At 40.3% G+C, this 144,179-nt stretch overlaps 1 protein-coding gene across 1 annotated transcript; it reads left to right on the top strand.

Annotated features, from left to right (window-relative positions):
- The first annotated feature begins 38,803 nt into the window (after positions 1 to 38,803).
- SPTLC3 (serine palmitoyltransferase long chain base subunit 3) lies at positions 38,804 to 138,954 on the top strand. The gene is made up of 12 exons (XM_081943684.1): positions 38,804 to 39,300; positions 82,490 to 82,681; positions 86,083 to 86,237; positions 88,992 to 89,140; positions 93,932 to 94,056; positions 103,662 to 103,755; positions 107,130 to 107,235; positions 107,537 to 107,756; positions 110,028 to 110,154; positions 132,029 to 132,164; positions 133,215 to 133,344; positions 137,006 to 138,954. Exons 1-12 carry the CDS (start codon positions 39,190 to 39,192, stop codon positions 137,117 to 137,119), a joined length of 1,659 nt encoding a protein of 552 aa, XP_081799810.1. The 5' UTR covers positions 38,804 to 39,189; the 3' UTR covers positions 137,120 to 138,954.
- Positions 138,955 to 144,179: the final 5,225 nt, after the last annotated feature.

Genomic DNA, 144,179 nt, shown 5'->3' with positions numbered 1-144,179 from the left:
CCATCCGCGTCATCTACCTGTTTCAAGGCACCCATTGCACACAGGCGGATGATCGCGAAGGCTCGGCGCGGGCAATTTTGTTGTTGAGCCAGAGTGGTAAAAAGACCTGTGCCCTTAATGTGATCAGCCACAACACCTTGAGGCAAGCCTCGCATAATTTCAGCGTCTGCCAATTTATTATATTCAGAAACCCAGATGACAAACTGAGCAGGGGTTAGCAACATTGAAAACAAGGACTTCCAATCATAAAACAACATAACAATGTTAGTATCCATAAGAGAATCGAGTAACCCTATCACGTAAGGAGAATGGATGCCATAAGAAGTAACAGCTTCTTTTAAGTTCTTTAACACACGCACGTTGATGTTTTCATGCATCGGCTGTCCCCCGGCTGGGTTAAGAGTCATAGGATAAGCCGAAGCCGAGGGTTCCGTTTTTAAAGAAAGAGAGGAGGAGGCAACTAGAGCAGAAAAGGTTCCCGCAGCCGCATCCATATCCATGGAGGAGCAAACGGGAGCAGTAGAAAAAGAAACAGTAGCCTCCACAGGGGGAGCGGAGGAAGCCACCGAGACTTCAGGAGCCTCGTAGGGAGGAGGTGAAACCGTCTTTGGAGGTTCACCCGAAGTTAAAGGAGCGGAAGTATCTTCCGAAGGAGAGTTAGGATAGAGAGTTTGAAGTGTTGCCATAATAGCCCTCCAGGTCACTAAAATGTCTGATGGCGCTCGGGGAGCTTTGTGAAGAAATTTCCCCAAACGCGTCCAGGTAGCCTTCTTAAGGGTGCCTTCCTCTGGATAAGCAGGGCATTTATCATGAATATAAGACAGAAAGGAAGCAATAGATTTTTTAGAAAGGGGGTAAACAGTAGTGCCATTAACTTTTTGCAAACAATTAGCCGTCCTCACTAGAGTGAAAAGCTCGTCCTTATGCCCTGACGAAGCTTTGGAACTCGAAGAACCCATTACTTACTTGTGCACGTAGCCTCTTCCAGGCGAGAAGTAACAGGCGTGAGGGAGGTACACTTCTAGACAAAAGTCATACCTTTGTAAACGCAGAAAGCCGAATCCCGGGACGAGCCCCCAGATGTTGCAGCAAGCCTGCAACACACTTGTTGCCCGAGGTTCAGACTTTCCTTGTTGATAACTCCCGCAGGAGCGAATTTAGAGAGCCCCTCGCGAGGGTGGATTAGCCAATAAAAGACACCACACAAAAGATTCTCGGAGTGAGAAAGCAAGAAATGCCCGGGGTGATGGTAAAATCCCCCGAACAGATCATGGCAGACTCTTTTATTAAGCAGTTTCATTAGGGCGGGGGGAGATACACGCATAAAAGGAGTAGCATATAGGAATCACAGAAAAGCATGACTCATTGCATACGTAACAGAAGCTTAATGCTTAGAGGAAAAGGAAACTTATCCTAGAAATGAAACTAAACACTAGTAAAGAAACGAAACCTAAATGTGGCTAATAGATAGCTCTGTTACACACCAGATATTAAAACTAAGCAGCATATATACATAGATAGGCAATACATGGCAATTCTAAGGAAGCCTTAAAAGGTTATATTCTCTTGGCCTATTATATTAATAACAAATGCTGAAGCCTGAACCAGACTTGTATCCATACCCTCCTGCTTATCTATGCTTTCTTCCTTCCTTGCACCTCCCTCCCTTCTGCCTGCCTGCCTTCTTTCCTCTTTCCCTATCCTCCTATACTTCCTTTCTCCCTCCCTCCTTCCCTGCCTCCCTTCCAGTTCCATTCTTCCCTCCTTCCTTCTGCCTCCTTCCTGCCTGCTTGCCTTCTTTCCTCTTTCCCTCCGGCGTGTCTGCTTTTCTTTCCTTACTTCCACCTCCCTTCTGCCCTTCTTCCCTCCCTCCCTGCCAGCAGCTCCTCCAGCATCCCAGCTGGAAGCAGCAGCACAACAGTCGCCGTTAACAGGGGCGAAGGGGTGGCGGTGGCAAGATCGGGCGACCGCCGCCCCTTTGTCCCTTCCCCAACAGCGGCTGTTGCGCTTCCGCTTCCAGACGGAATGCTGGCGGTGGAGCTGCTGGCGGGGAGGCGAGCTACGCGGTGGCAAAGATGGGCGGTCCCATGCTTCCCTCCCTCCCACCACCACCCGAGCAGGCTTCTTGCACAGCTCCAGCCCGCGGCTCCAATGAAAATCCACAGTCCGAAGTGCTGCCACTTCCAGGCGGGATATATTATGCCTCGCCCACGCCTTCGCCACCGTTGCACCCAGATGGAAAGGGAGCCTTCGCGCCCCCCTTTACGGAGCCTCGCGCCCCCCCAGGGGGGCACGCCCCACTATTTGAGAACCGCTGATTTAAACTATGCGTTGATATGTGACTTTACTAAAGAGTAATAGGGGAACATGCAGATCATATAATCTTTGGAAATCCTTACATAGTTATAGAATAAAATAAATAGGGTATGTTTGGAGAAGATCTGAAATTCTGAAAATAAAATAATGTGATTTTGTGCTGAGGAGTGTTTTTATTTTGCTTATTCTGTTACAGACTACAACATCTACAAAATTAAGTAGCAAATACATTATTTTTATAGATATATTTTTAAGTAAGAGGTTTTTTTCAGAATGTTCACTATCATGGCACTTTGATAAGGTGACCAACCGTCCTCCTTTAGGGAGGACAGTCCTTCTTTTGTAAGTTCTGTCCTCCCTCGAAAAGTGTCCTCCTACATGTCCTCCTTTTTGATATTTGAAGGCTAATCTGTTGCGCGTTATGTGACGTATTTTATTAAACAGTTTTTAATGGTGTTTTTTTTACTTCATCGCAAGTATATTGAACAGATATTGAATCTTGTGTTGAATTTTTATCTAAAGAAATGCTAGACATTAAAATAGACGACAATTGTCTCTGAAGAAATTAGAAGACTGAATGTATATTTAAATTCTGAAAAATTAATACAATGGGAAAATCAACATGTTGAAATTGATAAAAGATGGGTGGATATTGTCAGCCATTTAAAAAATGAACATATTCCATGTGAACATTTATTTATACTTGTTCAATTTACGTTGTGCTTCCCTGGAACTAATGCAGCAGTTGAAAGAGTTTTTTTTCAATTGCCAATGATTTTTGGACAAGTGAGAAATCGAGATTGAATGTTGATACTCTAGCTGCAGCACTTGCCGTAAAATTCAATATGAAGGATATTTCTTGTTCAGATATTTCCAATATATTGTTAGAAGATGATACATTGACAAAAAATATTAATTTAATGGAAAAGTACTCATTTAAATAATAATTAACAGGCATGTAAGCATAATTACAATATAAAATGTTGCAAATGTTTTTATTATGCATATATCATATTTTAGTGTATTATTATTGCAATGAATAAAATATTTCTTTTATTTACGATATATTTTTTCCAATTTATTTGTCCTCCTTTTCATTGTAAAAAAGTTGGTCACCTTAGCATTTTGGACAATAGAACGTGTTTTGTCCTCCTTTTCATTGTAAAAAAGTTGGTCACCTTAACTTTGAGAATGAGTAAACTATAACAAATAATATTTTAAAGTAAACTGAAAACTTGGAATATAGAACATCTACAGGTAGCTCACTAGAACACGAGAAACAAATGTTCATATAGGATAAATTCATGTTGTACACTAAAAGAATACGGAGCAAAATCTCTAGGGGAAAATGGTTATGTGAAAGTTCTGGTTATCCCTTAAAAATGGAAATCACAGCCGTGCAAAAGGCAAGCGGGGCACTGGTTTAAATTACTCTGGAAACTCATTGGAAACACTACTAATGGCAGCCTCATAGTCCTCTAACTATGGCATGAAACATTTTTTCAAAGAGTTTTTTATTTTATTTTTTATTCTCTTACATACCATTTTAAGTATACATTCACATAATTGTTATTCTTCTTTACATTTATCATTCTTATACATTCATTATTTCATTTAATGTTATGCTGTACATTTTGGGTTGCTTTATTTACCATCCCTTCCTTCTTTTGTAACACCTCCTTGTTTTCCCTTTCTTTTCTCCCTCGCTCCCTTCTCTATTTTCTTCCCTCCTTCTCTCCTTCCCCTTTCTTTCCTTACCTTTCTCCTACTCTTCCTCTTCCCCTTCCTACCCTCTCTCCTTCTCTTTCTCTCCCTTCCATCCTCCTCTCCTTACCTCTTTCTTCTTTCCCTTGTCTTCCTTTCATTCTCTCCTCCTCTCTCCCTTTCTTTTTCTATTATTGTTGGTGTATATTTCAAAACTCAGTTTATGCTTCCTTGGGATGGTATTTCTGCCAAGCCAAATATAATTTAGTATCATTTCTTATTCTCTTACCTTCGCTGGTCTACCCTAGTTATGTTTTCCCCCTTTATATCTCGCTCTTGAATATATACTTATGTATTTAATATTTTATTTTCTGTCTTCCCCTTCTTCCCCACCTTTTCCATTTAAAAGTGCATCATCTGGGTACTTTATCTTCTCCCTACTTTCTTTTCTAGCTTGCTTTCTCTAGCCAATCATAGATAATAAAAAAGATATTAGATTGTGCAGAGATGAATAGGTTGAGAATGAAAATAAAGGATAAAGAAGAATCGGAGTATTTCAAGACATGGGAAAGATTTTATGATTGGAATGAAACATTTTTTGTATAACATCCTTTTGATATTTCTTTGTCTTACCCCCAGCCCACATTTAAATCAGTTTAAAGCTGTCTTCAGCTGTTCCAGTTTCAAAATAGTGTTTCTATCTTCCTCTGACACTTTCTGCTCTTTCTGCTATGGAAACTATTTAGCATGCTCCCTCAACTATATGGTTGAAGACATCATCATCCTATTAACCAGTTTAGGGTCTGCAGTCCTGTCTCTTCTGACCCAGGCTTCTTTAGAAAGCAAGAATTAATTTTGTTGGTCTGAACAAAACCTTTTTATTTACATGACTGTAAACTCCTTTCATTCACAGTCAGCAAGGCTTTAGCAAACTGTCTTTCAGAGGAATGTTTATCCACACACACCTTATCCTGTTTGGAGTGCAGCCAGAAAACTAGTTTCCAAACACAGGCCAAAGCAAAACTTGACACAGAGTCTCTTATAATCATAAGCAGAACTTTCTTGACACCACTGAATGAACAAATTGTTTCCTGCAAAAGCCCATTCCCTGTTTGTTCCTCTTTTGTTTCCTATGGGAAGGGCCAATCACCTCCAAGGTGTGGCTTTACTTTTAAGCCGACCCTGCTTTCTTAGCTGTTCTTGTCTTCTGGCAGCTCTTCACATTCGCACACTGTGAACAGGCTCCAGCTGTTCTTCTGCCTCACTGCTGTCTAACTCCATCTCTGCCTCCGGTGCAGAGCCCTCATCTGAGCCTTCCTCAGTCCTCAGGACTGGCCATGTTCCTCCCCAACCTCCTCACTGTCTAACTCTGCTGCCAGCTGTGCGGGCCACAACACTGTCTCCTCCTCTGCAGTCACTGAGCACAGCCATCTATGACCATGTGGCTTGGCCTAAAGGAGAAGCATATGTCCAAGTAACACCTGCTTGTCAAAGTTCTATTCAGTCTTAAGCAAGTTCCTAATATGTACAAGTTGTGCACTTTTTTTGAAAGAGTGCTATGTCTTTTTTTTTACAGGTTTAGCTCTCTTCTATAACACTACTACTTTGAAAACTATACCACTGTTCAAAAAAACAACACTTTTGAGGGCTTTACTCAAGGTTAGTTGAAATGGGGAAAGAGCAGGGGTGGCTGCTATGGGTTCAGCCTTGTTTGGGAGAACCTGTAGCTAACATTATGGCTGGTTCAAAGAACTTTCAAATCCCACCCCTGGCTGGCCCTGCCCTGCCCAACAATAATAATAATAATATAATAATAATATATTTATTTCTTAGCCGCACCCTCTCCCGAAGGACTCGGGGCGGCGTACAACGAAACATACGAAATAAATATGTAAACAAAACAAACATATAACAAAGACATACACTGAAACATACAGAAGGAGGAGGTCGATTGATAAAACAATTAAAATACAGTATTTAAAACCCCTAGAAATTAAATATAATTAAAACACCCAGTTAAAAACCCGTCAGGAGCGATATGGTTAGATCAGAGTTGAGCCAGGCCAGCTGCTTGAAATAGGTGGGTCTTCAGCTTAATACGGAAGGAGCGGAGGTCAGAGGTATTCCTAATATCCGGAGGGAGGTCATTCCACAGGGCTGGGCCCGCCACAGAGAAGGCTCTACTCCTAGGCGCCGCCCCACGACATTGTCTAGCGGACAGCACCTGGAGGAGCCCCTCTCTGTGCGAGCGAATTGGTCGCAGGGATGTATGGGGCAGAATACGATCCCGCAAGTAACTAGGTCCTAAGCCATGGAGCGCTTTAAAGATAGTTATCAAAACCTTGAAACGCACCCGATAGACCACAGGAAGCCAGTGCAGCTCGCGCAGGAGCGGTGTCACATGGGAGTACCTAGTACTCCCCATAATCACCCGCGCAGCTGCGTTCTGGACCAACTGCAGCCTCCGGGTGCAACCCCTCCCACCCCACCCCGCCTCTCCCAGGAGTCTCCACACAGCCGGTTTTGGATGCAAGGTAAGTGCAGGGCCTGTGCGGAGGCTCACGAAGGGGGGAAAACGGGTCTCCTGGAAGTTCTGGCCTCCAGAGGGCCTCCAGAGCCCAGGAGAGGCAGTTTTCGCCCTCCCAGAGGCTTGAGGAAAGCCTCCAAAACCTGGGAATGGCGAAAACAGGGGGGGCGGGCCATGGTGCAGAAGGCCAACTAGGCCACACCTACCACTGCCACGCCCACCCAGCAACCAGGCAGAGAACCCGTTGCTGAAATTTTTGAAGACCACCCCTGAGAAAGAGACCCAGTTCCTGTCAGGCATAATGTCACCATTACAGTTTTTTCACTGCTTCTCTAATAAGGGGTTTGGTTTGGCTTGTTTGCTTTTCATTTATTAAATGTATATGCCACGGGTCTCACTGCCCCACATTATTACTATTTTTTATTGTTTTGGTTGAAGGGTTGATGCCATTTTGTCTAATCTATAAAACTACAATCTCACTCTATTGACCATAACCATTCAAGGCCAGCATCATTGTCCCCTTGTAGAACAAATCAAGGATGTGGCTGGCTTGTAATCAATCGTTCTCTCCTGTTTTATGTCAGGTATCTCCTCCACATCTGATTAGTTTAATGGAGGACAGGTCATCGCTAAAGAGGAGGAGAAGTGAGATGAAGTAGAGAAAAGGACTCTGATCAAAAGCACCTTGTCGTCTGTGTCTCCGATCTGTCAATTGGACTACTTTTGAACATGGCTCTAGCCCCAAAGAATGCTAGTCCTGTTGTTACAAATTGAGACTAGAGCAATAGGCTCCACCAAATTCCTCCATTCCGGCGGGAAAATACTCAAAGCCGATTGGCTGAGCTGTCTGACAGCTTCCTATAACGGGGCTAGCTGTCATATAGGCCAGTGCTGGATTTGTAATAGTTGTCACTGAAGCATGAGTCTGTCTCATCCATTCACCCAATATAACACCTGTGTTCAGAAACAACCCTATTGGCAGGTCACAGGCCCAGCACACTTCCTCACTTGATGCTTGCCAGACAAGTATTTTTAAGAGATGGATAAACCTGCCATTCCAAGCAGCTGTCTACATGTGCCCAAGTCAACCCGCAACATTAAGAGGAGCTATTGGTGGGAGGAGCTGACGTCACGACGATACGGACATGTGATCTCGGAGTTCCGAGATCGCAGCCAATACTTTTACCGCTGGGTGGTCCATCTGGACCTAAACCGTCCCGAAGAGATGGTGACAGGGAAGAGTACGTGTTGCTGATCTCAGGGACATTGCAAAGTCCCTGATTGATCCAAGAAAAGCTCTTCTAGCCGGCGATAGATGCATAGCCCCAAGCTGCTGAAGTCGGGACAGCTCCCCAACCTGAAGAAAGCAGAAAGAGAAAGTGTGTCCATCTGGTGAGGAAATTTTATTTTTACAAAAGAGACTGCCCAAAAAAGATTAAAACCAGATTAAACTTGTAAAGAAAAGAAAAGAAAAGAAGCGGCGAATTTAAGCTATTTTGGACAGTGTGTTATACTTTTTTTAAAATTGTCTTCTATGGATGGAAGTTTTGCAAACACTTTCTACTTTTTAAAGTGAAAGTATTGGCTTTTCTTCTACTACTTTTTTTTACCATGGATTACATCTTTTTTTTCCCACAATACTGTCTTGGATGGGTTTTTTCTTTTTCTTTTGTTCCATTTAAGACCCTTGTTTCTTTTAAGCTTGGAATATAAAGAGGATATAAAAGGAATATAAAGAGAGCAGTAACATCAGAGGGAAAAGAAGTTACACTGCCACTTGGAGGTTGGAGGCTGAGTTCTGGAAATATTTTTCTCTCTCTTTTCTCTGATCATTTTGACATTGCACTTCAAAGGTTTTAGCTTGCAAAGAGATAAGATGGGTTGTTTATGCAAGTGCCCTTTGGATGTCTCTTTGGCAGCGAGAGAGAAGTGAAAAACAAAGCTTTGTTTTCCAACTAGAGTGGCAGTGTTTATAAATTGGACAATGACACAATACTAAGAAGAAACCATAACATTACAACAGATTATGTTTGAAATTCAAAAATTATTAGAAACATCAGAGAGAATTGAGAAGAAATTGGAAAATATAGATGGTAATATAGCAAAATGTGATGAAATTGAAGATAGCCAGCAAATGGAAAAAGTGGAGGTTAGAGTCTCAAAAACCCAAGGGAAAAATGAACAAAGTGGCAAGATAACTGTGGATATTGACAATGATCTGAGCATGGTTGGAAATGGAAAGAATGGAACATGGAAAGGGAAGAGAGATGGAAAGGAGCTCTACCCCAGATTTCAAGGTATAGAAGAAGAAGAAAGAGAAGAATTGATGGATTTAAGGAGAGGAACTTTGACAAAAGCACTACTGATAACCAAAGATAAGCTGATTAAAGAAGCTGATGGAGGCTCTCGAGAATTTATAAGACATGCAACAAGCAACAAAGTGCGAAGAAAAGTCCACACAAAGTTGATTAAGGAAATAACCAGAAGATTAATCCCACATAATGCAAAAGAAATAAGACTGTACTACTACTGGAAAGACACAGGTTGAGATATGAAAACTATTAACAAAATACTAGCTAAATAGTTAAAATTAGAGCATTATGTTAAAAATGAAGTGATAATGGATATAGCTAGATAGATAATTGATAATGATATAATGTATACATATGTATTGGTTTGACAAGAGAAAATTTGGTATAAATTTTTAAATGGTGACCATGAAAGGAAGTTTAGAAATTTTGTTATGTATGAAAGCCTGTAATATTGAAATTGGATTGATCATGGATATAGTTAGATAAATAATTGATAATGATATAATGTGTACATATATATTGGTTCGACAAGAGGAAATTTGGTATAAATTTTAAATGGTGACCATGAAAGGAAGTTTTGAAACTTAATTATGTATGAAAGCCTATAATATTGATATTGGATATAAATTCTAAACAGTGATTAAGAAAGGAGGTTTAGAAACTTTGTTATCAAACATAACTAATTTTTATTTAGAACGTTTCACAAAGATAGAATGTCGTTGGATGAAATTGAAAATAGACAATGGAATGCCATTATGTGGTTTTGCTTTGAATTTTGGAATATTTGTTATAAAGGGATGTTAAAACAACTATAGTCATATAAAGGATGAGGTATGATGATAGAAATATATATAAATATATTTGATGTAAAATATATAATTTGATATGGATTTTAGGTGATGACCATGGAAGGGATGCACGAAAGTTCTTTGTAACCAATTGACACACTTTTTATAATTTGTAATGGAATATGTTTTTATGGTGTTTGTTGTATCTTGTTTGCTTGTGTTTATTCATGTGTGTGTGTGTGTACATACATACACACACACACACACACACACACATATATAAAGAGGAGCTATTGGTGGTTGCTTTTCCAATCAGCAGATGACACTCAAGGGGAAGGAAAGCAAAGGAGAGAAAATCCGCTGCTCACTTTCCTTAACTTGTCACATACTAAAATTCTCACCAGTCTAGTTACTGAGTCAGAATATAATCTGGCCAGTCAGGCTGTAGAGTTATATTTTTCTGCCAGACTGATGGATTACACCTTTGTATGGCTTTCAGGCTGTGTTCAGAGAATTCCAAGGCAGACCAGCTAACTAAAGTAGCACCGTGAAAGTTGATAACATAAAATAAACATTCAAGCCAAAGCATGCTCTGCATTGTTGCCCAACAGATTTCCCTCAAGCCATAGAACAATAACAACAACAATGTTGGTAATTGAATAGTCTGGCTAGGATAGTTTCCAGTTTATCTAAGGCTACAGCCTTTCTGGGGGGAAATTAGCTTTCCTATGCTGGGCTAAGGAAAATGTGAAACCCATTTTTCTTTATGGCAGTTTTCATTCCCTCCCTGCTCTTCCCACTGTATTGCTGTATTGTGCCACTCCTTGCAAAGAACAGGATCTGAGAGTTCCACCTCTACTATCAAGATACCTATCTCTTCCCTCCTTGTGGGAAAAGCAGAAAAGTTCACTAACTCAGCTGGAATGTCAAGTAAATTATTTTCTTTTCTCCAGTCACCGTACCATCCCTCTCTAAATGAATGTTTTTTTTTTTTTTCAAGAAGTTTTATTGGTTTTTTTAAAAACATTTATGCGGAAAAGGGTAAGTGGAATAGTTACAAATTTTGGCAGTTGCAAGTATGGCAGACGCCCCCTCCCTCCAGACTCCTAGGTTACATCAAAATATCAAACCTTATTACATAGTCATAAAAAAAATCAGCATATTAATTCTAGAAAAAATACTTTTCAATCAGTTTATATAATTATAATATATAGTCTAGTTGTAAATTCATTAATACTTTCGGTCTGTTTATAACATTGTGGTTTTCTTATTTATTTTTGTGATCTGAGCTTTCTTGGTGTTGCCCCTTCACCCCCCGCTGGCAGAGCTCCGGCCCCTCCCGTGTCCTGCATAACCGTTGTAGTGTCATCTGTTTTTTCTAGGTTCGCTTTGTTTTTTTCCATAAAGGCCTGTGCCTCTATGGGTGTGTTGATTCTGATTCTTGTCTCCTCCCAGAATATCAGCATACCTTCAGGCATCAACCATCTAAACCACACCCCCTTCTGGTATAATTTATTCGCCAATTGCGAATAGCTTTTCCTTTTTTCCCTAATTTTTTTGGGAATCTGCTTTAGAATGGTTATCTCCCTATCGTGGTATGTCAGTGTTTGCCCCCTTTGTACACCCAGAATTTCATCTCTTGTGGTTTTCCTAAGAAATTTAATATGAACCTCCCTGGGTACATTATGTGTTCTGGCATATGCTGAATTCACTCTATAAGCTAGATCTATCTCCCATTCCATCTGCTGTTTATCTTTGTGTATGTATTCAGCTAAAATGTTAGTCATAATGTCCCTTATATTTTCCCCATCTGCTTCTATTACATTTTGAAATCTAAGATAAAAGGACATTCTTTCAAACTCTGCTTTCATTTGTTGGATGTCAAGTTCTTTGTTCCCCTTCTGTAAGGCCTCTACCCCCCCCCTCGCCTCCGCCACCCCACCCTCCACAAGGTCCAGTCTCTGTGAGTTCTTAAAGATTTGGGCTTGATTCTGTTTAATTTCATCTTTCATTTCCCTTAACTGTTTCTTAATTTCCTCCTGGCCTTGTAAAATTTGTTGAAGCATTTGTTGGAAGTCTATCTCTGTAGTCTTGGGTTGCATCAGTTCTGATATCTTTGACTGTGTAGCTGGACTAGACGTTGCAGACGTTGGAGCAGAAGTAGCAAAGCCAGGCTTTCCAGGAGGTGGTCTTTTTGGAGACATGGTTTATGAAGCAAGGAGATCAGTCAAAGTAGAGACTGGGCAGCTGGAGAGGTAGAGCAGGCAGGCGAATTCAGAAGGCAGAGGATCCAAACAGATGGGGATTTCTTTAGTCACTCTAGCAGTAGATGAAAGTTTTTTTCTCCAAAGAGTTCAGAAAGTAGCAATCCACAAGAAATTCCTCTGGGTGACTCGGAGACAAAGACCGGAAGCCTGAATTTTAAAGGTGGAGTCAGGTTTCACAATTCATGAAGACAACGGAAGTGTGCCATCTTGCCCTGCCAGCTTTGGGCTCAGAGGCATAGTAAAATTTTTAAAAGTTCAAAAAGTTCTCAGTTCATCCATTAGTTCTGGAGCTAGGTCGAATGAAAATCACTTTTATAGGGGTGAGGCATCATTAGTTGGCTCTCCCCCCTCCTCCTCTCTGGGGATGGAAGGAAAGTCTTTTCAAGCCGCTTGTCCAAGGGAGGGGGGGAAATCCCCCTCCCTCTAGCCGCACCTCTAGCAGGGATCCGAAAGTTTAACTTTTTAAAAGTGCTGAAAAGTTCATCAATTCAAAAGCGAAGGAATGCAGAAAGGAAGCCTCTCACCATACTGCCGCTGCTTCGTTCGGAAGTGTGTTCTCCGATCGGCATGGGGCGAGACGCGTGCGCACGCACGTCCTCCAAAACTGCTCCCCGATGCCTAGAACGAAGCGGAGGAGCCCCCGCCAGCCGCCGCCGACGCCAGGACCCTCCGCGAGCCGTTCCTTCGGCAAGGCGCCCCTCCAAGGCGTCTTGTGCCCCCCCAGAAGCGGGGGAAGCCCACCGGGAGAGCTGGAGCAGGCAGCGATCTGCCTGTCGCCGTAGCCGCCGGAACCGGAAGTCCCCTCTCTAAATGAATGTTGACCCCAGTTCAAAACATAATGTTCTTTCTTTTCCTTTTCCCTTTCTTTTATTTCCTGTTTCCCTTTCCTTTTTCCTTCCTTTCCCCTTTCCTTTCCTTTTTCCTTCTCTTTTCCCCTTCCTTTCCTTCCCATTTTTCTTTTTCCTTTTCCATTTTCTTTTTCCTTTCCTTTTCCTCTTTTCTTTCCCTTTTCCTTTTCCCTTTTCCCTTTTTCTTCCCATTTTCCTTTTTCCTTTCCCCCTTTCTTTTTCCCCTTTCTTTTTCCCTTTTCTTTTTCCCATTTCCCTTTTTTCCTTTTTCCCTTTTCTTTCTTTTCCTTTTCCCTTCCTTTTCCCTTTCCTTTCCTTCAGTCCACTCTTTTTTTGTATTTATCATGACTACACTGCAAATGTAGTCTTTGTTAATAGTGTTGAATGCAACTATGCTTTTACTTTTCCTAAAAATTATACTGTGAAAGCTTTGATTGACCAGTGCTAATGGTCAGTGAAGATCAATATTTATGAGCTCATCTGGTGGCAATCATAGGATAAGGAAACTTGAAATGTAAGAGGAGGAAAGAGTAAAGGGCATGAATTAATTTGTTATATAATTACATTTTAATCCCACCTTTATTGCTCAAGGTAGCGAATGTATACAAATGTTTCTCCCTTGTCCCAACAACAACACTGTGAGGGGAACTGAGCTGAGAGAGATAGAGTGACTGACCCAATGCCACCCAGCTGGCTTTCATACGTAAAGCAGAATTTGAACTCACGTCTCCTTATTTCTAGGCTAGCACCTTCATATTTACACTAAGCTGGATTAATGAAGGGAAAAAAGGAGAAAAACATATGTATGTTGTGAAATAATAGTGGGAACCATAACTATAGAAATATGAAATGTGGATGAAGTTTGCTTATGGAATAGTTCTGCTACTTCTATAACATATATAATGATTGCAAGTATGCCATTATTATTGCCCGATAAAAGATAAGGATAGTAAGAGTGAATGAAAAACTTAGCAGAGAACTAGCTTATTGGGTATTCCCAAGGATGTCCTTGACAAAATTCTGATTGGAAAGGTGTAAAAAGTGACAATAAACAATAGTTAGTAGAGGGGTTAGTGTGAGTGTGTGCATCTCCATTTGTGTGAGCATCAGGCATGCGTGCTCGCTGCTCACACAAAGGGAACTTTGCATGCTCATGCAAGATGGCCATCACTCATGCAAGGGGAGTTTCGTTCGCAAAGGCAAGCAACCACCACTCACGTGAGGGGAGCTTTGAGTGCATGCATGTGCTTACCCAGTTAATAATAATAATAATAAATTTGGATTTATTAGCCGCTCCCTTTCCAGGCAGGACTCGGGGCGGCGTACACTAGGACATATATAAACATACATATATACAAAGACATACATGCATACATGCATGGAGGAGGTAATAGATTACAACATTTAGACAATTAAAACCAGTAACATACCCCAATAATAAAAACCCAATATACAATAAAAATTTAAAATTTAAAAAGACAGTCAGGAGGAATATGAAAAATTACGGTTGAACCAGGCCAGATAATTGAAAGAGGTGGGTCTTCAGCTGAACACGGAAGGAGCGGAGATCGGAAATAATCCTGATGTCACGGGGGAGGTCATTCCACAGGGCTGGGCCCATCACAGAGAAGGCTCTGCTCCTGGGTGTCGCCCCCCGACACTGTTTGGCGGACGGCACCCGGAGAAGTCCCTCTCTGTGTGAGCGAATTGGTCGTAGGGATGTGTGGGGCAGGATGCGATCCTGCATGTAACTAGGTCCTGTGCCATGAAGCGCTTTAAAGATCATAATCAGAACCTTGAAACGCACTCGGTAGAACACAGGAAGCCAGTGCAGCTCGCGCAGGAGAGGTGTTATAGGGGAGTATCTAGTCCTCCCCATAATCACCCGCGCGGCCGCGTTCTGGACCAACTGTAGTCTCCGAGTGCATCTCAGGGGAAGCCCCATGTAGAGAGCATTTCAGTAGTCCAGGCGAGACGTCACTAGCGCATGGGTGACTGTGCGTAGGGCATCCCGGTCCAATAAGGGGCGCAATTGGCGCATGAGGCGGACCTGATGGAACGCCCCCCTCGCCACAGCTGTTACATGGTCATCCATGGACAGCCGGGCATCTAGGAGGACGCCCAAATTGCGCACCTGTTCCATGGGGGCTAGTTGCACGCCCCCAATGGCCAGGGATGGAAGCACCTGGTTGAACCGAGGGGTCGGAAGCCACAGCCACTCCGTCTTGGAAGGGTTGAGTTTTAGTCGGTTGCCATCCATCCAGACCCGTACGGCCTCCAAACACCGGGACATCATTTCGACGGCCTCATTGGGGTGGTTCGGGGTGGAAATGTATAGCTGAGTATCATCAGCATACAGATGATATCCCACCCCAAAACCACGGATGATCTCGCCCAGCGGTTTCATGTATGTGTTGAACAGGAGAGGCGAGAGCACCGACCCCTGTGGCACCCCACATGTGAGGGGGCTCAGGGTCGATCTCTGCTCCCCTGCCAACACACGTTGCATCCGGTCAGAGAGGTAGGAGCCAAACCACCGTAAAACGGTGCCCCTGACTCCCAGCCCCTCTAGCCGGTGCAACAGGATACCATGGTCGATGGTATCGAACGCCGCCGAGAGGTCTAATAGGACCAGGATAGAGGAACAACCCCTATCTCTGGCCCTCCAGAGATCATCGACCAATGCGACCAAGGCCGTCTCCGTGCTGTGCCCGGGTCGGAAGCCGGACTGGCGCGGGTCTAGATAATCATTTTCCTCCAGGTGACGTGGGAACTGCTGTGCCACCACACTCTCTACAACCTTCGCTAAAAAAGGAAGGTTGGAGACAGGACGATAATTGACTAGGTCCGTTGGGTCCAGGGAAGGCTTCTTGAGCAGGGGCCTCACCACCGCCTCTTTCAAGTTCTGAACAGGCCATGGCCTGATAGTGGTCCATGGTTCAGATGTTGGGGACCCCTGGCTTATATGGTTCAATGAATATTGATCTGCAAATTCATTTACCAAAGAACAAGGTAGATCTACTTGACCTGAAAAATAGTATGAACTACTGCAAGTTGTCATAAATGGGAAAAAAAACTATGCAATTATAGTACCCCGTTCTGAACCCCCTCTTCCCCCGCAATCACAGACACACTCCAAGCCAAAGATACTTCACAAGGTTTATTGCACAGACAGACAGATCCTTGGCAGCAATCCAACACATCTCAACCTTCAGAACCCTCTGGCACTGATACGCAATAGCAGCTATCCAGCCTGCCACGCTCACAAGACTGTACTCCCACAATAGTTCCTGCGTTGACTTCTGCAAAGGGCGTGTGCACAAGCAGTCCTTTTATAGTCTGGAGAGGAGTCTAATTATCATCAGCTGAGCACAATTACCTCCGGTAACTGCGCAATTGCTCCTGACGCCGCTTAGAGCGCCGGTAACGAGCATTAAATAACTCACTGCTGATGTCTGACTCACTGTCCCGTGACTCTTCCCCACTACTCCAAGGCATGACATCAGGAGGACCCTCCCTTTCGCTTTATTTTTAATTATGTATGTATTTTTAAAAGCCATTTTTTGCCCTCCCCAGGCTCCAGAGGCTTTATAGGAGCCTGGGGAGGGTGAAAAGAGCCTCCCCTCCCCCCCCCCGTAGGCTCTCCGGAGGCTTCAGGGACCGTCCGGAGGCTTCCCTGAAGCCTTCGGAGCGCTTAAAACGACCCTCCTAGCAAACCAGAAATGACTTCCAGTTTGCTCGTTTTAAGCGCTCCGAAGGCATCAGGGAAGCCTCCGGATGGTCCCTGAAGCCTTCGGAGCACTAAAAACGACTCTCCGAGCAAACTGGAAGTGACTTCCGGTTTGCACGGAGGGTCGTTTTAAGCATTCCGAAGGCTTCAGGGAAGCCTCCAGACGATCCCTGAAGCCTCCGGAGGGCCTCCGGGGGAGCAGGGGAGGCTCTTTTCGCCCTCCACGGGCTCCTATAAAGCCTCTGGAGCCTGGGGAGGGCGAAAAAAAGCATGTAAAAATGGGGAGGAGCGCCTTTTGTGTGCACATGCGCACTGTGGGGGGGTCGCGCATTGCATTATAGGTGCGGCACGCCTGCACACGACCCCCCTGTGCTCCCCCCCATTGTGGCCCGCGAGCCAAAAAAGGTTCGCCATCGCTGTTATAGGAAATTAACAGGCTGAGCCCGAAGGAGGGGTTAAACACATCATAAGTCACAAGTCCCTGCACACCTGCAATAGATCTAAATCCAGTCCATCTTGAATGCCTTTCTATCTCCCATGCACTTTCCTTGTGCATCAGTTGGTCAGATTGTTGTGGAGATCTTAAGCTTGTAATAAATCTTTATTTATTGATTTTATTGATTGAATTTATTGATTGAACTGCCTGAATCTCCTGATTTCGCTGGGGCTTGACAAATCTGTTGTTGCAGGGCTACCCAAGTTTTGTTTAGGTTTCCTGCCATACTGAGGTGAAAAATATACAAAAACCATAATATAAGCCTAAAATAGGTGATTTAATTAATTAAGCAAAGAAAAATCCCAATACGCAAAATACCCCAGGGGAGAAAAAATAATCCAAGTTGACTCATTTTCACTTATTCCACTTCAGAAAAAAACAATTTCACTGGGCATCCAAATTGCTCTTTTAATAATGCATAAGTTTCTTTAGGGGAAGATGTTACACTCCTGCTTAGGGAAGAATCTAAGTAGATGTTGAGCTACTTTATAATAAAGTAGCATGATGTTTTTTTTTAGGTTTGCATTGTTTCTTTTCATTGGCAATCCCTTACCAAAGTGATAGCATTCTGAATAAACAATACAGGGCAGAAAAGAGAGATTTCTATGTGACACCACCTAAATACAGGCAGCGGTCTTGAAGAATTAGACACAACTTAACAACTAAACAACATCAACAACAACAAATTAGGGATTTAGTTGTTTCATTTCATTTTTTTTATTGTGTTTTCCCATTTTTTTTGATGTTCCATGTTCTGTCCTTGTAGGGTTAGGATTTTCTTTTCCTCTATGGCAACAGCAGCAAATACAAATCTCGAAGGCTTTAATCTAGCCACATTATAAACTATTAGTGATCTGAAAGATCCTTGGTTGTTCCTCAGGAGCATGTTCAGTGCAGTGGTGGGTTCTTACCAGTTATGACCAGTTCAACTGAACTGGTAGTGGTTTGGCGGCCTGGGTTGCTGGAACCAGCAGCCACCCAGGCCTCCCACGCCCTCAAACCATTTTTCCGGGCGGCACCGTAGCCGCTGTCATCTTGTTTTTTACTTCTGCACATGCGCAGAACAATTTTTATTGCACTATGCACACATCAAGCGTGCGTGGCACGCACATGAACGAACTGGCAGTAGTGCCTGCCAGAACCCACCCCTGGTTCAGTGCCATCTAAGCTTCATCCAGCACTATATCACAAATCATTTTATATTTTCTACCCATTTATTTTTCTTGGTTAAAAATACAGGAATGGTTTATCATTGCTTTCTCCCAAACAGTGTGAATTGATAGCTTTGCCACTGTCACTAAAGGGATCACCTGCCTCCAGCATCTTCCTATATCACTGCAGCCTAAAATGGCTCCCTGATTGCTTAACCTAGGCTCTTGGCATTTTTATAACTCCTAGAATTTATTGTGGCCTGTTTATTAATTCCTTGGTGGGAAGAACAGTAATCCTCAAAAGACTATTTTTGTGATTTTATTTATTGATTTGACACATTTGTGTGGCAGCCCATCTCACTAAACTGGTGGCACACAACCAATACTTAAACCAATATCACAATGATTAAAACTCTATAAAAATAAATTTTAAAAAAGATAAAATAAAAAGATAATTGTGGGAGAACACCCATCTGCACACAATACAACCATTGTCCAGGCTCCGCCACGTGGTCCCCAGGATTGCTGGAAGAACTACATTTTCAGATTCTTCTGAAAAACTAACAGGGATGGGGCTAAGCTTACTAGGAGGAGGCAGGGATGATATTCTATAAATATAAATGATATTGCTGTTACTTATTTTTCTTGAACTTTAATTTCATAACAGATGAAAGCAATCAGCCTTCCAGATGTTTTGACTTCAGCTTCAAGTGGCATTCAGCCACCCTGGCTAAAAAAAAAGGAATTTTGGGAGTTGTAATTCAAAACACTGGATGATATCAAGTTGCTCATATTTGGCTTGAGAAAGTTCATTTGTAGGTAACCAGAAGGTGCAGCAGATCTGACTCTATAGGCCAAAAGCACATACCAAAATGTATTTCAGAATCATTTACAACATGGGGTTCTAAAAAAACATGAACATCAAAGGAACTTTACATTATGTTTCACTTAGTTAAACAATATTTTAAATCCCACATCCTCGTAATTGCTTCATGTGGAATTTGCTCATCTGCACATCTCCACTGAGAAAAATAATTCAAATGCACATACATTACTACTACTTTAAAGAACACTTTATGGCTGGTGGCATTCTTTTCAGTACATAAGAAATACCGAATGGGTTCTTTAAGGGAGAAAGAGACAGGTCACTAGTGTCCAATTGAAATTTAAGAAAAATGTACAGACCATAACAATTTAAAAGAACCTGTGACTATAGCTCCCAGCATTCTTTATCACCAGCCATGTTGACTGAGTTGGTTGGTTGTTTTTCAAAAAAAATTAGATCACGTAGTCCCAATTAAAATTTAGAGGCAGATTTTACACTAAGCTTGTCAATCAGAAGGTCGGCAGTTCAGCGGTTCCATAGCACCATGTAACAGAGTGAGCTCCCGTTACTTGTCCCAGCTTCTGCCAACCTAGCAGTTCAAAAGCATGTAAAAATGCAAGTAGAAAAATAGAAACCACCTTTGGTGGGAAGGTAACAACATTCCGTGTGCCTTCGGTGTTTAGTCATGCCAGCCACATGACCACAAAGATATCTTTGGACAGCGCTGGCTCTTCAGCTTTCAAATGGAGATGAGCACTGCCCCCTAGAGTCAGGAATGACTAGCACATATGTGGGAGGGGAACCTTTACCTTTATATATTGATAAATACAGCCAAAATGGGTAAAAGGACCACGATGCATTTCTCTTGCCCACTTTGAACTTACTAATACATCTTTGTTTCCATGATCCTGAGCAGATTGTAAATAAATGCTCACATTTCATTGTATCCATGCAACAATGCTATTGTGAGGATTAAGCCAATAAAATTACAGTATAGACTAAACAAATAGAACACACACTTCTGGCTAAAATTTATATTTACCCAGATATTTTAATTTGGTCATGTGTGAATAGTAGGAGCAATTCTTCCCAAGTGTCCTATACGGAAAGATAACAAGGCAGAGAGTCAAGCTGAATGTAACCAAAGCGCAACATCCAAAACAGCCATAAGAAAAAGTCTGAAGCAATTCTATCAGCAATGGACAAAGTTGATCCGATTATCCCCTTTCAACGCCCTGCTGATGGGGAAGACTTAGGCAACATTTAGCTATGTGAAGTGGAGATCTCCTTAAATCCTATCAAGAGGAGTTCACAGACAATGAATTGGAAGAGATGATCCAGGCAGCTGTGGATTGGGGTGAAGGAGACAAGAAAAAGGAAGCACTGCTCTCCAAATCATTCACCAAGGGCTTTCTGAAAACTCCTTGGCAGACAAAATATTTGAATTTTACCTTCTGACAGAGTACAGCAGCAAATTAGAAAGGCAACCAAAGGTTACTTTTCACGTCTATAAAAACACTATCAAGGTCTGGAAAGCCAGACTAAGTACTATCATAGCAACTTTATAAACAGAGAGAATGAATGTTCTATGGCTTCCATATTTTTTTTCTGCAAACCAGACTGGACAGAGAATGCTATGTTGTTCCAAAATAGGGGTGACAAAAGTTTGCTCCAGCTTTATTTATTTTAAATTATTTATTTTGAATAAGACACAGTATTCAAATTATTCAAAATTATTCATTATTTATCTCCTTTGTTACCTTATTTTTATTTGAAATAAAATAGAGTTGGACAGCAAAAAATATGCAGTAATCAAGGTACAATACCCTTATTTCTGGATTTTCCTGATAATTTTGGGAAATTTTCAATAATTTTTGGAGCCTAATCCTCTATTCCCATTGGTTCAAAGTCTTGTTATTCATAGTCTTGTTATGTGCACCTGTAGTCTTCATTGAATGACTTTTTCAGCAAAAACCTGAAGATAAGTTGGATGCTTGTTGTAGTATTTACAACAAGTCTTCATAGTTTTGGCCATTGCAGTGATCCCATAGTCACCTGATCTTCAATCAGAGCTTTGGTGACTCTTCCTGACTTCCATGTCTTCCATCTCTGGTTCTGGATGAGGTTGCACTACCTCAGACAGACTCGGTACACAATCTGGGGTTCCTTCTGGACTCATGGGCCTTGCTTGACGAGCAGGTGGCACCAATGGCTAGGAGGGCCTTCACACACATTTGAGTGGTGCATCAGTTGTGCCCATGCCTGGAGCAGAGTAACTCAGGCCTTGATAACCTTGAGGTTAGATTACTGTGACATGGTCTATATGGGGCTGCCCCTGAAGACCATTCAGAAACTCCAACTAGTGTAGAATGTGGCTGTATGGGTAGTAAATTTTGCCAGATATATGGCACTTGTAACACGACACCTGTGTGAGCTACACTAGTTATTGGTGTGTTTCTGGGTGCAATTCAAGGTACTGGTTGTTACCTATTATGTGGCTTGGGACTGGAAAACCTGAGGGAATCACCTTTTTCCAGATTTTCTACCTATTTAACCAGATCAAATAGGATGAGCATGCTGCAGATCCCGTCAGCCAAAGAATGTCAATTGACAGTAACCAGCAGACAAGTTTTGTCCTCTGTGCCCCCTGTTCTGTGGAGCATCCTCCCTTCAGAGATTAGAATGGTCCCAATCATGCTGGCCTTTCATAAGGCCTTAAAAACTTGGCTATCGTTCCTGGCCCCATTTCCTAGTTATATTGCTAACTGGCCAAATATCATGTTCCTATGTACCAGTCTACTTTAATCTGGAAGTTTTTAGTGTTTTTATTGGTTTTACTGCTTTTATTGTTTTAAAATGTTTTTAACATTTTTAACTATACTTTTTGAATTGTATTCTGCCCAGAGTCATTAACTGAGATGGGTGGCCATAAAATTGAATAAATAAATCAAAGATCTTACATGACAGGAAACTAATTTTCATGTCCGATGCTTATTTTGGCAAAACAATGCCTCCACAAACAGTTTATCAATAGTGGATGGGTAAATTTGTATCTAAAACCATTCTCACAATTTTCATTAGACCAGGAACTATTGAACATCATAAATACACTAATCTTTTTTAAAAAGATTTTAGCAAGATAAAGAGCACGTATGCAACCTTAAGTTTGCCAAGTGGTACCAATCTTTTAGAGATGAAAAGGGAATGTCATAATATTTATAGTTTCTCAATGTATTATTTTATAATATCTGGTTCCTGAGAAAGCATTCACAAAACGTTCAGACAATGCCAACTGTTTATTTAGATGGAAGATATAAAGGATTACCAAGTACATGTTCTTATGCAATAATTAACGGATGCAAGATCTGATCGGTTTACTTATTACATTGCAAATTGCATCAGGAACTTAGATCATGCCTTTGTTAGTCTTGTATAGAAGAAAAAAACCCATTTCCCACTGACCGATGTAGATGAACATGTAACAAATAGCTGCAGGGAAGCTATGAAAGCAGATGTTGATAGATAGTACTGTTAACATTAGAGGGAAGGAATTGAACTGAATAAATTTTTGTGACTTTATATGAATTTTGCCAAACCCTGTGATTGAAAATACATGTATTACTGCTAAATAATTCTATTTTTTCAATTTTCTACCCCTTGTTTCAATAAAAAATCATTTACCATACCCGTTGTAAAGGCTAAGAAAAAAGGTATGCAATCACAAGATTCGATTTATAGGACTTTACAAACCGTGATGGCGCAGTGGTTAGAATGCAGCATTGCAGGCTAATTCTGCCGACTGCAAGCAGTTCGATTCTCACCAGCTCAAAGTTGACTCAGTCTTCCAAATGAGGACCCAGATTGTTGAGGGCAATATGCTGACTTTGTAAACCACTTAGAGAGGGCTGTAAAGCACTATAAAGCAGTATATAAGTCTAAGTGCTATTGCTATTTAAGATAATATCTAAGCAGAATTTGTCTTAATTATTAGTTGGTTAGGGAGCTATAGGTCTATAAGCTATAAGCAGTATATACATCTAAGTGCTATTGCTAACTGCTATTCTTCCAAAAGAAATTACAGTGGAGCCCATGCTCTCTGTTTTTGTAAATAGAACTGAAGGCATACATGCCACTCAGGCAGTTGTAAGATAACAACACTTCTGTCTGTTCTTTTGCCCCCTTTTAGCTTTTTTTAAAAACCCAGAAAACTTTTATTTTTTGCATATATGAGACACAGTGTATACCCTCCCTAGTTGTTGACCAACAAAAACAAAGCAAGTCATGTAACAGTCAGGGAAGTCCTAATTGACTCCAGGGCAATATCTAAAGAACTAAAGGCCTCCCTTGCATTAGCAAATGTCAGTATTTATGGGCCCACCATCAGGAGACTACTGAATGACATTGGCATTCGTGGCAGGGTTGCAAAGAGAAAGCTATCTTTCTCTAAAAAGAGCATTGCAGTTTATGTGAATAAACCAGAAGACTATTGGAAGGAGGACAGATGAAACCAAAATGTTTGGCTGGAATGAAAAATGTTCAGTTTGGCAAAAAGCAAACACTGCATTCCAGCATAAGAACCTTATCCCATGTATGAAACATGATGGTAGCAGTATTATGACTTGGATAAGGATGCACAACCATCGTTGATGGAGCTATGACTTCCGAATTGTACCAGCAAATTCTACAAGAAAATGTCACGTTATAGGTCCATGAACTGAAGCCAAATTGGGTCACACAGCAACACAACCATTCAAAGCACACAAGCCTTACAACCAAAGAATAGTTAAAGCAGAAGAAAGTTAATGTTTTGGAAGGATCAAGTCAGAGTCCTGACCTTAATCCCTATGGAAATGTTATGGAAGGACCTGAATGGGCAATTCATATGAGAAAGCCCAGCAATATCCCTGAGTTGAAGCTGTTCTGTAAGGAGGAGTGGGCTAAAACTCCCCCAAGCTGATGTGCAGGACTGATCAATAGTTATCAGAAACATTTGGTTGCAATTATTGCTACCTAAGGGGAGCACATCCAGGAGTGGGATTGAAAAATTGTAGCAACCGGCTCTCTGCCTGGTTGCTGGGTGCGCGTGCCCATAATGGGCATGGCCTACTTGGCTTCCTGCACCACGGTGGGGGGAGGGTGCATTTCCCCCCACTCCAGGCTCTGGAGACTTTCCTTGAGCCATTTCTGGACTTTGAGAACTTCCAGGAGGTCCATTTTTCACCCTCCCAGAGCTTCCATGTGGGCTCTGCACTTACCTGGCATCTAAAACAGGCCGCATAGAGACTCCTGGAAGGGGAGGAGCAGGGTGGGTGAAGCCAGCCAGTCCTTGGAACTACTGGTTCAGCGAACCAGATGTAAATTAAGATGTAAAAACACTAAGCTTGTTAATCAGAAGGTCGGCAGTTCAGCGGTTCGAATCCATAGCACCATGTAACAGAGTGAGCTCCCGTTACTTGTCCCAGCTTCTGCCAACCTAGTAGTTCAAAAGCATGTAAAAATGCAAGTAGAAAAATAGAAACCACCTTTGGTGGGAAGGTAACAGCATTCCGTGTGCCTTCGGTGTTTAGTCATACCAGCCATATGACCAAAACGTTCAAACAATGCCAACTGTTTATTTAGATGGAAGATATAAAGGATTACCAAGTACATGTTCTTATGCAATAATTCACGGATGCAAGATCTGTTCGGTTTACTTATTACATTGCAAATTACATCAGGAACTTAGATCATGCCTTTGTTAGTCTTGTATAGAAGAAAAAAACCCATTTCCCACTGACTGATGTAGATGAACATGTAACAAATAGCTGCCCTGCTCCGCTCCGCGCATAACTTCCAAACTTCAAAACTCGGGGCCGAGTCTTCCAGCATCGGCCGCTCTAGGAGTGCTCTCTATGGTGGGCCGGCTGCTGGACAGAGAGTCTTCCGGACAGAGTCTTCCAGCAGCCGGCCCACCAAAGAGAGCACTCCTAGAGCGGCCGATGCTGGAAGACTCGGCCCCGAGTTTTGAAGTTTTGAAGTTATGCGCGGAGCAGGGTGGCGGCGGGCAGCAGCAGCCAGCGGCGGTGGCCTGGGAGACCCTGGCAAGGGCTTGGTGAAGCTGCGAGCGGAACAGGCGCTCGCGCAACCCACTTTTCCAGCCGGGCAGAGCTCCATGCACTGACCTAGGGGGTATCCCGAATGTGCAAAGCCGCGGGATCTGGGGGGCGGGCAGAGCGCCACATGGCTTGGCACCTTAGGGATTACCCCCTAGGTCAGTGAATGGTGCTCTTCCCGGCTGGAGAGAGGATTTGCCGGGCGGCTGCTCATGAACATGGTTACCTCATGGCTGCTTCGCCCCTGAGGCTGTGCCCGGCTCTTCGGGAGCCAGTTCACAAGGGAGCAGCCGCCCGGCAGCCCCAAAACAATAAGCCCTCCCTGATAATAAGCCCAAGGGCATATTTCATGGGGCAAAAGAAAATAAGCCCCTGTCGTATTTTCAGGGAAACACGGTAGCATCCGGTTTGCCCAAACCGGTCCGAACGGGATGAATCCCACCCCTGAGCACACCAATTACTGAAAACTAAGATTCATATACTTTTGCCACACATAAATATGCAGCTTTGGATCATTATCCTTAATGAATGAATGAACAAATATTTTACTCCTATATTTAATTGGGTTCTCTTTATATCATTTTAGAAATTGTATAGCAAACAGATCAGATTTTACTTCATAGTGTATTAGTTTGCATAGTTTGCAGAAGTACTGAAAATTCGAAAAGGTTCTCAACCTTTTAAGCACTTCAGTAGGGTAAAGTAGTAGGACAGGACAGGACAATTTCTTTAGCCAAGTGTAATCAGACACACAAGGAATTTGTCTCTTGTGCAGAAACTCTCAGTTGTGGGATATGACCGGTACGCCCCAGTACGGGTGTACCGGTGCCTGCTGGGAGCACCAGGTACCATTCCAGTATTGTGCTCCAGAGGGCCCATCCACCCACCTGCACCCCTTACCGGTATTTGAGTTTTCGCACATGCGCACGGGGCTTTCGCACATGCGCACAGAGCGTGCGGCACCTGCGCGAAGCTCTGCCGAGCAGCTGGAGTGTCGCAGAGCCGTTGCGGAGCATTGTGGGTGGTAAGTGTGCATGCGCATGCTGCACACGTGCATGTGGTGGACGCACGGCCCCGTTCCACCATAGCGGTTGCAATGAGATCCGGAACCCACCACTGCTCTCAGCATACCTACAAATCAACAGAGTAATAATACTAATAATAATAATAACACCAATAAGAGAAGATAATAGAGAAGACGAGAAGAAGAAGAATGCTACAGCCATACTACATGAGTAAATATGCTTAGACATAAGACAATATGGTGAGAATTAGGTGTTCAGCAGAATAATGGCATAAGAGAGAAAAAAACTGTCCCTATATCTAGATGTTTTGGTCTGCAAATCCTGTAGCTATGATGGCGAACCTGTCGCAGGTGTGCCAAAGGTGGCACGCATAGCCACTTCTGAGGGCCCGCAAGGCGTTACCCTGTCAGCTCTAGGATGCATGCGCGCGCTGGCCAGCTGATTTTCAGCCTTGATTTTCCGCGGTTTTTCGCCCTCCACAGACTACAGGGAAGCCTCCAGAAACCTCCGGAGAGCAAAAAACCACCCAACGCGCAAACTGGAAGTCCGGTCCCAAACTTCTGGTTTGCATGTTGGGCTGTTTTTCACTCTCTGAACGGTCCTAGAAAGCCTCTGGAGCCCGGGCAAAAAATGAACTTACTGGGCCCACTTTAAGTCAGAAAATGGGCCATTTCTGGCCTCTGGATGACCTCCGGGGCCGGGGGAGGCTGTTTTTGCCCTCCCTAGGCTCCAGGAAATCCATGCACAGGACAGCGGGGAGGTCACGCATGCATGTTCAGGGGGCATGGCGCAGGGGGGCATTAAACCATAGGGGTAGGCACATGACTGCACGCAATAGCACGCGAGCATGCACGATAGCATGCACACATATGCTTTTGGCACCTGAGGTGAAAAAGGTTTGCCATTACTGCCCTATAGTGTCATCCTGAGAGAGGAAGTTGAAACAGTTTATGTCCAGGATGTGAGATATTTTGGTCTGTAGATATTTTCTCAGCCCTCACTAATGCAGTTTGCTATCTCTTCCATTGACGTAATTAACATCTTATGTTTTGAATACAAGTATATCAAATATAGGCTAAACATTAATTGAAAAACATCGAATTCAAATGTATAAGCTGTGAGTTTATTATATAATCACAGGCAAACATTGCACTTATGCTTAAGTCCTCTACCCACGCACATTATAAGACAGATAAAACTATCTTAGCTGGCTGTTGTAAATATTACTCTGCTAATTCAACAAGAAACGCTACTGCATGAATCCTTAATGCAGAACACAGCTAAAAGTGATTTTAGCAATTTTCTTCCCAAGTTAATTTAAAATGTATATCCAAATGTTCCTTTATTTTTCCCCAAGCACTAGGGAGGATTATATTCAAAACCAGACACTTTTGGTGTGTGTGTGTGTGTGTGTGTGTGTGTGTGTGTGTGTGTGTGTGTGTGTTGCTTCTGGTTTCCAGAAAGAATTTCACCTGTTTTTCAAATTGTGGTCCCATTCCCATCTCCCTTAGGATTCAGCAGCCTTGCAAGGATCCCTGGCTTGCTTATAGCACAGAGCGGCATGGCCACCTGCAAGCATAGGTGTGGGGGTAGGAACGGCGGCGGGAGCTTACCTCGTAGGCGCTGGCCGCACCGCGCAAACTACCGTCCGTCACCCCGGGAAGAAGAGGTCTGGCCACCAGCAAAGGGCTTCTGCCGAGGCGCCCTGTGCAGGCAAAATAGCGAGTGAGCGAAAGAGGATCAGGCAGGGCACCGAGGCCCCTTCGCCTCCCTTTGCTCCCACTTTGTCTTGATGAGGTCGCTGCAGCTGCCGAGCGCCGACAGAGGTAGCCATAGCAGCCCAGGCGGGCGAGTGGGCGAGTGATGGAGGATCAGGCAGCTCACTCCGTCCATCTGCACCCGGCAGCTGCGGTGACTTCATCAAGACAAAGTGGGAGCGAAGGGAGGCGAAGGGGCCTCCCTTTGATCGCTTGCTCCTCCCGCCCATCTGCAGTATGCCTGCCCACTGCTCACTGATTGGCTGGCTCAACAATCGCCCCGCCCACCTCTAAGAGCCCTATCTATAGAAAGCCAAGCAGAAAAAAAGATAACTGGGTTTAGATAGAGCTCTTAGAGGTGGGCAGAGCAATTGGTGAGTCAGCCAATCAGTGAGCGATGGGCAGGGCTGGCATAGTGCGGACGGGCGGGGGGAGCGAGCGATCAAGCAGCTTTCGGATGGGCGGGGGTGAGTGAGCGAACTGGTTCTAAATGGCTCGCTAGAGGGAGCCACCTCCAGCACTCCTCCGCTGCCCCCTTGCCTCTTAGTGCCCCCCTAATCCATCCCACTGCTCCCCACTTTGGGAACCACTGGTCTAATACTATGTGTCTCAAAATGCAAACAGAAAGTAGATCTTATCATAAATCCCATTTAAAGAACGAGACAAACTCTGCAGTCACATCAATATCAGCACAAATTAATAGTTCTGACTGTGCTCCACAATAACATTAACACAAGGAGATGGGACTCTAAAGGCTCTGTACAATATTCTCTAAGTCAGTGTCTTCGGGGTAAACTTCAGACTGTGGACTTGGCTCAAGTCACTTTATTTCCAGGCTGTATTGGTTGAGGTTAACTATATATATATATATATATATATATATATATATATATATATATATATATATATATATATATATATATATATATATATATATATATATATATATATATATATATATATATATATATATATATATATATATATATATATATATATATATATATATATATATATATATATATATATATATATATATATATATATATATATATATATATATATATATATATATATATATATATATATATATATATATATATATATATATATATATATATATATATATATATATATATATATATATATATATATATATATATATATATATATATATATATATATATATATATATATATATATATATATATATATATATATATATATATATATATATATATATATATATATATATATATATATATATATATATATATATATATATATATATATATATATATATATATATATATATATATATATATATATATATATATATATATATATATATATATATATATATATATATATATATATATATATATATATATATATATATATATATATTTCTTTAATAGACATAGATTAAAAGAGTTGGAAGGGACCTTGTAGGTCATTTAGCTCAAGCAGGAGACCCTACACCATTTCTGACAAATGGCAGTCTCCAGTGATGAAGCTCCCACAACTTCTGAAGGCAAGCTGTTCCATTGGTTGATTGTTCTCACTGTCAAAAAAGTTCTCCTTATTTCTAGATTGAATCTCTCCTTGATCAGTTTCCATCCATTCTTCCTTGTCTGGCCTTCGGATACCTTAGAAAACAGCTTGACCACTTGCTGTCTGTGGCAGCCCCTTAAATATTGGAACACTGTATCCCCTGGTCCTTTTCTTCATTAGATTAGCCATGCCCAGTTCCTGTAACAGTTCTTCATATGTTTTAGTCTCCAGTCCCCTAATCATCCTAATTGCTCTTCTCTGCATTTTTCCTAGAGTCTCTTTTTTATAGTGTGGTGAACAAAACTGGATGCAGTATTCTAGGTGTGGTATTATTAAGGCTTTATAGAGTGGTATTAGTACCTCAATAGATCTTGATTGTATCCCTCTGTTAATGCAATTTAGGATTGCATTGGCCTTTTTGGCTGCTACCGCACACAGCTGGCTCATATTTAACTGGTTGTCCACTAAGACTCCAAGTTCCCTCTCACAGTTACTGCTATTAAGCCTGGTTTCACCCAGTGTAGTTTTGGCTTTTCTTGCCTAACTGTAAGACTTTACTTTTCTCTATATTGAATTTCATTTTGTTAGATAGGGCCCAGTGTTCAAGTCTGCCAAGATCCATCTGGATCTTGAGCCTATCGTCTAGGGTGTTAGCTGTTCCTGCCAACTTAGTCCCATCTGCAAATCTGATAAGTTCCCCTTCTATTTCCTGATCAGGCTGTGGTCTACTTTGTCAAATGCCTTGCTGAAGTCTAAATATATTATGTCCACAGTATTTTGCTGGCCTACTAATTTAGTCACTATGTTGAAGAATGAAATAAGATTGGTTCGACATGATCTGATGCCTCAGCTCTTCCATCAATGTTTTTAAAAATGTGACCCTTTCTTGCTTTGTTTGATATTTGACTGGTTTGGAACCTTAATATGAAATTAATTTCATCCCAGACTATAAGGAAGCAGCCATCCTGAAACAAGGTGCCTGGAGGCTGAAGGCCAAGTTCCTCTTGTCTTATTTCCAATACTGGCACAACAGTGAGAGCAATTGTGCATTTTATCAATTCTAATAGCTCTATTGGAATGCCAGACTCTTATGACATGAACTGATTATTTTTTTCAGTACAGTGACTACAAATAAGCCTAGGAAGGCTAGAATTGAAAGACTGGCCCAAGTATAAACTAGCTCAATACACAAGGCAGCACAATCTCTTCACACCTGGTACATCTTGAAGAAAGTTAGCATCCACCCCTCTCCTAGAAGAATGAAATATGTTGAGAAATATAAAGAAGGCAGATTATTATATTTCTCTGGATGAGAAATGGAGAAACATTCCTTAATAGCCCACAGCAGACGTCAGCACTTAAGAGATAAAGAGATAGATAGTTCTATTCATAAGCAAACTCCCTGCAGCAAGGTCTGAACAAGGTAGGATTAGCCTTTAGCCACAATAGGAATTACCCAACAAGCCCCTTCATTGCATCAGTAGACCAAACTTTAACCAAACTTAGTTCAGACAAACTCCTAGGATTTGTACATGGTCACATGGGAGTGTGACAACAACCAATACAATACATGTTCTTGTACAAGAACAGGAAGTTCAAGTGCAAAACCCAAGGGAAGGTATAAATACACCCCACTCTCAACTCCATATTGTCAGCTGCACCAGGACCACAAACATTATTAATTATGATTTGTAAAGCATAATAAAAGAAAAGTATTAAAATGATTTTTTAAAAATCAAAATCAGCTGCATACTGTCAGTACATAACATGAATTTCTGTACCTTGGCAAAAGTGTACTACAACTGTAAAAATGATGGGAAGAATTAAGAAGTACAAATACTTATAGAAAGGCAGTGAAGACAGCTCTCTGTTGCAAGAAAAGTATGTTTGTCAAAAGAAAGAAAAATGACTACATATTATACAATACGTGCTTGCTTCTGTCAACTGTTATATGGAAATGAGACTTAGCTATGTCAGAAAAAATAAGAAAATACATTGAATGCAGTAGAAATGAGGTACTTTTGAAATGGGTACAACGAAACAAGAAGAAATATTAAGTTGTGTTTCCAGGGCATTGATGAGGTTTCCAAAAAGAAAAAAATGTAAAAATAAAAGGCAACGCATGAAGCAGTACATGAACAGAATTTATAGAAAAAATGCTAGATTTAGCCATATTCCTCCCCCCCCCCACATTTTTGTGGCTTTAATTTCTTTAGTTCAGTATTTCTTATGCCCTTTTCATACTTTCCGTAACTTCGCTTATACTATATTCTAATAGAGTATTATGAAAGCTACCTATGTATTTATATCAAGATCAATCCCATTAACAATTAAATACCTGGTAAATGATCTGGTTTCATGGTTCATCATTTTCCTAAATACAGGAGGCATGGGGCCTCTTTCAGAAATATATTCAGTAGCCTGGGACCTGTTGGGAGACAACAGAGGGCAGGCGGGGACTTCAGAAAGGTTTTTCCTGCTGATCTGACTGTGCAGATTCCTAGAAGTAACTAGGTGCTTAAGATGCTAAGCCATTTATGACTTTTAAAGGCCATCACCAGGACCATATATTGTGCCCCAGTGACGTGCGGTTAGGTTTATGGCTGGTGAGGCTGGTGACGTCATCAGGAAGACGGGGAATGGGACCGCGTGTGCAGGAGGCTGAGGCAGCCTCAGCCTCCTGCACACGTCCCATTCCCCGCCTTCCTGAGTCAACATGAAGGGGACCGCGGAGCGCGAGCTGCGGGACCGCGGAGCGCACTCCTCCTGCACACATGGTCCCATTCCCTGCCTTCCTGAGTCAACCTGAAGGGGACCGCGGAGCATGCTCCGCAGTCCCGCAGCTCGCACTCCACGGTCCCCTTCATGTTGACTCAGGAAGGCAGGGAATCGGACCACGTGTGCCTTTTCCCTTTTCCCTTTTTTTTTTCTTTTCATGATGAGAGTGGTGAGGCTCTGCCTCCCCTGCCTCCCCTGACCGCACGTCCCTGTTGTGCCCAGTAAACAAAAGATTACACTGGTATTACATTCTCTTATACCCATTAGCTGTTTAATCAACCTATTTTGCACCAATTATAATTTCCAAACACTTCTCAACCACAACCCCATGTAACGCACAGTCCAATAGTAAAAAAGAGAATGAAACCAAAGTAGAATGAGTAAGCCTCTTTAAATCAGAGTTGATACGTATATTTATGCAAACATGTGCTTTACCACATCTGTCACAACATCTGGGGATCAAGGAATACTCCAAACTATTCGAAGTATTGTTATCATAGCTTCCTAAGCCTACTCTTTTCCAGGCTAGACATAAGCAATCATGTCAATAGCTTCTCATGCAAATTTTAGATTAGATTATTATCCTTTATAAGTATTGCTTCATAAGACTTTATAAATAACTCAAGGCGGTGAAGATATATAATGCTCCTTCCACTTCTTATTTCTCCGTAACAACAACCCTGTGAGATGGGTTGGACTGAGAGAGAATGACTGGCTCAAAATCATCCAGTTTATTTTAATGCCTAAAGTGGGATTAAAACTAACTTTCCTGTTTTCTAGCTTGGTGCTTTAACCAGTAGTAGGCTAAACTGGTCTCTAGATCCCTCACCATACAGCAGGGGTGTCAAATTCTATTTCATTGAGGGACACATCAGGGTTGTGTTTGACCTCAGGGAGCTGGGTTGGGTATGGGTGGGTGGGTGTGACCAAGGTGGGCATGGTCAGCTTGACATCACGCATGTTGGGGGCACCTGTGGTGGCCAAGTGCTAAGGCAGGACTTCCCTCAGACCCTCCCTCATTCTCATTATAATCTCCTTCCTTCCTTCCTTCCTTCCTTCCTTCCTTCCTTCCTTCCTTCCTTCCTTCCTTCCTTCTTTTGCTTCTCTCTTCCTTCTCCTTTCTTCCCCTCTTTCTTTATTTTTCCTTCCTTGCTCTCTTCCCTTCTGTTTTGTTTTTAGTTTGTTTTATTAGCCCTGTGCCAGCAAAAACAAAGTCCGCCCCCTCCTCCAGCACGCAGCCCTCCCGAGCTCCATTTTCGTTGGCAGAGGCACCACAGGCCGGTCCTTTGCTGTTTTCAGGGCAGCCCTGCGGGCCAAATCTAAGTACCCTTGCTCAGAACAGAGCGGTATGTATTACTCCCATGATTTATATATCATACTTTTTTTCAAGCAGTTTAAAACTGCTTTACATTTACTGGCACATATTTTGCTTACAATCCTGTGTCATCTACATGTTGTGTTTTAGATTTTTTTTTATTCTGCCTTTTTTCATAAAGAATTCAAGGCAACAAACATATCAAATTACTTCTTCCACCTCCTATTTTCCCCACAACACCCCACACAGCTGGTTTTTTATGCCCAATAGGCAACTAGAATTCACAGTCTCCTGGCTTCTTAACCAATGTATGAAATTGACTCTCAATATTGTTTTATATAAATTGGGGCCATGTGATCTCTTTCCCATCACATAAGTGTCTCTTTGATTTATTTGGTACCAGACAGTGGTGGGTTTCAAAATTTTTTAGAACCTCTTCTGTAGGTGTGGCCTGCTTTGTGGGAGTGGCTTACCAGCCATGTGACTGGGTGGGAGTGGCTTGCCGGCCATGTGACTGGGTGGGAGTGGCTTGCCAGCCATGTGACTGGGTGGGTGTTGCCAACTTGTAAAATGTGGTGAAACTCACTTAACAACGCTCTTGCTTAGCAACCAAAATGTTGGCTCAGGAACTCTGGCATTGAAGTGTGCAAGTCTTAAAGCTGTCAAGTTACAAGACCCCTGTACCCCTAACCCTTTAGGGGGAAAAAACCCCAGGGGTGTTCAAACTTGACAGCTTTAAGACTTGTGGACTTCAACTCCCAGAATTCTTCCTCTCGCTCTTCATCTTGATGATGTGTGGACGGGGTGGGTGGGAGGGAGCTGGAACCGGTTCTAAACGGCACTGTAGATTTGTGGAACCTATGCTATAGAAGAGGTTAGAACTGGCAGGAACCCACCCCTGGTACCAGAGGACAAGACTTTATTTCCAACTCTACAAAAATATTTGAGAGGGGTTTACTCTAGTGTTTTTATTTATCATAATTCTTGTGAATCTTGATTCTTGTCCCGGGTGTTATCTATTCCTCTCAGCATTCATACATTTTATAAATATCCCCTCTCTACAGATATTCAGAATCAATTATAAATTTTAAATACCTAGTCCAGTCTTGTACTTCATACCAAAAGCGTACAGCCTTAAGATTTATTGAAGGACACTGTTTGTTTAGCAAACTACCATATATCACAGAAGCGAGTACACCTTTTCATATGTGCGTTGCATTATTTTGAGGGGCAGCACATTGACAGTTATACAAGCTGTATACTCACTACTTTACATTATAGCCTAAGTGTCATTTCTTCAATGTTATCACATGAAAAGATATACTTAAATATTTACAAAATGTGAGGGGATGTACCCACTTCGGTGATATACTGGTATATGCCTAACAACAGAAGCAAAACACATCCATGTTATGTAGGCAATGCTTTTTTTGAATAAACTATCTTATATAAATGCTTTTTTCACGATCTGTTTGTAGTTGTTTGTAATAACTCTTCAAAATAAAAGAAGAAAGAGTGATTTGTATTTATTTAATATATTAATATGCATGACTCAAACTCAACCCCTCCAAGACGGAGTGGCTGTGGGTACCAGCTCCCCGGTTCAGCCAATTAATTCCATCATTGGCCATCGGGGGCATCCAACTCGCCCCCGTGGAGCGGGCGCGCAATTTGGGCGTCCTTCTGGATGCCCGGCTGTCCAAGGATGACCATGTGACAGCCGTGGCAAGGGGGGCGTTCCACCAGGTTCGCCTGGTGCGCCAATTGCGCCCCCTACTGGACCGGGACGCCTTACGCACGGTCACTCATGCGCTGGTGACGTCTCGCTTGGACTACTGTAACGCTCTCTACATGGGGCTTCCCTTGAAATGCACCCGGAGGCTACAGTTGGTCCAGAACGCAGCCGCGCGGGTAATTATGGGGAGTACTAGGTACTCCCATGTGACACCGTTCCTGCGCGAGCTGCACTGGCTTCCTGTGGTCTATCGGGTGCGTTTCAAGGTTTTGATAACGATCTTCAAAGCGCTCCATGGCTCAGGACCTAGTTACTTGCGGGATCGTATTCTGCCCCATACATCCCTGCGACCAATCCGCTCGCACAGAGAGGGTCTCCTCCAGGTGCCGTCCACCAGGCAGTGCCGGGGGGTGGCGCCTAGGAGTAGAGCCTTCTCTGTGGCGGGCCCAGCCCTGTGGAATGACCTCCCCCGGATATTAGGAATACCTCTGACCTCTGCTCCTTTCGTGTAAAGCTCAAGACCCACCTATTTCAAGAAGCTGGCCTGGCTCAACTTTGATCCAACTATATCGCTCCTGACGGGTTTTTTATTTGGGGTATTTTAATTGTATTAAATTATTTAGGGGTTTTTAAACATTGTGTTTTTAATTGTTTTTTATTCATCAGCTCACCTCCTCCTTGTATATGTATATGTCTTGGTATACGTTTTTGTTATATGTATGTTTGTTTATATATTTATTTCCTATGTTTTATTGTACGCCGCCCCGAGTCCTTCGGGAGAGGGTGCGGCTAAGAAATAAATATTTATTATTATTATTATTATTATTATTATTATTATTATTATTATTATTATTATTATTATTATTATTATGTTTGTATCAGGCTGATTAGTCTGTAACTTTCCATATGCTTCTCTTTTCTTAATCAAATCGCTAACCAAGCGTGGGTTACTATATTGGGATTTTCAGTTCAGTTCCTCACCCCATCTACTTGTATTGAATACACTCTTTGCTTGGTAGGTGTAACAACTGGCAATCTGCTCCTATGCATATTTACTCAGAAGTGAATATGAAGTTTCATGTACAGTGCTGAGTTACCATAGGTAGTGATTATATTTTCTGAACTCAGTCTATCAAATTTGCATAGATTTACCACATCTGCAGACAATCCTTTTGATGTTACTGCTTTTCTTTTTACTGTTTTGTAAATAATTTTGTGTTCTCTAAAATTCTAAATTAAAAAAGGAAAATTACAATACCGTGTGGTACTTTTGAGTGCTACAAGTTACATCTGCTCTGATTTTTAAGCACGCACCCACATATTTAATATTCAACCTTCTATTTTTATTAATTCAGTATTGTAATTTATTTAGATGGAGTTGCTTATTTTTTTAATGCAATGTCAACATACTTTGCATTTAATTGCACTTAAAATCAATCCTAAGGCAGCTAGGGGACTGAACAGGTGAGTCACACATTTCTTCATAAATCTCATTAATGCATACCATATGTGCTGCTCCTGCTTTTAAAATCCTCCACATTATTAGGTAATTTATTTTATAGGCTGCCCAACTCCATCACGACTCTAGATGGTGTACAATATGAAACTATTAAAAATAAAATAATGCAAAAATCTTACAAAAACAATCGTCTGGAAAAAGAATGTGAACACATCCCCCAAGAGGTCCACCAAGTGCTCCAGCCCAAGACTTGGAGAAGAGATAAGTAGCTTTTTAGGCCTCATTTAAATAGGGTCAGAGTCGTGGCCATACATCTCCTTGAGCGATGTCATTCCAGAAGACCTCTTTCTTGGGTACCCTCAGCAACATCCAAAGCATGCTGGCTGTGCCTAATCATCAAAGATTGGCAGAAACTATTAGGGTCCATCAGATAGCCAGGTCCTATGCCATGAAGGGCTTTATAGATGATGGCCAGCACTTTGAATTGCACCCAAAAGCCCACTGGTAAACAATACAGCTCATGGTACCAAGGTACCATGTGGGTATATCTTGGCATGCCTGTAACTTCCTATGCTGCTGCATCTGGATCATGATTTATGTGGGAAGGGGATGTCATAGCTTCCTAATGATATACTCAATTTACACTATCTCAGAAAAACAGAGTTAAGATCTACTGGATGCAAAGTCAATTTCTTCTCCCCTTGTACGGAGAGGAAAAATACTGCCAGAGATCCTTCTGCAATTGTAATGGGACTATGCGGCTATGTCAAATTCTTGTCATGAGTTTTCTATCCAAGATTTAGCTGTACTATCATAAGTGTGTGTGCATGCATAAGGGCCTTTGAGTCGGTGTTGATACCTTGCAACTACTTGGAAAAGTCCCTGCAATTTTCTTGGACAGTTTTCTTAAGTGGCTTGCCATTATCTTTTTCCTACAGCTGAGGGAAAGTGATTGGGCCAAGGTCACCCAGCCAGCTTTGTGTGTAGTTACTAGCTTGATGCCTTATTTTTTTAAATTTATCATATTTAGAAACCACCCAGCTTCCTCCCAGAGGGACCCTTAACCAATGCCTAATACTTAGACCATAGCCAATACACCAAACTGGTTCTTTCACCATTGTAATTATATTAATACAAATAGTTATATATTCCTGCATGTATAATTTCAAGATTTGACAATCCTGAGCTTTGAGCATTATTCATGAGGCATACTTTTCCCACAACACTGTATAATGAAGGAGAAACTGCATTCCATAGAAACGAAACTTTGGAATTCATTAGGTTAATGTGCTTAAGCTAACACAAATATTATAGCACCAGAACTACAACCTGCTTTATGGAAAAGCGACTAGACGAACAAGATCTGGGTCCTCAACACATCAGTACACACCAGCAGAAAGAAGCAGGCCTAACACCTGTTAAAAGTTGCTAAATTTAGATTTCCAAGCCAACAGTACCCCCCCCACACCTAACTTTTTTGCCTTTGCTTTCCTGATTTTCGCTTTGTATCAAAATCCAACTAATCCTATGATTTGCAGGTGCACCTAAACTCGGCCTAAATTTTTAATCTTTAAGAGCAGACACCGTGGAGTTTTCCCCTGAAAAATAATGGATAGATTTACTGTAGTTTAGCAATGAAATTTATTTATTATTTATTTATTTATTTATTTATTTATTTATTTATTTATTTATTTATTTATTTATTTATTTATTTATTTATTTATTTATTTATTTATTTATTTATTTATTTATTTATTTATTTATCGTTCGTTTGTTTGTTTGTTCATTTGTTTGTTTTTATTTGCTGCCTATCTCCTTGTGGAGCTACTGTGGGCGATGATCAGCCCCAACGCCTCTCTTCCAGAAAAAAATATACCTTTAGATCGGTTAAGAATTCTCCTGACAATGGGGCTGAAGGGGAAGGGAAGGAAGGAGAGGAAAGTTAATTTCAAAGTAAGCAGTCTTTTTGTACTGATTGAGAGAGAGTAAATAGGGAGGCTTCTCCCTGCAGATTCCTCGCCATACAAGTAGAGCAAGCCTTTAAGATTCAGTGTAAAAATATTTATAGGCGCACGGAGCGCCCTGAACAAAGCCAGCTTTGCGCATTTTGAGTCCTTTAGCAAGCAGCCTGCCTGCCTCGAAGCGTTCCCGCCTTCTTTTCCGCCCTCCTTTTTTAGCAGCTTCGCTAATTCCTCTCGAGTCACAGCTCGGTGCGCTCGGCAACAGCATGGGCTCTACGCTTTGCGATTTCAGTACATCCACGTTTTGCCGTTTTCGTTCCCTGGGACTACGGAGAGAGTTTGCCTTTTAAGTGGTTGAGATTGTATGAAGTGATTTAAAAAAGAAAAATAAACCTCCTCGATCAGCCCTCCGGACCAGTTGGATATCTTGGTACAGATCTTTCTGAAGGAATCGGATTGGTTAGGGTTTGTTTTTTGCTCAGCTTTTTGAAGTTTGAAGTACCGAGGCGTTCCTAAGGGACTAGAAACCTGGTGTGTGTTTAAAGCAAATGGCTCACCCGAAAGGTCTCTCCAATGGACATCTACACTGTCGTCAGAAAAAAAATAACCTCTTAAAACACGGGATCCACAAAAAAAACGGCTTGGTTAAGGAAACTAAGGTAAGCGCTACACTCCAGGATTGGCTCCCCAACTTGCCGGCCTCTTGATTTTTTTTCTTCGCCGTTATTTTAATGGAAACTTTTTAGATGTACCATCTGTCCTTCCTTTCCCGGCCTTAAAAGTTTTTCAACCCGCGGGATGTGGTTGCCTAAAGCAAGCCGGGAAGAACTCATTCTCCTTTTTCTCATTCATTGCGGATAATTTCACGGTTCTCTCTTTAATCTTTCATCGTAAAACCTGCATAACATTATTAATTGCTCCTTTAAAAACAAACAAACATCAAACCCTTTCTCAGAAATGCCAGGTCAATTATGTGTTTTGGCTCCGATTGCAAATTCACCACTAATCGGTGCAAGTATGATGATTTTGTAGGTTGTTTCACCACCAGCTCGCTTCTCTGCTCATCTCCGTTGGGAATAAACTGATAGTATCTTCATGTTGAGGTATTACCGGCGTTCCTCACTTTATCTTCCTCGATTTCAACTTTTCACTGGTAGTCACACCTCTCAGGTGCTTCCTGACGGGTTTTTCAGGTGTCATCTTGACAAACAGGTCTTTGCAATGGTTGGAGAAGCAAGGCTGTCTCTGGGGGTTATTTTCTAATACAAGATGGGATTTTTGAAAGGTTTAGTTGGGATGAGGAAAAAGGTGGAATGTGGTATCCTTGATCGCAGGTCAGTTAATTTATTAACTATTTTGATTATTGTAAACAGTTGTCATTGACCCTGTGCTGGTGGTTTGATGCTCAGGGATGGTGGATATCCTAATTCATAAATATGAAATATAAAATCATTTGCTTCCTCTCCTCTTGCTGCCCCAAATGATCTAAAGATGGGATCAGGTTTGAACAGAGTGAATGCTAGTAATATAATGGCTAGTAAGCAGCTCTCTAGAAGTCCTCAGAAAAATCTCCTTAAGATGATAGAGGTTGGACCAGTAACCCAGAGTGTGCTCCAATGCTGAGCTGCAATTCTTTCCTTTGAGGTAAAAAAAATAGCTTTTATTTACTTATCAATCAATAGCTGAAGAGGCTAGAAATGAAGTGGCCACCCAGGGACTTTCTTAGCTGAGGCAAGTGTCCTTTCTTAAGTTAGTGGCTTGCTCCACCTTTCCTGACATTGCTAAATATGTCTAGTGAAATAACAGCTGCTGTGACTAATTTGCTCAGACTTGATCTTATACATAAATATTTCCTAACTTGATGCTCTTACTACCAGAATTTTACTATGACTTATTAAACAGATCCATGCAGGGCCTGACCTAAAAGTTTCTGTGAGTGGTAATTTCTTGGGGGTAAAAAAAAGGGGGGGAGGGGAGAGAATGATGGTAAACCTTAGAGAAACAAGCATATATTCTAATATAATACATAACATACTAAATTGGTTACAGGAAGCAAAATAATATTTAATATTAATGTTTTACAATTACAAAATGAATTCCTAATAGAATGCAGTGCAAAATTCCAATTTATCGAGGTTTCGTCTTATACTATTCCTGAAGAAATGGATATTTCCCTAGTTTATCTGAAAGAATCAGAAAAATAATGGAATTTTCCATAAAATCAGTAATGCAGTTGTACTTAATAGTGTCTGGTTGTATAATAACATTTTGTTTCTTTTATTAGAGTTTACAGTTTCTGACTTATATCACCTGAAATGTTTGGTATAAAAACATCAATTTATTGTACATAATACTATGTAAATGTATCTATCTTCAGTATGCCATAAGTATATTCATGATTTAAATATGCATTAATGGAAAAATGTTTTTACATATGCTGTTGAGAAGAAAGGAATCTCTGAAATTTACTTGTTGAAATATTTATTAATATTACAGGTTTATATAAACTTATTTACCTATTAATTACCCAAAGTTTACTTCATAACCGCTGGACTTTAAAAAAATATTCAGGTCATTTTTGTTTGTTTTAAAATTAAATTTATAGTTAATTTGTTTAATTTAGTTACTGAGTTATTTTGAAAATATTATTCTCAATATATGCTTGCCAGTTGCCTAACTAGGGGGAAGAATCCAGAAAGAATGAAAATTAAGGACTTCCCATAACATAATAGTCACATATTTAGGTTGCTACTTAATCTTATCACATAAGTCAGCATTAGATCTTTAGTTAGTTTTTGTAAGTTTTAGACTGCCACTGTACAAACAAACTTATATGGTTGAAATTTTGAATGCTATCTAACTATCGTTAATGCTGATTTAAAAGAACTATAGTTTGCTGGAAATATAAACTCTTGTTCTTTGGTTACAACTGACAAAGGTGTTTTGGAGTTTCTCCAGTTACAGGTCAGCCCCTCTCAAGTGCATGTTCCCTGAAACTGGCTAGCCCAAATTTGAACTTTCTTCAGCAACAACAGTGTAGGTAACCATACAAATTATGTATTTACCAAATTTACAAAGTAAACATTGAATCTTGTCAAATTACGGTAAGATATCAAATAAAAATTTGTATAATAAAAAATAATAGAATGCTATAGAGATGAGGTGTCTGTTCTGAGTGTTCCATAACATTAGTTCCATGATGGAAAAGCACTGTTTTCTGGCTTTAGACTTCCTCACTAATGGATGTTAGGATACTATGAACCTCTTTTCCTGGGAGGATCATCTTAGCTGAATTTAAATAGGTGATCCTGAAATTACCTAAATGCAAAACTACAAAGCCTTTTTTGTGAGTCATAACTAATACTTTGAATTGCACCTGGACGCTGGTAGGCATTGCAGGACCCACAGTATAGTATAATATTGATCATGGCAAGTAGTATATGTTAACAAGTGAGCTACTGTATTTTGGACTAACTATAGATTCTAACTGGCCTTCCGAAGCAACTTTGTGAAGAGCACATTATAATACTTTAATTTCATGGGTCACAAGGATATGAATCTTCATAGCTGAATCAGCCTACAAAAGAGAGGACTGAAAATGGCTCACCCATAAGTCTCCCCAGCCACAGCATCCATCCCATCCTCAGGATGTTTTGGAAGTCTTTGAAAAAATGGCTGTTCACCCAGACTCCTAGGGTAAGGTGTTTGTGAAGCCCTGTTGTTAATGCTTTTTTGTTAGAGAAAGTATGTTTTTTATTGCTTTCCTTTTATTCTTATTTTGATGTAAAGCCATTGTAGAATCATTATGAAATCAGGCATCTTCTAAATCTCATAAATCCAGCAAATAAACCTGCCTTTTGAGCACTAGCTATAAGTGGCAGTACGGTGCATTCAATAGGGGATAGAAATCAGAATGAGCAAACAGTAATTCCATCTTGCTAGGGTTCAACATTTCCTCCTATCCAAAACTCAGCAGCTTGCAGGCATTGGGATAAGTTCAGCAACATCTCTAGTAGATCTAGGGTAGAAATATGAAGCTGAATATCAGCATATTGGTTGTATCATATTATAAACTGTGGGATGACATCTCAAAATGGTGTCACATAGATGCTAAAGAGCAGAGGGTAAGGACTAGTCTGTATGAGTCCCCAGTCTTTCTTCTCCCAGTACCGCTGATTAGAATTGCCTACTGAGATAGGAATGGATCCACTTCAGAACACTGTACTGAATCCCCAGAGGGATATCACGGTGGTCAACAAATTGGTCATGTAGGAAAAGAAGAAGGGCACACTTTCCCATATCAGGGTCCCAATAAAGACCATCCACTGGAGTAATCCATGTTGTCTCCATCCCATGTGCAGCTCAATATCCTGACTGAAAAGGGACCATGTAATCTGCTTTCTCTCAAATTTTCTACAGTTGAATCTAAACATGTTCACTCAAAAAGAAGTTTGTAAACTGGGCTATAGTTATCAAACACTGCTGAGTATGAGGAAAGTTTCTTATTGAAAGTTGATAGTATCCTCCTCTCCCAAGGGGGAAATCCCAATGGAAATCATGTTCTAGTATTAATGCAGTAAGATAAAGGAAGTTTCCAGATAAAAGTGCCCACTTTTATCAGATACTGACTTGGTTCACCAATGCCAAATCATGGCTTGTTTTAATCGTTTTACTAAACAAAAGCTCATGTAACCTCACAAATAAGATGTAAACCACATTTTATACATCACAATAGTTGGATTCTTTATCTTTTAAAATAAAAATGACATTGAGTCATAGCTTTTAAATCTGTTTAATGTGTTTTCTGAGGTGAAGGGAAACACTGAGTTTCAGATAGAAGACAATGGTATTTACATCTCTTTTCCAATAACACGTCATGGGTAAGGCAAAACAAAATATAATAAAAGCAAGGCTGGAAGCAATTTCAGATGAATATGCTATAAACCAGTAGTAATTCTATTCTTACTTAGTTATGTTTGTAGAAATGATACTGGAAATTTAAAACTTGACAGAAAAGATTCCAGTGTGCTAAATTGCAAGCAATTTGGCTTTCACTGAATATGAAGTGTGAACTTACGTATTAGTGAATATAAAGTATGATTGTGGCTTAGCATTGCGTATGCAAAATAGAATCGCTTTTTGCAGCTTCTAGAAAGTAATGCTTTTATGTTTCTTTGAGGGATATCAATTGGCAAAATAGATCCTAATCTTCATAGAAGCTTAATATTCCCATATCATAATTCTCTTTCTGAACCTATTTTAGGACACATACATTTGGATTAAGATCATCAATAGAAAAACCTAATATGATAGAAGATAGGCCCTGTACTATATTATAATCCATGACAAATTACAATTGTGTTCATATTACATTAAATCTCATTATGCTTAGTATAATGCTATAGGTTATAGATAGCATGCTAAAATAATATGTAGTTTGTTTATTTTAGCTTAGCCATTGGATTTATATGAATAAGGTGTGTCATAAATTCTCTTAACTTTCTGGGCTTCTTATGTATGATGGATTATATCTGTCATCCCTACCCATCCATTAGGGAAGGAATACTATTCGATATTTGAAAGGACAGATGCAACTAGTGGCTTTTCCTGAAAAGTGTCTTTAATCCATCACCAAGATAGGACAATATACTGGAGATTAAAAGAGTTCACCAAAACTGCCAATTCATTATTTTATGAATTTCACAAAATAAAAGGAAGGTAGTTGATCTCCCCACAATGTTTGCTACCTAGTAATCACCTAGTAATTCCATTTGCCTGACTAAAATGTAATCAGAACCCTAATTTAAAGCAAATTAAGGTGTAGGCGAATAGGTTTTAGAAATTACATGTCCTGTGGAGTACTGTTTGTTTTTAATCTATTAGTATTCAGCCATCCTTCTCCTGTTATCAAATTAAAATTCATCCAAATTCAGCCTTTCTTCAATAAGGAATGTTTAACTGCTTGGTCAATTAACATCAGGTAACAGCATCCATTCAATCTTGAGCTAAGCAAATAACTTTTGTCAGTATGAGATCACCAGAAATCCCCAAACTGTAGATTAGACTGTGAAAGTGAGGATAAAAAATGCATACAAAAGCGATGACAAATTACTTCGGTATTATTGACAAGAAAACAACATGGATATAATTGAGCTTGATTCAAATAGGTTTTTACTTTACCTCTTGATTGCTTGACTTTTTTATTCTACGTTCCTTTCAGCTTATATGTTAGTTAGTAAGTATGACAGTTACTAAGTATGTTAGTTAAATTATTGGAACTGAATGTAGTATTCCGAATATCCCAAAGGAAGCAACACTGCAATGTTGTTATATGAAGCCTGGAAACTGAATATTTTCAGTTGGATTTCCACAGGTGAATTTGCTTCTTGTCATATTTTATAGAATTATTTTATTATTTATTACTGGATTATATTATTATTTATTTAAGAAAATGTATATGGCTGTCCAATACACTTCCAGTGACTGGGCAGCTTATGAAGCTAGAAACCAAACACACAAACAATAGCAAACAATAACCCCTCACTCCCCTGGTGACAGCAATCAATCAACCAAAGTAAGCCAGTTGATGCACTCCACTCCACTTTAGGGTTTATAGTTTTTGTTACTGCAGATGTCACTCTTTCAATGTAAGTGATAATGGGCATATACCAAATTGTTAGTTTTGTTCTTATATATAAGGCAATAACAAGAGCTTGGTCCTGCATGATGTAATCCATGCAAATAAACAATTTTTTCTAGTGATTTATGTAGCTAATGGATCTCTAGTTATTCAACGAAGTCTCTTTCTGAAATTGAGGTACTACAGAATGTTCCATACCACAGCCATTAATCTTACAAATATATATAATTTATGATATATACACTATATTGCCAAAAGTATTCGCTCACCCATCCAAATAATCAGAATCAGGTGTTCCAATCACTTCCATGGCCACAGGTATATAAAATCAAGTACCTAGGCATGAAGACTGTTTTTACAAACATTTGTGAAAGAATGGGTCCTCTCAGGAGCTCAGTGAATTCCAGCGTGGAACTGTGATAGGATGCCTGCCACCTGTGCAACAAATCCAGTCGTGAAATTTCCTCGCTCCTAAATATTCCACAGTTAACTGTCAGCTGTATTATAAGAACGTGGAAGTGTTTGGGAATGACATCAACTCAGCCACGAAGTGGTAGGCCACGTAAACTCGTCCAACATCAGTGTGTGACCTCACAAATGCGCTTCTGGAAGAATGGTCAAAAATTCCCATAAACACACTCCTAAATCTGGGGACAGCCTTCCCAGAAGAGTTGAAGCTGTTATAGCTGCAAAGGGTGGACCGACGTCATATTGAACCCTATGGAAAACCCTATTTTTATCAGCAAATTAGAAACACAAGTCTATGAAAAACCAAATACTCTACCAGCAATGTAAGAACCCAACTTTCCGCAAAATGAGCTATAAGAGAACATTACACAAATTTACTGCTATAACCCAGAGCATCCAAAAAAGGAAATAGGCTGCCTATAAAATATCTTCCAACAAAGTGGATACCCATGCAACTTTATTCAAAAGTGCCTGATGCTCAACCCACTACAACACAACCAACACAAGCTATAAAGAGTATAACACTGCCATACATGGAAAACATCTCAGAAACAGCCAAGAGACTATTACAACACAATGCCATCATCACAGCACACAAACCAACTAAAGTCCTACAAAACATCTTAAGTAAATCAAAAGACCCAGTAGCCCAAGAAGAAATAAAACAGGAGTAATATACAACATATAATATAAAGACTGTTAATAGCCATTATGTTTGACAAACAGGTAAAAATCTAGCAAGAGTACATCCATGAACTAGCGATCAGATGACACAATGATGAAACTCCTTAATTTCATAACACATAGACAAGCATAGTTTAAACTGGGAAACTGTAAGCATCCTAGATCAAGCTAAATCCAAAAATGTTAGGGGAATCCTGGAGACTTGGCATGCAGACAAATCAGCCTTTAATGGAGACAGATACCCTCTTCTGAGTTTTAACAGTGTTCTGGACAAACTGTGCCTAATTAGGTAATTGTTTTAGAGTTATTTTTTTTTTACCTAAAGAGAAAAATAATGACAGCACGGGCAAAAAAGTAATGGAAGTGGGAGTGACTTCCAACTTCCTGCCAGCTTCCCCATTAAACTTCCTTGTGGGAATCTGGCAGGGATCATTGAAAATCTTTCTTGGGAGGGTGGGTTTATGCTGCTAGATGGGAGAAAGGAGTGAGGGATTGTGAAATTGGATGGCAAACTGCCATGGAATTTTGGAAATCTATGTTGTTCTATGATATTCAGCTTTATAGTACAGTATGACCAGTACTGTAGTGTTATACTTGTACTGTACTATACATTGTACAGTTGTACAATACCACAGCATTCACCATTATTCAGATCAGCGTGCGTTAGAATGAACATTAATACTTCAATGGAAGACAATTGAGTTGTTTAATAGTAAGCGGCATAGAGAAAAACAAGGTGACATGCATAGGTTCATTGATATGTGCAAAATTTATTTATGGACCTATGCAAAATTTCCACACCAAAACTTTTCAGTTCCAAAGCATTCCATTATAACCTGGAATGGGTTATTCCACCTAACCAGGGGGACATGCAAATTTAAGATGGCTGCTAAATCCTTTAAATAATGAAATAGACATTACTTTGCTGTCTCCATGACTTTGACTTGGGAAAGGACCAAAAATCTGCAGCCTCTGTTCTGACACAATAATATTCTGTCTTCTGTTCAAAGAGATTAAGTCAGGAGAATTCCAACCAACTTTGCTTTTCTGCCCAGCCTGCCAACAGTTGGTAAAGCCTTAATCCTTCTCATGAAGACTTGCAGTTTCTCACAGTTTCCTCCCACTCCTTGTCATTCACAGAGGAGAAGAGAATACAGATGGATATTACAATTTTTCTTCACATGATATTAAACTAGGTTTTGTTTTAAGAACTTGTTGAAGCAGGTAGGGCTACTTTGAGTTTGGTCACTGCTGAGGAAGAGAGGACTAAACATTGCATTGCAATTTCAAAATTGTATTGCAATGAGACTTTAAGATAAGCTTGATGAGTGTTAAAGGAAGCTGTTTTAGACCCATGCGTTTGGAGGAAAGCATTTGGGGAGAAGCCCAAATGTGTGTGATGAGGTGAGTTTCTGAGGGAAATCGTTCTCTTTCCTACTTTATGTTTGCCTTATAATTTTTTTAAATATTTGCACTTATGACAGTCTAAGTCAGTGATGGCGAACCTATGGCACGCGTGCCACAAATGGCATGTGGAGCCATTTGTCAGGGCATGCGAGGCGCTGCCCTGTCAGCTGGCCAGCGCGCATGCGCGCGCTGGCCACCTGAGTTCACCTTTTTAAAAGCTATTCTTCACCTTCCCCAGGCTCCAGAGACTTAATAGGAGCCTGGGGAGGGCAAAAAGAGCCTCCCCCGCCCCCCCGGAGGCTTCAGGGACCGTCCCTGAAGCCTTCGGAACGCTTAAAACCACCCTCCGAGCAAACCGGAACTGACTTCCGGGTTGCTCGGAGCGTCATTTTAAGCGTTCTGAAGGCTTCAGGGACCGTCCGAAGCTTCCCTGATGCCTTTGGAGCGCTTAAAACGACCCTCCGAGCAACCCGGAAGTCACTTCCGGTTTGCTCGGAGGGTGGTTTTAAGCGCTCCGAAGGCTTCAGGGAAGCCTCCGGACGGTCCCTGAAGCCTCCGGAGGGCCTTGGGGGGGTCGGGGAGGCTCTTTTCGCCCTCCTCAGGCTCCTATAAAGCCCCTGGAGCCTGGGGAGGGCGAAAAAAGCATGTAAAAAGGGGGGGTCACGCGTTGTGCGCGCATGCGCACGGGGGGGTCGCGTGTTGCATTATGGGTGCGGCACGCCCGCACTTGACCCCCCTGCTCTCCCCCCACTTGTGGCACGCGAGCCAAAAAAGGTTCGCCATCACTGGTCTAAGTGGTATAAATGAAGTCTGTAGAAAGTGTGCTGGGGTCACCCTTCAGAAGAGTTAATTGTCTTCATCTCCTTTGAGTTCTGACCACACCTTTTATTGGCATTGAGATTTCCAGTTTGGTTGCTCAGAGTCAGCTGAGAGCTTAGAGCGAAATAAATCCATTACCCTTGGCCAAGGTAATATAGACTATAATGAATTTTGCTGGAAACCACCTACAGCACAAATAATTCAATTGAATATGGTAGATGTGACCCTTTTATGTTTTCCATTGGATGACTTTGAGACTTCCATATGGAACAGTTATATAATTCCTCTAGAGGAGCTGTCTCATTCTTTCTTGAAGGATGAAAAAGTCTGCTGTTATTCTGTATAAAATCCAACTTGCATTCTTTGGTCAGTAAAGCAACAAATTACAATTGCTGATGTAATTGCACCGGCATTTTATTTCCATACCTAAGCATTATTGTTTCTTTATATTCCATACTACATAAAGCCATACTACACAAATCGTTACAAATCGCTAACTCGTTTACTGCTTTTCTTCCACTTAATCATAGGATCTTCTTGTTTTACACCACACCTAGTTCTCAAAGCAAAGCCTATCAATTTATAAATTGAGGGGGTTGGTTTTTTTTTTAATCTGCTTTTTTAGGGCTGAGTGTGACTGGCCCAAGGATTACCAAGGTAACATCTGTCTCTTAAAGAGGACTAGATCCATAGTCTTATTGGTCATTGAACTTAAGTTACTAAAATATATGGATCTGTGACATATTTTGGACACTAGTTTCTCATAAGGGTAATTCTTGTACAATAAAATATCTCATTTGTGACAAACTGCTTCCATTAGGCCAACTTTATATTTTGCTTTATTGACTATTCTCCTTGCTTTTTATAACAACATAACATTGCCTTAGTTCCTTAATATATTTTCCTCTCTATATCCTCTGTCATTTTTTGTATCATACTTGTTAAATCAGGGATCACCAAACTTTTGGAACTCAGGGACCACTAAATTCATAATTTTAAATCCTGTGACACTAATATTATCTTCCTAATGACCAGCTGGGCTGGCGTGGCTAGGTGATCATGTGACTCGGTGGGTGTGGCCAACTTGATGTCACTTACGTTGAGAGGTGCCTTGTCAGCCTCTACTTGCCCCTCTCCTCTCAGCCACTCATCATCTCCCTGCCCAGGCTCCTTAGGGCCCCAACAGGAAGCAGTTGTTGGAGTTAAGCAGCCACCATGAGAAAGAGTTGGCAAAATAGCTCAGTTGAAATTGGATCTGACCGAGAAGGAGGCTCAGCAGAAGCACCTCACAGAGAACTATGAGCATAGGCTTTCCAAGCAGAGGGAAGACCTGCAGGAGTGCAAAGCCAGATACCAGCGCCAGGAGGCTCAGCGGGCTGAGATGGTTAGCCAGTTCCAGGCCATGATGCAGTCCCATTGGGACAAGGCCCTCTGGCTCTTCGCCACCAGCGGCGCTTTCCTCCAGCCTTCACCCAAAGCTCCGCACCAGGAGGCCGAAGCAGACCCCATGTCAGAATTTCTTTCCCCCTCTGACCCACACAAAAACACCCGAAGGGGGAGATTCTTTGCAGCAACACAAATGTTCATTGCATGTATCCGTCCCAGGGGGCTTAGTTTAGGACCCCTGATTTAGTGCAATATAAAAAATGCAAATAATTTTTCTGCGCACCACCAAAATTTTCTCATGGACTACCAGTGGTCCATAGACCACCAGTTGGTGACCACTGTGTTAAATTATATATTTATGAGTTAATGTATGGCATATCATTTTAAGTACTTCTATAAATTATGCTACTATTGGATCCTTACCTGAAAACTTTAATTGCATGCTATTTAATCAGATAGACATTTGAATTGAAAGTGATTGCAAGGTTACCAAGACATTGACCATTCTTACTATGAATGTTACGTGTGATAATACCATGAGTTTGTGCCTATCGTGCAATGAAGCAGAGAAATCCAAATTTTGGATAGTAAGAAAAAGGCTGCATATAATCATAGGAGCATTGAAGAATCCATGTCAGTGTTTCCAAAGTACAAACAATAGTAGTTTCATTCATCTCTGGCAAGCTGTCTTTCAGTTAGCAAAGGTATTAAATGAACTGCTAAGTTAGAATCTGATGCTCTGTGGTAATACCCAAATGATTTCCCATCGTGAATAATTAAGGAGAGCAACTCTTCTTAAAATAATAATGTTTCCCAGCTATGTCGGTTAGCCGGTTGTTTGGACACTATTCGGAGAATCTTCCCTGGTGAACTTTCCATGGTTTTTTTAGAGGTTGGATGCCCTGCAGAATTCATTTGGAGATGGAATGGAGAAGTACAGTCAGAAAAAGAAAAGGCAGAGTTCACTGAGGCAAACCAAAGTTTGCTTTTATGATGTTGGGTGGGAGATAACATTTTTAGATACTGTCAATAGGATTCCCATGTAGCCTCTATTGGCTTCTTATGTTGAAGAGTGTAATTTGTTGTGCCCAGGTGCATATATGGGAGGTATAAATCATAATAGTTTTAGAAATATTTACCCAGAAGATCTGCCAACCACATTTCACTGCATGATATCACTGATTTGTTTGTAATAGTATGTTTACTGTCAGGTACACTACCTGTCGTTCTTTCAATTTGAAGAAGCTGAATTAGATAGATCCTTGGACTTCGTTGCAGCTCACATCTCAGTATGAATGTACTTGATTTCCTTGCTTCAGTTAATTAATATGATGCAGAAGAGCACCAGAATTCATAATTAGAACTCTTGCCGATTTAACAACTTAAGGCCCTAGGTTCTTAGTTCATTTATTATGATAGACTTCTAGGAACCATGTTCATGTAATTATATTCATAAAGCAAGATTGAAAACATTATAGACATTCCTAAACATAGTTGCAAGATTGCATTTATCATTAATGTGTGATGAGTTGCTTTATATGTGAATAAGGGTGCCTTAGGATTGTATATTCTTGTTTGTTTTTTCTTTGAAACTTTTGTTTGCTTGACTTGTGACTATTTACAGTATCAAGGCTACGTGAAATCATTGTAGTCAGGATATTTCCAAAATTGTTCCAACTTGTTTCCAAAAGAATTATTCATTGAATAATGGTGTAACTTTTCTCAAACTTCTGAAGTAATGGGAGGTCATGAATGGATGTCATGATTCCCAGAGAAAATGAGGAAAAAAATAGATGTCTTTTGCCTGTTGCTCCAATGCTTGAATTGTGTCAAAAATGTGTCTCACTTCCTAGCCTGCAGATATTGTAATTAAATGCTAGTGAATAATATATGATTTCTCATGTATGACTCAGTTGTGGATGAGAAGGCCCACTCAGTGTGTGTACAACTGAGATCTGAGGTAAAAAGCTTAATGGTGCATGTTTTCTCTTGGTTCTCAGAAGAAAACTCTGAATTGGGGAAAGAATGATTGTAATCTAGATGTAGAGTATAGAGCAGTGTTTCTCAAACTTGGCGACTTTAAGTCCTGTGGACTTCAACTCCCAGAATCCCCCAGCCAGCATAGCTGGCTGGGGAATTCTGGGAGTTGAAGTCCACAGGACTTAAAGTCGCCAAGTTTGAGAAACACTGGTATAGAGCAATGATGGCTAACCTTTTTGTCCTTGCGTGCCAAAATATGTGCGCGCAATAATACCCACGCGCATTCCCACATCCATACTGCAATGCACACAACTCCCTCCGAGCGGCCCACCCCCTGCGCTGGCATGTGTGGCAACCCCGCCACCCGCATGTGCGTGTGACCTTTCCCACACTCTATTTTGGGCCTAGCAGGCCTCCCTGAAGCCTCCTGGGACCAAAACTAGGGTGGAGGGCACGCTGCGCCCCCCCACCTGCAGCTCAGTTTTGGGCTAGCAGGCTTCCCTGAAGCCTCCTGGAACCAAAAATGGGGCATGGAGGGAGGTGCCGCTCCCCTCATTTCCCCCCCCCAATGCATGTGCATATGAGCCCCCCCCCATGCATCTCCCGTATGCACAGCAGAGACCCCAAAATCAGCTGGCCATCAGGAGGCACGCGTGCATGCACAGTGGCACTGAGCTGGGGCAACGGCTTACGTACCTGCAGAAAGGGCTCCACGTGCCCCAGGTTCGCCATCACGGGTGTAGAGGATGGCCTTGACAAACATATGGAAGATCTGTTACCAGGGCAATGATCAGATAAAAGCAGTTTAAGCCTATGCCAAGAAAGAGATTTACAAAAATGCCTCAGACAGCATCCCTCCCAATTCACAGGAAAGATGGAATAGTAATTCAGAATTGCAAATTCTGTTATTGTAGCGGTTTTTGTAAAAGTACCTCATAAGGTCTCTGTTTCTTAGTTTGGTCTACCTTGCAAGGCTAAACTTTATCAATTTCCTTTTTTTTCCAGGCTTCCTTATTCATTCAACTGTCATTGTAATGTTTCTATCTTCATGGACTTTGTTGATATACCAATTATCTGGTGATAACAAATTTTGTGTGGACACTATGTTCTTTCTGAAATATTTCCGTGTTCACACTGAGACTGCCATGGTTTGACTGATTCAAGATTTATGCCTGTTAAAACACTGGATGAGATTGCTCCTATTAGCAATCCTACATATTTGCCAGTCCTGGACCGTTTTTTGGTTTACAGAGTACTGAGTTTGACAATTGTTGATACCATTGCAATAAAACAGCAACACAGCAGTGTTTTCAATCAGAGAACTTTTTAGGGAAGAATGAACCAAGAAAAAATTGCCTGTAGGCACATTGCATGAACTTTCAGGGTTATTTATTGGTAAATAACCACTGTGGATTGGATGCCAGTTGGACAGATTCTATTATTACTAATGAGATGTTCTCTTGTCATGAATTGGGATTCATTTGAACATGTAGGATGTGTGGAAGTAGATAAGATGCTCTTGAGATTCACCCTACTACCTCTGTGTTGGATCCACATCCTTTCTTCATTTGGATGTCTAAATGGAGCATAGGTTGCTGGAGGTTGTCAATGCTTTATTGAAGGATGGATTGATACTCCTTCATTGAAAGAAGTGATGTGCACTGTCTTAAAGAAGACAGATATGCTTGACTTTTGCCCTGTTTCCAAACTTCCTGTTACAGGTTTGTGGAAATACTTATAGATGATCCTAGAGGAAGCAGTTAGTGCTAAAGGACCCCTTTAGTCCAAGAGACCCTCCCCGCAATCATGGGACAGAAGCAGTATTGGTCACTAGGTGACTGTTAAGATCCAGATGGAGGAGTATGCTCCTCTTGGTTTTGTCACACCTTTCAACAGCATTGATCCCCTAGAATTAGTGACACTCAATTATACATTGCCATTGCATGTCGAGCTAGGGATGCCATGGGGACTTTTGAATTAATATCTGGAAACTGTGAGAATCTGAATCAGGTAAAACAAGCTTATATTTAATTCTAGCAACATTCTGGATGAAATTGTATTCTCCCAGGGAATATGGTTCATAATTTGAGGCTCCTCCTTGGATTTGCAATTATTGCTTATGTGGCTAATAGAAGTTGTACCTAGGGACCCTTTGAACAGCTTTGGATGCTGTGTCAGTTGTGGTTTTATCTAGACCAGGATGCTCTTATCTCATTGATTCATGTCTTGAGCACTGTTCTGTTCAACTTAACTGCTAAGTTCTCTGCATTGCTTTGAAAGCAACCAGAATCTGCAGGCAATATGAAATGTAGTACCAAGATTACTGGTTTCACCGATACAGAATTGCAATTATACTAAAGTTATTCAGTAGTTATCAGTATGTCTAATTAAGAGTCCTAGTCATTACTTTTCAAGTCCTGATGCACCACTGGCATACATCAGGTGACATCTTGCTTAAATTAAAACTGCTTATCTGGTCTACTGAAGGAGGGAGGGGGCCTACTGAAATGTTCATAAAATTCCTAGGGCATGAGGCATTACCTGTAATAGCTCCACCTCATGAAATATTCTCCCTGCCCCCAAGAATTATGTGTAACCCTCATCTTGCTACAAAGCTTATTAACTATGAGGACCCATCTTGAGTTTTATCTCAAATTCTATCTCTGCTTTCTGTGGTTATTTTTTGTTTTCGATACGGTTATGATTTTGGTATTTATTATTATAGATTTTTAGGTGTGTGTGTGTGTTTGCTTAATGTATGCTGCCCCTTTGGAATTGGGGCAGGTTATAAATACTACAAATGCCAGGCACAAACAACCAGGCCCACAACTGCAGCAGTCAAGCTAAGTATTTTATTATGTTCTTCCTGAAATACAGGAATCTCCCCAGTCTGACAAGTCATCCTTGGGAAAATTAGATAAGATTCCAAGTAATTCAGGGAGGAGATGGTTCTGTCCTTTTTACACTTGCACACTGACTCTAAACTAGCTCCCTGCTTGATACCTCCTCTCTGCCAGTTTGGGTGCTTCTCAACATTAAAATAAATATATTATTTTGTTATGGTCAAACAACTTCCTATTGAAATGTAGACTTCTAGTAACTATCCAATTTTGCAGAAGTGAATTCAAATGGATTCCAGAAGGTCCTATGGGCTATTTTAGGTAGTATGCCAGGCAGTCTTCTCAGAAGTGGAATATGAAATTGAACCAAATAGTTAATACAATAATTCAATCAATTATTGAATTATTGATATCAATATTTGGGAAGATCTTGGAAAAGATAAGCAACAAATCTGTGAACACCCATAAGTAAACTAAGGTATATCCAGTAGCCAACATGGGTTGATCAAAAACAGATCATGCTAAACAAATTTTATGCCATTCTTCATCAAAGTGATGAAGTAGATCAGTGATGTACTAATGTAGTACTTCATAGTATATTTAGCATTTGATAAAGTAGATGACAACCTACTTCTTGGCAAATTAGAAAAATGTGGGGTATACAGCACCACCCCGAGATGAGTTTGTAACTGGCTGACAAATAGTATTCAACATGCAATCCTCAATAGAGCAACAGCCAAATGGAAGGAAGGAAATAGTGGGGACTCCAATGTTCCATTTTAGGCTCAGTACTCTTGAATATCTTCTTAAACCATCTAGATGAGGAATAGAAGGGGAACTCATCAAATTTGCAGATGGCACTAAGCTGGCAGGAATAACCAATACCCCAGAAGACAAGCTCAAGATCCAAAAAGATCTTGACAGACTTATCTATCCCTATCTAATAAAATGAAATTCAACAGATAAAAGTAAGGTTTTACATTTAGGCAAGAAAAAACAACCATATAGGTAAGACTAGAAAAACCTGGCTTAACACCAGTAACTCTGAGAAGGATATTTGAGTCGTAGTGGACAATAGTTTAAATATGAGCCAACAGAGTGCAGCCGCCGCCAAACAGCCAATGCTATCCTAGGCTGCATTAATAGAAGGATAGAATCAAGATCGCATAAAGTTCTAGTACCGCTTTACAAAGCCTTAGAACTTGGAATACTGCATTCAGTTCTGGTAAGTACAATATAAAAAAGAGGGTGAGAGACTCTAGAAAGATTGCAGAGAAGAGCAACAAGAATGATTAGAGGGCTAGAGACTAAAACATAAGAATATTTACGGGAATTGGGTATGAAAAGAAGGACTAGGGGAGACATGATAGCAGTGTTACAATGTTTGAAGGTCTCCTACAAACTATTTTCCAAAAAACAAAAAGGCAAGACAAGAAATGATGGAAATGAACCAAGGAAAGAAGCAACCTAGAACTAAAGAGAAAATTCCTAATGGTTAGAGCAGTGATGGCAAACCTATGGCACGCGTGCCACAGGTGGCACGCGGAGCCATTTGTCAGGGCACGCGAGGCGCTGCCCTGTCAGTTGGCCAGTGCGCATGCGTGTGCTGGCCAGCTGAGTTCACTCTTTTTAAAAGCCATTTTTCGCCCTCCCCAGGCTCCAGAGGCTTTATAGGAGCCTGGGGAGGGCGGAAAGAGCCTCCCTGCCACCCCGGAGGCTCTCTGGAGGTTTCAGGGACCGTCCAGAGGCTTCCCTGAAGCCTTTGGAACACTTAAAATGACCCTCCGAGCAAACCGGAAGTCACTGGGGTCGCGCATTGCATTATGGGTGCGGCACGCCTGCACACAACCCCCCTGCGCTCCCCCCACTTGTGGCACACGAGCCAAAAAAGGTTCGCCATCGCTGGGTTAGAGCAATCAACCAATGGAGTAGTTTGCCTTCAGCAGTTGTACTCCATCACTGGAGGCTTTCAAACAGAGACTGGACAGCCACTTGTCTGAAATGGTATAGGGTCTCCTGCTGGAGCAGGGGGTTGGACTAGGAGAACTCCAAAGTCCCTTCCAACTCTGTTATTCTATGTTCTAATATCTTCTCCCACTGTACAGAACTGATTCAGTGGTTTAGTTTACATCTTTCTTGATGACAATGAAACATATTAAGAGATGGCTAGTGGAAGAAAGCTCCTCTCAGATTTCATTTCATTTGTGCTGTTTATTATTTGCCTAAAATTGCCTAAAATTGTTTAGTGAGATAATTCAAAAATTTAAAATGAAGCACCATCAAATATATGATGACAACACCACAAATCCAGGTGAGTCAGTAAAAATATTAATAGAGTAGCAGCAAAGAAAGTGAAGCCTAATCCAAATCTTTCACTTGTTTTTGCCCTCCCCAGACCCCAGGAGCACTTTGCAGGCCCCATAAAGGCTATGTACATCCATTTTTGTGAAGGGGGCAGGGTTTGGGGAGGCCAAAAATGCTGTATGCAGTGTATAAGATGCACCCAGATTTTCATCCTCTTTTTTTGGGGGGGGGGGAAGGTGCATCTTATACTCCAAAAAATACAGTATTTCTTTGGCTTGTAGTACCTCCTAGAAGCCTAACTGGTGCATGAGTAGGGATCTTATTTGGACAGAGAGTTTAACCCTGGCAATACCCGCATTGGTTATGTCTTCCCTACATTACTGCAATTCATTGCATATAGGAGATAGTCTGGAAACTTCAACTAGTGCAAAATGTTTAATCTTTTAATGTAATTTATTTACTGCCTCTATCCTCAGAGACTGTAGACAATTGATATTGCACAATATTGCAGCAAGAGTTAACTGAATGAAACTGGGTATTAATATAAACATATTACACTAGATTCACATATTTTATTGGCTTTTAGTTCATTTCTTATCATAGTTTGAGATTTGACATTCAGTTATAATACATTTCATAGCTTGGGAACAAAGTTTCTAGAAGAATATCCCTCTCCATATGTGCTTATTTGTACTCTTAAATTTTTGTCTTTGGTAATCGTCCCCCAACTGGCCTTCCATGTTGAGGGGAGTAAATGTCAAGGGGATCTTTGGGGACTTTTCCCCCAGGCCTTTATAACTCATTCACTCATAATTCTAGATTTGCTTGTGACTTTCTGATCGTTATTTATATCAATTGCACATCCGGTTGTACAGCAATGTCGAAAGGGTTTTATCCCTGTGTATTTTGCAACTTATTACTACACATGGCATTACGACATTACCAGCTCTGCTACTTTTCATATAGTATTGGGGACCAGGCGTGTCTCCTCTCCTAGCTTTGCTTGGCTGTTGAATGTGACTAGCACTTTTATCCATGTAGCTTCCAGACTGAAATACTAAAAAGACATGATGGAGAAATTGTTGGAAGCCACAGTACAGGTACCTATTTACGGGACTAGGAAGCAGGAATGTACTTGCCTGGCTAGCTCATTGTAAAGCTTGTTCTCACCACACTGCTCCCAGCAAACAGAAATACAAGATATCTACTCGGTCCTGGTCGTGGGGGGTCATTTGGACTGCAATGTACTTTTCTGAAAACCTCCTTGAACTTATTTTTATATATACTGCACTTAAGGAAAAGGGAATAAAACCACTGACATTGCGCAGATAGTTTTGCAAGTCCCAGAAATGATAGGAATTATGTCAAAAAGTGTTGCAACTTCCATAATAATTATATATTTTCCTCTACTTGGCATCTCCACAACCCTGGCAGAATATTTGATGATGATGGTCTCATGTTTTGAGAGGGAGTTACAATATTTACTTAAAGGCATTTTTATTTCATTTCATAAGCCAAAAAATAGCTTCTGGAGTTGTTGTTTTTTACAGCCAATAAAAAGACATTCCTAGCTAATCTAACATGAAAGAAAAACAGAAAAAAGAGATAGGAAGGAAGAAAGGCGTAGGTTCCTGTAAGCGAAATTGAAGTTCTTAACATGAAACTCTTTAAGGGAAAAAATCTGAAAGAACTGGTCTTTTAGCAAAGTTAATGATATAAGACACTCCATTCATTGTCTATCAACTTGAGCAGTTCCTATTTACCTGATTTTAAATCCCCCCATTACTTATTCTTTTATAGGTGGTGATAATTACTGTGATTGCTATTGTTAGTCTTACAAAATATATATGGATAGCATAGTTTTAATTAAATAAATATCAATAATTGAAACATATGCTTAGTACTAATATTTTGTTTCATGTGTAGAGTAAGGCTAAGCAGAAAACTAGAAGTATGTCACTATTGCAACAATGATGGCTTCTTGGCCTTTTCTTTCTAAACAGGGGATTTAGAATTATGTTATCTATTAAATAATATAAAACATATAGTAAGAAAATAGTCGTAAAATAAATTTGGTTTTAGTATTTAATTTTTTCAGTCTCTCTGTGTCTCTTTCCTATTGCCCAAATGCAAAGTAAAATCAATTTGATAATGATGTTTTTTACCATTTATTTTTACGCAAAGTAGCTGAAAGATATGCTTCCCCCAAACCTCCATATTAGATTTTAGTTTTATTACTGTTTCTTCTTAATTGTCTAATTATGCTAAACTGCTCATAGGGGGTTCTGTCAATCTCCAAGATACTATAGGGCAGCGATGGCAAACCTTTTTTGGCTCACGTGCCATAAGTGGGGGGAGTGCAGGGGGTGTCGTGTGCGGGCGTGCCGCACACATAATGCAATGTGCGACCCCCCACTGCGCATGCGCGCACTACAGGCGCGACCCCCCCCATTTTTACATGCTTTTTTCGCCCTCCCCAGACTCCAGAAGCTTTGTAGGAGCCTGGTGAGGGTGAAAACAGCCTCCCCCGGATGCCCTCTGGAGGCTTCAGGGACCTTCAGGAGGCTTCCCTGAAGCCTTCGGAGCAGTCAAAACGACCCTCCAAGCAAACCGGAAGTGACTTCCGGTTTGCTCAGAGGGTCGTTTTAAGAGTTCCAAAGGCTACAGGGAAGCCTCCAGACGGTCCCTGAAGCCTTCGGAGCACTCAAAACGACCCTCCGAGCAAACCGGAAGTCCGTTCCCGAACTTCCGGTTTGCCCATAGGGCCGTTTTTTTACTCTCCGGAGACTTCACGGAAGCTCATGAAGCCTCCGGAGGGCCTCCGGTGGGGCGGGGGAAGCTCTTTTCACCCTCCCCAGGCTCCTATAAAGCCTCTGGAGCCTGGGGAGGGCGAAAAATGGCTTTAAAAAAGGGTGAACTCAGCTGGTCAGTGCGCGCATGCTTTAGGGCCTACCAGAAATATCAAACAAATAGTTCATGCCTTATCAAATAGTCCAACTATTTATTCCTTCTTTTTGTTTTTCACCGTTTTGAAGATTAAATACTGTATTTTTGGACTATAAGACACACCAGTGTATAAGATGCACCAAGATTTCATAGAGGTAAGTAAGAAAAAAAAGTTTTTGTCCTTCCTGGCCCCCAGGAGCACTGGCTTCAGCAGGGCTGGGGGAAGGGAAAAACGCCCTGTTTTTCACCAAAACGGGGGCATTTTCCCTTCCCCCAGCCCTGCTGAAGTCTTCTGAGTACTTCTGGGGGTGGGGAAAGGCAAAAACGCCCCCATTTTTGAGAAAAATGGCCTATTTTTCACAAAAATAGCTGTATTTGGTTTATAAGATGCACCAACATTTCCACCCTCTTTTAGGAGGAAAAAAGGTGTGTCTTACACTCCGAAAAATACGGTAGATATCTAATATCCAAAGCGTGGTTAAACTGAACATTTCTGAGTGGGATTAAAAAGTGAGCTTGGCTGGCTTAGTGTCTTTATTAAAGGCTCTGCCACTGGTTGGAACAAACTTATGGGAGTCCACTGTTTTACAGTTTTCTTATGAGGAGCTACTGTTCAGAGCACTCATGGGCAATCTTCCATTGTCTCCTTCTCTGGAAAACTTTGTAGGACTCTTCTCATTGGTCTTTCATTCTTCATAGTAGTAGTCATCTCTGCTCATTCTCAGAGACATCTCCTGTCAGCCATGACTCACAACTGAAGCCAAGACACTCTGTTGCTGAGATGTATTTGTTTATTTCAAATTCTGTGGCTGCCCATCTTATCATTGTGACTCTGAGCTACTAATACCACTTAAAAATATAGCATAGCAACAAACATAATAAATACATAATTGGCAGGTAAGATAAAACCACAAGCAATCTTCAACATAGCCAACATAATTTGTGAACTCTGCCGTACATTCCAACCTCCAAGTCTGGTGACATAATCAGGACTTCAAGGCCTTTAAAAAGGCCAGCAGATTTGAGGGATAATCTGGTATGGAGGAAAGAGGTGATGTTCCAGATAGATTTTTTGGAGAAATCTTGGAAAGATTTTTTCCCCCTGAATCTCTCCAGATGAAACTCTTTAATGAACAGAACAGACTACTTGCCGGATCTGGAATGATTTTGTTTCTTTTTTAAAAAACAATTTTTATTTGTTTTTAAACAAGGACAAACAAACATAAAAATAAAAAACCCATCTTGCCCTACAAATTGTAGAAAGTGTGTCAGTTAGTTACAGTATTTCCATGCATCTCTTCCATAGTCACCACCTGCTTTTCATATCAAATCACATATTTTAAATTCACCTATATGCATGTATATCACAAATATTATATCTCAACCTTAAATTGACTATAATTGTTTTTACTCCCTTTTATATATAATATTCAAAATCTAGAATAGGATTATATGGTAACATTCCATTAAATCATCCTAAAATCATCCAATCACAATACATCTTTATAACATATTCTAGATAAAGCTTTTAAACCTCTTCTCATAATCTCCATATGTTGTTTATATAAAATTTCATATTATCAAACTATTATATCTATATGTATTGTTATCATTATTAATCATTATTTAATTATGGCTATTGTCGCTTCATTTTATACATACTACTAGTAAACTAAATTTAGCTTAATTTTTATTATACATTTTCATTGTATCAACCTGTATCTTTCCAGTAATAGTGCGGTCTTATATCTCTTGCCATTTGTAGCATTAATGTTCTAATTACTTTCTTAATAAATCTTGTATAAACCTCCCTTGGCAACATGCTGTTCCTTTCATATCTCACAAAAGCTTGAAACCCAATATCTGCTCTTTCCATCAGCTTATCTTTGGTTATCACTAGTGCTTCTATCAAGATTTCACTCCTTATCTTCGTCAATTTTTCTTTTTTCTTCTGTGCTTTGAAGTCTGGGGTAGAGTTCCAATCCATCTATCTCCCATTTCCATATTCCACTCTTGCCATTACCAACCACGCTCGCTTTGTTGTCAGTATCCACAGTTTTCTTATCTCATTGCTCATTTTTTTCTTCCATCTTTTGAACTCTGTCCTCCACTTTGTTCATTTGGTAAACATCCTCAGTTTCTCCATCAGATTTTTCTGTTTTGTATTCCCTATTCTCCAATCTCTTTTCAATTCTCTCTGTCACAACTAATAGATTTTGAATTTCAAACATAATCATTTGCAATGTTACAGTTTCTTTTTCCTGCTAGGCCATTCTTTCAGTTATGCAGATACTGCCACTATAGGGATCAAAGAGAAAGAAGAAAAAACAATGTATCCAGCCTCCAGCATCTAAGTGGCAGTGTAACTGCTTTTCCTCCTGTTGTTACAACCCTCTTTATAATCCTTCTTATTTTCTTCTTTATATTCCAAGCTTAAGAAAGAAAAAAAGCCCTTAAATGGAGATAAAAAAAATCCAATCAATCAAATCAAGCATTATAAAAAAAGGAGAATTTTAATCTATAGGTATAAGCAAAAGTGAAAAAAGAAGAAGAAAGAATTAATCCATTCAGTTTAAAAAATACCGGTACCACCTGCCAGCACTCGCTAAAGGTACGGCGGGGAAGGGAACCAGGCAGGCTGCCTTTACCATTGGGGTGGGTGGTGTTTTTTTGCACAAGAAAGAACAGGTGGGAGGGGGTGCTGCTGTTTTTGCGTCAGGCTCTTTTTGCACGGGAGGGAAGGGCGGGAGGTGGAAGCACTTTGCTTCACCTGCCGCTGTTTTTGCGGCGGGATCTTTTTACGTGGCAGGGAAGGGCAGGAGGTGGAAGCACTTTGCTTCGCCTGCCGCTGTTTTTGCAGCAAGCCATCTTTTTGCCCCGCAAGCTGTACCAGTAGGTGGTACAGTGGTAATTGCAGGGACTGGTTATGCATGGGCTTAAATAGTTGGGGGAGGGCTTATTTTTGGGGGAGGGCTTATTATGGCGCATGCTCTGAAAAGCCCGATTGGGCTTATTAGCAGGGCATGTTTTATTTTCGGGGAAACACGATAGGGAGCCCCTGCAAAAGTTCCATCCGTGAAAAAAAAAGAAATTAGAAACTGGATAACACACTGTTCAATGCAGATCAATTTTGCCGCCTACAGTCTTTTGTCTTCAATCTTAACTTAATTTTTTTTTCTTGGGTAGTCTCTTCCTCTAATAATAAAATTTCAATTTACCAATTCGACACACTTTCTCTTTCCGCTTTCTTCCCATTCCGGAGCTGTCCCAACTTCAGCAGCTTCATTAGCTTCACCAGAAAAAAAGGCTATTCCTGGATCTTTCAGGGACTTTGCGTTGTCTCTGAGATCAGCAGGAGGTGCCCTTCTCAATCACCATCTCTGCGGAAAGGTTTAGGTCCGAATGGACCATCCAGCGGCAGAAATTTGACTGCGATCTCAGAGCACCAAGATCGCACATTGTGCCGTCACAACATCAGCTCTCCTCTGATTTTGTTTCTTGACTAGAATTGTAAGGAGAGAGTTCATCAGAAATATTGGGGTGGAGTGATGTGTTCATTAAATCTGAATTAATGTATTAATGTAATTTATGTAAATTTTAAATAATTGCATTTATGTAGACTATATGTAAATAATGGGGACATGAAAACCTCCAATTGGGCATCCCCCCACAGGCAACAGTGATGTCACTGGCTAACTCTTTCAACCCAGAAGCACTTCAGTGCGCCTGACATGACTAGTAGTATATGTAAATTATATAAATCTTCATATATTGATTTGCTAAATGGCCAATTTTTATATTATTTGGGAGTAAAGTCCAAATTCATATTTTATCCATTGAATTTGAAGCGGGGGTTGGAAGTAAATAACTTAAGGTTTTAACTAAGTGTTGTAACCGCCACTGCAACATAGGTTTAGACTGACAGAATAGCCAACAAAGTTGCAGGTGTATAAACCAAAGCCACAATTTTATGTTTCTAGGAAAGCATCCTCGTGACCGTAGGATATATTGTGGAGACATTGTAGGAGAAGCGCCATGTTAGTCATGATGGCAAAAAATCAGGAGTATGGTAAGTTTATGCCTTCTAATAAAATTTATTACTTGGAAAAGGTGATACCAGACTCCTTCTGAGAGTGGAGAGACTCCAAACTAGTACTCTAATGTATAATGGCATAAACTAGGTGTTTATTTAAAGAGTTATCTGAAGGATATTTTTTTTTACCATATCTCTTTATTATTATCTGTTTTCTTCATCTCTGCAATTAGTATAAAGCCTTCTAAACCTGAGCATGATAATGTATCAAATATAACAATCTTCTGAACCAGTTTTGTTGATATTAAAATATGTAATGTAAAAAAATCACATTTTTGCCTATTGCATAATAAGGAGTCCTTGGATTACAGCCCTAACTGGAACCAAAATTTTCATTGCTAAGAAAAGTGGTCATTAAGCAAAACATTGTAAGATCATACTGCTTAGAAGTGGTAGTCACAGTTGAGGTCATTAGGCAAAGACCGCTGAGGACAATGCATATTTACTAGAATTAGACTAATTTTATTTTTTGATTGTGAGAATGTTGTAGCTGCAACACATCTAGATCTACCTATCATATTTTGTATTTTATATTTTGTATTTTAATAGTTTTGTAGCATTCAAAACTATAGCACTGAGCCGCATGGTGCAGTGGTTAGAGTGCAGTACTGCAGGCTGACTGCTCACTGCCTGCAATTTGGCAGTTCAAATCTCACCAGGCTCAAGGTTAACTCTAGCCTTCCATCCTTCCAAGGTGGGTAAAATGAGGATCCAAATTGTTGGGGGCAATATGTTGACTCTGGAAACTGTTTAGAGAAATGTATGTATGTATGTACAGTATGTATGTATCAGTGGTGGTTCCGGATCCCAGTGCAACCGGTACGGTGCAACAGGGCCGGGCTTCCACCACATGAACACACGCAGCATGCACGCACAAGCACACAGTACACAAATACACTTTACCACCCGCGATGCCTCTGCAGCGCTCCAGCTGCTTGGCAGAGCGTTGCACATGTGCCGTACGTTCTGTGCACCTGCGCGGAAGCTCCGAACAGCTCAAATACTGGTAAGGAGGACAGGCAGGCGGGTGGGCCCTCTGGAGCCCTGTACCGGAATGGTACCTGGTGCTCCCAGCAGGCACCGGTACGCCCATAACGGAGCATGCCGGTCGTATCCCACCACTGGTATATGTATCTTATATAACGTATTTTTCGGAGTTTAAGATGCACTTTAGTTTTTGGGGAGGAAAATAAGGGGAAAAAATCTGCCTACCAGGTATTCATCTGGCTAGTGTCCTTAGTCTGGTCAGCTTTAGCACATAGGTTTGCTGATTTTGAGCACGCGCATGCACTCTTTATCTCCTGGTTCCCCTTTTTTTTGGGGGGGGGGGGTGCATCTTATACGCCGAAAAATACTGTGTGTATATGTGTGTATATGTGTTTGGTGTTTGTGTGTACATACATTCATATGTACAAATACTTACATACATATATATCATGGCAAGTTTAAGTTTGTTGACTCCTGATGTCTGCCTGGACTAATCCCTGCAGTTTTTTTAGAAGATTTTCAGAAGTGATTTGCCACTTCTTCCTAGGATTACTCCAAAGCCACCCAACTGGGTTTGTGCCAAGGCAGGATTCGAACCCATGATCTCCCAGTTTTTAGTCTGGTGCTTTAACCGATACACCAAACTCACTCTCTCCTCAGCCTACTTTTAGATCAATTTATCTCATTTTACTCCACAAGCTCATTGATGCTCATCTTTAAACATCAGGGAAAAAATGAAAATCCCTTTAGAATTTTGGACAGTACAATAGTCCAGAGTGCAGAAGGGAAAGGTGGGAAAAGGTGATGTAAGAGAAGTTTTCTTAAATTTAGACCAATTTTGATCATAGAAATATTCCGCTTCATTATTTTTACTTCTGATTTCCATTCTATATCAATGCCCTATCTCAAATCATTGCTCTTGTCTCTTTTTACCATACTAATACTACTAATGCTGCTGCTACTACTAGTAGTAGTAGTAGTAATAATAATAATAATAATAATAATAATAATAATAATAATAATAATAATATAGTAGTACACACATTATATTCTTGTGTAGGTGTTGGCAATATTGAGGATACAGTTATAAGTGTAAATCAAACATGGACAATTCTTATGGAATACAGCACTACAAAGAATGGTATCTATTTGCCAGGATAAGAACAAAAAAGTTCGAAGGAAAATAAATCATTCACACCATAATTTCTTTTTATATGAATTAATAGTTGTTAGTTTGGATGATGAAAGTTGTCTGCTGAACAGAGGAAAGAAATGGATACTAATTGTTATAAAAAATACCATCTCACCCAAATACTTTAACCATTCATCTCTCTCAAAACAGCACTACTTTCAGTACTTTCATTTAAAAAGTGTTTACATTACATTTTAAAATAGTTTTCCATTACTTCCTGCTATTAGCTCATTCAAAGATCTGGTTTTTTTTTTTCATTTTTGTCACACACAAATACTAAGCAACAGAGCCCATATTAGATCTAGAGGTAATTTTAAACATTTTGAAATTCTTATCCAAGATCATTAACCTAAGACTTGTAATCATATTATATGATCACAGAGATTGTTTTAGTTCATAGGTTTTCTATTTTAAACCCTCCCTCCAACATAATGGATTAAAATAATTCTAATAGCAGATTAGATTGGTGTACACAATGATTGTGCAAAACATTAAAGTCACATATATTTTACAGCTGTGAGGGAATGTTCTACCTCAGTGATTCTTAATACACACACAAACACGCGCACGCACACACTTAAGAAACCAACCTTCTTGAGATCTATTATTTACTTATTTTATTTTATTGATTGATGGAGCTACTCTATTCAGCACATTGCATAGAGTGGTATACATCACCGTTGAACAACAATTAGTCAATAAAAAGCACATAATAGAACAAAGCATAAAATATAATCCAGAGGAACATTATATGAAGCCATAAAACGCCAAGAGAAAAAAATAATGCAACAGGTCATACCAATTTCAGAGGAATTGTGAGAAAAGAAACTGAGAGGGCATGCTATTCTGAGACATTTGGGCCTTTAGAATCAATTGATTGATTCTAAAAGGCCCAAGTGTCTTAGAATAACACAATTGATTTTAGAATCAATTGATTGATTTTAAAAATTGATTGATTCTAAAAGGCAGGAGAGCAAGAGAGAAAGCACATCCCCTTGTCCCCTTGTCCCACTAAATGACATTACCCAAGTCAGGTGTCGGCAACCTTAAACACTCAGAGCCACAAAGGTCCTAATCAAAAGCCCCCCCCCCCCCCGTTCAATTCTGAAGCTGACTGGAAGTCTGATTCCCCCACCCTAGAGTCTTCTCCTAGTGCGGCATCCTTTTTCCTCTGCCGACCGGAAGTCCGGTTCCCCCACCATAGTCTCCTCCTAACACGGTGTCCTTTTTCCTCTACCTGTCCTAACCAAAAGCCCTAACCCTATCAATTGTGGAGCCGACCAGTAACAGGAAGCCGAAGCAGAGCGATGAAAGAGACACATGCGGCTCCAGAGCCGCGGGTTGCTGACCCCTGACCCAAGTGATGGGACATAATGCATTCTGACTTTGCATTATAAGAGGGAGGAAGATTAAAGGGTTTTTTTCCTAATTGTTGAAAAGGTCGAACTTTGCTTATTTTTTCAGTTTTGCTTTCTCTTCATCTTTGTCTTTTTTACTTATGCAAAGCCTCTTAATGAAACTACAATTAAACAAAGAAGCTGGGATTTTCCCATTCCTTGCTATTCTATAAATTATGAACAACTACTTTAGTATGCATTGTTGCTTTACCCTAACATGTAATTTCAGACACATGTAGAATTGAAATTGATTCTGTTTAGCAACTGAAATATCATTTTTCATTATAGAGAATTTATGAGACCATCAATATTGAAGATGAGAATTACAATAATGCATAAAGTTTCATTTAGCTTAATATTTTTCTTGAGCAACACATTCAAGCAAAGCTTGCTTCCTTAAAATTGGGAAATTGTGGATTTATTAAGGAGAGTGGGGAGAATACCTTTCTCTTTAAATTGGGTTCCATTTGGTTAACTATTATCAGTAGCAAATATTCCCTGGTTTAAAAGCATGTATATCTTTGTTCTTTCTTTAACTTTATATTTCTTTGTTTAAGTGGATGTTTTTCATGTAAATACCATGTTTCCTCGAAAATAAGACAGGGTCTTTTGCCCCACGAAATATGGCCTTGGGCTTATTATAGGGGAAGGCTTATTATTTTCTGGGGCAGGTGAGAAGCGAGGCGCGCCTTTTATCTTTCCAACTCTGTCCCTTTAGCGAGGGGTGGCAGGTGGGGGGGAGAAGCGACGGACCTGGAAAGATAAGAGGCGCATCTCGCTTCTCCCCCCCACCTGCCACCCCTCGCTAAAGGGACAGCGGGGAAGGGAACCAGGCAGGCTGCCTTTACCACTGGGGCGAGGTGGGCGGTATTGGGCTGCGAGGCGCGCCTCTTACCTTTCCAGGTCCGTTGCATTCCTCGCCCTTTCACCCATTAAATCCCCTTGTAAAAAAACCTCATAAGTTGAACTCATGAGGGTTTTTTTAGAAGGCGATTCAATGGGTGAAAGGGCGAGGAACGCAACGGACTTGGAAAGGTAAGAGTCATGCCTCGCTTCCCCCCCCCGCACCTGCCATCCCTCGCTTAAGGGACGGTGGGGAAGGGAACCAGGCAGGCTGCCTTTACCATTGGGGTGGGCGGTGTTTTTTTGCACGAGAAGGAACAGACTGGAGGGGGTGATCGCATTGCTGGCCTTCTGCTGTTTTTGCGTCAGGCTCTTTTTGTGCAGGAGGGAAGGGCAGGGGGGTGGAAGCACTTTGCTTCACCTGTCGCTGTTTTTGCGGTGAGCCCTCTTTTTGCCCTGCAAGCTGTACCAGTAGGTGGTACAGTGGTAATGGCGGGGACCAGTTGTGCATGCCCTTAAATAGTTGGGGACCGGCCTATTTTCGGGGGAGGGCTTATTATGGCACATGCTCTGAAAAGCCCGATTGGGCTTATTGGCAGGGCATGTTTTATTTTCGGGGAAACACGGTAATAATAATTACACTTTAGCAATAAGATAGCAGTGTAATCACAATAGTGGTATAAATAGGTTGCTAGTAATTTGTTTCAAAAAATCAGAAACAAAATCCTGGCTCATTCCAGCATCTCTTTTGGCAAAAGTACTATTGCCTTAGGCAGCATTTTAAAATAGGATTGTTTTTAGATTTTGAGTCAATTGACCTGACTCTGTTATCTTTCCCAAGCAATAGTAATTTCGAACATGTTTCTAAATAATGCTTTTGAACTATAATATAAATAGAAGTTGTTAGTGTATTATAACTATGTTTGAGAAGGAGTTGACTTTTGATTATCGTTTATAGATATAGTTTACTTATTTAAAACTTTAATAGGTTTTGTTTTAATTTTATGTCTTCTGTCAAGGAGTGTCTTCTGCAGTGTATAATCTAATAAGATGAAATATTTTGGTGTCAGAGACCTATGTTTTATCCGTAGAATAGAAACTAAAAGTCTTGTAAAATTAAAAGACTTGTAAATTATTTATTAACATAGACAAATAACCAGGATAAACAGAAGAATATTCATTTATTTTATTTATATCCTTTTTTATTTTATACAATTGTACTTCCCCATCACAACAGCTGTGTGTTTTGAGTTGGGCTGAGACCAAGTGACTGGCCCACACTTTTGGCTTCTGTACCTAACAGAAGGTTAGAAGTCACAGTCTGTCATTTCTACCCAGGTATATGAACCACTTCATCAAATTGGCTTTGTTAGTATATTTGTGTGTGAATTATAGTACGCTGGGTTTATTTTGATTTATACTGCCAAGGGTTTATGGCCTTTAGAAACTTAAAATGGTTGTGTCTACATAGTCACCAGATGTCACGCTTGGCCTAAAAAAAACATTGTTCCCGTTGTAGCTCCTGTGGTTTACAGCATCCTGTTTCTTAAACATCCTATTTCTCTATAAATTAAGCTGTTGAAATAAAGAGCTGAGGGGAAACCAGTTGATTTGACTTTATGCCAAATTTCAATATATTTTAAGTGAGGTGGAGGTGAAATCAGTTTCTTGTGCTATTTACTTTGCATCTGTTTCCCTCTAGGAACTAGCCAAAAAGTAGTGTATTCCACCATTATTTTCTATAAAACAATATTCTAGATTAGTAGGTTTGACATTAAAAGGAAGAATGGCTTGTAACATTTGAGAACTTGGTTCCATTGTGCCACCATAAGGCCAGCATGATATAGCACATTGTTTCCATTGTGTTTCCCTTCCTGCAATATGAAAGCAATTACTGTAGAGTGCTGTAAGAGTTTCTAGAAAAAGAACTTCCTATATAAAGAAATAGATTTCATGCCTTATTACTTATGCATTTTAATTTCTGTAACGGTCCAATAAGCGGACTGATAGGGAGGGATTCCTTGAGGTGATTAAAGAGCAATTAAGAAAGTGGAGGCATATATATTTTCTAAATAAAAAAATAAACATAGAAAGATAAATGTATTTGTCTTTCAGTCTGCAGTCTTCACTCCATAGTCAGGAGTAAACAGTAACTCTTTTCTAAATATGATAAGAATTAGACTGAGTAATATAAAATTGAGGAACACTGTCACAGTAAGATTGGGAAGAGACACTCAGAATAAGAAGCTAACATGCCTGAGTGGTCATAAAACTATTCCATGTATATAAGTATGTTCTGAATGTTCATTGAGAGGACTAATATAAATTCTCCAGGACATCCTGTCAAAATGATGTCATGTGCTTCTGTTATAATTGCTTATCTTCATCATGCTGGAGCAGAGAATACTACCTGCAAATTTAGCAAACATCTAGTATATTATTCATTTTTAATTTGATGATGAATTCTCTTGACTATGTATTTTAAACAATCAGTCATAAAGACTCCCTGCGGAGTCCCTAATATTATGGGGTCATTTGGGAGAATTGCTATTATCTTCCATACTGTTCCTTGGAATACCGTTTGAGATGTAAAGGGTGCAGATTCATTTCATTGTCCTTGAGAAAGAATTAGTTAGTCACAACAACCCTTGTTATTATTGCAATTGTGAACTCAGCTGAACAGCAGTAAATTTATGACTTTGGAATTAATTAAGCCATTTACCTCTCAGTATTCCATGATGTTTGTCAGCCTTTTGAGAAAGGCCAGATCAGGAAATAGACATCCCAAGGATTACAGGAATACTATTATTGTTGTAAGGTATAATAACATAATTTTAAAAGACTGCTGGTGTTCTACTTTGCCCTTCTTATACCAATAGATGGGGTTACTTGGGATTTCTCTCACACACCTTCCTTCTTCCCAAAATCAAGGTGCCTTTTATTTTCTCTTAATGGCTTTTCCATATTTTTGTCAGGATTACCTCTGCATTCTACTATGCCATTTTCATTGAAGGTTTTTTCTCTTTTCTTTTGGTTGAACATTGAGTTGATGCAAAGAAAAATAGGCACAAAACCTTTGGTAATGCTTCTGTGGGCCCCAGTATATGTTTTATGGAAAATTCAGCCCCTTCAAAATTCCAGAGGAGAGGGGCAGCAATTGAAAGGTGCTCTACAGCTTCTATTGATGGCAGTTCTGACTCAACCTACTAATCCTACCCTGTGGACAGGTGCCCTTAGGACAGCTGTCAAGTTCTTGGCCTGCTGGCCACACCCACACCCTGTTTAGCGAAGGAGGGGAAAGTCCTGATATATCACTTGACGTGCTGTGATGACATGAGTTTGACATCCCTGCCTTAGGAGAAAATGGCCACTCAGATATCCTGGCCTTAAATCATAAGGGACTTTAAAGGTAACAGCAATTAATTGAGTTGCACCTGGAAGCCAACTTGTAACTAGAGCAATTCTCCAAGGACAGGTGTTGCTTAGGTATATACTTGAGTTGCTGTATTCTGGGCCAGCTGTAGTTTCTTGTTTAGTTTAATATTTTATTAATTAATCATTTTTTAAAAAACTAAGAAAGAGAGACAACAAACAAAAAGAGGAGAAAACAGAGGGAAAAAGTGATGCTAAAATATGTAGACAAATAGTTGGCAAAGGAGTTATCAAGGTTAAACAATTAGTGCTAAATATATAGTTGACAAATTAATCATAAAAATAAACTATATGATATTGATTTATCTTAACAATATAAAAAGGATTTGAATCTCTGAACTGAATGCTCGTTGTTTTCCTGTAGATACGGTGGGAGGGGCTACAGCTGGGTTTAGTCACAGCCTAATTGGTCCAGAGACTGAGGGAATTTTCTTAAAGTATCCTTCCTTCCCTTTCAGCTCCCAGTTTCCTCTCAGTCTTTGGTCCAAGCACTAGCTTTGGCTCCAGTGAGGTACTTTATCTAATTATATATATATTCCTAATTTGATTGATTGGATATTCTAAACTTCTAAATTTTTGACTGCGGGCCATAGAGACTGATCTGTCAGCCTCATAAGGAGGTAGGAGTGCCCTGGTCTCCTACCTCTGGGCCTGGGGGGGGGGATTGCCCAGTCCCTGGGCGTGCAGGGATGGCAGGCTCCTATATTGCAGTCGAGCGTATTTAGAGGCTCCTGCGGGTGGCGAATTTGATTCAGTGTGATCGGCTGGAACAATGTAGTGCCTTGCAAGCCCGTGGCTTCAAAGCCTTGCCGCGGCTTAACAGCTCGCCGTGGCTTCAAAATCCTAGCTGCACTTTAACTGATTCAACGCGGCCACGAGAGCCTTGCTGCGCTTTCTAAAGACTCGCCGCAGCTTCAAAAAGTTCAAAAAGGTTACAAAAGCTACTTCATCTAGCATTTTCCTGCAGATGCAGCATTCAGTGTTCAACTCAACTGAATGCCATTTCATGTGATCAGACATAGCAATTGAATTCAATTAGTGATTGTCATATCCATATCAAGAGTGTCCTGCCACCTTTGCTTTAGTCTTCTGCATAGACATTTGCCATCAGTATTACAGTAGTAGGCAATGCCAGTGCATTTCTCCCCCATTTTCCCCTCCGCTGCAATATGTATTGTTGCTATGTGGTGAAAAAGTAAAAGACCTAATGAGCAATGGGACATATGCATCTCCATGGCATGTAGAGAGTGTTCAGCACTTTTGGTAGTTGGACAGCAATCAGCACCACATAGTGCTACTGGGCAAATCATTCTATACCACTGATGGCTAACCTTTTTCCATCGCGTGCCAAAAGTAGGGGGAACACGGGGGGGGTTGTGCCCGCGCGTGCCCACACCCATAATTCTATGCATCCTCCCCCCTCGCATGTGCATGATCCCCCTCTGCATGCGATCCCCCTCCCCTTGCTTTTGGCGCATGATGGCACAGTGAACCAGTTTTTTGCCTCGCTCAGGTTCCAGAGGCTTTCTAGGAGCCTGGGGAGGGCAAAAATGCCACCCGGAGGCCTTCCGGAGGCCAGAAATGGCCTGTTTTCCAATTTTCAGTATGTGCCTTGGGCTGTTTTTAGCACTCTGAAGGCTTCAGGGAAGCCTCGTGAAGCCTCTATAGCAGGGGTCATCAGTCTGCGGCTCTGGAGCTGAATGTGGCTCTTTCCTCCCTCTGCTGCAGCTCCCTGTCTCTCAAAATATGCTTCATAACCACCAATGTGTGACACCCACTGGCACGCAATTTATTGAGCTTTTCGACACCTCCCCCCCCCCCGGTAGGTCAACCATGGATAAATCCAAGAAAAGAAAAGAAAAGAAAAGAAAAGAAAAGAAAAGAAAGCAGAACGTTTAATGTTACGTGGGCAGATTCATTTGCTTTCCCTGCTGAGAAGACTGGTTTACCAGTATGCTTAATATGTGGGGAGAAATTGGCAAACAGTACAGTGTTATCTTCATTTTAGATGTCAAAAGGGATTTGTGGATCCAGGTGTTGTTGTTTTTTCTGTGGGAAATGGGTCCAAATGGCTCTTTGAGCGTTTAAGATTGCTGACCCCTGTTCTAGAGGGTGAAAAATGGCACAACACGCAATCCAGAAGTTCAGGAATGGACTTCAGAAAGTTCAGGGAAGCCTCCTGAAGCCTACGGAGGGCAAAAAACGGCCCAACGCACAAACCAGAAGTTCGGGAACAGACAGAATGCTCCAGTAATCTCAGTCCACCATGGCTATATTGCATTTACCCCCATGTGCACTTCCCCAGTAATACAGACATTACTTTGCAGACAGATCCTAAGTAATGGAAGGAGTTTGTCTTTACCTGATCTTCACCACTGATCTGAATGATGGAGGTACTTAAGCTGGTCTCCAGATACTCAGTCTTCTTGATATTGTGCTGCAACCAATTTGGCTATGACAGTCATTCCATGTCATAGAGGTACTGTAAGGATCCACTTAAAATTTTTCATTGTGTGTGATAGGACATTATGTGTGGATTGGTGAATAGTTAGAGCAGTCTGCAGGCTGCCTTTATTCTTTTTTGTATATATAAAGTTTTTTACTTTTTTCATTTTCATAACACATAATCACATATATATACTATTACATAGTCAACATCGTATTGTATTATTAAATGTTTACATCAATTCATCTTACCATCAACTCCCAAAAACAATTATTAGCACTTCTGCTCTCCAAACACCATATTTCTACTTTATCCATCATTCTTCTCCCTTTCTCCTCCCCCTCCCTACCTCCTTTCTTCCCTCTGTCATCCTTCTCTTCTCTACTTCCCCTTCCTTTCTTCTTTTCCTCTCTCCCCTTTCCACTCCTCCTTTCTCTCCTTCTACCCCACTCCCCTGCCCTCTCTCCTATCCCTCTCCTTCCCTTACCTCTCTCCTCTACACTCTTCATCTCATTTACTTGGTGTATTTCAATTTCTGAGCAATCTCCATTTTATGTTGATGGTATTTATAATTCCTTTTCAATATGCATATTTAATTTTAACATATATCTTCCTCCTTTAAAAAAAATAGAACAAAAAAGTATACATATATAGTCATTGTCCTTTTAAACCACCATCCCCAGTCTAATTTTGGCCGTGACGTCGACCTGGTTATAATTCCAAGCTCTTCTCATTATATTTATATGATTATACATCCTTACATGCCCCCAATTTGTGATTCTGTCTTTAACCTCAATAGTTTCCCATTGTAAATATATTTCCTGTTCCCTCTCCATTTTTTCATATCTTGGAATAGATTACCCTTAATTGTCTATAAACGGCAATCCTTACTGTTCAATGTTCATTACAATTCCCTTAATCTACTATATAGAATAACGAGTGGTAAACATCTCACTTTGTTCATCATCTTAAAAGTTCTATATATGTCCATGTTTCATATATTTAACCCATACTTAATTGTTCTTCTATTGTCATATTCAATAAATTAGCAACTCAGTTTAATTATCATGTATAAAAGTGAATCACAAACCTCTGCTTTGCGATCTCCCCATATCAGTTTCATGTTTGTCCATATTCCATATATTTTAACCTTTATTTAATTATCTTTCCATTATCATATTCAACCAGTTAGCAACTCCATTTTATTGTCATATTTAGGAATAAACCCCTTATCTTAGCTTTATATTTTCCCATATAACAATTTCTAGTTGTCTGATTTTTTCCTAGTAAGTTTTTTGTCCCACTTCTCTGTTCCTGCCGTCTCCCTTTCTTTGTTTTGACACGTCCACCCTTGTCAATTTTCCCCAAGCCACCATCAAAAACATCTTTTATATTTCTCTTTGTTGGGGCATCGACTCCTACTTCAATTTTCCTTATGCCACCGACAACCTCCAAAACATCTTTTGTCTGCTTTTTATTCCCTTTTGTTGGGACACATCCCCCTTTTACATCTTTCCCTATATCATTGCCAAGTCCAATGGAGTTTTTTGTCTGCTTTTTATTTCCCTGTTTCTACCCCTTCATTATCTTGCCTCCCTTCGTCTTTGCCTTCTTCTTTAAATACCTGCTTCTCTGGGTTCAGAATTCTATTTAGGCTTGATTTTAATGATTTATGCATATTTTTTATAATTTCACATAGTTCTTCAAATTCCCAGCTTTCCATGTCCAGTTCCAAAGTTACAGTTAGTTATACAGTTCTTATTTCAGAGTTCGGATCCACCTTAAATTCATCTACTTCAGCTGCTGTGGGGAAGAGCGACAGGAGCCATCTTGGTCTTTTGTTCTTCCTTAATGTCCAGTTCCAAAATTGCAGTTAGTTATACAAGTCTTATTTCATGGTTCTGGTCCACCTTAAATTTAGTTAATTCAACTACTGTGAAACCAGAAGAGAAGCTGGAGCTATCTTAATCTTTTGTAGAAAAAAAGGAAGAAAAAACCCTTCATATTTCCCAGTTCTTGATTCTGTTATTATTTCCTTTCCTTGCCACTCCTCACCTCTCGTTGGTAATAGCTGCTCAAAATATACTAATTGGAACAAGCTTGCATACAGCCAAAACTTGGGTATGTTTCTTCTTCGCCTCCTGCTTTTCCAAGTTCTGATTTACGGCGGTTGGTTAATTAGAATTTCCCACCCAGGCAAGATTAGGTCATCAATTGTCAATGAGGAGATAGTGCTTTTTTCTTGATCTTTCTCACTTGTTGCATTCCATCTCTCATTAATTGGGATTGCTTACGATATGTTAGTTAAAGGACACTTGGCCGAAATAAATCTTCACGCTCCTAGACTCTTTTAAAAATACAATCTTTTCAAGTCGGAAAAGATTGTAGAGTTAGTATTTGAGTGGGTTTGTCACTTCTCTGCTTTCTCCCTTTCTGTCCAAATTTCAACAATTTGAAATTGTTGCCTTTATTCTTGAAGAGAAAAGTCTAATATTCATGCCCCAATGAAGCAAACATACGGTTGCGGACCACAATAGCATTGAAATTTGTCAGCCAATCAACTGCTATGCTGCAAAAAATTTTCAATTTCCTGGTGTCTACTGGTGGATTGTCTTGGTCATGTACTTTCAAATTCTTCATACTCCTGACAGCTTTGATGATCTCTTCATGTGAAATGTACAGGGTTGGGCCAGCATTAGCCAAGTCATCAGGAATTGGTGGGTGTGGAAATTTGATATTAAAGATTTCATCAGAGTGCTGCTGTTAGCATTTCAGAATTTTAAGTTTCAGTTCTCATCATTAACACATATGAAGTGTTCCATGTATTTTATTGCCTTGACACACATTTTTTTGCGAGTCAATAGATGATTTTCTTGCCTTCCTTTGTATTCAGCTCATGGCATAAGTCCTAGCTTGTGGCCTCAGGGACAGTTTTCTTTGCTGCCCTTTATCCACTTACTAGCTGATGATCTGGCATTGCTCCAGTATTTATAGACTTTGAAGCGTTTTTCTGACAGGGAACCATTAAGAGGGGCCTTTCTTCCCCCGACTCCCATGCCCATCACCCCTGCCTTCCCCCTCCCATGCCCATCATCCCTGCCTTCTCCCTTCCCCCTCCCATGTGCTCCTCTTTCCCACCCTGTTTACAATCCTGGCACTTTGCCCTGAAGCGTTTTTCTGACAGAGAGCCATTGAGAGGGGCCTTTCTTCCCCCTACTCCCATGCCCATCATCCCTGCCCTCACCCTTTCCCCTCCCTTGTGCTCCTATTTCCCAGCCTCTCTATGATCCTGGTACTTTGCCCCAAAGCATTTTTCTGACAGGGAACCATTGAGAGGGGCCTCTCGTCCCCCTGCTCCCATGCCCATCATCCCTGGATGATGGGCATTGGAAATGCTCCCCAGGCACTTCCGGCACGCGTGCCATAGGTTCACCATCACGGCTCTAGGTAGTGAACAGTCATTAAAAAAAAGAATTAAATAAAAAACAATAGACAATTAAATAAAATAAATTAAAATTTTAAAAACGAAAAAAATAAATTCATCGATATTATAATCCTTAGGTGTCAACTAGTGATGGATTGGCAATTTTTTTACTACCTGTTAACCCACATAACAGTGGTGGGTTATGACCGGTATGCCCCGGTATGGGCGTGCCGGTGCCTGCTGGGAGCACCAGGTACCATTCCGGTATGGTGCTCTGGAGGGCCCACCCACCTGCGCTCCTTACCGGTATTTGAGCTGTTCGGGGCTTCCATGCATGCGTACGGAGATGGAAGTTTTCTAGAAAACTTGCTTCTAAACAGAGGTACAAAATAATTATGGAATTACAGTCCATTTGGTTATTTACTTAAGAGCTAACATCTAAAAGAGTTATAACTTTATCATTCCATGAAACTAATCAGTAAATTATTGTCTTCTCATCTTACTTGGATTATTATGTGCAAAATGCTACCAGAGGTCATGTTTTTAACGAAACCAACTCTTGTAAAACATCTCATAAAACTTGTTACATCATGTGGCTTTTTAGCTTTTTTATGGTAGTAATTAGGAATTATATTGTTATTTTTACGTTACCCAAAGTGTTCTAAAGGAGTGTTGTGGCGAATAAGTGTTTGAAGTGCGGTGCCTGATCAACCCACAAACTTAATTGGGAGGCCTGAAAGCCACCTATTCACATTCTTATTGCATGTGGAAGACTGAAAGAATATTAAAATTTCAGTATCATTTATCAGCTTCAGAAATCCTTAAATCATCACATGCAATCATTGCTGAACTAAATATGAAATAAACATATTTCATCTGCCATGAATCTATTCTACATCACAGTCATGAATATTAATTTCATTATCAGGTTCCAAGACCTTAGGAAATTGGCCTCATGATTCTACCTTCTTCCTTCCTTCCTCTCTCCCTCCCTTTCTATGAGATATGATGGCCTTTAAAAAGAATTTAAATACTTTTATGTTTTATTAGTTTAGAGTCTAATTATTCTACCATATTCTTATGCAGCTGACAATTCCAAGTTTATGACTGTTCCAAATTATTGTGGCTGTATGTTCTGAGCATGCTTTATAGTGATTTGTAATTACATGATTGCTGAAATGTTTGTTTTGTTTTGTACTATTTTTTGATAAAGTTACAGAGATGATGATGATTTGCCTTTTCTTCTTTTCAAATGAACTTTCAAGCAATCTGTTAAGCAATCCTCCTCATAAAAAGGCTTTTTGTTTCTTTGTATATTATCTTTGAGACTTACTTGACATATGATGCTCCAAGCAATTGAGCTTCCATATATCTTCCACATTTTTCCTGTGAAAAATTCTCCAGGAGCTTTGATATCTACACAGATATCAAATATCGAATCAGCTTAGTAATCCTTATAATTAAGGACATCAAATAATTTGATTTGATTTGATTTCAACATGTATCACAGTGCACTATTTTGATCATTACTACTGATTTATCCACCATTTAGATTTAAATGAGTTCACCATTTGTGCTTCAGGCTTCTAGACATTTTGGGGGATAGGAGCTTTATTTTATTTTTTTGAGTACTTTTTAAAAACAATGCTTGTGCTTCCGTGGTGGGTTCCTACCAGCATTACTACCGTTCGGTGAGTGCGTGCGTGTGCTCAATTGAACGAAAAATACTGAGGGAAAAAAGGAAAACAGCTGAGGAGCAGCAATTCAAGCTGCTGTCCCGGATTAGCTGGGCTTCAGAAGAGCTGAAATAAAGGTAAGTATAACCCAGGGGCAGGTGGGCAATCCCACTTTCAAGGGAACAGAGAACCGGTTCGCTCTCTGTTTAAAGGCAGCACTACCAGTTCGGGAGAACCGTGTCAGGGGAAAATTTCACCCTGAGCTAATGAGGTCTAGAATCGACGACTTTTCCAAACAGCATATCTTCAAGAAAAACAAAAATAAAAACCCGAGAATATGTTCTAATTAAAAACAAGCTTTAATACAAAAATAAGAAAATAGAAATAAAACAAATCTATCTAATTGTTACATTTTGGCAAGAACAAATGTTGTCCACCTTCTTGGAAGACGAACAGAAGATCAAAAGGAAAGAAGTCTCTGGAATGTGTGATGATCAGGCGCAATACATCACTTGCTGATAAAGGCCTATGACCTGGCAGTAAGTCTTCAGCTCTGCTAGCAAACAATTAACGCAGTGACAAACCGGTCCAAACCAGTAGGAACCCACCACTGTTGTGCTTATATTGTTTAAAAGCAATATCTCAGAGAGCCACTGTGGTGCAGTGGTTAGAATGCAGTACTGCAGGTTACTTCTTCTGACTGCTGGCTGCCTGCAGTTTGGCAGATCGAATCTCATCAGGCTCAAGGTTGACTTAGCCTTCCATCCTTCCGAGGTGGGTAAAATGAGGACCCAGATTGTTGGGGGCAATAGGCTGACTCTGTAAATTGCTTAGAGAGGGCTGTAAAGCACTGTGAAGCAGTATATAAGTCTAAGTGCTATTGCTATTAATGGTTTAGCTGGCTGACAACAATGCACGTGCAAAATGCCCTCTCAGCGAATAGTTAACCGGTTAAGAACCCACCACTGGTGTGGTTAATTCCAAGGGTCTCCTGTGCTAGACTTTTGTAGATGTGGACTGCCCAGTTTACAGGTTCTATGTTTTCTTAATAGATATTTGAGTTAAGATAGAATTATAAACATTTCTTAGCTATTTTTTATTTCTTATGTTGCCTTGCCTCATTTCTTTTCTGTTCTTCATTTAGTCTTTTTTGTAAGCCAATTTGGCCTCTCTAGGTTAGACCTTAGTAAGCCTTCATGGTATACCAGCTTCAATGCATCTTCTTCATTGTCCTTCTGATATTATTCCAATGATCTTTTTAATTATTCAACTGTCTGCCATACTTGCAATATTCCATACTCATCTATTCTCCTTGGTAAGTAGAGTCTGTCAACATTGCTGCTTGAATGAAAGGCATGATTCATCGATGTTATATTTCTGGTCTTCCTGTTCAGAGTTTTAGTTCTCTTCAAATCTGGATTACTATTCCAGCTATGTATCTAATGACTGGAATTGCCCAAGTGTTCATTGTCTTGATGGTATTTCCTCCACTGAGTGTGGATTTTAAGATCTTCTTCACTCTCTTGATGTATTCGTTGCTGTCCTTTTTCTTGACTTCATTATGCTTGATGTTGCAAGCTTGAAGGATACCCAGGTATTTTTAGTAATCATCTTCATCCAGATTCCTGATGTTATTTCCATACGGCATCTTCATTCCTTCAATTTTCACTATTTTCCCCTATGGGTGACATTTTTCCCCTGTGAGTGACATGTTTGTCTAGTCCAAACTCCATTGCAATATCTTGGCTGCATGTATGGATAATGTTGAGCAGCAATTCTATTTGAGATGGTGTTTTTCTATGCAGCTTCAGATCATCCATGTAAAGGAAATGGGATGTTTTTGATATTTTATAGACATGGTCTGAATTATTCATATTGTTGACAAAGGAATTGGTGCAGCGACAAACATTAATAGTGATAATGAGTTTCACTGAAAGATTTTTCTCTTTATATTAGCTTTTCTGACACTATCACCATTGACCAGCAACTGTGTTTTCCATTGTGTCATTGATCTTTGCACAAAGGTTATACTGACTCCTGTTATTTCTACAATCTCACATGTATCATTAGTTGGACTCATTAATATTGAGCTTCATAATCTGTCAGAATTTTGATCAATCAAGGCTTTCTCATAATGCTTTATAACAAGATATATAGATCTTAAAATATGTCAGTTGTCCATGAACATTATATTATATATTATGTAATACCTATAGATTTGTTCAGATATGAAAATTTCAGTAGTAGAGAAACACATTTAAATTTATTGTCATTAGGAAAAAAAACAGTGGCATATTGAAAGATTAGAGGTTCTATATATTCACACACACTTTCTTCAGTATCTTTAAAGCAGGAGCAGTTCTTGTTATGAATGAAGGCCTTTGAGTAATCAGATTTTCTTTGCTATATATCATTTGAATTTGGGGAGGGGGGTGTTACCTTTCTTATGCAAGAATAGAAATTTCCCTAACATAATTCCACGGTTTAGCAACTTGCTATAATAATTAGGGTTTAGTTAGAAAGCATACTTCAGGATTAGAATCTTAAATCCTGAGCTGCAGAAATGTGCTGTACCCAATTAAAAAAAAAATTAGTTCATTTTCTCTTCCTTACATTTATATCAAGGCTCTCCATTAATTGGTTTTCATTTACTTTTTACTCTTGGAATGAATCAATTATCAAATCTGTTGGGCTATTTTTCATATCTGTTATTAGCAAAGAAATAGAAAATAACTAGAAACTCTGTTCACGATTAATTAGGTATCTTCTTTTGTGTGAAACATTTTTTTAAAATAATTGCACAGATGGTAGCACTAAAATCACTACACTTTTAAGTGGATGAATGTTTATTACTACCGTATAACTTTGTTTTTGTTTTTTTTAGGAAAATGGCGTAGCAAATGGAACTATCTATAAACGACCATTTAATGAATCCTTTGAACAACCACCCATGTATGTTTCTGTGCTTACAGTTCTTGGTTTTGTATTTGCAACATTATTTGGCTACTTGCGAGATTTCCTAAGAGACTGTGGAATACAAACAAAGATTGGCACTACCGAACGGGAAGAGCAAATGGTACGTAAGATTTGAACCTGTATGAATAATTCCAAGTTATTTCTCAAGAAGTAGAACAGAATGAAAAAGACAAAAGACTGAATTGCTTCTCCTGTGGATGGCTTGGACAAAATGGATAGCAAAATATGTGAATATGGAGTATTTCCTGACAGTGGTTGCGGCAGTTCTAAGATTTCTTGTCCCAAGTTCTAAAAACAAAAAGCACATACCTGTTAGAAGTTTAGGGTTAACATTCACCAGCCCAAACCTGTATGTCAGTGTTTAGTAAGACAACAGTTGTAAGTACAAAACCTTCTGAAAGCGGATCTGAATAGCTCTTAAGTGCAATTAATAGGAAGGCACAAATTTGCCAGGTTTTCATGATTCTCTTAGGTAATGTAGCTACTAAGTTATAGATTAACAAAATATGATTATTTTCTCATTACAGTTTTGGAGTGTTGTGGACAAAGACAAGCTGTGCCAATTCCTTTAAAACACATACATTCCCCTGTCTTATTTATTTACTTACTTCTATGTGGCTGTGAGGGAGCAGCATGGTAGCCTAGAGGAGATGACACTCTTCTCCCACTTGGAAGGTTGAGAGTTCAATCCTAGGTAGCAGTAGAAGATAATTTCTCTCCTAGGGTGCAAAGAAAAACTCCGCATAGGTATCAGGAAGAGCATCTGGCCAGTAAATGCTCAGTCCCATTCAGTTGCCTCGACTCTACCCTGAACAAGGACCACAGAGTCATAAACAGACAGGTTTATGTGGTTAGCTGGAAAGGGAGCAAATTATTTGCTTCTACATCTCAACTGAGAATTATAATGAACAAAGAGCTTCTCTGCAATCCAACTCCACACCACTCAATCTGCCAGTAGGACATATGCCCAGTTTGAAGGTGGCAGATTTCATACTACAGGGAATCCTTTCCTGATCCTCAGAATCCACAAGTTTAAATATATCTCAAGTAAGCCTCACAAAATATAACTGATTGCCTCATTAGGTTCTGTTCAAACATCATCCACTATTGAGCAAACATGCATGGATATTCGTAGATTGTTAGTTTGCTAATGATTGAGTTACATGTCCAGATTAATTTCTATTAGAAGAGAATTAACATTTCCCATATTATGTTTACAAGAAAGACAGCTCATCATTTCATTGTGAAAATATCATTCAATCCAGTAATGAATTTGAGTAAGCAAAGATACATTTTTGTTGCACAAGTGTTTTCTTCTTTCTCGCCTTACCTCCAAAATCACAAGTCTTGACCAACAACATATTTTTTCTTTTACTTACAGAACTCACAGGCCATTCCAGTCTACCAATACTGAGTGGCATATAGCTCCCCATTAGGTAGTTTGTATTATGACCATACAATTGGTTTAAAAACTACATCATGCTTCTAGGGAAACAGGAAAAGCAAGATAAAGTATTAGCGGTAATAATATGGATGTGATCTCACAATCCAACAGGCAATTGCAACAATCCTATCTCCCTAACTGTTTTTGCCTGTTTCCTAAAAAGCCAGAAAAGAATGGAGGTGACATTTGCTACTTCTGAAGATGCATAGCAAGATAACTCACACCTTGAATTGCACTCAGAAGCCAACTGCAATCAATAATACAGAGAATAGGGAATGGGACAACTTCCCACAGTTAACTCACTGTGGCCAACTCGCCACGGCCAACTCACCACAGACAACTCACCACAGACAACTTGCCACGGTCAACTCATTTCGGGACAATTTAACAATTCTATTTCATTATTTAAAATAAATAAAAATTATTTTAATTTTTGCCATTCACATTCAATTACCCCTCCTTTTGCATCCTTTCTATAATGATTCCATTCAACCATTTCTTTGATATTAGTGTAACTCTTGTCCCACAGCGAGTTCTCCTTTGGTGAGATGGCCGTGGCAAGTTGTCCTGCAGTGAATTGGCAGTGGCAAGTTGTCCATGATGAATTGTCATAGACCCCAGGGATTATATGAATGCCTCAAGATGTATGTGTCACTACCTCAGACATTACATTCTGGACTCTTTGTGGCTTCTGAATGCTCTTCAGGCAGCACCATGCAGTAATCCAATTAATTGAGGCATGAACAACAATGAGTAATGATATTTCAGGAAAGGTTGCAATTTGTTTACAGATTGAAGACGTGCAATATATCTCTGCAATGTTCCTTGCTCCTGAAGCAGGAGCTATAGATCCAAGAAAATTCCTAAATTGTGAATCAGCAACAATGCTCAAAGTTTATAATGGACTCTCTCTAAAATGGTCAGACTTTTGAAACCAAAGCCACACTATTTTGCTGAGATTGCGTCTCAGTCTATTCCTTCTGGTCCCAGGTCTCCTTAACAATGAACACAAAAAATACATGGTATATATTTATATGGTTTTTGTTTCTTATAGGAAATGTACCTTCCCTAAAAATGACTTGCTTTTCTGGCACCATAAACAGACAGATGGCGAAGTACAGTAATAAAGAAATATTCAATCTGACATTTGGAGTTCAGGAATGGATATTGTATTTGTACATGATAATTGAGGGAAAATAAGAGTATCTTATGTGCAAACGGAAATGCACATATATTAATTAGGCTCCCAGTCTTCAAATCACCTTTCTGTGGGAAAAATAGTTATTCCAGTGATATAAAGGATTTCTTCTTTCACTATTTCTTAACAAACGGGGTAGAAGTTTGACAAAGGTGAACATTTTGTAAAGTTGTAAAGTGCTTTTCAGCCTTTCCTCATTTGCTGGACATACTGTACATACTGTGTATATGTTACCGGCAACATGTGAAAACTGGCATTGTGTAGAATGCATAGGAAAATTATAGAATATGTAATATATATATATATATATATATATATATATATATATATATATATATATATATATATATATATATATATATATATATATATATATATATATATATATATATATATATATATATATATATATATATATATATATATATATATATGGCAAAGGATGAAATAGCTGTGTTATTTTAATGTGCTGTGTATGTTCTCTAGGCATTGTATATAATATCTAGGCATTATGTAGAATGACAAGACCTATTTAAGTTAAATGAATTAAGTTAAACAGAGCCTGAGATTGCTCAGTTTTATAACTAAGTGGGAGTTTGAACTCAGGATTTTCATATTTAATTATGACAGTATAGGGATTGAAAGACAATCAAATCATGCCCTACGTGTTTATGTAGCCTTGTATTATATTAATTTTTGCAAATGATGAAAATATAAGAATTGAAGTAAGGTTGGCTATAAAGGACCTGCAACACATAACAGTTATCTAATTTTAATAGTTACTTAATTTTAATAAAAAGTAAGCAAATACTAAAAATGTAACATAGCAGGGGTTTTTTCTTTCTTAATTTTTTTTTAGGATTTTGTCCCACTTTATCAAGATTTTGAGCACTTTTTTACAAGGAACTTCTATGTGAGAATAAGAGATAATTGGAACCGCCCTATCTGCAGTGCTCCTGGAGCAAAATTTGATCTGATGGAACGTGTTTCAGATGACAGCAACTGGACATTTAGGTGGGTCAGCCTACAAAGTGTTTTAAATTAATATAAATAAAACTATTTTATTCTTTAGCAGCAAAACATATTTATAGGCCTGATTTTGTATCAGTTTCAAAGTTAGAACATACTCTTTTTATAAAAGGTAAAGGTTCCCCTCGCACATATGTGCTAGTCGTCCCCGACTCTAGGGGGTGGTGCTCATCTCTGTTTCAAAGCCAAAGAGCCAACGCGGTCTGAAGATATCTCTGTGGTCATGTGGCCGGCATGACTAAACACTGAAGGCGCATGGAACGCTGTTATCTTCCCACCAAGTTGGTTCCTATTTTTCTACTTGCATTTTTACATGCTTTTGAACTGATAGGTTGGCAGAAGCTGGGACAAGTAACCGGAGCTCAGTCCGTTACACAGCGCTAGGGATTCGAACTGCTGACCTTTCTGATCGACAAGCTCAGCATCTTAGCCATTGAGCCATCGCGTCCCTCACTCTTTTATACTCTTGGCCAAAAATTACTGTTGTTGTTGCCTTCTTCCTGAGGAGTGATTTTCCATTTACTTGAAATTGACGTTTGCTGTTGACTTTCATTTTAATCTTTTTCTCCAAACATAAAAATTGTTGGCTTTCCATTCTTTTTATTTAAAAAAAGTTCTTATGAAAGATAGGAACTTTTATCCCTTTCCTCTTCTCCAGTCTGTGGCATTTGTAGTCCATCATTTTTCCAAGTAGGACAGGCAGGCAGAGAGAAAGGCAAAAGAAGAATCGAATAATGTCTATATATTGAAGTTGTCACAGTGCTATACAGGTTTGAAACCTGAACTAGCCTATATTGATTACTATGAAAAGCCATCTGTTCTTTTTTTTTCTGATGGTGAGTACAATACACCCACTCATTGTTTTTTAACCCGGTTCCATTCCAGTGATCTGGTTGTTAAGCAAAATTGTCAGTAAGTGAACACATGACTAAAAGAGAGAGAGAGTTGCCGCAAAGATCCCTGGTTGTTGCCATCTCATTCAGATAAAGTTTTCTCAGATAACTCTGCCCACATTACTTTCACATCAGGTATTCAAAAACTGCTTGTAAATGGGTGCGTTAGTCAGAAAATGAATTTTTATCACCGTTATATTTGCAAACCGGTACGGTGCAATGGGACCAGGCGTCCACCACATGAACACGTGCAGCACACGCACACACATGCAGCATGTGCATGCATACTTACCGCCCGCAACGCCTCCGTGACGCTCCAGCTGCTCGGCAGAGCGTTGTGCAGGTGTCATACGCTCCATGCACAAGTGCAGAAGCCCTGAAAACTTCAAATACCAGTAAGGAGCAAAGGTGGGCAGTGGACCCTCCAGAGCACCATACCGGAACGGTACCTGGTGCTCCCGCAGTTGCCAGTACACCCATACCAGGGCGTACTGGTCGTGACCCACCACTGGAGTGAGTATATATACAAAAAGAAGAGGATATGTGAATCTATGCACCACCAGAACTCTTAATCCTGAAACCTTCAACTGGGTGAATCAGTGCGCCATAGAGCAAAATGTTTTGAAACTCTAATCGGCTAACTTACAGAATGTGTTCAAAATCTGGGGCCATGACTCCTGTGGAATTGAAATTTGGCAAATTTTATAAAACATTTTATGACATAAACTTTATCATAAAGTGGTTTATGGCACAATACAGAATGTCATAAAACATTTCCTGTGGTGATATTTGACTGTGGTATACTCAGGATAAGCTATTTTTGATACATCTCTGAATATATCTCAACTTTTCCAGTGAAGGCAGTACATTAGAAACGCTTATCATTGTTGGAGGCATTGAGAAACCTGGTAGGGAAATAGCAATAGCGCTTAGACTTGTATACCGCTTCATAGTGCTTTTACAGCCTTCTCTAAGTGGTTTACAGAATCAACATGTTGCCCCCAACAATCTGGGTCCTCACTTTACCCACCTCCGAAGGATGGAAGGCTGAGTCAACCTAGAGCCTCTGAAATACCTCTGAAACGATGACCCAACAGGACTGGACTATATAATAATATTTTAAAGTTAGAAGTGATGATCTGAAGGATTGTTGACCATTGTATAATCTCTATACTCATAAAAAGGGACATATTCAAGCAGAGGAGGAAGGGTAATTCAAGAAGCCATCCAATAGCAGTAGGTGAAATGTTACCACCATTTGGGACACTGTCCCTTGTCTGATTTATCTCACTGTTGCCACTTAAGATTAATTCAGCTTGCTGTAAATATTTTATTACAAAGGCACTTTAAGCATCCTATAAAATACTTCTTATGCTGACATCCATAAAGGCATATTCAGGCACAGTCTGGGTTTATATAGAAAATTGTGATTGTTTTACACAGCTTTTTTCCTGAAAGATAAGGTAAGATAAGCCTTTATTGTGGTTTTTTTATTAACATGGTTGTGTTTGTATGTGTGCATACATGTACATGCATACAATAAATGCATAAAATGCATTAAGTATACATTTAAAAATGGCAATTGAAAGAGTGGGGCAGGAGGGGAAAACCTAGAGGTATCAAAGAAAGCAGTTTTATTGGATAACATTTGTTGCTTCATAACTTTCCTGAAATGAAACACCGCCTTCAGCCTTGACTGAAGAAAAGATTACCTGAATTGATTTAGGGAGGAAGGAGGATTCCAGTCTCCTGGTATTAACTGAATTTTAAAATAGATTTGGTTAATGAAAAAGAATTTTAATAATAATTAGACCTTATGCTGTTATACTTTCTTTGACTATTATAGGTTCACTGGAAGGATAATCAAGAATGTAATCAATATGGGTTCATATAATTACCTTGGCTTTGCAGAAACTGACCACAATGCTTTGAAAACAGTGAGTTCCGTGTTAAATAAATATGGCACAGGAGTATGTAGCACCAGACAGGAAATGGGTAAGTTAAAATTAATATTATTGAAATCTGCGCCTAGAGATCTTATTTAAAACTATACTGTAGATTTGACTTCTTAATGAATTGTATTCATTAACACATAATCGTAAAGCAATTCACTTGGGTGGTTGCTCTTATACTTATTTACCTAGATACCCAACCGCCCCCATAAACAACTACTAGCTGCCTAACCAGAAACTGTTAAACTATGAGTAATTATTGCTCATCTGAAACAGCTCATGCATAGGATTGCCTGGATTATAATCTTTGACTTCACTTTAAAGCTTTCAAGAATAGGAGAGTGGTTTTGCTTGTTCAGCTTTAAAATTGCACTTCAGTTAACTTCATTTAAAAGCAACATTGGTATGAAGAGCTTTCAATACCAGAGGTTAATTTCATTTTTGTTCAAATGAAGTAAAACTCTACGTGGCTGTTTTCCCTGTGCTCCCTTACATCTGGCATATTATATTGTGATGCAGCATGGCAATCCTTTCATGTAATGCAGTTGTACATTTCCCCCAAAACAGATTATTATAATGTCTAACAACAGAGAAAGTGGAAGAAAAGTTGAGTGGAACCCTTGCATACCTATTCATTTATTTCATGATCTGGCCCCATTTCAAGGATATTTTTCATCAGCCTGGAAGTCCATCATCTATTAACATGCACACAAGGGAATGGAGAATTCTAATTGTATCTCACGTTGTGCTCAGTTGTAGTTATGAAGGCAGCAGCAATTTTTTAGGCAGAGGCATTATTGTATGTAGAGATCCAATAATGTGTTACACCCATGATTGAAAGGATAACCTTTTTGTCATCAAAGAATTCTGTTGTTATCAGAGCGTTTTTCATCCCAGAAGATCCCAATTGATATCTAAAAAATGTTTTGACACTGCAACCATTTCCCATATCAGAGGTTTTTTTGGCTTTGCAGCATTTATATTATATATATTACACACATACACACACACACACACACTAATATAAATATATAATGTTGATGATTAATACAGTTATGAATTAATGAGTGATTACAGATAAACATAGTTTATGAATGGTTACAAATGTATATTAATATAACCACAGAAACAAATGCCGATAATTAGCATTATAATCAAAGCATCTGGCATACCTATTGATCTATGCAAAGGTTACATAATTAATGTAATGTCCCTCCATATGTTGAAGTTTAGCAATTGTTGTTTGGTTTTAATGTTTCCAAGTTACATGATATGCTAGGCGCTAATGGTAATGATAGGCAAGCTGTTGTCCTCCAGATGGTTTGGCTTCAACATAGCCACTAGCAAGGTAATGTGGGAGTTGTAATCTCAAGCATTGGAGAACACCAAGTAGTTTTAGTTGTCCAAGAATATGTATGTAAAATTATAAGATCTTAACATATTATTCTAGTTGGAGATTATGACCTTTGCCCTCTTTAGTGCTTAGCTAGTGTTACTCAAGGGTCCTTCTACTCTTGAGCTTATAGTGAAATATGAATTCTGATTAGCGTTAGCAATGATTTTGCTGAAAACCATGCAGAATTGATATCAAAATAGCAAGAACGTCTAAGCCCTCAAGATTGAACTTTTTTTTAAAAAAATCACCATAAGAGAAATTCTAATGGCTCATGGACCTTTTGGATGTTTCAGAAATAATTTATCTTTGTGGGAAAGTTAGTTTGCATAGCTCTTCATTTATCAATTTCTCAAACTTGAGGAGAGATTCGTCAGTGCAAAACCGCTATTCTGAAAATGTTTATTTTCATTCTAATTAAAGCAGATAGAAATCATGGAGAGTTTGAAAATTATCTGAGACATAAAAGTTCAGACAAGGGGAAGAAACAAAGTTCTTTTTGTAACTTCTGACATTACCAAATTTTCAAATACATAGCTTGTTGCAAATTGTTTTCCTGTGTCTCAGCAGTAAAAATGCCAGAGAAAATCAAAAGTTGCCTTATTTCATTTAGTATAAACTATGCTTATAGTGATCCTTTCCTCAGACAAATGTCTTTTCCCAGCCCAACCCAAGAACCCAAGAATTGAACCTGAGACCTTTTACAAGCAAAGCATGTACAGGTCCTCAACTTACAACAGTTCATTTAGTGACCATTTGAAGTTACAACAGCACTGAAAAAAGTGACATGACCATTTTTACAGTTACGACATTACAACATCCCCCAGCCTTGGTGACGCAATGATTAGAATACATTATTGCAGGTAAATTCTGCTGACTGTCAGCAGTTCGATTCTGACTGGCTCAAGGTTGAGTCATCCTTCCAAGATCGGTCAAATGAAGGCCCAGATTGTTAGGGGCAATATGCTGACTCTGTAAACTGCTTAGAGAGGGCTGTGAAGCAGAATATAATTCTAAGTTCGATTGCTATTTTTTACACCAATCACCATGGTTGTGCGATTTACATTCATATACTTGACAATTGGTCCATATTTATAACGGTTGCAAGGTGCCAGGGTCACGTGATCCCCTTTTGCAAACTTCTGACAAGCAAAGTCAATGGGGAAGCCAGATTCACTGTGTTACTAATTTAACAGCTGCAGTGATTCACTTAATAACTCTTGACAAGAAAAGTTGTAAAATGGGGCAAAGCTCAACACATTTCTCACTTAACAACATACATTCTGAGCTCAGTTGTGGTCATAAGTTGAGCACTACCTATATTCTTCAATTAAGATACAATTCCTTGATTTAATCCACATGAATGAATGGGACAGACTGTGGTTACTTCACTCTACTACATATGTAAATTTACCCTGCTTCAGTGAGCCTTGGGAATCAGAACTGTTCATAACCATAGTTAACTTTGCCTTATCCTTCTGCATTAAAAGATAAATTTGATGAAACTGAACTGGGCTTTTCATTCTCACCCAAAATCGCTTTGTCACAAACATTCACAAACATCTCACTCTACCACCCACAGAAGTTTGATTTTAATTAGAATTATGCAAAGCAGTAGAGCTAGTCTTACAAATCACTGTTGGTGAGGTTTGGTTCCTGCAATGTTGAACCAATTCTCATTGTAGTTTAAACAGTGAGTCATTGCCATACAAATAAAATTCGCATGTTGGCATTTTCCAAAATATGTTGGTAGAATGTCTTTAGCTTGTTGTGTTGGATTTTATTACAAAAGAGTGCCTTGGTGATCTCTCAGTTATTGCTAATTGAAGGAAATTGAATGGGTGAATTTATTTGGGCAGCTCATGATTATTCAGTGCATATATTAGGGTTTCTAATTTAAGAGGAGGCAACAGAAACAAAATATAATCCAAAAATGAGAAACTTTCAAGGGAGGTTTAGATATAAATTCATTTTATATAACATGAAGATTTATGTTATGTATTAGCGTACATCCAAATCTATATCTTTAAGATCATGGCTACTCTCTAGTGGAAACTTCTACTCTGACGAGATTTTTGTAAAGTTTCTCCTGACATGTTCTTGTATGATATTTAGGAAAGTTCCCTTATTTTTCTGACATGAATAAAGAAATAAGTGAAAACTACTCGTCCCCTTTCCTATTTGGGGAGCAGAATAGATACAAGGAGATATAGTGATTATATTATTTCCTGCTATATTTTCAGAATTTAAAATATGTTGGGGGTAGCATTCAAAAGCTATGATACTTCAGATTATCTAATTATAGTTTGGCTTTGCAATAGAAAAATCTGAGAGAGGTAAGCAAAACTAAATGAATACAAATAGTATTGTATTATCTCTAATTAAAACTTTCAATATACATGTGCAAAATAAAGGGGGAAATTGAAAAAAGCTAACATTTTTTAATTTCATTAAGAAACAAAATATGTATTTTTGTACTTGTTCATGGAAAATCCCAACTATTCTCCAGAAGAAAGGATTTTCTTAACTAATATGGAAAGTTCATCCTCCAGGGAAGCTTCCTTAGCGCTAGAACTAATGCTTAGCTCAACCTCAAGTAAAGACTCCTTATTTCTCAAAGGATTTTAAACCTGCATTATAGCTGAGATTATCCCATGAAATTATTGGCTGTGTTGTTTCTGTGGAATTTTCATTTTGTTGCACTGTTCTGCTTTTTGTGGAGGATGGTTGTTGTTTGTTTCTCTTCAGTCCTCAATGCATTTCCAGTTTTGTTTGTACTTCTTTTTATCACTTTACTATTTATCTGTCAGGGTTCCAAATAGCATTGAAAATTAAATCAGCGTCCGAGGCAACACTTTCCTCAAAGTCCCAATTTATTAAGAGAGCCATGTTGGCACATCTGGGAAAACCCAAATCTGAAAGCTTCCCAGTTTTCCCCACCCAGTTGAAAGTTCAAGATCTTGCCCCCACACCCACAAGTCCATCACATGGTCCAATCATTCACTGCCATGCTGGCAGTTCCACCCATCCTGTTCTGGTCAGGTGCAGAGGTGCAAAGACAAAGGACCTCTTTCTAGAAAGAATGTTGTTATGGCTACATATCAGCTAACTCCATACAATTCCCCCCTCCCATTTTCCCACAATAGAAAATGCATAGTAGAATAATAGAAAATGTGGCAGGCCAAAAATCCAAAAGAAAAGATGGCTGCAGGCCTGACATTACATTAAAGTAAAAATTGGAATGCAGGTGTTTTAATTGTAATACGATTCATATTTTCTCTATAAGAAACATAGCACTTTTAATTATAAATTCTGGAATGAAGAATTTTTAAAATTGCCTGTTGTTATGTGAAAGTAAATAAGTTTGTATTACAGTTGAGCTTAGATATTCATGAATAATACTAATTAGATCCTTTAAAATATTTTTGCTATTTATAACAGGAAACTTTGATAAACATGTGGAGTTAGAAAATACGGTAGCACAATTCCTTGGTGTTGAATCAGCTCTGGCATTTGGTATGGGGTTTGCAACAAATTCTATGAATATTCCAGCATTAGTAGGGAAGGTAAGTGAACATCCTTCCAAATATATTTGTTGTGATCATCGCCCAGGAAATTTAAATACTGTACATTGGAAAGCTGTCTCAATTCTTTTAGAAGGCAAGGCAAGCTATGGTACTTCTCCACATATTTTGCATTAAACTTAGTTGATGCAATAATTAATGTTTGCTTCCGACACTGCTATGTTGAAGAAGCACATATTAGTATAACGACTAGGGACTTTTTCTCCTACTTAAATATTGCTGAACTAAATACAATTATACAACACCAGATTAATTTCATTTGGGCAGTGTTTAAGAGAGGGTTTCTGGTATTTAACATAAATGAAACCATTGGTGTGTTGTAAGAATTTTAATTATACACACAATAGAATAGTTTTGTCAAAATGTTTATTTGCTTTCATTGGGAATCTGTATGATTCAGGAATCAGGCTACTAGAAAATAGACCTGATCCATTCTTAATTTTTTTATTGGTGAGGTAATACTACAGTCAGTAAGTATTAACTTATAATGGTGATATAGTTGTTAAAAAATCATAGCGCCTACAAGTCCATCAAGAGACTGCGCTAAAGGCTTCGTTTATTTTAAATCTATGTGTTTCTTGTATATAGTTGCTGAAATTATTTTTGTAAGTCTGTTTAGAGTTGTATAATTAGGAAAATGTCAAACTGTACTACTTAAATTGGCATTCATTCAGAAGCATCCACATAATTCTATGATTTCATCAAAATGGCTAAGCAAAAATTATAACACTGAAACATTCACATTGTCATTCAGTCCCCACCTGTTGATGCTTCTGGTTTTATCTTAAGTCCACAAAAACAAGAAATACATTTGCTGAATCTTCTTTCTTATCTCTGTCCAAAATTTAAAAAAAACTAATTTATTTTGACAAATAGTACATTCTCCTAGGTGCTGCTTGGACTTTCCAAGCATGGGTTAACTTCAGCTTGCTGCCCAAGGACTGAGTTTAAATCTTTAGTGTAGCCACACCTCCTGCTCCCTTTGGAGTTCAGTTTGAAAAACTCAGTCGCCCTAAAAGGACACATTGGGGAGATCCAGTCCTTGGACAGCAAGCTGGACTCTCCATACTAGCATAGTATTTTCTTATTTTCTGTTTTCACTGTGTAATTAATTTAATTTAATTTATTAAATTTATAGACCGCCCCCTCTCCCCAAAGGGACTCGGGGCGGTGTACAGACCACAATAAAACAATATACAAACTTAGATAATTATAAATACCCATTAAAACAAATTATATGATAGGCTGTACAGTTATAGTTAAAAATTAAAACAACCTAAAAAATCTATCCCTAAACATTTAAGATTTAAAATATAGGCTAAAGGGACACAAAAGCTACAGTTAGGCCAGGCCAGCTAAGTTAAACAGGTGGGTCTTAAGTTTTTTACGGAAGGAGCGGAGATCGGTCGTTATTCTAATGTCGGGGGGGAGGTCATTCCAGAGGGTCGGGCCCATCACCGAGAAGGCCCTACTCCTGGGCGTCGCCCGCTGGCACTGCCTAGTGGACGGCACCCGGATGAGTCCCTCCCTGTGAGAGCGAATCGGTCGCAGGGATGTATGGGGCAGGATGCGATCCCGCAGGTAGCTAGGTCCTGTGCCATGGAGCGCTTTGAAGATGATAGTCAACACCTTGAAACGCACCCGAAAAGCCACAGGTAGCCAGTGCAGCCCACGCAGGAGAGGTGTTACATGGGAGTATCTGGTACCTCCCATAATTGCCCGCGCGGCCTCGTTCTGGACCAACTGCAGCCTTCGGGTGCATCTCAAGGGAAGCCCCATGTAGAGAGCATTGCAGTAGTCCAGTCGGGACGTCACCAGTGCATGGGTGACTGTGCACAGGGCGCCCCGGTCCAATAGGGGGCGCAATTGGCGCACCAAGCGAACCTGGTGGAACGCCCCCCTTGCCACGGCCGTCACATGGTCATCCATTGACAGCCGGGCACCCAGGAGGACGCCCAAATTGCGCGCCCGCTCCACGGGGGCCAGCTGTTCGCCCCCGATGGCCAGTGATGGAACCCACTGGTTGAACCAGGGCGCCGGTAACCACAGCCACTCCGTCTTGGAGGTGTTGAGTTTGAGTCTATTACTGCCCATTCAGACCCGTACGGCCTCCAGGCACCGGGACATCATTTCGACGGCCTCGTTGGGGTGGTTCGGGGTAGATATGTACAGCTGAGTATCGTCAGCGTACAGATGGTACTCAACCCCAAAACCGCGGATGATCTCACCCAGCGGCTTCATATATGTGTTGAACAGGAGAGGCGAGAGGACCGACCCCTGCGGCACCCCACAAGTGAGCGGCCTCAGGGTCGACCTCTGCCCTCCCGTCAGCACACATTGAGCTCGGCCAGAGAGGTAGGAGGAGAACCACCGCAAAACGGTACCCCTCACCCCCAACCCCTCTAGACGGCGCAATAGGATACCATGGTCGATGGTATCAAAAGCAGCCGAGAGATCTAATAGGACCAGGATGGAGGAGCAACCCCCATCTCTGGCCCTCCAGAGATCATCCACCAACGCGACCAAAGCCGTCTCAGTGCTGTGGCCGGGCCGGAAACTGGACTGGCGCGGGTCTAGATAATCAATTTCATCCAAGTGGCGTGGGAACTGTTGTGCCACCACACTCTCTACAACCTTTGCCAAAAAGCAAAGGTTGGAGACAGGACAGTAGTTAGCTAATATAGCTGGATCCAGGGAAGGCTTCTTGAGTAGGGGCCTCACCACCGCCTCTTTTAAGATGGCTGGCAAGAACCCCTCTCTCAAGGAGGCGTTGACTAACTCCTGGAGCCAGCCTCATGTGACCTCCCAGGATGCCAGTACAAGTGTAGCGTTAGATAGCTTTAGGTTTTGTTATTTTCTCGTTGGAAAGTGTTTCTCCTTGCTTCTTCAATTCCCTCATGCGCGGATCAGACAGTTTGGAGCTAATCAGCCTTCCACGCTAACATACGGTTGAGGCTGCACCGGGAGGATCGTCAGCTGCCGCTGGCGAGCTGAGGGGCAAGGTAGGAAGTCAGGATCCCTGTTTAAGCTATTGGAGGACTCTATTTAGCCCCAGAGGCTCATCTGAGCTCTCCGGATTGCCAACAGCAGCCTCAGTGTCGTTTCAAGCTTGCGGTGGCCTTTTTGGACTGTAAAAAAGGCATGCTTTTAAAAATCAAGCGGTTTTCTTCGTGCTGCAGCCTGGTCCTTTGCAGATCGCCGCTGGGAGGGGTATTAATCGAGAGGCCTTGCTCTGGGTCTCCAGGCAGGCCTCCCCCTCCCCAGGAAAATCCAGAATAGCGGCTGCAGGGAGTTTGACTTCCCCAGGCCATTCCTTGCTTTCTCTCAACTGCGCAGATCTGCGGGCACCCTGGGCCTTCCGATTTGGCACCCAAACTCATTGCTGCATTCCCTGCCTGGGCCCATTGACTCTGCTCTCCAATTCCTCTGGGCCAACTATCATCTAAGCCAAGTGATTTCTAGCAAGTTCAGCATGGCCAGCAAGAGCGTGGGCAAGGCCAAAGATCAGGCAGGACCCATCAGTAAGCGCAGCAGACCCAATCCTGTGGCCAAGGGTGCTAGTGCAGCATGTCCTACAAAGGGCAAGCAGCCCAGGTCACAAAAGGTGTCTAAGGCTGAGGAAAGACTGGCAGAGAGAGACGCCAGAGAGCCCAAGAGAAACAATTTCAGAGGGCTCAGGGAAACCAGAGGCCTGACAAGGAATTCCCTCTACCTGCTGATGTTCCTGCTGTCCCTTCCATTGTAGATCCCCCTCCAGAGAAGGTTCCATCGGTAGTGGGTGAGGAGGATTTTGGGTTCTCCCCAAACCCTTCTAGGGCATCTCCCAGGTCTCTGGCCTCATCCCTAGAAGAGGAGTACAGGGATGAAGCTTGTTCCCTGCTGGAGGAGGAAGGAATTCCTACCTCCGGGCCAGGTCCTAGAGCATCGCCCCAGAATCAGGATCCCACACCTGAACTGTCCCCAGCAATGAGGGAGGTGGTTGCAAAGGCTATATCTCAGGGGATCGCAGATGGCATCCAGCAACCAGGCCGTGCCAGAGCCAAGGCGAAGGCCCCTGACTCTTAGGCACAATTGATCAGGGTCTCTCTGCTAGCCTCCTCGACCGTCAGCGAAGCATCTGACACTGAGGAGGGTGTTCAGGATGCACCGGACTTGTCGGAAGACGAGAATCTGGCCCCCAGTGCTCCTGCATTCTTGGACTTGTTCAAGCCCTCTATGTTCTGGGCCATCCTCACCAAGGCTAGGGCCTCATCTATTCATTTGGGACTTCCCGCTCAATCGGATAAGACTTCCTCAGACCAGGGCAATAAGACACCTGCCATATCTCAGAATCCAAGGGCGGGCCTTTTCAAGGATACCACTCCTCCCCAAGATCTGTTTCCAGTGCCCCAACTCTTCCTGGATGTTGTCCAGTGCCAATGGGCTCAGCCAGGGTCAATGGCCAACTCCAGTGGAGTGGATAAAAAGCTCTACTCCATGGAGGCTGGAATGGAAGATCTCCTGAAGCTCCCCCAGGTGGATGAACCCATAGTGGTCCTTAGTTCGAACTCAGTCCTCCCAGCGGATCTGCTGGGAGGACTCAAGGCTGAGGACAAGAAGGCAGAGAAGGCCTGAAATAAGACTCATATAGCCACTGCCTGGGCCATGAAAGCCTCCTCTTCTTCTTCCTATTTCAGCAGGGCAGCCTTGTTTTGGCTGCGTAAGTTATTGGCCTATCTCCCACCTAGCGACACTAGATCTCGCCAGGATGTAAGCAAAATAATCGCAGCGGTAGAGTATTCAGCCGACGCCCTTAACTCCACCAAATTCTCATCTAGGGCTCTTGCCTCCAATGTCACCTTACGTTACCTGCTGTGGCTCCGTCACTGGCAGGCGGACATGAAGGCAAAATGGAAGCTAGCTTCGGCCCCCTTCAAGGGTGGTAAGCTGTTCGAGGAGGCCTTGGACTCAGTACTCTTTGGGTCCAAGGACAAACACAAGGCCTTCTGTCACCAAGAAGCCAGACCATAAGCGTCACTCATTTTTTTGCAGGCAGTCCTTTCGTAATGCAGACGCCCCCTCTACCTCTGGGGGATACACCAGACCTTACACCCAGTCACAGGACCGCTCCCATTAGAGGTCCTCATTCAGGAATGGTTTTGGACAGTGGCATTGTAAATACGCGTGGTCGACGGACGTCTGGAGGCCTCAATAGTTGAAATGACCCTGGTTGATAGGTTAGCATCCCTCAGGAGGCGCCACTCAAGTGCCAGGCGGTCAAGTGGAGCCACTGGGGCTCTGGATGGATTAAGACCCCCTGGCACAGGGTGATCTCCTCCTGAGGAATCCTCCATGGGGGAGAGATGGACAGTTGGACAAGGTCCGCAAACCAGGGTTGTCTGGGCCAATATGGTGCTAGTAGAATGACTTGTGCCCTCTCTACCACTACCTTCCTTAGGGTCCCTGGGATTAGTGGAAGAGGGGGAAAGGTATAAAGAAGGCCTGGGGGCCATCTGTTCCTGAGAGTGTCCGTCCCTTCTGCATTTTGGGCTGGGAAGCAGGAGAAGAACCGTGGCAGTTGTGTGTTTGCCGGGGTCGCGAACAAGTCCACCAGTGGCATACCGAAGCAATGACAGATTCTTCAAAAGAGCTCGGGAATCAGTTGCCACTCGCTGTGGTCTACTGTTGCGCGGCTCAACCAATCGGCCTGGTAGTTGGCAGTGCCCGAGATGTGCTCTGATGTTATTGAGGCTAGGTGCTTCTCCGTCCAGGAACAGAGTTTCAGGGCTTCCAGCCAGAGACACTTGGAGTGGGTGCCCCCCTGTGATTTATGTGATCCTTCGTGGCCACATTGTCCATCAGGAGAAGCACATGACTGTCTATAATCGAGTCCTGGAAGCGTAGGAGGGCCAGGAGAGCTGCCTTCACTCCAGCCAGTTAATATTGTGGCGCAGGTCTGAGATTGTCCAATGACCCTGTGCCAGCTTGGAGTCCATCAAGGCCCCCTAGCCGTATAAGCTCGCATTCGTAGTGATTGTGATACGATCTGGCTCCCAAATCTCTGTCCCTTGCCGAAGGGCAGGAGACAGCCACCACCGAAGGGAGAGACGAAGTCCCAGTGACAGGGGAATTTACCGTAGGGAGTTGCTCATTCGTTGCTGTTGAAAAGGAATGAGCACCCATTGTAGTGGCCAGGAGTGAAGACGGGCCCAGGGCACTATCCCTATGCATGATACCATCTTGCCCAACAAGCGGGCCAAGGTCAGGATGGAAGTGGACCGACTTGTGCGAACCTGACGTGCCAGTGACTGAAGGTTGGTGAGCCGGTCTGAGGAAAGACGAACCAGTCTGCAACAGAGTCTATTATTGCCCCCAGATGGAGGATCTTCGTGGTGGGTGAGAGATGACTTTTGGGGAAGTTGACAGAACCCCAGGGACTGTAAGGTCTGGATGGTCAGATGTAAGTCGTGAACCACCTGTGTGCGTAATCGGGCCTGAACGAGCACATCATCGAGATAACATTGGAGTCTCACCGGAGAGGTTCAAAGGTGAGCCACCAATGCTGCCAAGACTTTCGTAAACGTGCGCGGGGCTGAGGCTAGGCTGAAAGGAAGAGCCCTGTATTGAAAATGGTGTCCGTTGTGAGAGAATCAGAGTATCTGCGATGGGATGGCAGGATTGGGATATGCAGATAGGCCTCTGTTAAGTCTATGGACACCATTAAATCCCCCCGCCGGATACCTGAGAGGATGGACCTGAAGGAGGACATCTTGAAGCATCTGTAAACCAGGTAGGAGTTGAGATGCTTCAGGCCCAGAATTGTCCTCCAGCCCCCCGAGCTCTTCGGAACAATGAACAGGTTGGAGTAGTGACCCAATCCATGTTCTGCCACTGGGACTGGTTCGTCGCTTGAATGTCTAGCAGATGTTGTATGTCTAGACTCATTAGGCAGCACTGTTCCGGGTCCTGGGACGGGGAAAAAGTTCTGAAGAGCGTCGGGGGAGGGGAGAGAAATTCCAGACGGAGGCCGTTCCTGATGGTTGACCTGACCCATGCATCTAATGTTACCTGGTCCTATTGATCTGCAAACAGTGCCAGGCGGCCGCTGATGGGAAGACTCGGATTGGAGTCATTTCCCTCTGTAGAAGGGATGGCCGTGCCCCCCCCTGCAAAATGGCCACCTGGGTGGCTCCTGGTACTTCCCCCTGTCCGGTAAAAGGGGTGCTGACCTTGTCTATCTGACCTAAAGGGGAAGTACCGTGGTAATCTGTGTCAGGTGGTCTATAAGAAAGCCTACGATAAGGAGTCGGGCGAGCGTCTGGCTTCTTAGTGTTTGTGGGTAGGACTTTTTTCTAATCTTTATTCTCAATGAGAATCGAGTCGACAGATTCTCCAAAGAGATTGGAACCCGTGGGGGGGGTTGCTGCCAGGTTCCATTTGGACTTGTTGTCCATCTGCCAACTACGGAGCCATAGGAGACATCTGGACGTCACCGAAGTGGACAAGGCTCGGGACCTGAATTTAATGGAATCCAGGGTGGCATCCGCAGAAAACTGCGTAGCAGAAATAGTTTTAGTAAGGTCCTGGTGAAGGCGCTCGTCTTGGACTGGGATGCGGTCCTGCAATTGACGAAGCCACATCACCGCTCTGCGGTTGAAATAGGACGCCGTGGCAGATTTGATTGCCCAGGCAGTGGAGGAATTGGCCAGCGCTGCACTGGGGGTATCAACCGTGGGCAACTGAAGTGCCTGGGAGACGGCCTGCTCCATGTTATAGAAGCGGCGATTATTGCTCCCAGGATTAGGCACGGTGGAAGGACGGGCCCACTGGTTTTTGACCACCTCAAGAAACAGTGGTGGAGCAGGGACCTCTGCTTTATCCGTATTGATGTTAATAAACATGGCCAGGTTTGGGTCCTTAGGCTGGGACCCCGGAGGGACCCCTGTCCCTATTTTAGTAGTCTTTTTTGCCTGTAAGATCGTCCATGAGGCCTCCGAAAATGGCTGCCTCCACGTGGATGGATAAAATGGCCTCCGGAACCTCTGCCTCAATAAAATGGTCTCCAAGGCTCTCCTCAATAAAATGGCCACTGGAGCCTCTTCTCAATACAATGGCCACTGGAGTCTTGTAGTGCAGTGTCAAGGACTGCCTCTATCCGATACCACGGCTCATCTGCCCTAGCCATGGGGCATCCCGCACTCGGGAGCCGCAGCTCGCTATAGCTGGGAGTTGTGGCTTGTCTGGCAGCCGCGGCTGTTCTTCCGGAGCCGCGGTGCAGTCCCTTGAAGTCGCAGCTTAGGCAAGCCACGCTGGCCAGAAAGAGCCGTGGCGCAGCTGTTGTAAAGTGACGCAATCGCTGGCCGCCCTTTCCGAAGCTTGCAGTCGCTCCCCTGTGCTCCTGAAGAACTGTCACCCCTGTATGTCCAGGGACCAGACAGGCTCATCGTAAGGCCCAGAGGTAGGAGAGGCGCAAAGAAACACCTACCTCCTTATGAGACAGAAGCTATGGTCTCTATGGCCTTAGCACAAAATTTAGAATTTTGAAAAACCAATTAACCGAATAATTCAATTTAAATCAGCAAATTCCAACACAATTTCCTCTGAAGGAGCCAAAACCAGTGCTTGGACCAAAGACTGAGAGGAAACTGGGAGCCAATGGGGAAAGGAGGATACTTTAAGAAATTTCCCTCAGTCTTTGGACCAATCAGGCTTTGAAAAAACCCAGCAGTAGCCCCTCCCGCCATCTCTACTGGAAAATGTCTTGCAAAAGGATGTTTCACTAGATCAAAGAAATTGATATTTTAACATTCAAAAGGGAAATACAAATGATAAACCTACAGAGTGACCTAGACAATTTTTTCCTATTGTATTTCCTATTGTCAAAGCCTTGAAGAACACCATGTGATGAGACAAGAAATTAGGACAATATTTGCATCAACTAAAGATTGTTATAAGTAAAAGGAAGGGATATTTGATTATTTTAATCAAGGTTGAAACAAGTTGTGTCATTGCTTCTGGCAATCCTTATGGATTTTTTGCTGACATATATTGGGACTGAAAAGATGTCTTATATATTTGTCTATAAACAAGGGATAGGATGAAGAAACAATTGTATGCAAAGTTAGAAGGAGTGAAGAGTCACTAAATGTTTGTATAATTGTGATGAAAGTTGGAAATCATTTTTTATATATTTCTTTTCTCTTTTTCTTTCTTTTTCCCCCTTTGCCCTTGTATTGCTTACTCTTTTTATTCTTTAAGTTTACTTTGCATTAGATTTTATTAATAATCAAAATTCTTAATAAAATGATATACATACATGTACTGTATGTGTTAGTCTGTATTGATTTTATTCTTCTGTTTATTATAATGTTTTAAACCGTGGTTTCTTTTAATTCATTTCTGAGAGCGAGAGGAAGAGGGACATCTGCCGTGTATTTTCCTTAGGTTCCTTAGTTTTTTATTTACTATTTTTGATAGCTGGCGATAATTACAGCGATGTTAAATAAGGCAAATGATATTCTTGTTTGTTTGCTTGCTTAATTTATTGTAATTATTATTATTACAATAATGTATATATTATTGTCATTCTTTGCTATGTATTTCCACAGGGTTGTCTAATTTTAAGTGATGAGTTGAACCATACTTCACTTGTTCTTGGTGCAAGGCTGTCAGGTGCTACTGTTAGAGTCTTTAAGCACAACAGTGAGTATCAATGAGGCAGCTGTAACTAACTGATAAAAAAAAATGACATTCATGTCTGTAACTGTTTTTCTTTGGAGATAATGAGCTCAGACTTTTAATATGTAAGGAAAACCTCTTAATTTTCATGGGAAGAGGCCTCACGTTACCACAGTGAAATTTGATTCTCATTTGTAGCACGCACTACATTTGTTTAAGACTAATTAATCTTATCTGTATTACAGTTTTTTTTTACTCGCATGTTGATAGAGAAAAGGTACAAAAGACTAACCTTAGAGATGTCTCTAAAATTTGAGACGGGAATCTTTTCTGTCATCTTTTCATGGGGGCCTCCAAATGCTAATTAATTTCATGTTTATTGTCCTTAGTTCTTGTCTTTCCTTAAAAGAAATTTAAAGCACAACCAACAGTTAAGAAGGATGAAGTTAATATAGAAAAAAGTATTTGAGGCTAAAGCAAATTTTTGTAGCATTAGATTAAGATTTAACTCTGGAATCAAATCAGGCCGCTATGTTCAAGATCTGAACAAATGCTAGAGATATGTCTTCAGATACAGATATTGCTATTACTTTTAACCATTTTTCCCACCCAGCTATTATCTTATTAGAGGTCCACACAGTTCCTGGTAAGCCTAACTATAAATTTGGTAAATATTGAACTAAAACCAAAAACTCCTTCCTAGTTCAACAGAAACCACTTCACTGGATGGAAAATTGATTAAACAACTGCCCTTGTAAAATCTTAGTGGAGTTTTGTGTATTTCCACCCTTAAGATGCTGATTAGTTTCTAGTCAAGAAAGATTTATATCACAATCCATTTTTGTTTAAATGCTTAAACGTATTGGCATTTATCATAAATAGAACTGAACATTCAATTGTAAATCTGAAGATTCAATTGAGCAATGTTTTCACCAATATATAGTGGCTGCGGAATACATATTTTTATTTTTCTGCAATATTATTTTAGTGACTTCTATGACATTGATCAGTACTGTATTACTGAACTGCAATAAACTAGGGATGATATTTAAATTAAGCAACAAATAGTTTTGATGATAATTCATCATCTTAACCCTTCAAAATGAGAAATATTGAAGCAATAGACAGAATATTTTTCTGTTTGTTTCAATGAAAACAACATGTCACAGAAAAACCAATCAAACATGTGTATTCAAATATTGTAGATTTATGACCAGAACATTTAAAATAGGATTAATCTTCCTCTTTGCCTTGATTTTACAAATGGCATCAGTTTAAAACCACTGAGAATGATGATTGAAAAACCATTGACTTATTTTTTTTTGGGGGGGGGGGGGGGATGAAAAAATAATATATGGTTTTGATAATTAGAATAAAAATGATAGATTACAGTAAAATGTAAACAATGTTGTAACCATAAAATAACCAGTTTGATCTAGTGGTTAAGTCACAGATTAGATAGCAGGAGACTGTCAGTTCAAGTCCCACTTTAATCATGAAAGCCAGCTGGGTGACATTGGGCCAATCACTTTCTCTCAGTCCAACTCACCTCATAAGGTTGTAGTTGTGGGGAAAATAGGAGAGTAGTAGGTATGTTAGCCAACTTCAATTATTGAAGAAGTTACTTCAAATTTTCTTTTACACTTATTGTAAGTATAGATATAATTTAATTTTTAATTTTTAATTTTATTTATTTATTTATTTGTATTCTGCCTTTATTATTTTTACAAATAAGGCAGAAAAGAAAGAGAAAAAGAAAGAGTTAAATTATATCTATATTTATAACAAAAGTAAAAGAAATTTGGAAGTCATTTATATATATGTTTTATTTTTTAATTTCCTGCCATTTTGGTTTTGGTCTTTTATTCTTTTTTCCTCTTTATTCATTCTAGGTTTTAGTTCTTGTCATTTTTTTAAAATCTAATGCAGTTTTTTTTAAAAAAAGAAAAAGAAAGGAAGTCAGTGGTTTTGCAATGTTAAGGATGACAGGAAAAATCTCCCACACAGAGAAATTCCCTTTAAGTCGAATGGTAATTATTGACAATAGAAATTTTGAAAATTTGGTCTTGGTTGCTGTGCCCTGAATACATAAAGAAAAATAGCTTGGTATCTTGAATGTGGATTGTGAAAATAAAAGTGCTTAAAGATAATTTTTCACTTGATCTAACTTCTTCTCCACTTGTTTAAATTTATTACCTGGTACACCATCAGATAATTAAAACGGGTTTCAACAAGTAAAACTGTAAAGTTCTCACTTCTTACAACTGACTTGATATAAAACAATTTTGTAACCAGAATTCATCTGAAGTATGTACATAGATAACTATGTACAACTAAAGTCTCCCTTTATTTATTTATCAGTACAAATATAACATAGATAACTATGTAGATACATTTTTTATGCATAAACTACAACTATGCCCCTCGGGTTCTGTTAAAAAGGAATAAGTAGAAGATAAGTGCTGGAGTATTATAAGTTCCAGTGTTTTCAGTACAAACTGAACCAAAAGCTCACATTTGTCCTTCAATGCTGGGATGAGGTGACAGTGTACTTGTCCAGTTAGGATCAGAAGGAAAGCCAGGAGTTTAGTCTGATAGGAATTGATCTTTGCATACAAATTGGGGGGGAATAGGCTGGGGCATGGCCTCATGGGCTCTAGCTTTGCAGCTTTCAAAGCAGGATTTTTTTTTTAAAGTGTTGGCATATGCTCCTATGTGTTGCAAAGAGATTTTTCAAAGACTGTTCATGGCCTTAGTATCAAGCAGGCTTTTTCCGCTAGTGGAAATGATGAATGTATAAGATAGGAATGATACTTTTGATGCCATCAAACATCAAAACTAAATTGGCATAGATTCTGAGATGCTTTTGACCTTTTCCTGTATCAGAGGGGTGTAGATTCAATGAATGGAACTGTGTTAATTTTTAAAAGCAAGCAAAATGCAAATTAAAACTTGTTATTGCATTATTTGGTTTCTTTGTCCCTCCAAGCTGCAACAGCATTATATTTTGAAATATTTCAATTTGTAATTAATAACTTGATAACATACATTAATTTGAAGGATCATGCCTTATATCAGGAAACTTAATAGATTATATGACTGAGCAGGGATAAAATAGAAATAACTCTAAAGCATATCACATTAATATATCTGTCAAGTTTAATGGACTGTTTTTTCCTAAAAGAGATTGTGAAAAAAAACATTGTTATTTGTATTTCAGTAGATCACTAGTCCATACACTAAAGTTACAATAGTAATATTTCATAGAGAAGTTTGGTTTGTTTTTCTAAACATCTCACACTTGGCTTAAATTTGTTATAAAATAGATTTGCGGTTTGTAGAAATTTTATATATAACTTAATACAACATTTCATATTATCTTGTATTTTTAAAACTAGATATGCAGAGCTTAGAAAAGCTTTTGAAGGATGCAGTAATACAGGGACAACCTCGAAGCCGAAGAGCATGGAAAAAAATTCTTATTCTAGTAGAGGGCATTTATAGGTATGTAAAATATATAATTTCAACTGACTATGCAAATTCTAGAAAATCCATATAAAATACTCCAATATTTTGAATATGTTTAGCACAGTAACCAAAAAGCCATAATGTATGCCCTACAAACTGGATTTTTCTTAATTTATTTCTTCTACTGCTTATATGTTCTGTTTTAGAATTTTTATTTGCTTTGGGTAAATACTTGAATAGGGGACAGTTGGTGTGAAATTGGCATTATAATGGATCGATTCATACAGTTTCATGCGTTAAATGTACTCAGTTCTCATTAACTTTCTTCTTCTTCTAGCATGGAAGGCTCTATTGTACGCTTGCCAGAAGTTATTTCCTTAAAGAGAAAATACAAAGCCTACGTGTACTTGGATGAAGCCCACAGCATAGGTGCTGTTGGTCCTACAGGAAGAGGAGTTGTGGAATACTTTGGAATGGATCCTAATGATATTGATGTATTGATGGGAACATTCACAAAAAGCTTTGGAGCAGCTGGGGGTTATATAGCTGGCAAAAAGGTAACAACAGGAAACCTTGGCATTCAACTGTAGCCAAACTATTATGGATGTTACAATAAGTGGCTCCTAAAAGAATTGAAATTGTAGATTGAGACAGGAAACAAGGGTGATCTGAACTTTTCTAAATCCTAGTGATTTTCAAACTTTACAAGAAGTTTTCCCTCTCAGCTGGGATGGGTTTGCAGCCTTCAGCTTCATTTTGAAACTCTCCAGGCATCTTGAGATTGCACTGCCCAAAGCTGAGAGCAAAATGGCCAATTTTGGGTAGCTCGGTTTTGCCAATTTAAGGAAATTACAGGTAGTCTTTACTTAACTGCATGAATTGGGACTGGAATTTCTATCACTGTCAGAAATGTAAGATGTCACATGACTACATCACTTAGGGATGGAAATTCTGCCACTTCGGGTTGTTATTGTTAAGCAAATCATCAAGAGTTGTTAAGTGAGGAAATCACGTGGTCACCACTTGCAATCTCTACCCAGCTTTGCCATTGATTTTGTTTGTAGGAAGCTGGCAAAGAAGGTCGCAAATTCAATCACATGGAGATGCTACAATGCAGTTTGCGAGATTGGTTCCCAGCACCCTAATCATGATGTTATGACAGTGGGGGCAACTAACATAAGTCCGAGGACTGGTCATAAATACTAGCTCGGCATTTTCAGTTCCAAAGGTCACTGAAGGAGTGGTCATTAAGCAAGCACTATCAGTAAAGGTCAAAGTAAATGTAATTCTCTGTGAAGCTTCATGAATCCATTTTCATTTTTAAATGAGAAAAATAGTCAATTTTCTCTAGAAAATTGTATGAAATGATCTTGCTCTACTGGTCAAGATATTCTTATGCAGTTCTTAGAGATTTGGGGGGGATAGGTATGGTAATTTTTTTGGGGGGTAGGTATGGACTATGGAGGATAGTCCAAAGCAAAAAAAACATGCTGATTCATTGCCTTTAGTATCTTATTGCTCTGATTCTAAAGATCTTTAATTGGGCCAACCTGCATAGATTCCGTCCCAAATAATATGCTGTGGAGCATAATCTGTACTCCAATTTCGGCATTCCTTCTTTCCCTATTTTGGGGATGGGGATCTCTGTCTCTCCATATACTACTCAACTAAAAAATGTTCACCATTTGTGACACCATTTGGTTACACCTGTTAAGAGTTCAACCACCTCTGAAGGCTGACAAATAGTTTAGGAGTGCTCAAATGGCATAGAATGTAGAGATCGTTAGTAATTACTCAGGATGGTAAGAATAAACCTTTCTTCTATGTAGTTAGCTCTGTCAGTATTTCATTCCACTGGTCTGCCTGCAGATTGCTCACAGTTTAAAGTTGTCAGAAACCGTACTGTTGTAAGCTGAAAATACAGCAACTATTTCCATATTGTTCTCAAGCACTTTCAAAATGCTTTGATAGATTTGATCATGAAAACGCAAGCAATATGCGGTGCCCTAAAAACTTACTAGGAAAGTGGCTCTGTTTAATTAGTCATACCAACCACCTCTTTTAGTTTACCTGCTGAACTTGCCAAACTAGTACGTACAGCTAAACATAAATTACAATCTTATTTTACATAAATAGTAAGGTTAGCTTTCAATTGCTATATTGTTTTAAAAGTGAATATGAGAGCTGGATACGGATAGCATACTATGTTTGAACAATAAATTCTATGCAGTATATTTAGCTTATGCACTAATTTTATAAATTTAGATTTATATCAGATAAATCCCCAGGCGCCAGAGTGAATAATAATTTTTAAGGAGGAAGGTCACATCCCTTGACATGATTCACAATGAAGTACAAAACAGAAAGTCATGGAGTTTTTTTTAAAAAGGATAATGATAACGATGTTCATATTAGAATCAGAATCAACATAAAAATTGTTGCTCTGGCAAAGTAGCGCTATTTCATTCTTCTGGGTATGTGATGCATGTACTATATATGAATAAGATCAAAAAAAGGCATTTTATGTTTTTTCAAGATAATTTGGAAATACATTTTTCTTGCCATGTACTGGTTTTGTTTCTTCATTTGTCTTGACTGTTTTGCTTTAAGGCTGATTGAGGAAATATCCAGAAACAATGTTTGAAGAAAATTTCAATGATAAGGGGACAAGAATTTAATTGTCATTTAGTGATAAATTAAATCATGCTATTCTGCAATTTTATGCACAGGAAGAAGGCTGTTTCTCTCATTTGCCAATTTTTATTTTAGCAGAAAAGGGTTTTTTTTTTTGATGACCACACTGAAATATTGTTCTTTTTTGATTTAAGGAATTAGTGGACTACCTACGAATTCATTCACATAGTGCAATTTATGCCACCTCTATGGCTCCTCCTATAGCCGAACAAATTATAAGAGCAATGAAATGTGTCATGGGACTAGATGGGACCACACAAGGTAGGATATTTCACTAACCTGGTCTTGTTTGTATTGAAAATAGATGAAACTGTCATCATAATAGCATATATTGTAAACGTATTTGGTATCATGAATGAAGATGTTTGTTTTCAGACCAAGATATCTGAGTCACATAATTCTCCTTGGAAGACGGTGTGTGCCTTGAAGGATGTTTCGTGTTTTACCTTGTCCCTTGCTCATTCCATGTTTTTATTATCTAATTTACATTAAATATACAAATAATCCTTGATCTACAATTCAGTGACCATTTGAAGTTATGATGGCAGTAAACAAATGGTGATTTCAACTGGTCTTTAGAGCTCCAACCATTCCAGCATCCCCACAGTCACATGACTGTGATCTGGATGCTTGGCAATTTGTTTGTGCTTATGATTAATTGCAGCACCCCACGATCATGTGATCGTCATTTGCAAGCTTTCCTGCCAGGATTCCTAGAGAGTTTATTGGGAAGCTAGCAGTGAAGGTCATCGATTGCTCGGCTGCGGGGTATGTCTCCCACCTGTGCACTCTCCCCGTCCTCTCCGCACTCACACTGCAACAGCCATTCATACACCCTGCTGATTCTCATACACCCTCCTCAACCTGATTTTTTTTTGTGCTGTCTTCAAGTCCCTCATTTTAGGGAAGGATGTTTTTTTTGGGGGGGGGGGTCACCTTAGAGTTCTAAAGATCCCTGGGGGAAGATTATTGGACCCATTTCAGTCTGAGTTCAGACAAGGACCTAGTACTGGGAAAGCTTTGACAATGACATCAGAACCACCACCGACTTCCGCTCCTTCCGTCAAAAACTAAAGACTCACCTGTTTCGACTAGCCGGCTTGGCCCATTCATAGTTTTATCTTACCTCCTGGCAGATATTTTTAATTGGGAATTTTTAGGTTTTAACTTTTCGAGGTATTTTTATATTTTGTATACTGTTTTTAATCGCTTTACTTTATGATACAGTTTTTATAGCCTCCTCATCTAAGTATTTAAGGTTCTATGTATTTATGTATTTACTCTCATGTATTCTGTGTGTTTTAATTTGACTGTACACCGCCCCGAGTCCCTTTTGGGAGAGGGGGCGGTCTAGAAATTTAAAATAAAGTAAAGTAAAGTAAAGTAAATGACCCGCATGGGAATGGGGCAAGCATCCATCCTAGCTCTCTCTGACTTTTCAATGGTTTCTGATACTATCAATCCATTGTATACTTCTGGACTGGCTGTAGGAATTAGAGGTGGGGACACATAGTATTACAGTAGTTCTTTCTTCCTCCAGGTCCAGCTCCTGTCAGTGTTAGTGGGAAGGGAGGAGTCTAGCTCTAGATTGCTGCTATGGTAGCATATCTCAAGGCTTTATTTCCCACATCTGCATGAAACCATTATAACATTTAAGTACCAGGCGTACGTGGTGCCAGCATAGAACAGAACAGAATATTACTTTAGCATAGTGTCTGCTCTGAGCAGAATTATTGTACCATTTCTAAACTGGCACCATGCCATGGAAACTTAATTTACAGGAAGAGTTTGCAATTGATATCATAAAAATAGATTGGTTTAAGTGTTTCTGTATATAAACATTCTTGCCAATGGAGGGCAATATTGTCCTGATTTTTCCAATATCAGAGGATTCTCCCCAAGTCTTTAGTTCAGTACTATTTTTGACAAAAATGCTCTCCTATAACATCTGTGCTGTTGCTGTGAACTCATTGGAACAATGCAGTGGCTCTAATTCACATTACAACACCGAGTGGTCATTTGTATGGTAACATTTCTTTTGTGCACAGGCATCTTTATTTGCTTAAATGCTAAGAATGTTTGAAATGTTTAGAATGTACCTGTTTCTTTTTGTTGTTTGAATAAGGTGTGGCTGTATTACTAAAAAGTGCCTTACTTAGCATTGCAGGCATATGGGGGACTCCTAAATGTAAAAAGCTAGTATGGGAGGGGGTGAGGCTGTAGATCACCTTTTTCAGACAAATTCTTATAATTGCATTTGCCCTGACCCACACAACCATATCTGCTCACCCTCCAACTGGCCAGTGGAAAATCAAAATAGCAGCATTTCCAATAGTTTTCTTTTCTTACATGTTCATCACCCTTCAGATTATTTGGTTGTGATGGGGAGATACAACAACAATGTCTCGACTGGAGAGGGACATTGAGCATCAGGGTGGCAAACAAAGAAGACCTGCTCCACAGTCCCAAAGGAAATGCTACAAAGGCATATTTACAGTGTTTCTTTGGGCTTCTCGAAGTTAATAGATTCAACTCAGCTCGGCTTATGAAGAGTTCTGCAAACGTCATAGTTTTGTGCAGAGATGAGCACAGCCCCTGTATTGGATTAGTTCAACTTTTGCACATGGGTGGAGCCCAGAGTAGAGCAATTCTTGTTGATAAGTATTTTGCTTGTTCTTTTCTGGACAACGTTTTTGGAAATGATTAGCCATTGTTTTCTCTCTATGTCCAAGAGACAGTGACTGGCTCAAAGTCACACAACTGGCTATGTTCGTAAGATAGGACTAGAATTCACAATCTTTAGTTTATAGCTTGATGCTTTTAACCCAGTGGTGGGTTGTAGGCGGTATGCCCCAGTACGGGCATACCGGTGCCTGCCTGGAGCACTGGATACCGTTCCGGTACGGTGCTCCAGAGGGCCCACCCACCCGTCGTCCTTACCTGTCTTTAAAGTCTTAGGTGCTTCCACACACGCGGCGGGTACAGCGCCTGCGTGATGCTCCGCTGAGCAGCTGGAGCATCGCGGAGGCATTGCTGGAGGGTAAGATGCATGCGCGAATGTGCGCGCACGCTGCACACATTCATGTGGAGGACGCCGGGCCCGGTTGCAACTGTACCGGTTGCAACGGAATCCGGAACACACCACTGCTTTAACCACTATACTAAATTGACTCTTTCTTGCTGATGTAGTTTTTATTAAATCTGACTGATATATACTGTATATAAAAGGTATTAGATGTCTTTTTCAGAAACTTTTGAATTGGTCTTGCTCTCATTTGCTATTAACAATATTTGGTGGGGTGGTAATCTATCTTTGGTTTAATGGTGAGATCAGAAGTTTATTTAATCTCTGCCACAGTGGAGGCTTGAGTTCTGCCAAACCATTTTTTATAAAAAGCTTTCTGTTGCAAATATAATCTGCATGTTATCAAGGCAGAGCACATGTTCTCGGTGTATTTCTTAACATTTAGGCAAAACCTAATACTTTTCCATTTTTGTCTGAGTCACTTTTGATTTCTTTAAAACTAAGGATCTTTGTCATGGGTAACTACTGTAAGACGGACAAAAAGTTCTTGCTTTGCGCTAGTACATGTTTTCATGATGTTCTTGAAATAGTCTCAGAGCCAATAAACACCCACCTACAAAATACAAGAGTGTATCATCTTGAGAGCAAGTTATTTGCTTATTAGACTTTTACTTGACAGACTGTAGGGTTGTTATGGGATTGTCTCTTTCTGTATCTGTCTCAAGTTTGGAAGAGCCGCATTCCCTGATTCTCCTCACTGCATCACACCTCAAGTGCCAGGCTTTATCCAGATATGGCAAAAAAATATGTCTATCTGGAAGTTTAACTTTGCATCCAGTTAACAGCTAATTGCAGAAACTTCATAGAATCAGTAAGATTAGAACATCTGCTTTATTGCAGGCAAGGTCATATTTATGCAGAGTATCTGGCTATTGCAGAGCACAAGAATCAAAGGACACACACCCAAAAAAAATTGCGCACCAAACCAGCAGTAATGCCAGTAGCATCCTGCCCCTGAGCAGGTTGATGGTACTCCCTCTTCTTACTCACCCCATTCAGCCACATTGGGGGGGGGGGGTGTTTTAAGTCAGAACAGTTTATCTGAAACCAACCAGAAAAAAAGATAGAGCTTTTATTATAAGCCCTTTTCTTCCCATTTAAATGGTATATTGTAATAGGAATTACACGTTAACAGGAATTATAGTTTTGTAAGATATTTTCTCTATGCCAGTGCCCCATATAGAATTCAGAGCTAGTGCCATTGATAGGAAAGACATACTCTTAACTTTTTAAATAGCTATATTTATAGTAATTACATAAATTCAAGAAGTATTTGTATGTGTGTGGTATATCAATCCAGAATATATAGGCTCTCACAGACATATGGTTCATCCTTATTGGGTTTGTTTGTTTTTTGCACATTCTTTGGGTGTCATCATCACCCATTAAAGATAGTACATTGTTTGGAAGGAATACAGTCCTGAATTTAAAGGATTTAAGTCCCCTCCCATCCCCCAAAAGGAATATAGGCAGAAATTCTTAAATCTCTATTGCCATGTTCTCAGGAAGATCGCTCATTTCAAATATATATTTGGGAAGGAGGAGGTGTGGAGGAGATAACTAGCCCTTCCTTTGACTTCAAACCAGATGTGCTCTCAAGTCTTCAGAGCACTAAGAAATTAAAACCTAAGTATTCCAGCTACAGCTTGAACTTGTAAAAGTGACACATTGAAACCTGCTTCAGGCAAAACACACTCACCATTTGGGCTCCATGTCAAGCCCTTGCTAAGTTACCTTGATTTAATGTTGAGCTGGATCTGGCTACGAGTCTGTAATTGTGTTCAAGCCCTGAGGTTTTTCCAAAGTACCTATCACTGTAATATCTGTTTTTGTGTGTTAAAATAGCTCAGCCAAACATGCATATGGGGGGGGGGGGGAGAGGCTTTCAGTTAAGTGTGTGTGGTCTCTCTGACCGCAAAGACACACAAACAAAAATGAGATGAAAGTGGCAAGGCTGAGGAAGGAGCAACTTACATCCTTTTTATCATCTGGTGCAGAAGTTCCTCTTTCCTTCTCCGCTTGCCTTTCAAACACACACACAAATACACACTATCCCTTCGTAATTCCTTCATGACTGCTCACAATGGTATTGGTGTAAGAAAGGATAAGAGCGTGTTTTGTGTATGTCTCAAAAGAAACAACACTTGCTTGAATGTTTTTCCATAAAAACATAACATTTTTCAGGAATGTCATTTTCAGATTTCTGCTCTTTGCTATGCTTTTTTGCTCTCCGGCAGAGATTTTTGGCATATATACAAAGAATGGGCCAAGGAAAATCCAAATATTCTTATGCATAAATTCAGTCAAGACCATGACAATAACATAATTAATTTAAAATGAAGCATAATCTTATAATAACCAGCAATATGGAACAGTTGGAAGGAGCCATTCATGCAATCAGATCTGACCTTTTGTTCAGTGCAAGAATCCAAGCTAAAGTTTCTCCAAGAAATCCAGCCTCTGTTTGTATCTATCTAGCAAATTGGAATATATCCATTTCCCGGATTATTTGGTTCTACTGTCAAACTGCTCTTACTGTTAGAAAACTTCCTAATATTGAATTGAAGACTGCCTTAAATTACATTTAAAATTAATATTCCATATATTATGCTCTGGGTCAATACAGGACAGTTGATATCCTTCAGTTGCTTGAATAGTTTGTTCATATTTGTCTCTGATCTCAGTCTTATCAGTTGCTATCAAGATGCCTCTATACTATACTTTCAGCCCACCCCGACCAATATGATATCACAGAATGCAACCCAAGATAAGGATTTCCACGTTGGAAATGCAGGCTCCAGCTTAACTTTATCTGTAACACATCAATTCTCTATGAGTGAGATTCCTATAAGGAGTAGCTCTGAAATCTAACCTTCAAATTCTCCTCACAAGATTTAGTGTCCAGGCTCCTGATCTTTTTCATTGTTTTTTCTTTGCACTGTTTATCACTCTGAATACTTCTTAAAGAATAATGAAAAGTTTTACTCTTGTGCCAAAATTATATTAAGGTGGAAACAAACCGACATCTTTGAGAATTGTATTGTTTAGTTGGGGAGAAAAATATTGCTGAAAATATGGGTTTGTGCACAGCTTCCTGGTGTTTTCTCTTGGTCATAGATGTCTCTTTAAATGATTAAGGGAGGAACCAGAGTTTTGAATTTGAAGATGGAGGGAAGGGGTAAGGTAGTAAAGATGGAAGGTTGAAGTATATCTGGTTGAAAACATACGGGCATCTCACACTGGGTAACTGCACATACCTGTATTTGATTTCATATTGCTCTCTACTTATGTCATTACAACTAAAGCAAATATCAAAGCCATGGAATATGAATAAGGCATTACTAAACTTGTGGCAGACACATTGTAAGGTTCTTTGATATATTGGGTTTTTAAATGCTTAGGTGAGTTACTTCAAAAAAATACTCAATCGTGAAAGGCAACATAGAATTAACTAAATAAAAATAAGTTAAGCTTAATTATATTAAATCTCATTTCTTTGATTAGATCTTCTCCAACTATGACATATTTTCGCAATACATTTTCACTCTACTCTTCTCTTCTCTCTTGATAGCCAATGATACTTCTCACCAGTTGGCAATATGTAACACAAAGGAGCTACCTTATTGGTGAATTGACCACAGTAGGTGGAACAATGTTGCAGAATCAATGAGGTGGCATCATGCAAAACAGAGGAAGCAGAGCTTTTCATTTTCTCCTGTGTTAGAGTGAATTTGGGAAATTTCCTTAGACCATTTAAAAACTGGGCAAATATATCTCAGAGTTTATGCTACATTTTTTTCATTTGTTTCCTCCAAGGGCTAATATCCAGGTTTCCAAGTAGATACATCTGATAAATAAAAACATATAATCTGAAAAATTTGGGCCCATTAAAGTCAACCCTGCAGTTAGTATCTAAGACAATTTTTTCCCTCCTATGAAAGGGTTAGCTTTATATGCTGTTTCATTCTAGTGCAGTGGACTTAGACCTAAGGGCCACATGAGATTTAATCCATTAGCTTGAGGCCCACAACACTGTAGTCTTTTCATACACCAGTACAAAAATAAAAAAATAAAAATGAAGCTACTTAAGAACAAGCAGGCTAACAAGCCTCAGTTCTAACTGCAGTAGTACTTTAAGAAGGGATTAACACTGGAGCCATATGGAGCCCTACTTCTCATCCTAAGCTATAGAAAGGAGGAGCTACAGCTGGGATGGTACAAGCAGGCCCTGGACTAAGTGTGACAGGGCCAGGATGGACAGCATGACCTGAAGGGGCAGGTACAGCTAACAACCCTAAAGTTGAGACCCATTAAACTTGGGTGAAAAGTCACGTCTTTGATCTTGCAGTGAAAACAAATTTTCCCTATTTGAGTTATTTCCCATTGCCTGCCCACATTTTTCCTCCTGTTTAAAATGACTTTTGCCATAGGCCATCCTGTTCATGTTGGTTTAAATCAGGGACATACGATGACAGGATTTTTATTGGCTTTTAAAAAAAAATGTTGACAGTGCAGGGACACATGGGACACACTGTGCCCTTCATAACAAATTAACATAGCAAAGCGGAAAATAGTCGTGGGAGTACAACTAGCATAATTCAGGCAGGAGATGAAATGGAGGACCTGGCCTGGTGCCTGGAAGCTGTTCAGGTCTGGATGGGGGAAAACACACTTAGATGCAATCCCAGAATGGCTGTGGATGCACAAGCCAACTGTTTCCAGAGATTGAAATGAATAAATAAATATATACTCATCCACATAAACACACATGTATACATCCACACTGCAGTTTGGTACTGTACCTCCATAGCCCCAAACACATTGATTCATTAACAAATCTTGAAACATTCCTCTGTCCAACAATCAAAGGCACCCTTTAGCCAGGCTCACCAGAGAAAGTAGGGCTGTAACATACTGCATTGCAAGGGAAACAACTTAAAGGAAAGAATGTTGGACAATTGCCTCTTTGTAAATGCAGATCAACTTGGGCAATTTGTGTAGCCAGCAGGAACATAGATCTCTTATGTATGTATATATTTCCAAGTTTTGCCATTTTCTCTATTTCCTTTGAAGATCTCATAAGAGAAAAAAACCATTTTTAAGTATTTAGTTTTACTGGTATTTTCAACTTTTAAAGCAACATTTAAAAAAAATCTTTGAAATCTTTAAGCATTTCATTGTTAAGTACATGTTATAGCAGATGGTTCTTTTGGGTGGGGGGAATAACCCCAAGCTGTTTAGTGGCAGGAAAATTGGGTGGGGACATGAATGGAGTTACTCTGACACAGTTGCTGTTGTTTTGGATCTGTTGCAGAATTTGTCATGCTGAATAGCAACTCTAAACAATAAATAACCTGTCTATATGATATTTGTGTGTGTATGTGTGTGTGTGTGCGCGCGCGTACGTATGTACATACATACATACCAGTGGTGGGATTCAAATAATTTAACAACCGGTTCTCTGCCCTAATAACCAGATGGGTAGGCGTGGCTCGATGGTCATGTGACTGGGTGGGCATGGCCAACTCAATGTCACTCAAGTCAATGGGCGCTTCGCCTTAGCTGTTACAATGTAACAGTGACGTGCGGTGAAGTTTATGGCTGGTGAGGCTGGTGATGTCATCAGGAAGGCGGGGAATTCTTAACAAGGCGCCGGCCATGACTCAGTTTCCAGGGTCCTTTTCGTGAGCGAGCTGGCAGGGAAACGGTAGCCGACGGTCCGAAAAGTCCGTCGCACTTTCTGCTTTCGCGAGCAACTTTCCATAAACCTACCGTTGCTCAGTGCGAGGAAAAGAGCCACTCGCACATGCGCATTCGCCCTGGAACATGAGCTCCGGCGTCAGAACACAACAGAAGGTGGGGAATGGGACCACGTGTGCAGGAGGGAGGCTGAGGCTAGAGGAGCCTCCTGCACGTCCCTCTGTCCTGCACACGTGGTCCCATTCCCCGCCTTCCTGAATCAACATGAAGGGGACGAGGCTCACGCAGTCCCATTCCCTGAGGCTCCTCAGCGCCTTTCCCCTTTTTTTTTCATGATGAGAGCGGTGAGGCTCTGCCTCCCTTGCCTCCCCTGACCGCACGTCCCTGCAATGTAATAAGGCTTAACCGGAGAGGCAGTTTCTGTAAGCAGGGCAATAAAGATGTGGCTAGAAACAACACTAGAATGTTTCCTTCCTGCCCTGTAAAGTGGGAAAAAACAAAAGGAGATTTCTTCCAACAACCGGTTCTCCGAACTGCTTAGAAAGTTAACAACCGGTTCTCTAGAATAGTTGCGAACTGGCTGAATCCCACCACTTATACATACATACGTACATACAGTGCACCTACCTCCTAGTTAGAGGGACACAAGCAACAGTAAGTTGGCTTGCAGTATAGATTCTCCATTAGAAATCTTAAGATTGCATTGAAAGTGAGCATGCTTGCTTGTGCTTATGGCATGCTGGCCAGAATTTGTCAAAACTGACCAGTATTGCTTTTACTGTTAGCAGAGAATGTAGATATGGCACAAATATAACCTAGTCTACATTGTCTTTAGATGGTGGAAAGCATTATGTGAAAACCTCAAAAAATTAAAGCCATCATAGGCAGCAGATATCAGTGTTTAGAGGCCCATCTGACATGCGGAGATTACAACATGGAAGAATTAGGCAAAAGGTATTAATTAATTAATAATTACTTAACTGAAACAAAATAGATATATGCGGTGTTTGAGAAACTACGAAAAAGAGGATGGGACTCAGCCTTCATTCAAGATCTGTTAGCATCAGATCTTGTGGAATCGACAAATATATATGGGGAAAGATGGTGTGAGTGAAAGAAAAAGCTAAATTATATTCCAGAAAATATGAATTGGTGGCATCTGTTGTAGATGTATGGAAATAGGAATCCATAGGTTGATGGTAATTTGTACTCCAAATGATGAGTGGATGCAATCAGGCATGGATGGATGGTTTTTGTTGGATGATATGGCACTAAGATGAAAACGTGGTCAAGCCATTTGGACAATAAACATAAATTAATATGGTGATCTGTGAAATACCTGCGTTAAAAAGTGTGTTTTAGTTCTGAATATATGATTTAAACATTGGTCTATACGTACACATGGCAAAATAATGAATCAGACAATACAAGTACTAGTAAAAGACGGAGAAAATTAGTAAAGGATGCAAATGTGATGAGCATTTCTGAAAATGGGACAGGCCTTTTTGATAGTTTCAGGAGTGGATTTTGAGAGAAATGGTCATGAAAGTAAATGTACAAATGCTGATAGAATAATAGTGAGTGGTATATTAATCTAAGCAAAAATGCATATCAGAGTATAGTTCTGTGAATTTTGTTACATGGCAGCAAGTGTTAAATATGCTTTAACTCTATAACTGGTTGCAGTAAAATCTGTAGACAGGAACTTTCAGAATTTACATTACCCCAATTCCACTTTCTTCTCCCTCTACCACCAGGTCAGTCATGACCTTCATTTTGTCTATTGAATCAGGACAACACAAAGTACTTGACTCTCCACAATTATTATGACTTTGCAAAGCCATGTCAAGCATACAGAGCCATGTTAATAACATTCCATGTTGAAGACCCCAAAACAGAGAAAACATGATGCGTTTATTATCAAGTACCAAAGAACTCTAGAAATGCAAAAAAATTGGTTATAAAGAAGGCCAAAGACAAAAATACACATACTATGTTGAACCTGTTAACTGCAAAAACATAGCCTTCAACTAACTCTAGTTGTCTTCCTCTTGAACCTAATCCATATTACAGGTAGTCCTCGACTTACAACTGTTCATTTAGTGACCGTTCAAAGTTACAACGGAACTGAAAAAAATGACTTATGATCGTTTTTCACATTAAAACCTTTATAGCATCCTCATGATCTTGTGATCAGAGTTCATTTGCTTGGCAGCTGGTTCATACTTACGGCTATTACTGTGTCCCAAGGTCATGTGATCACTTTTTTCAAGCTTTTGACAAGCAAAGTCAATGGGGAAGCCAGATTCACTTAATGACCAAGTTACTAACTTACCAACTGCAGTGATTCACTTAACTACTGTGGCAAGAAAGGTCGTAAAATGGGGCAAGACTCACTTAACAAATGTCTCACTTAACAGCAGACACTTTGGGTTGAATTGTGGTTGTAAATCGAGGACTACCTATACAGAGTTGAATTATTCCATCTGCTTACTCTCTTGCTAAATCATGACTGTTGCTATACTCAAAAAAATCAATGCTAAAAAAATCCTATTAACCTCTACATTCCTTAATTTCTTCCATAACCTCCCCCCTTTGGTAAATGAAAGAAGCATTCAGCAGATCATTTCATTTAGATGTCATTCACATAGGGTGAAGATCAGTATCTTTTTTTGGCAGGTTACAGTATATATATATTTAAAGCTAGCACAGCCTATGAAAGGCTGAAAGGCCATTCTACGCCCATGGCTACTCATCCATTTCAACCCCAGGCTTCCAATAGTCGATTCTATCACAAGCTACTGTACCTATTTATGCTTATGGGGGATGTAGATGGTAGATCTGGAGGCCAAAAAAAAAAAAGAATTGAATAATGAGTGGCAATGTTGCAAACATCACCATCCCATAAACATAGCATATAGCCAGGAAGTAATCCAGCTCTATAAAGATGTGACAAAGTAAACATTGCTGTGACAGCATTCAATAGGTACAACTGGAAATTTCCAAGAGTCTACAGCTTTCATGTTGGTAAAAAAAAAAAAGTGGTTTTCTAAGATTAAGATCTTTTCCTGGAAGAGGGGAACTTGTGGTTAAGAAGCCCCTTATGGCTCTATATGTGACATTTGGGCTCCTCGATTTCTTTGTGGTTGCCCTAGATTCATACTTCAGAAGAGTTATTTTTGACCACATCCTCACACATGCTAACTACTAGGGTCAAGCATTGTAAGATCATGGCAGCTGTCTTGCTCCTTTATTCCATATGTTCCTTATAGACTTTTATTGTTGTTCTCTTTATTTTAATTCAGCTAAGACATAAATAATTCCAAAGTATTCTCATTAAAAAAAAACTTCCAAGCTTAAAAAGAATGAATGTCCACCATTACTTTTATAAGAAAAAAAACCCCGTAAACTTCTGTTAGTTCTTGGTTAAACCATTGCCCAAATTTGTTCCCCTCCCCCCCCAAATGTTGTATGAATTGCTTGTGTTACCCTCTTTTAGTATTGAGGTTCTTCCTAGGGATTTCTAGAAGAGCATTCCCCAACGATGCGATTCTTGTCATCTTTAACTAGCACATTATTTAGCTGTGCTGGCTTGGGATGAAGAGAGTTGAAGTTCAGCCCATCCAAGGGGAACTAATTAAAGAAGGCTGCTATAGAATATTGGCTATCTGGATGTTGTCAATAAATACATCCCACTTGCGTGAAACAATTTACAAGAATTGAGGCTGCAGTTCTGTGCCCTTTTACTTAAAAGAAAGTTTTTTGAATTCAGTAGGACTTACTCCTGACAGGTAGATATATTTGGTATTGTGTTATTAGATACCATGTACCAGTTAGATATCAGTATTATGTCACTTCAACTGGCAAGGGTTTTTTTTTTTTTTGATAATTTTAGGGTAATTGTATGGGTTATCTTTCCTTCCTTTCTTTCAGTTTAGGAATATCTTTGTCTCAGTGGTGAAATTCATTTTTTTTACTACCAGTTCTGTGGGCATGGCTTGATTGGCATAGTAGGGGAAGGATGCTGCAAAATCTCCATTCCGACCCCACTCTGGGGCCAGCCAGAGGTGGCATTTGTTGGTTTCCCAAACTATTCAAAATTTCTGCTACCGGTTCTCCAGAACCTATCAGAACCTGCTGGATTTAATGCATGGAAAATAACCTTCTGATCTATTTAGTGTAATTTGTATGGGACAGTAGTTACTGCTTAAGGATAATTTTTTCTGACTTTAAACTATTCTTATCTCAGTCTTATCAGTTGATATCAAAGATGTTTCTAAACTATACTTTCAACCCACCCTGACCAATATGATATTACAGAATGCAACCCAAGACAAGGATTTCCATGTTGGAAATGCAGGCTCCAGCTTAACTTTATCTGTAACATGCCAATTCTCTATGAGTAAGATTCCTACAAGGAGTAGCTCAGTTGTGGAAGGAACATATTATCCAATGCTCTGAGCAGTGTTTTTTCAAACTCAGCAACTTTAAGATCTGTAGACTCTAAGTCCCACATCTTAAAGTTGCCAAGTATGGAAAACATTGCTCTAGATGTTGTTGAATTGTGGCACCAAGAAGCCACCTTTAGCTTATAAAGTCTATGGTAAAAGGAACTTGGAATTAGATTTCAGCAATATCTTAAAAAGGTTATGTTTATTGATTTATCTTGGGGAGGTGGAGTTTTAAACATTTCTCCCAAATCATGTGATCATATTTCTGATAGAGGAGAATATTTTGTAGCTCAGGGGTTGAAATGAGGGGTCCTTGATCATATCCGTGTGCAACAGCTATATGTACCGACCAAAGTAACACAAACATAAAGGATAGATAACTGTCCTAATTAACAGTTGTCTCTTAATTAAGTGCATATGATTAGTGGTATATGTGTCTTAGTGGCATATAAGTGCTTTGAAAACCAGAGGATGTTAAGTACCTTATTTCTCAAGCCAAAGTAGATGAAAGGAAGTTTGACCAAGATTGCACTAATTACTGATTTTTAAATAACAACATCAAAAACGAAATATAAAGGAATGCCAAATAGTCTGGCTTGACATTGGGCCTAAGAGAAGTACTAATTACAAAGAGCAGCAGAGACATTGTAAAATAATAATAATACTTGCCAAGGTGGAGCAGGATGTGCTTGTGGATTGCTTCTCTAGAAAGAATGAATTGGCTATAATGGCAATTGTCAAAGTGACATCCTTAAAGAGAAATATTCAGTCAAGACTGTTTAAAAAATTCAGGGATACCACAGGAACTGTTGTGTGATGTGCAAAGGCTGCCTGCAAGCTCTTGCAAAATGCTTAGGACTATCTGTTTAGTAGCTAACATTAAACGTAATCCAGAAAAAAGTATTCTAGAGGATGAAAATGCTAGCAAGAACACCACATTGTCAAGAGAAGATGAAATACATTTTATCTCCAATAAAAGGTATAGTTGTTTTTTTTTAATGGCCTGAATTTATTCCAAAACTAATTTTGTCCATTTGTGATGTTCCTGGAGTCTAGAATATGTATCTTCTGATCTGATGGCATTATAATCATCAACAGTTTTAGTAAAGTCTTATAGATATCATATGACATGGAGAACTTAACTTCAAGATTAAAGAGTGAAAAAAACTCAGAACCAATCAGAATAGTGCTTGTGTATTTCTTGTTCTCATCTTACTCTTGTTTAGACTGCTTTACAGAAAGAATTCAAGAGTACTTTAGTCTACTGGGTAAGACACATATGCCACTGATAGAGCATATCTATCCCTCTCACATTTTATCCTGCACATTCTGAGATGCTCAGGACAACTTGCATGGATTAATTGTGCTTTACTTTTGCAATGCCTGTAACAAATACAGGTAGTCCACAACTAACAACAATACATTTAGTGACTGTTCAAAGTTCCAATGGCACTGAAAAGAGTGACCTATGACTGATTTTCACAGTTATGACCATTGCACCATCCCTATGGTCATATAGTCAAAATTCAGATGCTTTGCAACTGGTTCATACTTAGGGCCGTTGCTGTGTCCCAGGGTCATGTGATCACATTTTGCAACCTTCTGACAAGGAAAGTCAATGGGGAAGCCATATTCACTTAACAACCCGTTTACTAACTTATCAACTGCAGTGATTCTCTTAACAACTGTGGCAAGAAAGGTCGTGAAATGGGGCAAAACTCACTTAACAAATGTCTCGCTTAACCACAGAAATGTTGGGCTCAATTGCGGTCGTAAGTCAAAGGCTACCTGTAATCTTAGAAGATAGCCTTGGCTCTGAATATCCCTATGACGGTATGCTAAAACTCCCAGTGCATGAACCAAGACGCTATTCACAAGCTTAGTTCCACAAATCGTTTCTCTATGCTGATTTTGTTATATAGTTATTGTCAGGATAGCACATGTGTAACACCATATACTGTACAAGGGGCGGGGCCTTCATTTCTGGCTGATAATCACTGAACTAAACCAAAATTCCTTAATCGTGGAAAGTAATTACAGTCCTTGATCCTAATCAGAAATAGTGTTCAGTAGCTTAGCTGCACGTATCAGCATAAGGTATCTGCTGAGCCAGCTATAATGACCATGAAAACACTAGAAAAATTTGCTCTAAGGCCAGAGTGCAAATAGAGCTCCTCTCTTTAAATCTTTATCTCAGCCATATCTTTTGCAAAGCTCATGCAGCTGCTTTGAATTCTGCTTCCTGATGGCTGCTTCCTGACATATATTTGCACACACAGCCATTGCACAGAAGAAATGCTTTGTGCATCCCTAAGCCGGACCTCGCGGGAATAACAGAGACCTGGTTGGGCCACGAGGGAGGTCTTCCCCTCGTGGAAATGTGCCCACCAGGCTACCAAGCATTTCATCAGCCCCGGGCCCAGGGAAGGGGCGGTGGGGTGGCAGTAATTATTCGGGAGGACTTAGAGCCGAGGGAGTCTACTGCACCACAGACGTCCGGATGTGAATCCCTTGTTGTGAAATGGGGCCCTGGGAGACAGTTGGGCCTGCTGATAGTATACCTGGCTCCTCGCTATACATCAGCGGCCCTGCCTGAACTCCTCGAGCTGATCGCATCGGTGGCGGTTGAGACCCCCAAACTTTTAGTGATGGGGGATTTTAACCTGCCATCGATGGGAGAAGCATCAGAGGGGGTTTGGGAGTTCATGGCTTCCATGACAGCCATGGACCTGACTCAAATGATTCAGGGCCCGACACACGAGGGAGGACACACTCTGGACCTCGTTTTTGTCTCTGGCCAGTGGTTGAGTGATCTGGGAGGAGGGGACTTAACCATCACTCCCCTGTCATGGTCAGATCACTCACTCCTTCGTCTTGACTTCCCTGGTGCTACCTCCCGCTGCGGGGAGGCGGAACCGGAAAGCACTAGATGGTTCCGCCCCAGGCGCCTGATGGAACCAGATAGGTTCCAGACGGAGCTTGGGCCACCTCCTGTAACCTTGACCCGCCCCCGGGTAGAGGACCTGGTGGTCGCGTGGAATAATGCAACTTCCGGGGCCTTGAACCGGGTGGCGCCTTTGCGGCCTCTCCGGCGGCAACGATCCACCCTGGCCCCTTGGTTTACCGAGGAGCTGAGGGTGATGAAATGCCACAAGAGACGTCTAGAGAGTCGTTGGAGATCCTCTCGTTCCGAACTTGATCGAACACAGGCACGAGCCCATTTAAGGACGTACCTTGTGGCATTGAGAGTGGCCAAACGCCAATATTGTGCCACTCTCATTGCATCCGCAGAGAACCGCCCTGCCGCCCTGTTTCGGGTGTCCCGCTCCCTCTTGTTTCAGAGGCCGCGGGAGGCCCCTCTACAGGGTAGAGCAGAGGAATTTGGGAAATATCTGCAGGATAAAATCGCTCAAATTCGGAAGGATTGGGTCCCTGTTAGTGGTCCAATGGAGACATCCGTGGCGAGTCTTGAGGAATCGACCTGGGAGGAGTTTGACTTGGTTGCCATCGAGGATTTGGACAGAATGCGTGGACGACTGTGACCCACCACATGTTTATTGGACCTGTGCCCCTCCTGGCTTGTACTGGCATCCTGGGAGGTTACACGAGACTAGCTCCTGGACCTAGTGAACGCCTCGCTGAGCGAGGGGTCTCTCCCGGCCGCCTTGAAAGAGGCGGTGGTGAGACCCTTGCTCAAGAAGCCTTCCCTGGACCCTTTGGAGCTGGCCAATTATCGTCCTGTCTCCAACCTTCCCTTTTTGGCGAAGGTTGTAGAGAGTGTGGTAGCCTACCAGTTTCCACGGCATCTGGAGGAAAATGATTATCTAGACCCGCGCCAGTCCGGCTTCCGCCCCGGTCACAGCACGGAGACGGCCTTGGTCACGTTGGTGGATGATCTCTGGAGGGCCAGAGATAGAGGTTGTTCCTCTATCCTGGTCCTATTAGACCTCTCGGCGGCTTTTGATACCATCGACCATGGTATCCTGCTGCGCCGCCTGGAGGTGTTGGGGGTCCGGGGCACCGTTTTGCGGTGGTTCGGCTCCTACCTTTCTGGCCGGACGCAGCGTGTGTTGGCAGGGGAGGAGAGGTGCCACAGGGGTCAGTCCTCTCGCCACTCCTGTTCAACACATATATGAAGCCGCTGGGTGAGATCATCCGTGGTTTCGGGGTGGGATACCATCTGTACGCTGATGATACTCAGCTGTACTTTTCCACCCCGAACCACCCCAACGAGGCCATCGAAGTGATGTCCCGGTGTGTGGAAGCCGTACGGATCTGGATGGATGACAACCGACTCAAACTCAACCCCTCCAAGACGGAGTGGCTGTGGGTACCGGCTCCCCGGTTCAGCCAATTAATTCCATCATTGGCCATCGGGGGCATTCAACTTGCCCCCGTGGAGCGGGCACGCAATTTGGGCGTCCTCCTGGATGCCCGGCTGTCCATGGATGACCATGTGACAGCCGTGGCAAGGGGGGCGTTCCACCAGGTTCGCCTGGTGTGCCAATTGCGCCCCCTACTGGACCGGGACGCCTTACGCACAGTCACTAATGCGCTGGTGACGTCTCGCTTGGACTACTGTAACGCTCTCTACATGGGGCTTCCCTTGAAATGCACCCGGAGGCTACAGTTGGTCCAGAACGCAGCCGCGCGGGTAATTATGGGGAGTACTAGGTACTCCCATGTGACACCATTCCTGCGCGAGCTGCACTGGCTTCCTGTGGTCTATCGGGTGCGTTTCAAGGTTTTGATAACAATCTTTAAAGCGCTCCATGGCTTAGGACCTAGTTACTTGCGGGATCGTATTCTGCCCCATACATCCCTGCGACCAATCCGCTCGCACAGAGAGGGCCTCCTCCAGGTGCCGTCCACCAGACAGTGTCGAGGGGCGGCGCCTAGGAGTAGAGCCTTCTCTGTGGCAGGCCCAGCCCTGTGGAATGACCTCCCCCCAGATATTAGGAATACCTCTGACCTCCGCTCCTTTCGTGTAAAGCTCAAGACCCACCTTTTTCAAGTTGCTGGCCTGGCTCAACTTTGATCCAACTATATCGCTCCTGACGGGTTTTTTATTTGGGGTATTTTAATTGTATTCAATTTATTTAGCGGTTTTTAAACATTGTGTTTTAACTTGTTTTTATCTATCAGTTCACCTCCTCCTTGTATATGTCGTATATATGTCTTGGTATATGTTTTGTTATATGTATGTCGATATATTTATTTCCTATGTTTTGTTGTACGCCGCCCCGAGTCCTTCGGGAGAGGGTGCGGCTAAGAAATAAATATTATTATTATTATTATTATTATTATTATTATTATTATTATTATTATTATTATTATTATTATTACATGCAAGTAGCCTTAAAGTTAGGATCATTTATTTGACTGTTCGGTATTATGATGGCAGTGAAGGGAATTGTGACCAGTCCTCAATGTTCCAGCCATTGCAGCAGCCCCGCAGTCATGTAAACAAAATTTAACTGCTTAGCAATCTGTTTGCACTAATGACTGGTTGCAGCATCCTGCGGGCACATGATCTTGGACCTTCCTGCCAGCTTCCCACAAAGTCAGTGCGGAAAGCTGGCAGTGAAAATCACAAGTCACTTGAATAAATCTTCTCTCTACTGATCTTTCTTCACTTGTACGCATCTGTACCTTCCTTTCTCAGCCTACCTGCTGAATACATGCAAGCATTCATCAATACCCTTTTTTTCTGGGCGTCCCTGTGCTCGCATACTGAAGACCCTCTGCACCCTATCTCTCTGGTCTCCTTGTACTCGTATACACATACATACGCCCTGTACCCTATTTCCCCTTTCTCCTTGTGCTCATGCACATGCATACTGTGCCCTCTTTCTTTTGTGGCCCCCCAGCAGAGCTGGCAGCAGAGTCAGACAGTGAGGAGGTTGGGGAGGAACATGGACCAGTCCTGGGGGTTGAAGAAAGCTCAGACGAGGGCTCAGTGTCAGAGGCAGAGAGGGAGCTAGACATCAGCGAGAAAGAGGAACAGCTGGAACCTGTTCCCAGTGTGTGCAAGCGCAGAGCTGCCAGAAGACAAGAACAAGTAAGAAAGCAGGGTCGACTTAAGAGTAAAGCCACACCTTGCAGGTGATTGGCCCCTCCCATAGGAAACAAAAGAGGAGCGAACTGGGAGTGGGCATTTGCAGGAAACAATTTGTTAATTCGGTCGTGTTACGAGTGGAAAGTTCTGTTTGTAACTATAAGGGACTCAGTGCCACATTTGGCCTTGCCCTGCGTTTGGAAACTACTTATTTGGCAGCTCACCAAACGGGATAAGGTTCGTATTTGATAAACATTCCTCTGAAAAACTATTTGCTAAGCCTTTCTGACTGTGAATGAAAGGAGTTCACAGTCTTGTAAATAAAAGGGGTTTGGCCAGGACCAAGACTCTGCTTCTTGCTGTTTAAGAGAGCCTGGGTCAGAACACTTTCCTTGGCTTCCCTGCACACGTATACATGCATGACCTCATCCTGCACCCTCTCCTCTGCCTCCCTGACCATACGCCACACTGGGGCACCATCACATACACCCTAATTCACACGTGACTTCCACAGGCTGCCTCCCCTTCCCTGCAGTATCCCCCGAGCTCCTTACCTGGAACTCTCTTTGCTTTCCATTTAACAACCCGCATACTGTATCTTGGGGTTACTGCACCAATTGGGACTGACTCAATTTCCCTCACTAAGCAATGCATTCCTGTGACATCAAGCTTGATGACCACATAATTTAGCGATGACAATCCCAATCCCAATCACCCTCATAAGTCAAGGACTACCTGTACACCTCTCAGGAATAATGAAAAAGGCAAGCAAGTATTTTTAAAATGGCTATTTTTAATGTATTGGTTATTCAAATAATTTCTACTGTGTTCACCGCTACCTGTAGTTAATCCTAAAACATGTATCAAGCACCTCATCTGCCTGTTGAAAAATTTATTTTAATGACCAGGAAGCAACAGTTACTGAAATACGGAGCAACTAAAATGGTTCGAAATTGATAAACGAGGGTGTCAACATTAATTAATGTGTTTATTTATTTATCATATTTATATCTTATTGCAATTTTACAGACTCCCAACAGCTTAAAACAATAACAAGGACAGCTTTATGAAATAAAAGTAACAGAATAGATAAACCTACGCTCTGAAAGGCATTTGTTGATGAAGAAGCAGTACTAGAAAGTCATGTGATCCTTACTCAGGCGCTGGCAAAGGCATCAGCCAAAGTTACAAATGCTATCAATTGTCCTTTACCCGGGCCTGAACTCTGTTCGATAAGGTCTAGGTGATTCATTTCTTCTAGGGTGCCCCATAGTTCATCTTGAATCACTGTCTCCACAGCCTTTACCTTTATGTAACTAAGAGAAGATTAAAGACCGGATAGTAATTGTCCAAAACTTGTAGAACCTGGAAGGGTCCACAGGATAAAACTGCCCCTTCCAACTACTCATTGAAAGCAGTTAGTGAACAATAGTAAGCTGAAACTCATATATTTTGAACACATAATGCAAAGTCATTGGAAGAGCCTGATGCTTGAAAAAATTGAAGGCAATCAGAAGGAGGTTGACAGAAAGATAAGTGGCTAGATACTATCAGTGATGAAATATGTCATGAGTGTACAAGAACTTAAAGAAGCAGCTACTGACAGACAGTTCCGGTGAAATGATGTTCAGTGGGTCACAAAAAGTTGAAAGTGACTGAATAACAATTCCATCAGTTCAGTATTTTCATCTGTAAAATGGTCCTGGAAACATGTTCTGCTAGCCAATTTCAGCTGTACATCATTGAAAGTTATATTGAATAAGATGACATCTTGTTGTCTTGCTCCTTCAAATTCTATTTCATATTCCAAAAGAATAAATGACTCCTGGGATAGCACAAGCTCAGGCAAGTGGAACGGGAATTTAAGGATGTCAATGGTCTTGGCAATGGTTCTGAGATCAGATTTAGATAGATTTGCATATCCTGACCAGTGGTGGGTTACAGGCGTACCAGTGCCTGCTGGGAGCACCAGGTACTGTTCCGGTATGGTGCTCCAGAGGGCCCACCCACCCGCCGTCCTTACCTGTATTTGACCCAACTGGGCCATTTGCACACGTGCAAGGAGTGTACGGCACCTGCGCAACGTCCGCCGAGCAGTTGGAGCGTTGCGGGCAATGGGTATGGGTGCACGTGGTGGATGGCCGGCCCCATCGCAGCATACCAATTGTGACAGGATCCGAAACCCACCACTGATCCTGACATATCCAAGTTTATTGTATTAGAGCAGTATAGAGATAGGTTATCCTAGGAGTTCAATATTTTCTTTGAACATCTAAATATTTCTAATGTGTTTTTCAGTAGAGTTGAGAAGCATTCTCTATTTTTGAGAAAAATAGAATCTGCAATTTGAGAATTGTTCTACTAAAGGAAGTCTGTCAAACAGAGTATGGAACCTCTCCATTAGTACCATTCTTTTTCTTCCCTAAAATGGTTTAAGCATGTTGTCTAAAAATTCTTTAATTTCTAAGATAAACATGCGGAAAAAAGATTGGACAAATGGGAAATTAATTTTGAGGAGAAAAATGTGTTTTTCTTCTATGTGCTTATGTGATTGCTGAATCCTCTTTTAAAAAATCAAAAGGTTGAATGCCTACCTCACTCGGTCTCATCATTACTGCTGTTTTGCCTGATAATTTTAGGCAAATTTATTTGTTGGAAATAATTTCATGAATCCATTTTACAATTTACACCATACGTTTCAGAACTGACGAGCTCTTAATTTGTTTCAAAGAAGTGTTTTGTTCATTCATCCTTTTGTAATGTAAATATCTATAGTTCTGTTTTTTGTCTTTAGGTAACAAGTGTATTTTTCTGAGTTCTGTAATTCATTGAATCTTTCAGGACGTCAACGAATCAGTCAGCTAGCAGAAAATACAAGGTACTTCAGAAGAAGATTACGTGAATTGGGCTTCATTATTTATGGCAATGATGATTCTCCAGTTGTGCCTTTACTTCTTTATTTACCTGGTAAAGTTGGGTAAGTTTATTCCTCTTGAACAAAAAACTGTACAAAATTTTCAAAATACAATTTTTAAATTCAGTTCATTTGTAATTATTTTTAAAAGTTGTGAGAGGAACATAGGTCTATAGCAAATGGGGGCTTTTCCCTATCCTCCCTCCATGCAATCTTGTGGGAAAGAGCAGGCTGCAAGTTCTCTTTTTATGTTATTTCAGCAGTGGGTAAGTTCTCACTTGTTACGTGATTAAAAATAATAGCCTTCAGCCAGAATGAGAGTCTCATCCTAATGGGGATGAATTTCCCCAAAAGGACGGCCTTTTGTTTTTTATTAAGCTTATCAGCCTTTTAAAGATTTACACTAAGTATAATTTGGCACATCAGTAAGGCTATACCCAAGATAGTGGAAGTTGGCAGAGAGAAGGATGGTGGATAGTGGATGGATGGATGGATGGATGGATGGATGGATGGATGGATGGATAGATGATAGATAGATAGATAGATAGATGATAGATGATAGATAGATAGATAGATAGGAGAGAGAGAGAGAGAGAGAGAGAGAGAGAGAGAGAGAGAGAGAGAGAGAGAGAGAGAGAGAGAGAGAGAGAGAGAGGAGATGGAACAGACAGATGAGAGAGTAATCTTGCCTCCAATTAGGTGCATTTATTAAATAATCCTTTGGAGAGGAATCAGAAATAATTATTAACTGCATGTGGAAGACACAATTAGACAATTTAATTAAAACCTACCGAGTTTGGTTTACTAAAAGCAATCTGGAGAAGGAAAGTGGAGCCCCTTTTTGTTTTTTCATATGCCACTGAATTGTTAAAGTGTACTAAATCTACCAAATAAATGTTTTTGAATGTCCATACCACACATACACAGTAATACAAGAAAAAACTAATCATAGCTATAATCCTATTGGATTTTTTTAATTTACATTGATTCTTATATCATCAGAATATGTATATGTTTTTGGTATTATTTTTGCAATTCTTATTCTTTTTTAAAAATATATATATATGCCGTTTTAAGAAAATAGGTTCTGTTTCATTTTGTTTCCTTATTCAGGGCTTTTGCAAGACTCATGTTATCCAAAAACATTGGTGTGGTTGTAGTTGGCTTCCCAGCTACCCCAATCACAGAATCCAGAGCTCGGTTTTGTGTATCCACTGCTCATACACGGGAGATGCTAGACACGGTAAGCACAGAGATAGACTTACAAAACGAACTTCTCTTCCTGAAGGGGCTTGGGAGAAGCCTCACTAGATTTCTCCCCTTTGTTGTCTCTTGTAATTTTGCCTTCCTTATTTAAGCTTCATTTGATCACAGAGCCTTTGGAGCTTTTAAGTTAGATAATTAGAAACATCAGAACACACTGCTGCTAGAAAGATAGGAAGTATAGATTAAGCAGTGTATTTTATTGAACCCACTTGTATTAGGTTTTAAGTTTTTGTAGAATTCTTAAATTGTCAAAGTGGAAAGGGAGCAGATTATAAAATGTATATATTATTTTATGAATGATGGGAGTAATACCCTTCAGAAATCCAGAAATCCTGTTAAGATAAATTAATACACTTGGTCAATAAAGGATTCTATTCTATAAATATTCACAACATTATGGACAATAGATAAAAATACATTATATATTTTTGTCCTCATCAATAGTGGAATTTATGACTTAACACTATCAGTTATTAATCAAGAACCTAACATGACCGAATTTCTCACTTCCTGTTGCTTTTTCATTGACTTTGTTTCTGGGAAGCTGACAGAGAAGGTTGCAAATCGTGATTGTGTGACTCTGGGATATTGTGAAGTCCAAAATTTCAAGAACAGAATGGTTATGGCCATTCATACAGCAATCATTGAAAGTTATTTTGTAGAGTTCAGTCAATAATGCCTATGCCTGCATGGCTCCAACAATCATGTAATCAAAATTTGGGCACTTGACATCCTGTCCACACTTACTCTTTAAAAAAATTATTGATCTCTGATAGCAGTTTAAGGCATTTTTTGCTTCTTAATTCAGTTCTTATATAGGTCACTTCCCTGACAATGGTATCACTACAATGGCATCAATTTTTATGGTATTGGGGCAGATTTGAGAAGTAGTATCGTGGCCTCAGTTTCCTGAGGTTTCCAAGGAATAATTAAAGAGAGAGTAAAGTTAATGAGAGATTCTTAGCAGAAAAAACTTGTCAAAATGTGATTAAATAATAATTCTATAGCATCTCTTAAGAGAAGGGCCACAATCTAATTGTTTATAAATTTTCTGTTTGACTATATTGCCCCGATGAACTCAGAACTTTAAATAAGATTTATAATAATTTATTGACAAATAGTTGGATTTTCTGGTTTTGTTATTCTTCTGCTTATTCTTAAAAGACACCTAATGATCTTAAACCCAATATGTTTAATAAAATTGGAAAAGACCATGTCCCAAATTCAATTAATGAATTAAAGAACTGTAATGTACTATAAGGCCTATTAAAGAATTCTATATTTGCTAGAGACAGTCAGGACCTGTTCTCTGCAGTAATCTGAAAATAAAAGAACCCTGAATTGTATGCTGTGAATCAATAGGAATTACCTCACTGGTCTATTAGTTTTGTGTGGAAGGCAAGCACATACTTTGGCCACAAAAAAGGATTTGTATGTTTTTAAAAATCAGTACTATAACCATATAATTCTTCCAAAGTGTTTGGACACAGTACGGCTGTTTTTTTTTGTTTTTTTTTTCCTTTGCTTTTTCAAAATTTTTATTGTATTTAAACCTTCAAATAAAAACATTTTGTTAGAAAAATGCACACTGTTGAACTATGGCATGGACTTAACTTAATTCGAAATATACTAGCCATTATTATTCCCTTCCTAAAATAGAAAGATATCAGAAGAGTTTTCTCAAATATCTGCATAGACCTCCTGAGTATGCTTTCCTCCTTTTTTTAAGCAAAAAGAGACTAGCTAAGAACCAACATTCTAAAAAGAAGGTCACCAGAAATGCATTTGTAATTTTTAAAAATTAATCATACAGCCATGTGATGTTTTAAAGAAAAACTGATGTTTGTATTCCTTTAGGATTACAGAACCATAATAAAGGTCACTTTTCAAATCACCATTCCCACAGTAGTCCTTTTACAGTGTGACAGCTAAAATGACTCAACCAATTAGGCCAGACTTCCCTTCCTGTCCCATCTTCCTTTCCTTTGTCTCTATACTTACTTCCTCATGAGTGCTACAGAAGGTATTTGACCTCATGGTTGAGGTTTCATAAAACCAACATCCTCATGCAACCAAAAGAACAAAAAGGAGGGGTGGGGGGAACCCACTATACTGGCAAGAGTCTATCTGCTATGGTGGCCAGAGCAAAAATGATTAGTGGGGAATAGAATCCTGCATCCCGGAGGGAAGGCACTAATCCTGTGGTAAGCCAGGTGGAGCCAAGCAAGGGTGCTGAGCCTACAGTGTTCCTCCTCCTTGCCATCTAGAATGCCTGCATAAAAAGCTTCTCTATGGAAAACACCACCTCCCTATTAGATGACCTTGATCCAGATTCAGCCTACCTCAGCCACACCCTAGCGATGTTGTGGAACGTTTACTGTAAGGAAAAATCAATAAGCAATCTTCAAGATGGGGCAAGGAAGAGGCACATCGGATATGCATGTACTTTGATTTATAATAGTACAGTGCTGTAATGCTTTTTCCCGATCTTTTAATTTAGTTCAATACTGATATTAAACACATACTCATATACAATGTTTCCCCCCTCTCGCCCCAAATATGTTAATGCTGCTTAAAAGGCAGGTAAAGAAAAATAAAGTTATAGAAATAGTATGTAGAAAAGTAGAAAAGTTATGGAAATTAACCAAAGAGAGAAGCAACCTGGAACTAAGGAGAAACTTCCTAACAATGAGGACAATTAGCCAGTGGAATAATGTGCCTTCATAAATCACGGGTGCTCCATCACTGGAGGTTTTTAAGAAGAGACTGGACAGACACTTGTCTGAAATGGTATTGGATCTCCTGCTTGAGCAAGAGGCTGGATTAGAAAACCTCCAAGGTTCTGTTCTGTTCTATTCTATTCTATTCTGACAGAGTATTCTGGATATGTGATGTGCTCATGCAGAGTCCTTATCATCCTTTTCAAAACTATGACTTTTCATCAAGACCAGAACTATGCAAAATTCTGCTTATCCAGGGGAGATTATTAGATCCAGGGGTGGGCTACTACAGGTTCGCCTGGGTTCGGGAGAACCCTTAGCTAGCGTTATGGCCGGTTTGGAGAATCTCCAAATCCCACCCCTGGCTGGTCCTGCCCACCCTGCTCCTCCCACCCCTCCCCAGTCTCCACATCACCCATTTTGGATGCAAGATTAGTGCAGGGCCCATGCAGAGACTTGGGGAGTGGGGGAAAACGGGCCTCCTGAAAGTTTCAGAGGTTTCTGAACGCCAGAGGTCCTCCAGAGCCCAGGAATGGCAGTTTTTGCCCTCCCAGTGGCTTGAGGAAAGCCTCCGGAGCCTGGGGAAGGCGAAAACGCCCCCCCCCCTGCCATGATGCAGAAGGCTGACTAGGCCACGCCCACCATGACATGCCCACCCAGCAAACGGGCAGAGAACCCGTTGCAGAAATTTTTGAAGTCCACCCCTGGTTAAATTTCATCAAGGAGATAGAAGCAGCTCTCAGAAACCAAAAGAAACTTGTAAATGCATGATTTATGTAGAACCTCTGAAAAAACGGAATGAGTTATTCATAACAGTTCAACATTAAATGCCATACTAGAAATAGTATGTGTCTTTTTTGTGTCTTTTTTGTTAAAATGCTAAGTATGCCTTTCTAATACACTGAAATTGCATTTCAGGTCCTGAACGCTCTAGATGAACTGGGTGATTTTTTGTGTCTGAAATATTCCCGGCACGCTAGGTCATCTCGTCCTGAACTGTATGATGAAACAAGCTTTGAACTTGAAGATTAAGTTTCCCTCCCATGGAGAAACTGTAATGATGTTACAAAGAAGAGATGGGGATCTCAACAATAGGAATGCATTTCTCTTTTTCTAAGGACAGTTTTTGCTTCACAGTTACCGGATCCAAGAGAAACGTTTTATGTCTGTTTTTACCAGATTGGATTCTATCTGCAAAGGACTAGTATATTGTTGCAGTTCTCTCACAAGGAAATACAAGTATTATTGTTATTGTTATTAGACTTTAACTGCTACATCAGTTGCTATTACGCAGCCCTTGTTGCTGTTTTAAGAGCAGAGTTAGGAAAAAAATTAATTATGATAACACTTTTTAAAAAATGAATTGGGATGTAATGTAATAGCCGAAAAAAGGTTATCTTGTTAAATTGGCCCTTATTTATAGAAGAGGTGTATCTCCATTGCAGCTTAACAGGATTTAGGCAAAAAAATCCCCATCAAGTAGAAATACTTTGATGTACTGAGTAAACTGGAACTTGATTCAGGGATAGTCAATGGTCTTTCATGGTTTTGTGTAACTTTTAAGTATTATTGTTAGAAAGTTTTGAGTAAAGAAAAAAAAAACAATTCATCTTTGCTGCTTGGTATTTTTTTAAAATTGTTTTATATTTCAATTGATAAAGTTAAGCCAAAACAATGTTAATTCAGATTCAACATTGTTGAATTATTTCATAATTTAAAGGATTACTTATTTAATTTTCAGGTAGGTTTTTAGAGTTATCACACACAGTTTTAATAACCATTTCACTTTCATATTTGCAATGTGTTAAGCCTTTCAGTATGAAAAAAAGCAGATATCATTTGTAAGACACTTTTCTTCCTCCATGAATATTTGTTTGCTGGGTAAGCAGACTGCTGAATCAAAACACTCAGGCTATTACAGAATATAATTCTCAAAGATCTTAGCATTTATGACTGCCATCTTCAAGTTAAAAGAACTAACCCTTTTGCCTTATTACTTCAGTGAAATATACTTAATATAGGAAACCACAGTGAATGTTTTTTCTGGCAGGTTGATATATCCATCTTTTTCTTGAGGTTAAAATTATTAACTGTTTTTAAAACATGACCAGTTGATTTGAAAACAGCATTTGGAAATTAAAGGAACAAGTGGATAAAATTCCATTTCTATTTCACCAAATGAAATGGGGCCAAGACTAATGAGAATATACCATTGTCTTCTGACAGTTGTCCAGTCTCAACAATTAAGGCCTCAGGTAGCTATACGCACACATAAGCACATTACTCTAAGATAACTGGTTGAAAAGCATTTCTATCACTTTTGAGAGAGATACAAACCATTCGAAAGTCTCATCATACTGTAAAACATGTCTGATCAAGAGGTGGCCTGGCTTTCTGTTCCACAGATGTATTTTACTTTCATGTTCTTGAAAAGCTGTGGCATCCACTTAACACACAGCTGTGAAAAAAAGATTTAAGAACTGAATAATTAAATTGTAGAATACCAATTACAGTATGGGATCCCCTTGCTTGTTAAAGCAGCTTTGAGGATAAAGCAAGGCTGATTAGTTTTGAGGTCCCTTTTTGTTATTCAAGTTAATAAAATTCAGTGGGGCTACAATGTTAAAAATGGACCACGGTGCATTCAATGAATATCAGATCTCTGCTTCAGAAGTATAGGAAGGTAAAAGGAGCAAATTGTACAGTGTTGTATGATTGTTCACGTTGGCAAATGAACTTGAGAAACACTTAAACAGGCCCATGTTTGTGCATTATACTAAAACTGCTGTATAAAAATAAAGGATGTTTTTGTGTGTTTTTTAAAATATTTGAAGTTGGTTCATTTCTTGGTCATAAAAAAAATGGCACAATGACTCAGGATTAATCTTCCCCTGCTGAATGACCATATGTTACAAAGACACTATGTTCTAAAAGTATTATAAAAATATCCCGAAAACCCTGTTCTCAGTGTCTTTTCCTCCATAATTCTCTTTAGCCACTAGCAATTTGCTTTTGCCTGCTTCACTGTATTTCTATGCTTGGAACAGTCTACTAAGAGCAGATGCTGGAAAGAGCAAGCTGCTCTGACCATGATCAAAGAAAGCAGGACTCTGTCTTAGTGCAGTACATAGTTATGCTGCCTGAAGCAGAAGTGTATTGAATGAGTTCTGAAGTTTGTTGTTAAGAGCCGTCTGATTTTGTTGTTCCCATGTGCGGTATGACCATTCCCATGATAGTCATAATCAGGGATGGGCTGCTACAGGTTTGCCCGGGTTCGGGAGAACCCATAGCTAACATTATGGCCGGTTTGGAGAACCTCCAAATCCCACCCTGGCTGGTCCCACCTGCCCCTCCCTTCCCAGGAGTCTCCATGCAGCCCCTTTTGGATGTGAGGTAAGTGCAGGGCCTGCGCAGAGGCTCGGGAAGGATGGAAAACGGGCCTCCTGGAGGTTCCAGAAGGCCGGAAACTGGCCCGTTTCGGGCCTCTGGATCCTGGGGGAAACAGTATCCGCCCTCCCAGAAGCTCGAGGAAAGCCCCCATAGCCTGCGAAAGGCGAAAATAGTTTCCATCACCACCACCATTGTGCAGGAGGCTGACTAGGCCACGCCCCCCATGGCAACGCTCGCCCAGCAACCGGTCAGAGAACCCGTTGCTGAAATTTTGGCCTTTAAGTCACCATTATGACCTCTGGCCATAATGGTGACTTGAAAGAAATCATCTTATCTGGTTTTGCTGTTTTCACCTGACTTGGGCTAATTTTCACATCTGTAATATAATAGCAGAATCAAATGCTTCTCACTACATTTGGAAATAAGCACATAGGGCAGCTGCTTCTGTGCTGTAACCATAATCTAGTTTTTTTTTAAGCTACTAAAATCACTAAAAAGATTCTACAAATGCAGTGACTTCGTTTTTTTAATTTTTTTGCTGGAATTAACATATTCAAAAGTGGAAATCAATGTATTTTGTCCAATTAGACCACCAAAAACAAGTGGGGAGAGTCACCCGAGAGAAAATATCTTTACCCTGATTTTCAGTAGCATGGTGTCAAGATGCCTAGAGGACCATAAGAGTGCAGAGAATTATAGATGGGTTCCCATCTTAATCACAGGGGGACATGTAAGGTGCTACTAATGCAGAAATAGATGGACAGATCAGTTTGTATTATTCCAACATTAAATTATATGAACTACTTTCTAAAAAAAATAAATCATCTTCTAGGATAAAGAAATCTATCAAGGCCAACTGAAATGCACTGTGAGGATTTTGGCCAATCTTCCTAAAATTATTTTACTTTGCTCCTTGGCTCCAATGTTTTGGAGGCGGGGAAATAATATTTAAAATGTCAAAATACAGCAATTATAAAATTAGATCAAAAGAGCATTATTTGGTGCAAAAGAGGAAAATTGGCCATAAAACCTATTTGGGGGGAATTAATGATTGGCCATAGCTAAGTAGTTTCTCTGTCTAGAGCACTCTCATCTCACTTGGGATAACAGAGGACCATAATTGTTAGACCAAAGCAGTTTCAGCAGGAGGGTCTAACAGTTTTCAAAACTGGAAATGAAGATCTCTTGTTTTAATATACTTGGACCCTAAAACGTGCCAGGTTTTCGTAGGGATTACACACACTCCAAAGGTTCAAGGACAGCAATATTTTAAAATATATTAAAATGAAAGCCCAATGAAACTGCTTAAAAATCTGATAGCTCAAAGCTGCACGTTATATAAGACATCTACAAAAAGATTCAGAAATATATATTACAGAGGAGTTGGTAAAAATGACAAAAAAATTGAAAAATTGAAAAACTGACTTGTTTGAGTAGGGAAGAAGCAACAGGTATTTTTGTTTGTGACTGGAAATCACATTTTTGCACAAAAACACACAAATTTGCATTTTTGCTGAAAAGGGGCGGGGGGGGGAGACCGAACTCATGATTCAAATCAAACGGAAAATGGGGTACAAACAAGTAATTTTTAAAGAGCTAAAAATATCCTTCCTAATAGTTCCCATAGTATATGCTTCCTATAGATTGCAGGGTGCTTCAGTTCAGCAAGATTCTGTCTATAGGTGTGGAACAATAAAGAAATATATTTGGAAGAATCACCAGAAATGGAGCATTTAGAAGCTCAGCTGCTTACTTTCCAAGTCAACAATGGTAAGTAGAACAGTGGGAGGGAGGAATCAGCTGTGCCGTGCGATTGAGATGAGCTAGAAAGCAGATAAATAAAGGACAGGATAGGGCAAGGGCGGGCGGGCAGACCAATTGATCATCAGCACTACCAGTTCACCCAAACCAGTCCAAACTGGTTGAATACGACCTCTCCTCAAGACCATCTCTACCTTGTCAGATAAAATTTGTTCTACATTTGTCACTTTTCAATAACTTCTTTTGGACATAAATGTTCTAAGCATAGAAGCAAACATAATTACTGATATTGTGGATATACTATTATCTGATTCCATTCTTCAAAAAACTCCTTCAATATTTTCATTGTTACAATGTTTTGCAACAGATTTGTAAATCTTTCCTCTATATAAAAACATTAGTCCACTCTAGTGTCCTTTTCTGAAATCATTCAATCGCTTTTTTGTGTGTCTCAAAAAACTAAAACAAAAATTATTTCCGAAGAGAAGCTGCTTATTTTTTATAATTCCAAAATCTTATTGCAAAAGTTTCATGTTCCAATTTTATTTAGACCCTTAATCCGTTTATAACTTTCTAAGATCCGAATCTTTAGCTTTTTGCTGTTTATTTCAGTATTGTTACATTCTTATCCTTACAATTAAAATTTTATTTTGTTCATGATCAACAGCAGAATCCCCCAGCATTTTCAAACTTGTCTTTCTGAAGATCTCTAATACATTAGAAGTAGTTAATTAGCAATTTCTGAAAGTGAGTGGAAAGTGTAGTTTGTGAACTTAGCATCCTTTAAAAGTTTGTGCTGCAGCTGCCAGCAAGATGATTACTCCCATTGTCTCCTGGCACTTCAACCCATGGAAAACTACTGCCCTGAGGTCTCCTCATGAGAAACAGCCATCTGGAGCACGAGAGTGATCTCCTGTCTTCTCCTTATTGCATTCCAAGGTACCAGTCTAAGTTCCTTGGTCTTTGCTGTGGTCATCACCTCTGCTTTTGCACAACCACCTTCAGTTCACCATACCTTCTCCAGAAGCTCACCAATTCCCCTTAGTTTTGAGGAAGAAAAGCTAAGGTGAAATTAAACTCTAATTTGACGACTTGAACTTTTAAAAGTCAATAAAACCCCTCAATTTCTCATCATTTCTAATCCTCTGCATGATGCACAATAGAGCACTCTTCATAAATAAACAAAGATGTCCTTGCCCTCAACCCAGGCTCACACAAAAGGTGTGTTGCTGGATACCAAAAGATGGACTGTTCTTGGTTTAGAACAATCAGTTCTTAGGACTGGGATTAGAGTTACAAGCACCAGAATTCTCAGCCGGCTGGACCATATGGGGTAAAAATCTGAGAGTGGTCTCAATATGTTCAAAGGGTGCCAAGATGAGGAAGTCTGGTTTAGATTGTGTATTTTAAAAACACGAGAGCCTGAATAACAACTATAAACCATTGAAACCATCGGAACAGTTTGTTCTTCCTCCGCTACAGGCTTTGAAGAAAAGATGAAGTTTAACTGGACACTTTGTAGTTGAAATAATCTGCTTCTTTCCCGTGTTTGTAAACTGTCTTGATTTTATCTCTGAGGATGTCAGCAAATCTGGCCAATAACCATAGAAAGAATTAGCCTGTTAAACAGCAATTCTCCCTCCAATTCTGATTGTATCTCTCCAGTGCAAATTTCACAACTCATCTCAGGAATCTCGAGAAATAGAGTATTTGGGGAGGGGGGGAGTTTGTTCAGACTTCTCCATTTCTTAATTTTCACAGGAGCCGGCATCCCACTAGAAGGAGCACTCAAGATCTTTGTGACAGATGGCTTACAGGCAGGGACACCTTCAAGGGTAGTAAAAAAAATCAAGAAGTGATGGCAAAAAAGCTCCACCTTTTTTCATACCTGCTATATTACGCTCTCATCTCCCCTGTATATGGCCCTGTCTATAAGCCAACTTTTCCTTGTGTATAGTTGGGATACTAGGTGTAAAGGTATTTTGAAATGAAAGGGGCCATGGGTTTACTGCCACATGAAAGTATGGCTGTATTTTGTATTATAATGATTCATTATATCATCTTCAATATATCCAATAATAAAGAATTTTTTATATCCTATTCTAAATCATTCTATTATTTTAGCATTGATAACATTCTCTAATAATTTTCAATTCCACGTTTTTTCCATTATTAGTATCATCAATCTAATATACATGTATACAAATTGTTATAATTGTTAAACATCCATTAAGCATAGCTATTATTACATCCTTTTTATATGAAACACTAAATTTGAAGTAAATTTATATTATGGCATTTCATTACACCATCCTGAAATCATCCAATGATATTACATCTTTATATTCTATTCTACATAGAATTATTTATCTTTTATAAAAAGGTTTTTCAACATCATTTCCATCATCCTTACTTATAAGTTTGTATAATAATTTTAATAATAATAATAATAATTTTATTTGATTAGCCGCAATCCTCTCCCGAAGGACTCGGGGCAGCGTACAATCAACACAAATAAAATACAGATAGAGACAACATACATACATAAGAAACAAAGACATATACATGTGCATGGAGGACGTAGACTAATAAGTGAAGACAATTAAAAAACACAATTTAAAATCCCATTAAATAAAATTACCGAATTAAAAAAACCCGTCAGGAGCGTTATGCAGTTATGGTTGAGCCAGGCCAGCTATTTGGAATAGGTGGGTCTTGAGCTTTATACGGAAGGAGCGGAGGTCAGTGGTGGTCCTAATATCCGGAGGGAGGTCATTCCACAGGGCTGGGCCCGCCACAGAGAAGGCTCTACTCCTAGGCGCCGCCCCTCGGCACTGTCTGGTGGACGGCACCTGGAGAAGTCCCTCTCTGTGCGAGCGGATGGGTCGCAGGGATGTATGGGGCAGAATAAGATCCCGCAGGTAACTAGGTCCTGAGCCAT

This window comes from Natrix helvetica, assembly GCF_964273705.1.
Source record: "Natrix helvetica genome assembly, chromosome: 2".
NCBI classification, from domain to species: domain Eukaryota; kingdom Metazoa; phylum Chordata; class Lepidosauria; order Squamata; family Natricidae; genus Natrix; species Natrix helvetica.
Note: the sequence above shows the minus strand (reverse complement) of the source record. Positions and strands in the feature narration are given on the sequence as shown.

Coding starts and splice junctions, on each gene's coding strand:
- SPTLC3 (XM_081943684.1), top strand. CDS start 39,190: ATGGCTCACCCGAAAGGTCTCTCCAATGGACATCTACACTGTCGTCAG. Junction 110,155..132,028: donor ACTAGATGGGACCACACAAG/GTAGGATATTTC, acceptor TGAATCTTTCAG/GACGTCAACGAATCAGTCAG. Junction 132,165..133,214: donor TATTTACCTGGTAAAGTTGG/GTAAGTTTATTC, acceptor TTCCTTATTCAG/GGCTTTTGCAAGACTCATGT.